This window comes from Pongo abelii, chromosome 3 (genome assembly GCF_028885655.2).
Source record: "Pongo abelii isolate AG06213 chromosome 3, NHGRI_mPonAbe1-v2.0_pri, whole genome shotgun sequence".
NCBI classification, from domain to species: Eukaryota; Metazoa; Chordata; class Mammalia; order Primates; family Hominidae; genus Pongo; species Pongo abelii.
This window is the reverse complement of record NC_071988.2, coordinates 88,757,782-88,901,960: the sequence shown is the minus strand read 5'-3', so window position 1 is coordinate 88,901,960 and position 144,179 is coordinate 88,757,782. Positions and strand designations below refer to the sequence as shown.

The following is a 144,179-nucleotide window of genomic DNA, read 5'->3' as shown; positions in this document are numbered from 1 at the left end:
GGTGGTCTTGATCCTGGTGATCATCCTTGATCATCCTTGATCACCAGCATGGTCTTGATCTCTTGGCCTCATGATCCCCTCAACTCGGCCTTCCAAAGTGCTGGGATTACAGGCAAGAGCCACCACTCCCAGCAGATCAGGTCTTTTAGTGTTATTCTCAAAGAAATGTAGGCATTTTAGTATGGCTAGAGAATGGAGTGCAATATGGGCACTATGGAGATTTACTTGGAGTTCATATAGTTTACAGCCTTGTAAGCCGTGTTAAAGAGTGTGATTGTCAACTACAGTATCAATGCAGAGCCACTGAACAAGAAAGACTTTAGCAGGTGAGTAGCGGCTGACTGAATATGGGTTTTTATTAGCTGTTTTTTCCAAAAAATAGGCTCTGAGATGGAGAGATGTCTTAGAAAGTTGTGGATTATGTGAAGTCGTGAGGGAAGCAAATCAAGGAGAATAAAATTTTAGAGCCTATTAAAGCTTAGAGATAAGATGACCTTTCAGCATTTTCTGAATGGGAGGATTTGGCCTTTGTACCTATCCAGTTGGAGGTGGACTGATGATGCCAGAGAGAAGGCATAATGTTGAGCTGGAGGCCATTCCTGGAGAGGGACTCAGTTTCCTGACATCAGCAAGCAACACTTCTAGAAGCTGCAAAATGATCGCCTCTTTCATTGTCAGTGGAGTGTGGAGAGAGGAGATCTGGGTGGCAATTTGTGAAATAGTTTACACAACAACCTCATATTCACTCCCAGTACATGCTCAGAGTCACTTAACGTAACAACAAAGGTCTCGGTTAAAACCATCAGGAGTGCTAGAGCTGGCATGGATCTTCACTCTTGTCTCAAAATGAGGTGAGGAGGTCAGAAGGACAAAGAGATGCATCAACTAGTCAAGTAGACATAGGCTGCTTCCAGCAAAGGGGCTTAATATTGGGAGAGGCAGTTCCTTTGAATAGTCAGAAAGCTATTTCCCAAAAAGGTGGTTAGCTGCGAGGAGGCAGCAGGCAATAATCCTGGAAGCAGGAATAATGGGCTCTTTGGTTCAGAAGGGAAATGGGGGCAGCACACTAAAGCACCCACTGTGGATTGAATGGGTCATCTATGGGGCAGGTCCATTCCAAAATGAGAAAACAAAAACTGCAGAGTGGATAGATCAAATATAGACACTTCTTTAATGAATTGTTAATATAAAATAGGATAAATACATATTTTTCAAAAATAGTAAAAGAAAACGTGGATAGAATTAATGAATTTCTAAATCTATTTTTAATTGTAAGAATGGATGAGATAAGATGTGGAGGGACTGGCTGTGAATAGCTCAGAAAAGCTGAAACTATCAATATCTTTTGAGAGAAGCATGGTAGTGATGATGAGTGGAACCCTATAAGTCACTCTTGGAAAAAGGAGGTGATGCAAAGAATTGGTTTGCAATTTGCTTTTAGAGTACAGTTGATTTTGAAGAACAGTGTGTGCCATGGCATAAAACGTGTGCTGCTGCTGTGATTTTTTTTTTTTTTTTTTTTGAAATGGAGTCTCACTTTGTCGCCCAGGCTAGAGTGCAATGGCACAATCTTGGCTCACCGTGACCTCCGCCTCCTGGGTTCAAGCGATTCTCCTGCCTCAGACTCCTGAGTAGCTGGAATTATAGGCATCTGCCACCACGCCTGGCTAATTTTGTATTTTTAGTAGAGTCAGGGCTTCTCCACGTTGGTCAGGCTGGTCTCGAATTCCCGACCTCAGGTGATGTGCCCTCCTTGGCCTCCCAAAGTGCTGGGATTACAGGCATAAGCCACCACACTAGGCCCTGTGATTTTTTTTGTATCCTAAATAACTTTGGTTAATGTTGTTAAACAAGCATAGAATCAAATGATTGGATTGATTCAGGATGAGATTTGACAAAACACATGAGAAGGTCCAATAATGAGCTACAGTAGTTGACTTACTGACAGAAATAGAGCTGGATGAAGCTTGAGTAGGGAAGGAAAGAAAAGCCAGAAGAACACTGAGAAATTCTGAGGATATATACAGGTTAAGAGACTGAGAATTCAATGACATTTTTAAAATGTAGTAGGAGCAATAGTTCATAAAATCACAGATTGAACACCTTTGTTTTCTTCTTATTGATGGTGATAATGATAACAGGATGACCTACGTAAAAACGCTTAACCAGGCTGGGTGCAGTGGCTGACTCCTGTAATCCCAGCACTTTGGGAGGCCAAGGTGGGCAAATCATGGGGTCAGGAGTTTGAGACCAGCCTGACCAACATGGTGAAACCTCATTTCTACTAAAAATACAAAAATTAGCCAGGCGTGGTGGCGGATGCCTGTAATCTCAGCTACTTGGGAGGCTGAGTCAGGAGAATCACTTGAACCCAGGAGGCAGAGGTTGCAGTGAGCTGAGATCATGCCATTGCACTCCAGCCTGGGCAACAGAGCAAGACTGTTTCAAAAAAATAAATAAATAAAAAAGAATACTTAACCAAAACTATATGTAAATAAAATCTCCTCTTTACATATATGGGAGAAATTAGTCAGTTATACAAAATGTTGACTGAAAGAGAGACAAAAGTAGAACAAGAATTTTGTATGGACATTTATTGGAAATATGCTAGAATATGCTCAAGTGAGCTGAAAGATAAACAGGACTTGGATATTATAAAGTGTTCAACACGGATTATCACTTTTATCACTACATATTCTTCATTTTTATAGTTCAAGGTACAATTACTTGTCTCATAAAAGAGTATAATTTAGGATAATATTAACCTGAATTACATAAGAAACTGCAAATATAATTGCATTTTATTCTTCAACATCTACTTGATTTCTGCTCTGAAAAGATGTTAAGGATAGAAATTTTAGGTTTATAAACTCTGAAGAAGTTATTATGAATATGAATAAGTCATTACTAGCTAAATTTAAAGAAAAAATAAATTGAATTAATTTTGTTATCAGTTCCTTTATGGTAAAAATATTGATTAATGTATTGGATACTAGTGTTGACTATGTCAAAATCCTGTTGTATAAATGAGTTTCTATGACATTAATGGGATATAATAGAATTTGATAAATGATAAATAGTAAAAATGAACAAAAATGGGGAATTTATGGTCATGTAGATCCCTAGCCAATGAGTTATAGCCATTACATATATATGGTTTGCTCCACAGTCAATCAGTTCTGTGTTGTATGGTGATAGGAAATAATGGCTGCTTTTGGAAAGGTAACACATACATGGCGTATATGTATATTGTATTTGTAACATCGCTTTGAATCTATTTATAGCTTTTCCAGAGTTTCATTAAGCATCTCTTCACAAAATAAAATAAATAATAACTGTCTTCGTTTCTTACAAATGCCTTTTGGTAATTGTTTCTCTCTAGGAACCTAACAGGATCTTCTCATAGGTTTTATGAACAATGCCTTCCTTCTTTCACTGGGCTAGTTCTGTGTCATCTTTGCTCCAGCATAGGAAGCTCATATTTTTTACAAATTGCCTAGACTCTGTTAAGGTCTACAGATGTATGACATGTGTAACAAGCCCACGTATGCTCTTTGTGGTTGTGCTGGGTGGGTTTGCAGAATTTCCTGGACTGATGTAAATAAATTGTAAAGTAGAATTCTACTGTTGGTTATACACCATTATTCTATATCAAATTTCCCATCATAGCATCCAGGATTTTGCACCTTCTTTCATGTCATAATATTTCATTGATTAATTTATTCACTTATTTGTTACAAATTAATTGAATATCTAAATGTCTCAGGCATGTTCTTAGGCACTTTTAAAAAACTGACAAGTGAAGACAGATATACCAGCCTTTGGGAAACTTACAAAATAATAAATATTCTAGATAAATTCTAGATATAAGTAAATAAAAGTGGAAATTTCAACTGCAATAAATTCCACAAAAGATAAGTATATGGTGCTATCAGATAATGCAATAAGCAAATTTCGCCAAATCATGGAGATTCAGGGAAGGATAGAAGGAGAAGAAGGACAAAAGAAATGAGAAGGAGAAAGGATTAACCTCTAGTAGAACTCTATAATGGTAGAAACATGACTTGTACAGAAGTGAGACGGTGAGTGTGAAATGAACTTACAAAGTGCAGGTAGCATAATGTGATATAAGAACAAAACCCAAAATAGTGGAGTGAAGGGTGCATATTGCCTTATAGGCCTTGATAAAAAATTGTATGACTATGTTAAGAAAAATAGGAAGCTATTAAGTGTTTTTCAAAAAAGGCAGGAAGAATCTTTATGATTTTTAATGAATAGATTATTCTGGCTGTGTGTAAAGGGTAGAAGAAAATCAGAGAGAATGGAGGCAATTCAGCTAAAGTATTACTGCACCAGTTAACAACAGAAAAAAAAGAACTTGGACTAAGTGGAAGTGATAGAAATGAAGTGGAAGATTTTAATAAATATTCAGGAGATACGAAAGACAAAATTGGTGATCGAGTAGAAAAATAGAGTGACGAGAATGGAGGATTTAAGAATCAGGCCTAGGGATAGTTGTGAATTCACAAAAAGTAGAGTAATCTGCAAGAGAATCACATTTGATTAAAAAGCTAATGAGTTTGATTTTTTATTTACTCTAAGGCATCTATGGGATATTTAAGAGTGGGTATAAAATGATATAAAAAGAATTTGTAAACAACATAGAAAGTAAAGATATTGTACCATGAAAACCATAGAAACACAGAAATAATATTTTGAAAGAGGCAGGCTGAGCACGGTAGCTCTTGCCTGTAATCCCTGCACTTTGGGAGGCCGAGGCAGATGGATCACTTGAGGTCAGGAGTTTGAGACCAGCCTGGCCAACATGGTGAAACCCTGTCTTTACAAAAAATATAAAATTAGCCAAGTGTGGTGTAGTGTGCCTATAGTCCTACCTACTCGGGAGGCTGAGGCACGAGAATCGTTTGAACCCAGGAGGGTTGCAGTGAGCCGAGATCATACCACTGCATTCCAGCTTGGGCGACAAGAGCAAAACTCCATCTCAAAAAAAAAAAAAAAAGATTTTGAAAGAGGCCACAATATTGGATGCTATGGTAGATCCAACAGCGTGATGACTCATTGCATTAAATGACATGGAGGTCATAGTTCACCTTAGCAGGATTGCATATTGAAATGAAAGCAGTGAAACTCAGACAAAATAGGTCAAAAGTAAATGTTTGAAGATTTCACTCCCATTAACACCAATGTTTTATTACTAATGTGTCTAATGGAATGGAAGAACAAGTAGACATATTGTCACTAATATTATCAGGTTGTGTCATATATCACATTCCAAAATCATAGATATCTGGTAGGAAAGTATACATATTTTGATACTACAGATGAGAAATCTGAAGTTGAGATAAATTAATTAAATTTCCTGATTTTCTTTTTGGTTTTAGCTACTTACAAAGCTAGAATTTAAATACAGATCTATCTGGTTTTAAATAGTCTGCCTTCAATATGCCTTTTGACCTCTCTGTTAATTAAATGAAATTCTGAAACATTGCTGTAGTAGCAGAAGTTGATATTCTTAAGCAGAATAACTCACCCATTTTTGTTATATATTATTATCCTTCCATTTCTTGTGTGTGTGTGTGTGTTTGTGTGTGCATGTTAAATACAGCCCCACTCCTCAATGCCATCTTAAGAATTAAAGAATAACAAAATTCATATCATATACTTAGGAATAGAGTATGCAATAGGCCATACATCACATAGAAAATAACTTAAAGATAAAAATATTTACTAATAAGAAAAATAGCAGAAACCCTCCAAGCAGTTATGAGCAAGGGTGGTAAAATCAAAGTTTTAAAGGATTTAAATTTCACTTAGCCTGAGGTTCCATGGCTTGACTTATTGAGCAGGGATTATGACTTTATCACTGACATTTTTGTGATTATGTATTGAAGGTGGCAGTAGAAGCATGAAATCATTTCTGATGACCAGTCTAGAAATATCTATTTCTTAAATTCTCAATCCTTTATAAAATCCCATTTGACAGATGCTGCTTAAGTTGAGACACTATCTTTTCATAATAACTTTGATTTTTTAAAGGTACATAGATTATACAAATGTAGCAAGCTAAAGCTTTCTCTTTATACTTATAGAAGAGTAGTACTGAAAGAAAGGAAATATGCTTCAGATATAATCTTTAAAATCTTCAAAGGGAAATAATTTTAAATATTATTATAATTTAAATCATGGTTACACTACCATTTTTCGTAACTTGTATTTAAAAAACTATTTCATGGAATGGATTTGTTTTTTCATCTCAATACTGCAAAAACTGCTTAGTTATGTTTTATCTGAGTTGTAGAGTGTGATTTTGGAAGGCATTTTAATGTAATCTTGAGGCTGTTTCTTAAATAGTTACGAAAGTTGGCATCTATCTTTATTGAGTTTATATTTCATGAATCACTGATTTATTATAAAATGGTCCAGTGCAAGCCATCTCACAAATTTCATTGGTGCATTTCTAAATGGCATCATTTTGTGTTGTATTCTATAGCCTCTTCTTACAGAAAACATCATGTACTGTATTTGTGGGTGCCTACCCAATATAAATAAGCAAATTTATTGGTCCAAAAAAGACTCTTGATGACTATTAATTACACCTGAATGTATCAAATATACTTATCACTTAATAGTACTGAAGTTTGTGCTTCTATTTGGAAGACTGTAAGATAGCTATCAACAAAATTATAAAACAATTTAACATATGAAAATTAATAATAAGCCCTCCCACCATTTGAGAGACAATGTCTATACTTCTTTCTAAATGATTATAGTCTATTTTGCATTTGACTTGGGTTTTGTTGATGAAAAGAGCAAAATCTGTAAAATATTTAAAGAGATATATTCTGAGCCAAACATAAGTGACCATGGCATGAGGCAGAGTCTCTGAGAACATGTGCACAAGGTGGTTGGGTTGCAGCTTGGTTGTATATGTTTTAGGGAGACCTAAGACATCAATCAATACATGTGAGGTATACATTGGTTTGGTCTGGGAAGGCGGGACAACTCGAAGTCAGGGTGGGTTGAGGAGGCTTAGAGATCATCAGTGGATTCAAAGATTTTCTTACTGGCAATTGGTTGAACAAGTTATTATTTAAAACTTCAATCAATAGAAAGGAATTTCTGGGTTAAGATAAGGGGTCTTGAAGATCAAAGTTCTTATTATGTAGATGAAGTATCATAGGTGGCCACCCTTAGAGATAATAGATGGCAAATGTTTTCTATTCTCACCTTTTCAGGTGTTAGACTATCAGTCAGTCTCTTCAGGACTGGGAGGATCTGGAAGAGAAAAGATCTAGTTATGTTAAGAGATTCTTTACAAATGCAAATCTTCTCCCAATAAAAATAAAAATGGCTTTTCAGGACCACTTCAAAATATGGCAAAGAAACATATTTTGTGGCTAAATATTTTGATTTCCTTCTTTATCTGTCACGCGATGTGATGCCAGAGTCAGCCTGGAAAGTAAGCCACTTTATATGGGGTTAGATAGAACCATCTGATGAGATTTTCTGACTTTTAGGGCATGACTCCCCAGGCCCCTTAGATGGGAATTTGGGCAAGAGAGATAAAAGGTCAGAATTTAGTACTTGGATTTATAGTTTGCGTATTAGTTATCTCATCTGATTCTCAAACAACTCTGGGACACAGGGAGATAGAAATGAATTCCTTTACAGATGAGGTAAAAGAGGTTTAGAAAGTTCATATTTAAATAAAGTTCATATTTAAATTTGCTTCATGTGTGTGTGTGTGTGTGTGTGTGTATCTGTGTGCGTATGTATGTGGGTGTAATTATGCTTCTTAAAAGTTAGAATTAAGATTTGTAGGGAACAAGAGTGCTCTAGTCAGCATTTTTTAGGAGAAATAAAAACATAAGCAAAAGTTATTAGTAAGTTAGCTTTTGTTTTGTTTTGTTTTAGCATTACTATACAAAATATTTTTTCTTATTATGTTTTATGCAACTTTAGTGACTCTCAAAGTGTTGATGTTTTTCTCTAACCAGGTTTCTGCCACAAAATCAACTTGGGAAACTGAGTTCAGAAATATCTCAGTCCCGTGGAATTCTAAATACTAAGACTGGATGGGGGAAAATGGTGAAATGTTAGTCAAAGATGAACAAGTGAGACAAGCGAGACAAGATGAATAAACTCTGGGTATCTATTGTACAGCATAAAGACAATAGCTAATAATGTATTGTATACATGAAAATTGTTAACAGAGTAGATGTTCAATGTTCTCACCTCCAAAAATTTGTAAATATGTGAGGGGATGTATATGTTAATTATCTTGATTTAATTATTTCACAATGTGTACACATATCCAAACATCACATTTTACATACTAAATAGATATAATTTTTACTTGTCAATTATACCATAATAAAGCTAGGAAGAATAAAAAACAAAAATAAACTAAACCCCACATAAACTAAACTGGAGTAAAAATGAAGACTACAAATGAAAAGCAATATTGACTACTTGAAATTAATCTAATAGCAGAGTCAGTTATTTTCTCAATTGCTGTTTGAACCTCCATAAACAGAAAAAGGCTTTACAGTAAGAAAACAAACTATGTTATGATCTACCAAACACTTTCTTCTTTTCTTATGAATGTCTTAAGTCCAAATATATTTACAGTGTTCTAAAAAAGAATTACTTCCTAAAGGTAAAAATGCTGATTGACAAATGTTATAATGACAGTAGGTTTTAGTTTTGGAATTGCCTTAGAAATACTGCATAACTACAATAATTAATGTTTATATTTAAAAACATTTATTTCATAGACATGCACACTGAAATTTTAACATCCTCTTTAGAAAAAAGCAGTGCAACTATGACAAGTCTCTGGAAAAGTTATTTTAAAAAACAACAGTGTAGCATCATGTTTTATATGCTGCTTTGAAACATATCACTAGGGTCTCAACCTACTGATCAGTTTACATGAAACTTACTTCTGAAAAGCAGTGAAGATGACTAAATGCAACAATGCTATCAATATTTTTAACTAACTATCAATATTTTTAACTGTCAAGATTACATAAGAAACAACAAGGAAGCATTGGATATCTGTCCCTGAGTGTGTGAAGTAAAAATTTTTTAGCAGTGAAAACAAGATAATGTTATAGCTATATCATTAGTCATCATACAACCTTATCTACCACTGGTTATACATTATTTACAAGACACTAAATCAATGTTCACATGTAGCTAGGAAGTAAGTATAGATGTTTTACTTTTAAGAAGAGTGAGAATTAGTACATATATAAAAAGCAAATGTCATGAAATGGAGTAACACTTTATGAAAATGTTGGAAAAAATAGCATTTTTTCTCAAATATCTATTGGATCCAGACTCCATTTCAAGTATTAGTAAATAAAAGTTTAAAATTTCAATAGCAATTCTTAATGGAAACATATTTTTGACCAAAAAAAATGGCTAGAAAAAACAAGAAGAGAGTAAAATATATTATTAATTTTGATATCTTAAAAATAGAGGAAAATTCTGCATAGCATACTCATCTACCCAAACAAAAAAAGGTAAAAGTAAAAATTTTTGAATTTTGATCAGATTGCCTGTCATAACTTTCTGCTGTTTTGATTTATCTCTTTAAAATGTTAAATGGGTAAAGATATGAGTTTTCCTAAGTCTTTAGAGAATTTTCATATTAGCCATAGAAACATTTCTCAAATGTGGAATTTTTCAGGCTATTCTTGATAGTCCCATTTGTGAAAATATGGGAAAACAATCAATCTCTCCTCTCAGTGTATGCATTAAAATAACCAATAGTTTTAGAATAAAGGAAGGACAAAGATTTCAGTACAGGAATAAAACAGGAGGTAAATAAAAGAAAATTGTTTCCTAATTTATAGCAAAAGAAATTATATGTATCTAAAAAGTGAGCTGGTGCTAAATCTTGTCTATATTGTAGGATTGTCACCAAGAAAACTGAGGAAATATTTTCATAATTGATAAATAAACTATATAAATTTATTTGGAGATTTGGATATGTTTTTTAATGTCTCTTTATAGTTTAATTTTAGAAAATTTTCAGATGTCTCAAGACATACTAAATGAGATTATAGGCCAGGTGTGGTGGCTCACACATATAATCTCAGCACTTTGGAACACCAAGGTGGGTGGATCCCTGGAGCCCAAGACTTTGAGACCAGCATGGGAAAAATATTAAGACCCCCATCTCTACAAAATAAAAATTAAAAAATTAGCCTGGCATAGTGCCACACGCTTGTAGTTCCAGCTACCTGGGGGTGCTGAGGATCACTTGAGCCCAGGAGGTTGAGGCTGTAGTGGGCTTCGATTGTGCTACTGCACTCCAGCCTGGGTGACAGAGCAAGACCCTGTCTCTAAAAATAAATAAATAAATAAATAAATAAGATCATCTGAAATCATTTATTCTTGAATTATTACTGTACTTGGAATTATTCTAATGGTTTGTTTTGCCTGTGTGTTGACTGTGTATCTTCCAATCTTGCAAAACTCACTTATTAGTTCTGGAGGTATTCTGTAGATTCTTTTGGGTTTTCTACATATACAACCACGATGTACATAATAGAGTCTGTCTTATTTTTTGTTTTGCAATCTGAATTCTTAATTTATTTATTTTATTTTTTTTGTAGTTAATGCATTTTATATGTCAAAATTCCTTAAATAGTAGATTTTAAATATTCTCACCACAAAAAAATAGATGTGTTGGTGATGGATATCTTAATTAGCTTAAAGTAATTGTTCCACCAATGTGTACATATATCAAAACATCACATTGTATCCCATGAATATATACAATTATGATTTGTCAATTAAAAATAAACTTTAAAAAATCTTTTAAAAATATTTCAGCATTATTTACTATAATAACAAAAAAACTGGGGTGGGGGATAATAGCCATTGATTAAGAGCGGTCGGGTTAAATAAACTCCAGTACATCCACACCGTACACTGTGTGAATTTGTTTTGTTTGTTTTAGATGAGATAAATGTTGATGATGAAATGTTAAATGAAGAATTTAAAACAAGTATTAAGTTACCCCATTTCAACACATTAAATAGCTAGTAAAGACCGTGTGGTATGGACAGAGGGAGATGATCTATAGAACAGAAAAGAGACCAAAACAAATGCACCCAGCTGGTTTTTGACAGGCATGCAAAAGCACCTCGTGGGAGGAAAGGTAGCCTTTCCATCAAATGGGAGTAGGGCAATTGCACATCACAGGCACAGCAAACAAGCAGGCAAACCAAAACCCTTGACCTAAACACTGTCAACTTTAGAATCCTAAGCCCCCACCAAATGAATGGACCCCCTCTTGGCCAAGGGGACCTCAGGAAAATCTTAAAAGTTTAGTTCTAGTCATGACAGGGTGGGAGGTCAAACATGCCTCATTATACCCCCTGCCTTTTGGGGTTTAGACCAGCATTAATGTTAACATAGAGATCAGAAGACTGACAGAACAGACTCTGTGGCAATAAAATACCAAATTATAAACAGGACCTAAGGCCATGCCAGGCAAGGGTTAAGTCACTAACCCTACGCCTAAAGAATAAACTGTGTTCTAAGGACCACAAGGCTTTTCTTTTTCTCTAGCAGCTAAACAACCACTGGCCTCGAGATAGACAAGATTAAAACAATTTCCAGCTCCACCACCCACTGACTTACTGAACCCCTGCTCTACCAGCCATAACTTCCTGAAAAGACCACCAACCGTGGATTGTCTTTGGCTGGTTTACAGAGGCTGCATTCTTGTGTGCCTTCATGCCCTGAAAAGACCTGTTGAAATATAGGACCTAACTGTAATACATTTAAATGTTAAGTCTCCACCCCAAAGTGAACATGGGTCATATGCTACATGCATGTCTGTTCAATATGCATGTGTCAGGACCACCTTCATGAATATTCATAGCTCCTCCTATAACCTGTTGAATATGTATGTTTAGCCAACCTGCCCAGCATAAAGCTCCTACCCTAACCCCTCCTCCTTCAAAGTGCCTGTTTCTGGTCCCTTGGCTGAGCTGGCCACCTTGAAGGCTGTAATCCTTATGAGAAATAAAGTCTCCTCATGTTTCTAAATGGATAAATTGTGGGGGATCTACCCTCACACCTTATGCAAACCTTAACTCCAAATGGATCACATATTTCAATGTAAAATGTAAAACTATAAAATTTTAGGGAAAAAATTCTTAGAGAAAATTGGGATCTAGGCTAAAAAAGGAGATTTTATACTTGACACCAAAAGCATGATTCATAAAGAGAGATGGATAAATTGGAAGTCATCAAAATTAAAACCCTAGGCTCTGTGAAAAGTCCTCTTCCTCCCCCCCACCCCGAGATGGAGTCTGGCTCTGTCACCCAGGCTGGAGTGCAGTGATGCAATCTCAGCTCAGTGCAACCTCCTCCTCCCGGGCTCAAGCGATTCTCCTGCCTCAGCCTCCAAGTAGCTGGGACTACAGGTGTGCACCACCACTCCCAGCTAATTTTTGTATTTTTGGAATGGACGGGGTTTCACCATATTGGTCAGGCTGGTTTTGAACTCCTGACCTCGTGATCTGCCTGCCTCGTCCTCCCAAAGTGCTGGGATTACAGGCATGAGCCACCACACCCAGCTGAAAGGTCCCTTTAAGAGGAGGAAAACAAATTATAGATCAGAAGAATATATTTACAAACCACATATTCTACAGGAATGTGTAAAAAAAAAATCAAAATGCAATGGTATTTTTCTTCAAAATCCAATTACAAAATTGATGAAAGACCTGTTAAAGTAAGCCCCCTGTAGAAAGACAAAATGACTCCCAGGAGACTAACTGAGGTGCTCAAACTTAAAATGGAACCAGGCAGCCGTAGCTGGGTGACAGAGCCTTCATGTACTCTGTGTTCTCAGAAAGATGTTATAAAAGTATCACAAGACCTCCCTTCCACAACCAAACCAAACCAGTTCCTGTTGTCAGTGCCAAAATAACTGTAGCCTGAGCATCGTTTCCCTGGACCCCTGACAGCCATTTATAAGAAATTTCTTTTTTTTTTTTTTTTTAGTATTTATTGATCATTCTTGGGTGTTTCTCGGAGAGGGGGATATGGCAGGGTCATAGGATAATAGTGGAGAGAAGGTCAGGAGATAAACACATGAACAAAGGTCTCTGATTTTCCTAGGCAGAGGACCCTGCGGACTTCTGCAGTGTTTGTGCCCCTGGGTACCTGAGATTAGGGAGTGGTGATGACCCTTAAAGAGCATGCTGCCTTCAAGCATCTGTTTAACAAAGCACATCTTGCACCGCCCTTAATCCATTTAACCCTGAGTTGACACAGCACATGTTTCAGAGAGCACGGAGCTGGAGGAAAGGCCATAGATCAACAGCATCCCAAGGCAGAAGAACTTCTCCTAGTCAGAACAAAATGGAGTCTCCTATGCCCACCTCTTTCTACACAGACACAGCAACAATCTGATCTCTCCTTCCTTTCCCCACACTTCCCCCCCCTTCTTTTCAACAAAACCGTCATCTTCCTCATGGCCCGCTCCGGATGGTTGCTGTCTCTTTGGAGCTGTTGGGTACACCTCCCAGACAGGGTGGCCAGGCAGAGGCGCTCCTCAATTCCCAGACGGGGCCGCCGGGCAGAGGCGCTCCTCACTTCCCAGATGGGGCGGCGGAGCAGAGACGCTCCTCACCTCCCAGACGGGGCGGCCAGGCAGAGGCGCTCCTCACTTCCTCCCAGCCGGGGTGGCAGCCAGGCAGAGGCACTCCTCACCTCCCAGATGGGGCGGCAAGGCAGAGGCGCTCCTCACTTCCCAGAGGGGGCGGCCGGGCAGAGGCGCTCCTCACTTCCCAGACCGGGCGGCCGGACAGAGGCACTCCTCACTTCCCAGACGGGGTGCCCGGGCAGAGACGCTCCTCACTTCCTCCCAGATGGGGTGGTGGCCAGGCAGAGGCGCTCCTCACCTCCCAGACAGGGCGGCTGGGCAGAGGTGCTCCTCACTTCCCACACTGGGCGGCCGGGCAGAGGCGCTCATCACCTCCCAGACAGGGTGGCCAGGCAGAGGCGCTCCTCACTTCCCAGACTGTGTGGCGGCTGGGCAGAGGCGCTCCTCACTTCCCAGATGGGGCAGCCATCTTAATTTATTTTTATTACCTGACTGCACTGGTTAGAATTTTCAGTGACAGATCTGAAGCTGGAGAATTTAATGTCAGTGAAGGATAGTTTGATAATTTTGGAAAGAGGTTTGGCTTAAATTTTTTTTCAAGAAAACTTTTCAAGAAAATTTTCTGCCAACCAAGAGGCAGCAGAATTCTCAGATGCCATTAAGAAAATCCCTGAGAAGAGGGCAATCAGGCAAGAGAAGGAAATCAAGGGTATTCAATTAGGAAAAGAGGAAGTCAAATTGTCCCTGTTTGCAGATGACATGATAATATATCTAGAAAACCCCATTGTCTCAGCCCAAAATCTCCTTAAGCTGATAAGCAGCTTCAGCAAAGTCTCAGGATACAAAATCAATGTACAAAAATCACAAGCATTCTTATACATCTATAACAGACAAACAGAGAGCCAAATCATGAGTGAACTCCCATTCACAATTGCTTCAAAGAGAATAAAATACCTAGGAATCCAACTTACAAGGGATGTGAAGGACCTCTTCAAGGAGAACTACAAACCACTGCTCAAGGAAATAAAAGAGGATACAAACAAATGGAAGAACATTCCATGCTCATGGGTAGGAAGAATCAATATCATGAAAATGGCCATCCTTCCCAAGGTAATTTACAGATTCAATGCCATCCCCATCAAGTTACCAATGACTTTCTTCACAGAATTGGAAAAAACTACTTTAAAGTTCATATGGAACCAAAAAAGAGCCCGCATCGCCAAGTCAATCCTAAGCCAAAAGAACAAAGCTGGAGGCATCATGCTACCTGACTTCAAACTATAGTACAAGGCTACAGTAACCAAAACAGCATGGTACTGGTACCAAAACAGAGATATAGATCAATGGAACAGAACAGAGCCCTCAGAAATAATGCCACATATCTACAACTATCTGATCTTTGACAAACCTGACAAAAACAAGAAATGGGGAAAGGATTCCCTATTTAATAAATGGTGCTGGGAAAACTGGCTAGCTATATGTAGAAAGCTGAAACTGGATCCCTTCCTTACACCTTATACAAAAATCAATTCAAGATGGATGAAAGACTTAAATGTTAGACCTAAAACCATAAAAACCCTAGAAGAAAACCTAGGCAATACCATTCAGGACATAGGCATGGGCAAGGACTTCATGTCTAAAACACCAAAAGCAATGGCAACAAAAGCCAAAATTGACAAATGGGATCTAATTAAACTAAAGAGCTTCTGCACAGCAAAGGAAACTACCATCAGAGTGAACAGGCAACCTACAAAATGGGAGAAAATTTTCACAACCTACTCATCTGACAAAGGGCTAATATCCAGAATCTACAATGAACTCCAACAAATTTACAAGAAAAGACAAACAACCCCATCAAAAAGTGGGCAAAGGACATGAACAGACACTTCTCAAAAGAAGACATTTATGCAGCCAAAAAACACATGAAAAAATGCTCACCATCACTGGCCATCAGAGAAATGCAAATCAAAACCACAATGAGATACCATCTCACACCAGTTAGAATGGCAATCATTCAAAAGTCAGGAAACAACAGGTGCTGGAGAGGATGTGGAGAAATAGGAACACTTTACACTGTTGATGGGACTGTAAACTAGTTCAACCCTTGTGGAAGTCAGTGTGGCGATTCCTCAGGGATCTAGAACTAGAAATTCCATTAGACCCAGCCATCCCATTACTGGGTATATACCCAAAGGACTATAAATCATGCTGCTATAAAGACACATGCATACGTATGTTTATTGCGGCATTATTCACAATTGCAAAGACTTGGAAGCAACCCAAATGTCTAACAATGATAGACTGGATTAAGCAAATGTGGCACATATACACCATGGAATACTATGCAGCCATAAAAAATGATGAGTTCACGTCCTTTGTAGGGACATGGATGAAATTGGAAATCATCATTCTCAGTAAACTATCGCAAGAACAAAAAACCAAACACCGCATATTCTCACTCATAGGTGGGAATTGAACAATGAGAACACATGGACACAGGAAGGGGAACATCACACTTCGGGGACTATTGTGGGGTGGGGGGAGGGGGGAGGGATAGCATTGGGAGATATACCTAATGCTAGATGACGAGTTGGTGGGTGCAGCGCACCAGCATGGCACATGTATACATATGTAACTTACCTGCACATTGCGCACATGTACCATAGAGTCTAAAGTATAATAATCATAATAATAATAAAAAAAAGAACATGATTTCAACACTGATATTGTAGTTCCAATTGATAACTCTTTTCTAAATAACAGAGGTGATTATATCAGGTTTGCAATTATGTACAAACATTTTATATGGAGAAACTTTGTCAAAGACTTATTTTATACCCTAGATATTTTCTTAAAATTATTTAAACTCAGATTTTTATAAATCAAATACTTCAAATATAAAAATAAAAAAAAGTAGAAAGGAAAACAAATAGGCAAATAAATAAATAGCAGGAAAAAAAAAAAGAAAATCCTTGAGAAGAATGAATATCTGCCTGCATAGGTTATTAATGCAGACGTAAGTGACCTATTCCGGGGGAAAAAGAATTCTACAAAGGGTATGTATTAGTTAGGAAGAGAAGTGAGGAACAGGATTTAAGGCAGAAAGGGATAGGCTAACTCTACGGCTTTGTTCAAATGCAATGAGGATTATGACTAGGACTACCCTTATCTATAAAGCTGCAAATTTCTGAGCCCTGAAAGAAAAAGTTAAATGCCAGCTGCCAGTCTTTTGATTGTACAACAAGAAGGCCTCAACAACCAGAACACGTTTTCTGCATTGATTCCACCGATGCTTTGTTCCTGAAGTCAGGATGTACCCTGCCAGTAAAGGACTGCCTTCTAAAGTTCTTTTCATACTGAACAATGCCCCTGGCCACCCAGAACCCCATGAGTTCAACACCAAAGTCAACAAAGTGGTCTACTTGCCCTCAAACACAATGTTTCTAATTCAGCCTCTAGATCAGAAGGTAATATAGAACTTTAAGACTCATTACACATGATACTTTACAGTAAAGCCTTGTCAATCATATGGAAGAGAATCCTAATAGAGAGAATATGATGAAAATCTGGAAGGATTGCAACACTGAAGATATCATCATTGTTATAGAAAGTCTACGAAAGACATGAAGCCCCAAACAATAAATTCCTGCTGGAGAAAGCTGTGTCCACATATTGTGCGTGAATTCACAGGATTTATGACAGAGTCAATCGAGGAAATAATGAAAGAGATTGTAAATGTGGCAAAAAACGACTGGGTTATAAGTTTCAATATATGAATCATGGAGAAATTTGAAAGCTATTAGACACCACAGCAGAGGAATTAACAAAAGATGACTTGATGGAGACAAGTACTTCCAAAACAGTGCCAGAAGTTGAAGAAGACATAGAGGAACCAGGGCCAGAAAACAAGTTGACATTAGACAATCTGGCAGAAGGCTTTTGATATTCTAGACTGCTTTTGATTTATTTTACAATATGGATTCTTCTATGATATGGGCACCAAAATTAAAGCAAATAGTAAAAAGATTGGTACTCTATAGAAACATATTTAGAGAAATGAAAAGGCAAAAAAATCAGACAGAATTTGCAATGTATTTTTGTAAAGTTATACCAAGTGCGCCTGCCTCTCCTGCCTCCCCTTCCACCTCCTCCACCTATTCCACTTCTGCCACCCCTGAGGCAATGAGACCAACCCCTCCTCTTCCTCCTCCTCTGCCTAGTCAATGTGAAGACTGTGAGGATGAAGACCTTTTGATGATCCACTTCCACTTAATGAATAGTAAATGTTTCATCTTCCCTGTGATTTTCTTAATAACATTTTCTTTCTTCTAGCTTACTTTATTGTAAGAATACAGTATACGATACATTTAACACACAAAAAAAGTTAATCAAGCGTTTATGTTATTGGTAAAACTTCCAGTCAATAGTAGGCTACTCAGTAGTTACGTTTTGATATAGTCAAAAATCATAAGCAGATTTTTAACTTTGTGCGGGGTCAGTTTCTTTAGCCTCTGTCTTATTCAAAAGTCCACTGTATGCATATTTTTTTCTCTTCCTTTATTCTTAATGTTCAAGTTTCCTGCTGGTATCATGTCTATTCTGTATGAAGAACTTCTGTTAATTTTAAAAAATTTTTAATTTTTTAAAATTTTACTTTAAGTTCTGGGATACATGTGCTGAATGTGGTGGTTTGTTATATAGGTATACATGTGCCATGGTGGTTTGCTGCACCTATCAACCCATCGTCTAGGCTTTAAGCCCCACATGCATTAGGCATTTGTCCTAATGCTTTCCCTCCCCTTGACCTCACCCGTGACAGGCCCAGTGTGTGATGTTCCCCTCCCTGTGTCCATGTGTTCTCATTTTTCAGCTCCCACTTATGAGTGAGAACATGCGGTGTTTGGTTTTCTGTTCCTGTGTTAGTTTGCTGAGAGTGACGGCTTCCAGCTTCATCCATGTCCCTGCAAAGGACATGAACTCATTCTTTTTTAAGGCTGTATAGTATTCCTTGGTGTATATGTGCCATATTTTCTTTATCCAGTCTATCAGTGATGGGCATTTGGGTTGATTCCAAGTCTTTGCTATAGTGCTGGAATAAACATACATGTACGTGTGTCTTTATAGCAGAATGATTTATAATCCTTTGTGTATATACCCAGTAATGGGATTGCTGAGTAATAATTCTTTAAAACAAGTCTGCTCACTAAAGATTCTCTGAGTTTTCTTCCAGCAGAGAATGTTTTAATTACCCTTTACTCCTGAAAAATATTTTGTGCTGGATATAGAGTTATGGGTTGAGAGTTCTATTTTGTTTTTCTTTGAGTACTTTGAAATACTATGCTAATTCCTTCTGGCCTACATACTTTTAAATGATGAGTCCACAGAAATTCAAATAATTGGACCCCTACAGCAAATATGTCATTTTCCTTTGGCTGTCTTTAAAACTGTCTTATTGTTAAATTTTCGCCAGTTTGATTGTGATGTGTCTGCATGTACAGTTTTGGGCCCCTTCAGCTTCTGGAGTATGTGAGATTATGCCTTGCCCAAACTTAGAAATATTTCCTCATACTTAACTTTTTTTCAGCCCTACATTGTTTTCCTCTCCTTCTGGGACTGAGACACAAATTTCACAGCATTTGCTATGGTTCCGTAGCTCATTTTTATTCAATATGTTTTGTCTGTGTTGTTAAATTGAATACTTTCTGTTGACTTCTCTTCAATCTGACTGACTCATTCCTCCTAATTTCTGTTACTGAGTTTATTTGATGAGTTATTTTTTATTTTAGTTGTATTTTTTCAGTTCTAAATTTTTTTCTCTTTATACCTATTTTAATTACTTTTTCTATTTTGACATTTGTTTTCAGGACTGCTTGGGCAAACATTTTTGTAAAAAATTAAAGTCTGTGTAAGGTATTGCCAACATCTCTGTCTATTTGGGGTATCCATTATCTTTTCCCATGCAAGTGGAGATTGTCATGGTTCTATTCTGTGGCTGTGATTCCAACGGCAATTGAGTTTTTAGGCTGTGCTGTTATCTCTCTTCCACCACGCGTGCTACCCAGTGGTCAGCCTTACCTCTGTGTGGAGGTCTATCTGCTACCACAGTTTTCAGTGTCTATTGTATTCTAATTAGGGACATAGTCACACATGGGCAGCTTGTGTTGAGCCTAAGAATTCATAAACAGCCTCGCTTTCCCAAGATCTTCTCTCTGCTGTCTCCTAGCACTGTCTAGTTGGCTGGAGGCTAATGAAAAACTTAAATATTCTAAAACCATCACTGCTTTTTTTTTTTTTTTTTTTTTTGAGACAGAGTCTTGCTCTGTTGCCCAGGCTGGAGTGCAATGGCACGATGTCAGCTCACTGCAACCTTCACCTCCCAGGTTCAAGCAATTCTCCTGCCTCAGCCTCCCAAGTAGCTGGGATTACAGGCGTCCACCACCATCCCCAGCTAATTTTTGTATTCTTAGTAGAGACGGGGTTTCACCATGTTGGCCAGGCTGGCTAAAACCATCACTTCTGTGATTGTCCTGTAATTTTTGAACAAAAAACAAAGGAAGAAAAAGAATCAATGGGGTTGACCCCACTCTGAGAGCCATGGCTCCATCTCACAGAGGAAATTTCAACTCCTATGGCATTGCTGCCTCTACAGTTGGCTACTTTTGTTGCCATCTCGCTCCCAGCTTAAGGCGGCCTGGGGCATGGAATATAAGTAAGTGAAAACGTGAAAAATTTTCCCAAATCTTTCTGAGCCTAGAAGTCTCCATTTTTAACTCCTCAAGCCAGAACTAGAGAGTTTCTCTCTCTGTGTGTATCACAGTGCTCACTTCTCAGTTCCAGGGTAGTGAATACCCAAGGAACAACAACAAAAAAAAGTCAAATTAGCTGCCATTTCTTTAGTATTTTGAATTTTGGTGCTTCTCCTGACTCTACCTACTTATATTTATGTTAGCAAGACCTCAAATAGATATTCCACATATTTTAACTAGGTTTTCTAGATGTAGTGTTTTCTGAATGTAGTGGGAGAGAAATGTCGATGCATGTTTGCTTTATTTTACCCAGAATGGGTACTTCTGGTTCAATCATTTCTTTAAGAAAAAACTTTTTTAAAAGTTTTATGAAATCCAATCTGTATGTTTAAAATTGATATCATTCTTCTAAGTCACAATATAAATAAGTTCTTTATCCTATATAATAGTTCTTGGCATTCCCATGTTCTTATGGGAGAAGATATTTCAAATCACAACTACGAAAGACACAAGAGGCTTGTTTTAGTCACCAAATTGTAAATTTCTCTCAGATACTTTACAACTCTTCTCAACTTTAGTTTCTCTTTGCAACAGTTCTCATTTGCAATAGATGACCTAGCTTAATGAGAGGGACAGTTTCACCAACTGTGAGTTTATGTTTTGTTTTGTTTTTTAATCATTCTCTTGAGGTAACTTTATTTTTCTCTACATTTCCACCTCTTGCAGAGAAAGTTTCTTAAACTTAATCTGCCTAAGATTTTGATTCCTTCCCTAATGCCTACCTTGGCCCCCCAATATGTGATTATTACCGTTTCACCATATCTTCCTTGTTACCCCTGTCACAGAATCCTTGGACTGTCACTTCACGAGCTAGAAACCTCTGTGGCCAGCAGCATGTCTGCCTGAGTAATTGATTGTGCCCCTGGGCTTGTTATGTCCACTCATCCCAGCAGGCTGTGCTCGGCTTGTGCTACCAGCCAGAATCACACACCTGTCAAGGGTGTGCCAGGCACGTAGTGGAGAGGAGTGTGTGGGCAAGCAAGCGCATGGTCTGGCTACTGTGCACAGCGGGGTGGGCAGCTACAGGTGCTGGCAGAGGTACCAGTTCTGTGCCAAGCTGTGTGCCTGGACCAGATGTATTGCACGTGGTTTCCACTGTGGGCACCCATGTCTGGATGAGGAGAATGCGGTGGCACCTGGAAGTTTGGAGATGCCAGGAGCTGCAGAGCCCAAAGAGAGTGTCACAGGCCTAGCTTGGGGGGCTCCTAGGTCTAGGCAACCTGAAGGGCTAAAGCTCTTCTCTCCTTCTCGTCATCTACAATGTGGCAAGCAGGGGGCATGTTTCAGGCCTGTTTGTGTTACAGCTCTTTTAGTCCTGCCATTTAGGAGTTCCCGAGTTCTTGTTCCACATCTAGGAAGAATGAGGTACACAGACAACTGGAGTGAAGGGTAAGCAAGGTGTAGAGGAGCTTCATTGAGTGACAGAACTGTTCTCAGGAGACCCAAAGTGGGTAGCTCCTTTCCACAGGCAGGTCATCCTGATGAGCGTCCAGCTCTCAGCAAACAGAAGACCCACAGTGGGTAGCTCTTTTCTGCAGGCAGGTCCTTCTGACTGGCTGAGGAGGTGCCAAATGGGTAGCTCCTTCTCGCAGCTGGTAGTCCCCTCTGTGTGAGTCTGGCTGGGTCTGGGGGTTTTTATGGGCTCAGAAGGTAGGAAGTGCCTGCTGATTGGTCCATGGGCAGCCATGGCTGGGCACAAAAAAAGCACCATAAGTGGCTGACTTACCCGGAACTGACAGCTTGGCTCTGGGCTTCAGGCCATCCCTGGCTTGAAGGTGGGGCTTCACCAAGGATCCATGCCTTTCCATCCAGGAACGTTTCTGCCTCCTGCTGCCATTAATCATGTCATTCATGGGGCCCAGGCTGTTTGTGCCAAGGGAGTCCAGAAGGCCTGTGCAGAGCCATCCTCAGCGCCCCCTTGACTGCCCTCTTGTGCTCGTCGGTGCCAAATTCCAGAGAAAGCCAAGGCTGCAGGGGGCTGGCATGTCAGTGCCTCCTCAAGCACACACCTGGCCAGGTTGGGACAGCACCCATGCTTGGCTTTAACTTTGCTCCGAAATCACAGTGGGTGCTGGGAGTTGGGGAGAGACAAGGCAGTGGCAGCAGACACTTCTGAGCCTGTGAGGGAAGCGGGGCTTCCCAGGCCCTTGAGAGCACAGGAATGCTCGGGTCCTTAAGTTGGCAGCCATAGCTAGGGGGCTGCAGCTGTACCCAGGCGTGCAGGGCTCCACCTGCCAACTTGGAAAGGGTCAGGGCTCCCACCTGCTCCGGGCTCGCTCCAACTCCACGGGGCATGCAGCGCCGGCCACACCTCCCCAGCTGCAGCAGGAATCCCCACAGAGGCTGCTCCAGATGGGCCACCACTGCCGTCAATCATATATGTTTAAGTATCTATCTATCTATCTATCTATCTATCTATCTATCTATCTATCTATCCATCTATCTGACTGTCTGTTTCTCTATCTGATGTATCTTGAGGTAGACATAGAGAGATCTTAACCTCTACATCTCTACTGTCATTTAGCTAATTTTCTATGCAGAAAATTCTAACAAAACCTTTATTTATTCAATGATCTCAGCTGTTATCTACCAGCTAAGAACTTTTCTAATCTTGATCCTCCAAATTCCATGATATTAAAACCAAATATAAATTACTTAGCTCCCAAATTTCATTTTCAGAGAAAAAGAAACTGTTACTTTTTTTTTTTTTTTTTTGTGAGACGAAGTCTGGCTGTGTTGCCCAGGCTGGAGTGCAGTGGCGCAATCTCGGCTGACTGCAAGCTCCACCTCCTGGGTTCACACCATTCTCCTGCCTCAGCCTCCCGAGTAGCTGGGACTACAGGCGCCCAACACCACGCCCGGCTAATTTTTTTTTGTATTTTTAGTAGAGATGGAGTTTCACTGTGATAGCCAGGATAGTCTCGATCTCCTGACGTCGTGATCTGCCTGCCTCGGCCTCCCAAAGTGCTGGGATTACAGGCTTGAGCCACTGCACCTGGCCAACTCTTACCTCTTGGTGTTTAATTTTATGTCATATATGTTCCATGTTACTGCTCTTACACCTCTTCTGGGTAAAATTTTCTTAGAATATTTATCTTTTCTTGGCTTCTACCAGTTTATTATTCATATTTGAGAAGTGTTTTTGTGTATAAAGTTATATAGAAATCTGTGAAACTATGAAAATAACTATGAAAATAAAAGCAGACAGGTGCGGTGGCTCAGGCGTGGAGGCTGGCGCCTGTAATTCAGCTACGTGAGAGACTGAGGCAGGAGAATTACTTGAAGCCGGGAGGTGGAGGTTGCAGTGAGCCGAGATCGCACCACTGCACTCCAGCCTGGGCTAGAGAGTGGGACTCTGTCTTAAAAAGAAAAAGAGAGGAGAGGAGAGGAGGGGAGGGGAGGGGAGGGGAGGGAAGAGGGGAGACGGGAGGGGAGAGGGGAGACGGGAGGGGAGAGGGGAGACGGAAGGGGAGGGGTAGAGAGGAGGGGAGGGGGGAGAGGGGAGGGGAGGGGGGGAGGGGAGGGGAGCATACAAGGAGAGGAGAGGAGGGGAGGCAAGGGGAGGGGAGGGGAGGGGAGTATACAAGCATCCAGTTCTTTCTTATGCCCCTTCCCCCACAGTTTCAGAAGTGCCTTCTGTATGACCATAAATTTTAAAGGAGATTACTTCTTTCCTTTTTTCTTAGTTGAAGCCAAATCTTTATTTTTTAGTACCCCATTCCTTCTTATTCTACTAATCATGAAGTCTAGTCTAGCTATTTGATTTATTTCTTTATTATAGATAAGAAGCTTTCTAAAAAATATTCTTACTGCATGTTTAGGACATCATATTTTAAGTTCTAATTTGTAATTAGCTTTCACATTAGATCCCCTGTTACATACACAAACATATAGTAATTAGAGATAAGTAGTTAAACTGTTAAATGAATTGTTGAAAACTACATGCTCCTACTTATAAGTTCAGTAGTATTCGTAAATAAATAATGTGGACAATAAAGTCCTATAAACAAATAAATAAATGTATACATATATATTTTTTCCTATTCAAACAGATTTGGGACAGTATCTGTTCCTGAGGGAGACACTAAGGCTCAGACAAATAGTGTCTTCATATTTTGCCATTATAAATATTTTGGTATCAAAAATTATTTAAACTTATTATTACTTTATAAAGAAAAAAAGTTGCTCCTAAAGTTTCTCTCTTTAAACTATGTGAGATGAAAACTGCAGTATTTGCATTTCTGCAAATCTGGTCAGAATCAGCACATTAATTTTGCTAGTTTTGCTGGCTGTGCATAATTTTTGTGCCACTATTAATTTTGTAGGTATATGCAATGAGGTTGTTCTTTGCTTGGCTTTGAAAACTACATTCATTTGGTATACATTTTTAAAAGATGTGTTGTGAAAGAGAATACATTTAAAGGAAACAGAAATATAAGTTAAAAAAAAATTTATGTACAATTACCCTAAGTTAACCTTGACTGTAATAAGAGTAATATAATACAAAAAAAGTACTAATCATTAAATATTTAAAACTTCATAGGAAAAATATGAAAGTAGCAAGGCTTATCTTGTTTACTGCTATTACCTCTATACAGAGAAGAAATAACTGGTACATTATAAGTGGTCAATAAATATTTGGTAAATGAAAGAAAAAATGAGTTAGCAATATTTATAAAAATAATGTATTTCTTAAATATAAAAATAGGTATTAAGATATTCATACATACATTAAAAACTAACTCAGTGACTATTATTTAATCACAATATCAAATAAAGCAAAATATTTGAGGTTCAGAACATAAAGCTATTTTATTTTACAATTTAAGAACTAATTCAATTTTAATTTTTGGAACTTAGGAATTGAATATAGTAAAATAAATAATTCTAGATCTGAGCCTTGTTTAGAGATGAGTGCCCATAATAATCAGACTTTTGATGTTTTTGAAGATATACTTTGTGTAAATACAAGAGTAGAAAGTATTGAATTCTTAAATAATATACTTGGCTGGCAAGTGAAATGAGTTCTCTGGACTACATTGAAATCAATATTTTCAGAAATGTGTTCAGGAGAAAGTGTCAAATATTTTTAAAACTGTATGCAGTATAAACTATTTCTATACAATCTGTGGACCTAATTAGTGTTAAAAAAAAAAAGGTCAACGATGAAGACTGAGGAGAATTGACAGAAATGAAATAAGACAAATAATTAAAATCCCAGAAGGGCACATGTTTCAGGGAACACATCTATTTCTTAATAAAGTTGAACTTATTGATAGAGAAAGATGAGAAATTGATTGACAAGAAGGGAACCAAAGCCCTATATTAATCCCTAGAATTCATAGAGGGATGGAGAGACATCCACGTTGACTTGTCAAAACCAGCACTGACAATAGTAGTCATATTTTTAAGCTTTTTCTACTACAAGTCCCTACAGAAATCACCTAAATACTGCAAATTAACAACACAATGATAATTTCTCATACTTAGCACAATTATAATATAAATACAAAGTCAAGCTTTTTAATTTTTGAATATGTGGTTAAATCATTTAGTTGAAAATTACTTTTTTAATTCTTAATGTACAAATGCTTTTTGTAAAAGTCTTATACAAACAAATTTTCTGATTTTCTTAGTAATTACTTATTGTTTGACGAATTTTTGTAAATAAATTTGCATTGTAAGGTTTAGGTGACTTCTAGCCATATACATTATAAAGTGTGTGTGTGTGGGTGGGTGTGTGAATGGTTCAGCCTCAGTAAATGGGAAACAAACCAAATAGAATTTTAAGTTGTGGCAATATTTGAAGGAATACCTGAGTTAATAGAATATCTTAATTCTTAGATTCTATGTTTATAATTTTATAAACATCTGGTAACAAATTTTAAAACTAATCAGTCTTTCCATTGCTTTCTGTCTTAGTATGTTTAGTGCTGCTATTAAAAAAAATACCTGAGGCTAGTTAATTTATAAAGAAAAGTTTATTTGGCTTTTATGTATTCTGTAGGCTAGAAGATTGGACATCAGGTGAAAGCCTCAGGTTGCTCTCACTCATGCAGGATGTTTAAGCCAGCATGTGCAGAGATCATATGGTGAGAGAGAAAGCAAGAGAGAGAGAGAGCAGGGAAGTGCCAGGCTCTCTTTAACAACCTGTTCTCAAGGGAAGTAATAGAATGAGAACACACCTCTTACTGTGAGAAAGGCATCAAGACATTCATGGGAGATCTGTCACAAACCTCCCACAAGGTTCCACCTCCAACACTGGGGATCAAATTTCAACATGAGGTTTTGGAAACAAATACCCAAACTGTAGAATTTTCAATTGGTAAAGCATTCTCTTCCGAAACCTAAAAAACTCCTCATCAACATTTTCACCAGTCATGTTTTTAGTAGCCACACAATTTTAGGGATCTCACACTAAATTAAAAAGTATTGTTATAAATTCATTTTCATTAATGGTAATCCTCTTTTCATTATCCTTGCATGTTATTCTGATTTTTCTCTCACTAAGAAATGTGCTAAAACTGTATTTTCATAACTGTAATTTCCATTGCTTCAAATAATAATTTGGTGACTACTACATGAAATCACTAATCTTTATTTTATTATGAAATTAGGAAAGAAATCCAATTATAACTAAGTGGGCTTGATCTTTTCTTCAATGTTTAGAAATGTGTGTATATGTATATTATTATGTGTGTTTATGTATGTTATTAAGAAAATCACAAAAAAGAGAAAATACATTGACTGTTCATTGGATGGAAGTGGATTATCATAAAGATGTTCACCCTCATCATCTTCATGCTGAGTAGGCTGAGGGAAAAGAGGAAGTGGGGTTGGTCTTGCTGTCTCAGGGGTGGCAGAGGCAGAAGAAAATGCATGTATAAGTGAATGTGCACAGTTCAAATTCATGTTGTTCAAGGGGCGACTGTATACTCTCTATATACATATTTCTACATAGATAACATTCTATATATTTCTAGACATTATATTTATTTCTAGCATATGTTTTCTGACATAAAATCTTTCTAATTGGAATTTTACAATGGTGAATAAGTATAGTTTTATCAGCAGAAATTATATTTTACTAGAAATACCAAAATATTATGGCCAATTCTATCAGCTCTCTATAAATAGAATGATAGCAGATTAATGCTCCAATGTTATTACTTATAGTTTTGTCCCTGAAACTCATGCTTAGTGATAAGCTTTTGCACAAAATGGAAAAATCAATTTTATGGCCACATACACTACAGTGTAGGCCACTTTTTCTCACTCAGCCGATGTTTAGGGTCATTGTCCAAGGCATTCCATTATCTTAGTTTAAAAGTTATGTACTTCAGCTCACTATATAATATAATGCATAGAATCCATCCCCTTCAAAATTACATGACATGTTTTTGTATCATATCACTTCGCTTAGATTTTCTTTGTTCTAATATCACTATTACTCTCCAATGATCATCATGGTGCAAAGGAAGACATGGTAAACCCATGTGAATCTCAACTCTCAATTACAGTCAAAACTTCCCAGATTTAAAAAAAATAGTAATTAATTTAATGGGAGAATAAGTAATCTAATACAGTCCCCAGTATATAGCAGTATTTAACAAATATCTGTTTTATTATTTAACTATTTAATGTAATTAATGAGGATTGCTACCCCTTACAAATTAAGATGTGTGAAATATATTCAAAAGATAGTAGCTACCAGTGTAATAAAAAAGTTGACAAAATAAAGAATGACAGTATGAGGAAAAGGATTTAAACAAAACAAAAATAGACTATGTGTGTTCATTTCTTATACACAAACCGTGGTCTCTGTTAATGTCAAAAGACATTTACTTGCAATGAGTTATAAGCAAAAGAGTTAAACTATTGAGCTCTGTGATAAATCAAATATGAGAGTTAATTGGAAGGTTCAGTGTACATAATGCATAGATTACTTGTGTTAAAGGATAAGAATGTAATAACATATTAAACTTTACTGATTTATATTATATTTTCTGTGATGAGTATAAACAAATGTTAGGTTTTTACAGCATCTCCTTTGATTGACAGAACATTAGCTTTACTTTGAATTGAAACTGCTATAATACTGTTATACTGCAGAAGCACTGGTTGATGGTAATAGTTGATAACATCTAAGGTAATGGATGTTATTATTCAAGGAAAATAACAGGGAAAATTAAAATATTAATTTATCTTAAACTTTAAAATACTAATGTTTAACTATAAAAACTAAACATTATGTGTCAAATCCAAATATATTATTGTTAAAGACAATTATAAGCTGACTTCATCAGATATAATTATTATACAGAATATTTTGTTTTGGTTATGCATTTTTTTAAAAAAATTATATAATGGAAAATATCTAATTGCAAACATGAGAAAATGAATTATGTGCCAGTATACTCTACATGAAGAGTTAGTACTTAGTGGATACGTAATATTTTAATTAAGATGTTGTAATTTCTTATAATTAATATACAAATGAGGAAGAAATAAATAATGGCAAAATAAACTTTCAATGTTTTCTTAATTATTTTAAAATGACAAGCTTAGGGTGTTTAAAAGAAATTTAAGCAGTATAATTTTGGCAAATATCAAAGTGTCCTTTATATTGTTTCTTATAGGTAGCTTTATATTACAACATTAATCAAACATGGATTATTCCTCCTTATTTTATAGGAATTACAAACACTTGTGAATATGAAGTTGTCACTTCAACTGCTGTATTGTACAAAAGATTTTCCAGCATGATGGTAAGAATTTCAAATAATAATTTTCTCAGTAAAACAAAAACTGAAGTTTAACAAAGTAAGTTGTTTATGAAAATATGTATGAGAACATATGTTCTTTTGAAAAACAACAAGTAGAATATTTCCTTACAGGAGTATTAATGATCATAATGCCTTTAAAATAAAAAAGAAATTCTGTAACTACAGAACTATAAATTCAGAATATCACCTGGAGGATACAGATGTCTTGACAGATGTGATACGCAATACAACAAACTTCAAAAAGACAATAAACTGAAAAGAATCTTGCTAATCACACATACACATATCATGGTCCCTCATATGGGTCCACACTACACAATGAGGTCCACTTGAAGGCTATGTGGAAGAGAACTGAAATCTATGTGTATATAGTTTACTTATAAAAGTAATTATTATCAAGACATTTAAAAATTACTATTTTTTAAGTTTAACACATTATTAACTATAATGTTTTTACTTTATATTTTTATTTACATAAATTTTTCATGAACAAAACAATGTATATCTTCTACGTTAATAGAGAATGAATATATACATAGATTATATCATAATATTTTAAATAAGCTTTTATCATTAGCCATGGAAATTTTGTAATTTTGAAGGACTACATATTTATTTATTACATGTACATGTGCACTTTCCTACATGTGTATTATACTTTAATAATAAGTCTAAAATATATAAATTTGAAAATCTGTAATTACTTAGGATTATAGTATTTATTAATCTCTCATTACTTAGGATTATAGTATTTATAACAGTACATTTATTTAATATATCTGTGCATATTTTGATGATTTTTTATAGGGTTATGTATAACTAGTAAGAAGGCCAATATCTCATTTTTCTAATTTACACTAGTGGTTAATACCATGTAACCCTGAAAATATCCTACATACTTTTTAAAATACATTTTTAGATTTAATTTTTCAAGCATAACTCATAAGTCTTAGAATAGCTAAAATTAATCCATATACAACCCGGCACTTTGCAAAATTTTAATAACTTGATGTAGTGATCCCTTAATGCTAATCAAATCTATTTCTTTATTTTGGGTTAGTCCTGTGATTTATGATTCAGACAGTGGAAAATGGCTTTACATAGCATCTTATGTAAAAATGTTTTCTTCTCCCTTCCTATAGGCTGTTAAGCTGGTAGTGAACACATTTTCTTTTTGACACAATGTACTAATTTTGATATTGGCATATCACACTTACTGCAAAATACAAATTATTAACATGATTGTATTTTTATACTTAAATTTAAGGTAAATGGTAATTTCACACAGTGCTTCACTTCCCAAGTGCTGTAAATTTTATTAAAGTAATTTCAATAAGTAAACATGTTAAGCTAAGACCAGTTGTTATAAATTCAACAATAAAACAAAGGCTCTAATTCAAAAAATAAAACAGAGACTCAAATTCCTAGGATTTGGATGTATGGTAATTCTAACATGAAAGTCACAATATGGGATAATAATAATGTTTGCTGCTTATGTTAAACCATCTTCCATAATGTTGTAATGTGTCTTGGGGTCACACCCTGTTTCTAATATGTTCCAATGAGAAGTGACCTTGAGCAAATTGTTTAATCTCTGTGTTTCAGTTATTAGTTCACTTACCTGTTAAATATTATAATAATATGTTCAGGTAGGTTTTTGAAATTTAAATCAGAGGTTGAACTAAAACCTTTACAATAAAGCCCAAAAATGTAAATATCAATTAAAATATTATTTTTTATTATCATTGTTATTCTTGGTTATTATTTTTATATTGTGCTATGGCAGAAGTTCTGGAAAGCATCCACAAATTACAATATGGGTGAATATGAAATAAAATATTTTAAATGTCACATTTGAATGTAAACAGCATTCACACCCCTTCAAAATTAAAAATTTCCAAGTCAAATATTCCTATATTCATTAAAATATCAACAAAATTCTTGTCCTTGAGATGAATTTACTGATTTTGGTGTTAACAAACAGCACTAAGTGATAACATCAGATAAATCCAGTCCAAAATGTAAAGATATATTTAAGCAATTCTAGATTAAATTGAGCTTCACCGAGGTTAGGATCTGAAAAGAATGAGGTCTTCTAGTAATCAGAAAAGCTCTATGTACAGAAAAGATTAATATGTCATCCATACTATTTGATTAAAAGTCCATGACATTGCCTTTAAAGTTCTTGGAGAAATTGATGGGGCCAAATGTGTAGCAACTTCACTGACAGCTGCTATATTTTAATTATTTTGAATAACTTGATAATCAGCAGAGACATATGAAAATATTTTTTCAGATAGGGATTGAGGTAACCCAGCACCAATTTTACCATAGTTCTTCAAATTTTTCATTATTATTTTAAAATAAGAGTAATAATGACTTCTCTTCTCTTTCTAAAAAAAAGCTATTTGAAGAGAATTAAGTCAGCTTTACTTACATGGAGAGTAAATAAAAAAAATTATATAAATAAATGTATTTGGTCTAGTTAATTAAGGTTTGGGGATTTTAGTTGCAATCCTCAAATGATAGAGGTTTGCATACTGCACACATTTTTAAAAAATTAAACTTGGTAGCTTATAAAACTTAATATTTACAAGATGAAAAGATTTATGGAGAAGGATGGTGGTGATGATTGTGCAACACTGTGAATGCATTTAATGCCACTAAACTGAACACTTGAAATGGTTAAAATGGTAAATTTTATGTTATGTACATTTCTCATAATTAAAAAATTAAGCTTACTGTTTGAAAATTAAGCTCTTATTGAATCATGCCATTCACATATCCTATTGAAGTTGCCTATCTATAATTTACCTTTGTTTATTACCTAGCATGTGTTTTATCACCTTATATAGGTCAGTCTATAGTTAAATTTGCTGGTAAAATTATTTCAAATTTACTGTGCAAATTACTTATGAATTCATTTACTATACCTAATTATGCTTTCATTTGGATTTTTGAATATATTCCCTTCACTTTTGCATCTTTTAGAATTCCAGTTACATCACTTTTCCCTTAGCTTTCCTTTCCTTTTTTTTTCTCTCTCTCTTTTTTGTTTTGTTTTTTTCTTTTTTTGAGATGGAGTCTCATTTTGTTGCCAGGCTGGAGTACAGTGGTGCGATCTTGGCTCACTGCAACCTCCGCCTCCCGAGTTCAAGCGATTCTCCTGCCTCAGCCTCCTGAATAGCTGGGACTACAGGCACCCGCCACCACACCCAGCTAATTTTTGTATGTTTAATAGAGACAGGGTTTCACCATTTTAGACAGGATGGTCTTGATCCCTTGACCTCGTGATCAACCAGCCTCGACCTCCCAAAGTGCTAGGATTACAGGCATGAGCCACCGCGCCTAACGTACCGTTCCTTGCTTTTTTAATTCACATCAGGTAATGTCTAATTTTTCTGTCTTCTTATTCTCTCTCTTCTACAAAGGAACACAGGCTCTCTTCTCTGCCCACAGGCTTCTTTCCACTTCCCCATGTCTGATGTTCTGCCTGTTTGTCTCCTAGGATGTTATTTCCCTTCTGGCAGTCAAGCATCTCAATTCTCAGTTTGTGTGTGTGTGTGTGTCTCTGTGTGTGTGTGTTCATGTTTGTTTTTTTTTAACTCTATTTACCCCATTTCTGCCAACATATAATGTTCCATTTGGTTATTGTTTTCATTTTTAGAAAAAAAGTGTTTTCTGCTTATCCTTTCTTTTTTCAGTTGACATGAAAATTGGACCAGATTAAAGAACATTTTTGAAAGAGAGAAAGATGACAGTCAGTAGACGTCTTCTTGGACTCATCCCCCAACTAAGCTTTGATTTGATTGGATCTACTGATTTGATATGATGTTCCTTCTTGACACTACTATGGTGACTACCCTGGGAACTACACATTCCCTTCTCCTCATTCCTCTTCTTTTCCTACTTCAACAAGTCTTGTCTATTCCTCTTTAGCAGAAACATCATGGTAGCTAAGATATTTATGAAGGTAGGTTGCATATTAGTGTGATCTGAAAGACAAAAACAGATGCCCTTTTATCAACCAAGGTGGACTCTGAAGTTAAAGAAACAAAAGTTCTCTACAATTTGAGGGCTCAGGTGTTTGCTGGCATGGCAACTCTCCAAGTTCCTACAGCTACAAGACAAAAACACTCTCTTGCTAAACACCCTAATAATACGAGCTGTCATGCAATTTATTAGACCCCTCCCAATTCTGACTTACAACCTGGACCACTACAACTCTGACTGGAGAGATGACCAGCCTTACAGACATTCTTTCCTGATAAGCAATTGCAGGTCTTAAGCCCATTCCAGCAGCTTACAGAGGCTGTGCACAAACTGTCTTTGTGTGCTCCAGTTCACCTTTTGGTTTAAATAGCCAAAGTCCACCATATTTTAATACTAAAACCTGCCCCAAAGTGAACATGGGATATATGTTACATATATGTTCATCCATTCCATGTGTGCTTGGCTCACCTCATAAATATCTATAGCTTTTACCTTCAAACCTGCTGAATATGTATGACTCTACTGTGTGATACAGGTTCTGTGAGGCATGAAACCAACCTGTTTTGAAGAGAGACCACCCAGAAAACTCACATAGGAACAGAAAACTAAACACCACATGTTCTCATTTGTAAACGGGAACTGAATTATGAGAACATACGGACACATTCGGGGGAATAACACATACTGGGACCTGTTGGAGTGTTGAGGGTGGAAGGAGGGAGGGTATTAGGAAGAATAGCTAGTGGATGCTGGGCTTAATACCTAGGTGATGGGATGATCTACTCAGTAAACCACAATGGCACACATTTACCTATGTAACAAACCTCCACATCCTGCACATGTACCCCTGAACTTAAAATAAAAGTTGGAAATAAAAAAAAAATAGAGAGCACCTTTAACCCATGATGGAGGCTTTCACTTCCCAGTGTGCAAACTGATGTCACCAATAAAGCTCTCTTTTCTACTATTCAGAGAACATGGTTGTCTTTTGGGCAATGTTAGTTAAGAGAAGAGGTGTTGGAGAAAGGCTAGTTGGGGTAACACCCTCTTTCTAATATGTTCCAATTAAGTGAACTTGGGCAAATTGTTTAATCTCTGTGTTTCAGTTATTGGTTCACCTACCTGTTAAATGATTATAATAATATGTTCAGGTAGGTCTTTTGAAGTTTAAATGATAGGTTGAACTAAAACCCTTACAATAATGCCCAAAAGAGTAAATATCAATAAAAATATTATATATTATTATTGTTGTTATTTTGGTTATTATTGTTATATTGTGCTATGGTAAACATGAAATAAAATATTTTAAATGTCACATTTGTTCATTGTTTCTATGACCCCATGATGTTTTACACCATACAACATTTTGAAAAATAAAGGATTTATATTTCAATTCCATCAATATTTCAATTAAAAGCTATGTAATTGATCATAAAAATATTTTTAAACTACCAAAAAACTAGAAAACAGTTTAAAAATAATGACAATATTTTTGAGCCAAAGCTCAAACTATTTGAGAAAAGGCAAAAACGTTTCACGTTTTAGGATAGCATGAGATCGTGATATTATACAACATATAAAACATTCATAAATATAGCATTACTTCAATATTAAAATGAAGTTAAATATGGGAAAGATAAAGGAGAATTTATGATTACATAAAGATGTATAAAATATATATCCATGGGTGAGGAAAAAAGTTGAAAAAGAGAGATTACAGGTAGTTGAGTGCCATTAGACTGTTGCACATAAAGGGAACTTGTAGCAATGTTGGTACGAAAGTTTCTTAGTGTACTGGACCCAGCTGCAAGAAAACATATTGATTTATCCACTTACAGACCGTGTTGTAGAAATTGTTACAACCTGACATTTACTGGAATGTAGGATCTTGTATCCAATAAGTCCTCAAGGGACAGAGGACAGTCAGAGGAGAGACAAACCTGGATGTCCCCAGAGGCTAATTTTTTCTCCTTTTGTCTAATTTGATAGATCTGCAGAATTATCAGAGCAGAAGAACCGGAGACCTCTAGCTGGTACCTGAACTCTAGATTAACAAGCCCATATCTCTGTCGAGAGATGTTCCTTTGTTATACAATGAACTACTCAAGGGATGTGCCATGGGCTCTTCTCAGCTTGCCTATAGATTTACATAGCGGTAGGAAGGTTGGATCCTTCCCTTGGAGCAATTTCCACAGTGGTATCTGGTATGTCACTTTCAAGGAAACTGAGACATCAGAGAGCTGTGGACTACACTGATGTTTCTGCCTATGAATACTTCCATAAAATTTACATTTCATCTTCCCCTGAATCTGGTGTGATTCTTTGTCACTATTTGCCATATATATCTTTTTTTAATACAACATAGAGTAGACATAAAATAATTAATTTAAACACTGCCTGTTGATGAACATTTAGGGTTGGAGACACCTCTTGATTTTCATTCATTTTCCATGCCTAGTATTGATTCTTGGCAACATTATTACCATCACAGATAACTTAGGGGGCTGATCTACCATGCACCCGTTAGAAGATTCTGTTAGTACCGCCAATTATATTAGCCCTCCCCCACCCAGTGGGAAATTGGAACTGCAAATGTAATTGCCCCAAATTCTGAGCAACCAATCAGGTCAGGTTCTCCTTCCTAGATTTTCACACCTGAACTGAAGCACTGAGCGATGCTCAGCACTGGAGTTTAGTGCAGTAAACTTTATGAAAATCCATGAAATCCTTAAGTTGAAAACATAATTTTTAATATTAAAATAAACCTTTATTTCAGAAAAATACAGAAATTATAAAAATGCAGCTCTATGTATTCCACAATATGAACACACCTATGTGTTCATGCCACAGGATCACACACAGTTCTCAGTTTGCTGCAGGCTGTGTAGAATGTAGCCATGAGTTCCCACCGATAGATTAAATAATTTGCCCAGGTTCACTGGCTCAGAACATAGTAGAATGAGGATTTGGTCTCCAAGGAACTTCACTATGATGCTTCTTCTCTTAAGTAATAGGCATGCTGCCTCACTATCTTAGCTAGAACAGTTTTTCTGATAAATCTCCAACATGAAAATAAGGTCTGTTTTCTGATTTATTGTATTTAACATAAGACGTTGATTGTGTATTTGTTTGTTTATTTTTGTGGAGACAGGGTCTGGCTATGTTGCACAGGCTGGTCTCAAATGATCCTTTTGGTTGAGCCTCCCAAAGTGTTTGAATTATAAGCTTGAGCCACCACCCCCTGCCAGTATTGAGAATTTATGACAAATGTTTCCAACCTGTCTTAAAACATTTTATGTAAGAATATTAGAAGAGTATTTGAAAGCAAGCAAGAGTTACTTATTAAGAGTAGAGAAACAAGAGGAAGGACCATGTGTGGTTCCTGGGGCACAGCCACTGTGTGCAAGCACAGGTGAGTCATCCCAGGGAAATCAATGGGTCCAATAAAGCTGGTAAGGGATGGCTGGGGATATGCATGTTCAATTCACTCAATAACATCAAAAATCCTCCAAATGGATACTCCCCTCAGCAGTGTATAAGAACTCTGCTTACTTCAGGTCCTCACTTAAAATTGGTGTTTTTGGTCTTTGAAAAAAGAATGTATTACCTGCACTGATGTATGTGTTCGTACTTCACTGTTGTTTTATTTTGCATTTTCCTGATGACCAGGTGGTGCAGCTTTTCATATGTCTTTGTTAGTCTACAAAGCGTTTTAGCTGAAGTCCTTTTTCCAATGTCTCTCCATTTGCTCTACCACATTTCTATTTCTTGATTATTTAAAGGGTTTTTTATATTCTAGAAACAAGTCCTTTGCTAGGTATGGTACTATAAATATATTCTGTTCTTTTTGTAGATAGTTTTTTTATGAAAAGTTGTTTTAAATTTTAAAGGCTAAATTTACCAATCTTTTTCTTTATTTTTATTGCTCTCTTTATTTTTTTTAATTTTTATTTATTTTTATTGCTCTTTGTGTTTTATTCTTCTTTATTTTTATTGCTCCTGGTGTTTAGTCTTGGCAAAGGCATAAACATATTTTTCTATATTATATTCCAAAATATTTATAAATTTTTATCTTCTACAATGATATCTGTAATTAAAGTGTTTGGGGGTGTACAGTTAGGCAAACTTTATGTCTTGTTCTCTTTTGCTTTGTTTTCCTGATATGGCTAACTAGTTTACTCAGCAAGGTTTATTGGAAAGTCTAATCTTTCCTAAGTGTCTTGTTGTGCTACCTTAATTACAAATCAAGACTCTGTCCATGTGTGGTTCTGTTTGGGGGCTTGTCATTCAATTTTGGTGGCTTAAATGTTTATGCTTACACTAGTATCACACAGTCACTTTACTGATCTTTCTAATAAGTATTAAGGTCTGGAAGTGAAAGTTCTTTATTCTATTCTTTCTTTTAGATTTTCTTAGCTATTCTGAGCACTGTATTTCCATACAAATCATCTTCTTAATTTACACACACACGCACACACACACACACACACAACGTGTTGAAATGTTGATTGGGATTTCATGGAATCTGAAGAACAACGTGGGTAAAATTCTGTCCTTTGGAATACGGAGTCTTTCAATAATGAACATAGTCTTTACATTGATTTGGTTCTTTAATTTTACTCCCTTATTTTTGTTATTTTTGGCATAGAGATTTTGTAGCTCTTTCATTCAACTTATTCCTAGGAATGGGATGTTTTTGATGTTACTGGAAGTAATAGCCATATTTTTTTCTTAAACTGTTGTTGGTACGGTGTTTAGAAACAGTTTTTAAAAATATTTACTTGCATCCAGTAAGTTTGCTAAATTTCTTTAGAAATTCTAATAGCCTATTTGTAGATTTTTAATACCCTATTTTATATTTATGTAACTATCAAGTAATACTATTTATATATTTCTATTTGATATTTATTTATCATTTATTTATTTGCTTGATTAAACTAGCTGAGGCTTCACTACAATATTACATAGGAGAATAAAAGTAGTAACAGTGGACAGCAATGTGTTATTTCTGATCTTGCAAGGAAAGTTTTTAATTTGTTTTAATTTAATCTGATATTTACCGTAGGATTTTTTTTTTTTTTTTTGCCTCTTCCCCCCACCCCACCTTGGCTCTAACAAAAACTGAAGCTCTGGCAGGGTGCGGTGGCTCACGCCTGTAATCCCAGCACTTTGGGAGGCCGAGGTGGGCGGATCACGATGTCAGGAGATCCAGACCATCCTGGCTAACAGGGTGAAACCCCGTCTCTACTAAAAAATACAAAAAATTAGCCGGGTGTGGTGGCGGGTGCCTATAGTCCCAGCTACACAGGAGGCCGAGGCAGGAGAATGACGTGAACCCGGGAAGCAGAGGTTGAAGTGAGCCGAGATCATGCCACTGCACTCCAGCCTGGGCGACAAAGCGAGACTCCGTCAAAAAAACAAAAAAACAAAACTGAAGCTCTTAAATAGGAAGTTTCTTCAATCTTTAGGTGGATAAGAAATGTTATGATAATATTATGAATTTTATGAAATGGATTGTTTCTGCCTTTATTGAAAATACGACAGAAGTTTTCTATTTGTCTTAGCTTCTATTCTATTGTTTACTTATCTTTTGTGAATATGGCATATTATATTGGTTGATATATGAATGCTAAATCCTTCTTGCATTTCGAGAATAATCCCAGCTTGATCAAGATGCAGCATTTTGTCATTTCTGTCACTGCGTTCATTTTTATATGAGGATTAATTTCATTTTATTATTACTATTATTATTATTATTATTATTTGTGATAGAGTCTCACTCTGTCACCCAGGCTGGAATGCAGTGGGGCAATCTTGGCTCACTGCAACCTCTGCCTCCCGGGTTCAAGCGATTCTCCTGCCTCAGCCTCCCTAGTAGCTGAGACTACAGTTGTGCACCACCGTGCATTGCTAATTTTTGTATTTTTAGTAGAGTCAGGGTTTCACCATGTTGGCCAGACTGGTCTCGAACTCCTGGCCTCAAGTGCTCCACCCACCTGGGCCTCCCAAAATGTTGAGATTATAGGTGTGAACCATGTACCTGGCCTCATTTCACTTATTTTTAGCATACATGTGTTTATCCCATTCTCTTATTGTTCTTTTGATGACCATAAATTTTAAAGGATATCTCTGTTTCTATTATTGGTACTGACAAATTATGCCTCTAGACTACTTTAGGGGAGGGAGTGTTGTGCATTTGTTTTTCATTTTATTAGCCCACACTGTCAGCATTTTGAAGAGTATGTATTAGTCTTTTCAAAAGACCCACCTTTGATTTAATTATCCATATTATATTTTATATTTCATTATCTATCTGCTATTCTCTTTAAGATTACATCTCTCTTCTTTGAACAAAATGCTTGAATCACTGATTTTCAGCTTTTCTTTGATCATAGATGCATGAATGTCTATAAATATTTCTCTTTTGGATGTGTTTGGTGACTTTCACATCCTTAAGTATCTATATTTTGTGTGCGTGTACTCAGTGGAATATATGTCCTAACTTAATCACTCCTTTATGATACATGTTTTATGTTTAAATGCATTGCTAATTACTAAACATTTTCGAATTTTAAAAGTTATTGTTTTGTACTTAATTTCTGGATTAATTCTACAATGGTAAGAAAACCTACCCATTATGATTTCAGTTCCTCAACATTACTGAAGTTTTTGCTTTATAGCCTGCTGTTCAGCATAAAAGTTTGCTAAGTGCTCCTTGTGCAGTTGACAAGCGTGAGTGCTGGAGTCATATGTTCACTTTTGACATTATTGTCTTACATTTCTTAATGACATTCCAATTTTCTATTTCCTTACTGACTTCTTTAGTCTGCTTTTCTTACTATTTTGTGTTAGCTACTTTGAATTTCTTTAAGATTTTAAGGCTACGAAGCTATGTTATGTACATAGCAGTATAAAATTGTAATATTTCCACAATGAATTGATTCATTATTGTGAAATGTCCTACCTTAACTCTAGCTGTGCTTCTTGGTTTCAAGAAGACATTAGTTTGCTTTAGTATAAAGGCACCCATTTCCTTAGGTTACTAATCATAAATACCTTTTTATATACTTTTTACTTACAACATCCTTATTTTGAAAGTCGAACAGAAATGATTTATGTATATGTGTATATATGTAAATCTTTGCCTTTTAATTTCAGCATGTGATACATTTGTTTTTAATATCATGATTAATACCAACTTACTATTCTTTTTCTACTGAGGCCACTTTTCTATGTTACTTTTTTTCTACTTTCTTGTCTCTTTTTGATTAATCTATTACTTTCATTTTTATATTGTTATTAACTATAGTCCCCATGTTGAATAATATATCTCTTGAATTTATTCCTCCTTATCAGCTATTTATCATTTCTTTTGCAATTTTATTAATGTGATAATTAGACTATTGCTATTTCTTTATTATTTTAGTAGACATCATAAAGTTTATCCTAACTTACCTTAGTCTAAAACAAATTAGGACTTTTTCTTCCTTCCAAAAAATAAAAGACTCTTGGAATATTTTAATTGTGTTACTTTCACTTTTGCCACACTAGATATTATGTTAAGTATATGTATATATACACATATATAGATGTATATATAAACACATGAATATACACATGTATACATATATACATAAGTATATATATACACACACATATACATAAGTATATATGTACACACACAAACACTCCACCAGACATTAGTATTCTTATTTTAATATAGTCAGTATTTATTTAGATGTATCTGTAGCTTTATCTTTTATATTACATTTAATTCTTTCTTTATCCTTGATTCATAATTTTGAATCATTTTTCTTCTGCCTGACAGATGTTCTTTTTAGTAATTTCAGGGCAGACCCAATGAAGACAGTGCTCCCAAAGTTTTTTGTCTGTCTGAGAATGTCTTCAGCCTTCTTTAATTTTGAAAGATACTTTCATTAGTTTGGAATACTGGATTTCCAGTTTTTGTTTCTTCACACTTTGAAGGTGACACTCAATTATTTTATAATTTTCAAAAGCAGTGGTGGCATCTGGAACTGGTCTGCACTTACTGTTAGACTCAGTGTCATTTAAGGCTGGCCTGACAAGGAAACAACTAGGATATGCTGTCTGCCTGTTAGATGCACACACTCTCACCCCACACCACCACCAGCAAAGCCCACTCTGCAGCCATGGGAAGGTGAGACACAAGAGCTCACTTTATAATTTTGTGTCTGAGAGTGGGCAAAACCAAAGTCACTGTGCAACCCACAAAATACCAAACACAATCCTCTCCTGGCTAATATGACTGCTCTTCTTTGCAAATTGAAGCTCTATTTTCATTCTAGGGGCTCCTCTTCCTAGGTAAGATTTACTGAAATAACCAGTCATAGAATGGTCCTTACTTCCTAAGAGCACCCAATGCATAGTGAGTGCCTGCTTCCTTGGATGGTCTCCAAAATCATCCCATCAAAGTCCTCCCTAATACTCACTACTGAAAAGCCAGCTGACTTCCCATGATGTGTGTCCTTGCTCACTGAAAAGAATAAACCCAATTTGTTCAACTACAGGTGTGTTCCTGGTGATATATGACTGAGTGGCATTGAAATCATAATTTCTTGTAATAAAGTCATGGTTCATTTGATTGTTTATCTTTTCATTGTAATCTGCCTTTTATCTCAGGCTTTTAGATGTTTTTCTTTGTACTTATTTTACGCATTCTTACCACATTGGGCCTAAATGTGTTTTTCTGTTTATTTACCCTGCTTGAAGTTTGCAGAATTCTTCAGTATGTGAGTTGCTGACTTTAATAGAGTTTTAGAACATTTTTATTCATTATCTTTTCAAACATTGCTTCTGCTCCGTAGTCCCTGTGCTCTCCTCTTAAATTGCAAATACACATGAATCAGATTTATTCAGCATGCTCCTCATGCCTCTTGCAATGTTTCTGAATTGTTCTCATATTTTTTTCTTGGTGATTTAGTTTGTATGTGCACTACTGACCTGTGTTCCAGTAAACTGGTTCTATTTCCTTCTGTGAGTTGGGGGGTGTCCAGTGTCACTGGACTCAGACAAGTTGGTAATTGATGCACGGTGAACATGTTTCATGAGCCTCTTCAGCAATTTGTTTTTCATTTTTTTTTTTTAATTTCACTCAGTCCTTTTTAGGTGATCTTTCTCTTCTGGAGCAAGTTATACCTTCTTAATTTTTCCCCTCCAATGCATATTAATTGTCAGTTTACACATGTTAATCATTTCCTCTAAAAATAAAACTTTTTATAGTTTTGCTATTTTACTATAATCTTATTCATCCGTATATTCTACTACCTCTTTCATTTTCTTTCCTATAGTTTATGTCACTGTTTCTTTTTTGAGTGTTTACTGGAATCAGACATTCCATTAATCTATTTTTCTTATACAAGGCTTATATTCTTGTAGAACATGTATTTTATGCTCTGTTTTCATTTGTATACTACTTTAGCTCTGTTCTAAGATTCTAAAATATGATGATTTCTTTATTGTTATTTTTCACATGGTCTAGTCACATTCCTATTTGGCCCACAGTTATGAAATGTTCCAAAGTGCCCCAAATCTCTCTTTCTTTAGGAACCAAATACACTGGGGCTTCCACTGTCATATTGAAATTTACAATAGATTCTTGGATCTTTGGAGTAAGAGAGTACCTTATTTTACTTTTGTTCTTTATATTTGTATATGTCTTATTTTTTTACATTAAATATAACACTCTTTGATAGAGTATTCTTTAATCATCATAATAGAACATTGAGCATAATTTTTATAGAAAGTTTAATTGTTTAATAATTGTATTAGTTAGCCAGGATGGTCATAAGAAAATGCCACAGATTGCTTGGCTAAAACAACAAAAAACACTAGAAATTTATTTCTCAAAGTTCTGGAGACTGAAAGTCCAAGACCAAAGGATTGATTTGTCTGGTTTCTCCTGAGGCCACTGTCTTTGGTTAGCAGATGGCTACCTTCTTGCTATATATTCACATGGTATTCAGTGTGTGCACATTTCTGGTGTCTCTTTGTGTGTCCAAGTTTCCTTTTCTTATAAGGACACCAGTTATATTGGATTAGGTCCCACCCTAAGGGCCTTATTTTAACTTAACCACTTCTGCAACTACCCTATTGTCATGGGTGCAATGGCCACGGCCAGCATTGCTGTTGGTAAAGGAACCTAGCAACACAGTTGTTGGGGAAGAAAGGCAGATTTATTAGAGGAAAAGTACATTGCAAAAAAGCAATGGGCAGTATGGCAGAGAAGGGGCTGCCTGGAAAGTGGCAGGGGCTGGAGGGAAGTTTTATAAGGTGGTGCTGAAGAGACTATGTGGGGAACCAGGTATTTGGGAACAGAATGTTGTGCCAATGGATTGTGATTAGCTGTCTCTCAGAACAATTGTTTGTCCCAACCTGGGGCCCCTTCCTCCTTCCTGCTTACTTACCTATCTCAACCCCACACCTGTCTCCACATACAGTCACATTCTGAGATACCGGGAGGTTCAACATAGAAATGTTTTTGAGGAGGGGGACAAGACAGGAACAATTCAGCCGGTAGCAATGATATTTTACATAAATTTTTGCTTAAACATGTTTATATGCATGTGAGTAATAACATAAAATATACAAAGAAATAAATGAATATAGTTAATTTAGAAAATTAAAGATTATAAATTATTTTGTGTACCTGTTTTTAGTTTTCATACTTAAAATAGGAACAGTGAACTCACCAGTTTGTGATTTCTAATAAAATATTTTGATATCTTCTTTTAGTGGAAGAGAAGTTCAATCTTCACTGACTATTTTCCATTCTCATTTTATTTAGTTATAGGAAATAAGAAGACCTGGGAATATGTACCATAGAAAAATATTTCTCTTTATTGAATACATTCTAATAAAATATATGGATTAAAATGTTTTTGAAAGTAAAATTAAGAGGTAAATAGAAATTTGTAGGTGTTAAGAATGTTTTTGTTAATTTTGATTTTTTCCAAAGTGTTGAACTTTAAATAAATTTCAATAAGTATGAACAGATTTGAGGCTGAGAAATCCCACTCTACTACAAACTTATAATTCTCCACACCTACTCCTTTATTTTCATTTACATTTTTACAGTTTGTTCAAATGAATGGAATTCACAGATGTAAATAGCAAAGAAAAGCCCTCACAACTTTGAACAAAAGGAAGAAAAAATCATGATTTGTTGAGAAGAAAACCATTTAGTTGCAGTAATTTAGAGGACAAAATCAATGGGTCTATAAAAGAAATAAAATAGTTCTTTCACCAAAATGACAAATTGTTAAATAATATTTAAGTTTTCTAAATGAAGCACAATGGAACCTTTAAAAAATTATACCTATGAAAAATTTGTAAACTTTTTTCTTTAGGTGATTAATTTTTAGTTTCTTTTCTAACTACAAATTGAATTTCTTTTCCATTTCTTATCAGATCATAAAAGACTTAAGAAATTACCCTGAGTGGGTGGGAAGAAAAGGCCATTTTTTTCCCCTTTTTGTGTTTTGTTTCTGCATAGAGAATCCTGTGGAAATTACATTTTTTATTCTTTTTTACTAGGCACATTCCACTAATAGATAGTTTGTGATATGTAAAGCTTATTTCCAAAGCTCTCCAACATCCTTGTTTATTGAATCTTCTTCCCTTCAGAGGTAATTACTGCTACCTTTTCTCCTGAGGCAGCCACTTACCACTGTTCAATTTCTATACTTAACCCCTTCCAGAATTGACCATGAAATATTCATCCCCAAGTATAATAGAGTAGCACTTGAGTGTAAGTCTTTATCACTTGCTATTGCCCTTCTTTACATCTGATACTTGCATTAATTGAAATCAAACTCCTAGCAGGGAAGAAAGCCCTGATATTACACCTTCAGATAATCTGCTATACAAAAAAGAAATTCCTTAAGGGGGATCAGTTCTCTCCAATAGCTTTAATATAAATTCTTCACACAAAGTCTATTTATTTGGTAAAATGCAAATTATATTAGAATATTATTTTAATTTGTTTCCTTTTTTATTCTGTGTTTTAAATGGATATTAAAGATAGAAATTTTATTTCATACTTTGTGGTATTTCTACAACCTAAAATAAGACTGATACATAGAAGGCACTCAATAATAATTTATTAATGAATGAATAAATGTAAAACCCCATTCCTTTAAAAGTAATTAAAATTTTCAATTGTGTAGAAGAAAACAATTAAAATTGCATAGGGTGTCAGGGATTCTCAATACAACATGAAGGCTCACTGACTCACTAGAAGGACTCACAGGCTTCAGAAAAGCTATTAAATTCAAATTAATTCTCCCAGCAATTGATATGGACAGGAGACAGGGAAATATTGGGTTGAAGAGGGTAGTTCCCTGGCAAAGGCCCCGCCTTCAATCCTGGAAACCTGTGGCCCTAAATGAGAACAGACATTCCTGTTTTTGTTCCCAAAAGTTACCTTTTGGCCTGTCATGACCCCCATCCTATACTCATATAAACCCCAGACCCCAGGCTCTAGAAGCAGATGAGAAGGAGACAAACAGAAGAGCCGGAGAACAGCAGAGCGGCGCAGCAGAAAGAAGAGAAAGAGCGTCTGAATGCTGAGAGGAGTTTGGCTGTCGGTGGTCAGAGAGGAGATTGGCCACCAGACAGCCAAATTCCTAGGGAAGATCATCTTCCCTACTCCACCCCCTTCCAGCTCCCCATCCATCCTGCTGAGCACCACCTCCACCACTCAGTAAAACCCCTGCATTCACAATCTTCATGTTCATGTGTGACATGATTCTTCCTGGATATTGGACAAAGACCTGGGTGCCAAGAGGGCACTGAGCTGGTGAACACTTAAGCCGTATGTGGATGTCAAAGCTAAAAGAGCACACGGTAAGACAGGCCACACCCATGTGGGCTTTGGGAGTCACAGGCACTCACCTCTAAATGCTACCATGGGGCTGGAGCCCCAAAGCACTCGTCTAAGCTCATGTACCTGCCAGTCTGCACGCTCCCCGTCCTGTAAGGGGTTTGAGTGTGCAAAGGGGTCATTAGGTTACGGTATTTAAACATATGGCTCGTTGCCTATTGTATTCAGAAAACACAACTGCTAAAATGAAGAATCCTAGTGTATCTGTAATCGTTTTCCTCTCTTTATCTCTGTAATTAATGCCAAACCTGAAAACAAAACAAAACAAAACTAAAACGCTGGGCTACCACCCCTATTAAGCAGTCTGGAGAACACAGGTTTACTTTGCTCCAGTGTCCTTGATTTTTCTGTCTCTGTCCACAGCTTCTCATGAATGAGGAGGTAACATGCCATCAAGTGATGGTTGCTATGAAAGTTGCAAGCCCCTTGGACATACTCCACTGAGTTGCCTTGACCATATCACTTAAAAGAGTTACTAGAGTTAAACATTTCATTGCCTGCACTGCAGCAACAGTTTTTGAAATATGGCTAGGTTGTCACTAACAGACATTACCTTGCTTGACATAAAATTTATGCTTCATAGCTGAAGATAGTTACGTATCTATCAAAACAGCTGTAATAATGGAAAGTTAGCAGAGTGATAGCAGTCATCAGTTTTGTATTTTTAAAGCTACTGTCAGGACCTTTTATCAGGGAAAATTTCTTCCTAGTTATAGATTTGTTCCCTTAATGGCCACTCCCTTCTTTGCTAAATCATTGTGTATATATAACCTAAGATAACTATATTGCGGTAGAAAACTAACTCATTTGGTGACAGAGACAGAATATGTGGTCTATGTCCATGGCCCGTCTTTCACCTGAATTGTTATGTTTTATAGAGTTATTTAAAAGATTACTATTACCATTGGCCCCTTTTAAGCTGTGAATTTTGTATAAATCTTTCTTCAGAGTTTCTCTTTCATTGGCTCACATAGTTGAAGAAAATATTGATGTTCAGGACTGCAAATGTTTTCTTCTTTTTGGCTTATGTCATAAATGTCATAGTGTACATTTGGCTTTTCACTTAGTGACACAAAACAATATTCATTCTGTGTCTTATAACTTGCACTTGTCCCCTCACTACTTTAGATTCCCTTCCATATCTGAAACATATTAAACTTTGCCCACTATGCGTCAAGTTTCTTAATAGATGGGTGATATTTCAGTGAAGTTGAGCACTGAAGGTGCCTAGCTATACTCTGGTTAAGTCAAGAACTGTATTACTTTCTTCAAAATGTCTAGCACATTATGTGTCAAATACATCTTGGCCTAGCTCTTTAGAGAATATTAGTTGCTGAATTACTTTCATCTCATGATACAATATTTTTATTATGCTGATGATTTTGAGGGGAAGCTAATTTCTCACTTTAAGGAAGAACTTAAACATTTTCAGTTCAATTTATGTGAGTGCAGCATTTCTCATGTCAGAGAACAACAGGTGCATTAACAGAAAAGTTAGCAGGTTGTTTTAGAAACTGTATTGTTAAAATACTTTCAGAATGGAAACTTTGGGGATCTTGGATGCTGTCATCTTTATTGAAACAAATAGCTTTAAAGACCACAAATATATACTACATGCACACTCACACAGTCACCCACCCAATACTGTTGCTATTAATTACCACATTTAGTCACTAGGGACAGACTAATGAAACTTTTTATTAACATGATAGAAGCACAACATACAAAACAATCTGTTTAATTCCAAGTAAAAAGCTCATTTGCCTGATGTGTCTCAGAAGGGAAACAAGAAACTCGGAAATTGTAACTTGCCAAATACTAAATGGATGGACACCTTCTGTCATGAGATTTCTGAAGCTCTCAAGATTGGAAATGTTTAAACAAAGTCAAATTTATTTCATTGGTAAAGTTACTTTGAAAAGATCAGGTAGGATAATTCTTATTTGCAGGCACATAAAAAAGTATCTTGGGAATTCGACTGATATCTAGTATTAATACAAGATTTGTGGAATAAAAGAAAAGATGTAGTGTAAAATAAAAATATGTGTTGCATTCAGAGTGTCTATACATAAAAACACACATATATCATGTATATATTTGATATAGGTTTATATTTTTAAAGAAAATAAGCAAAAAGTATTATTTATAATATTTCAACCCACAGTTTATAATTTTCAAAGTTGAGCTTAAAATTTTAAATGAAATGAATTCTGTGAAAAAAACTATAGGTGAAGCATTTAATTAATATACAAATGTGCAAGAGATTAGTACACATTAATTTTAACATATTTGCAAGTTTTCCAAAATCCTTACATTATTATAAACTGCAGACTTCCTCAGTTATGATGGTACAATTTACTTTTTTTTGACTTTACAATAGTATGAATGTCATCTGCATGCAGTGATCCACATTTAAAAACATACTTAAGAGTACCCATACAATCATTCTGTTGTTTACTTTCAGTTCACTATTTAATAAATTGCATGAGATATTCAGCACTTTATTATAAAATAGGCTTTGTGATAGATAATTTTGCCCAAATATTAATGTAAGTGTTCTGAGGATGTTTACGATAGGCTATGCAAAGGTGTGATGTTTGTAAGGTAGGTGTATTAAGTGCATTTTTGACTTACAGTATTTTCAACTTACGATGGGTTTATTGCGATGTAACTCCATCGTAAGTCAAGGAGTATCTGTATTCATGTAACAGAAATAACAGATTCATTTTAAAAACAACCACCATTATAAAAGGAAAGACTATACCTCTTAAAATTCTTAAGCACTAATATATATTTTATGAGAAAAGAAATAATCATGCCAAACAAATTAAATGTCTCAAACAAATTAAACTGTTTTTTATTTTAACAAATAAGCATATATTTCAAGTTTTAAGATATTGTTTATTTTATTACTTAGGTTATTGTTTAACCTAAGGTTAAAACAAATTATAAATCAGATTATGATAATTAACATGGCACAAAGTTAAAAGTATTTATTGTTAATAACTCACTTAGCATAATAGGCATGTTTAGCCTAAGTAACTGATGTCACAATATTTTTACGCCTAGGAGGAATTCTTTTTATATTAGCTCTCAAAAGAGATAAGATTCTCTCCACGTGGTTTGGGCTTACCCCTTTGACTGAGAGCATGCCACTTTTTACTAGAGGTTGATGTATGACTCAACTTAGAGTTGAGGATGAAAAGTGGAGATCATAGCACCTGCCTATACCCTGGTACAGATCATATGATGTTGATTTATTTATTTGTGGAGTCAGGGTCTCGCTGTGTTGCCCAGGCTGGAGTGCAGTGGCACGATCATGGCTCACTGCAGCCTTGAACTCCTGGGTGTGGTGGTGCGCACCTGTAGTCCCAGCAACTCTGGCAGGCTGAGGCAGGAGAATCGCTTGAACTCAGGAGGCGGAGGTTGCAGTGAGCCGAGATTACACCACTGCACTCCAGCCTGGAGACAAAGTAAGACTCCATCTCAGAAAAAAAAAAAAAAATAAATTAAAAAGTTCTAGTATCTAAAATGAGCAATATCGCCAGGCGCAGTGGGTCACACTTGTAATCCCAGCACTTTGGGATGCAGAAGTGGGTGGACCATCCGAGTCAGAGGTTGAGACCAGCCTGCAGTGAGCCGAGATTGCACCACTGCACTCCAGCCTGGGAGACAGAGTGAGACTCCATTTCAAAAAAAGAATTAGCCAAGCGTGGTAGCATGCACCTGTAGTCCTAGCTACCGGGGAGGCTGACGGGGAAGGATTCCTTGAGCACGAAGGTCAAGGCTGCAGTGAGCCTTGTTTGCACCACCTCACTCCAACTTGGGCAAGACCCCATCTCAAAAAAGAAAAAAAAAAAAAAACCCACAAAAACAAAAAACAAAACAGAACAGAACAGCATCACTTCCTTATCATTAGTTTGAAGGAAGTGAATTGCCTGTAAAAGTTTCCATTTTCAAAAAAAGTATTAAAATATAGTGTAAAGCCAGGCACGATGGCTCATTCCTGTAATCTCAGCACTTTGGAAGGCTGAAATGGATTGCCCCAGGAGGTCGAGGCTGCAGCTGAGCGATCCTCCCGCCTCAGCCCGGCAAGTAGCAGAGACTACAAGTGCGTGCCACCATGCCCAGCTAATTTTTTGTATTTTTGTAGAGACAGGGTTTCACCATGTTGCCCAAACTAGTCCGGAACTCCTGATCTCAAGAGATCCACTCGCTTCCACTTCCGCCTCCGCCTCCCAAAATGCTGGGATTACAGGCGTGAGCCACAGGGCCTGGCCTAATTACTTTCTTCAGTCTGAGCATGAAGGCTGGAAGAAAAGCTCTCACTTGCATATAATTTTTTAGAGACAGAGTCTCCCTCTGTTACACGGGCTGGAGTGCAACGGTGCAATCTCAGCTCACTGTAACCTCAACCTCCCGTGCTTGATCGCTTATATAATCTCAGGTCACTGTAATCTCAACCTCCCGGGCTCGATCGCATATATACACACATATATTTGTTTAGACAGAGTCTTGGTCTGTTGCCCAGGCTGGAGTGCAGTGGCGCGATCTCTGCTCACTGCAACCTCCACATCCCAGGTTCAAACAATTCTCTGCCTCAGCCTCCCGAGTAGCTGGGATTACAGGCACCTGCCACCACGCCCGACTAATTTTTGTGTTTTTAGTACAGGTGGGGTTTCAGTGAAACCATGCTGGCCAGGCTGGTCTTGAACTCCTGACCTCGTGATCCACCCGCCTCGACCTCCCAAAGTGCTGGGATTACAGGCGTGGGCTACCTCGCCCAGCCGATCGCTTATATTTTTAAAAAGATGTTTTCTTCGTTTCCTAGCCCCTTCTACCTCGCCACAAAGTTTCAAAGACTTAATGCTATTACAAAAGGCCGTCAGAGGTCAAGCTCAGCGGTGCAGCTCCCTCATGCCCGGCAGCCTCAGAGGGGGCCGACCCTGCCCAGGATGAGCGGCGCCAGGTAGCCGGGGACGCTCCCGGGGGTCTCCGGGCCCTGGCTGGGGGAGGTGTTGTGGGACGCACGTACCCAGGCTCAGGAGAGGCGAGTGGGCGGCTGGGGCTGCAGCTGGAGCTGGCCATTGAGGAGCTTCTGCGCGACAGTGCGATCGGTTGCACCTTCTGCGACAAGTGCCGGCCGGTTGGCGCGCAGCGCCTGCTAGGGCAGAGTCTGGCCCTTGCTGCGCCCGGCCCCGAAGACCGGGAAGTCGTAAAGCTCCTCCTCGCAGCGTATGTGCGGCTGCGGCCGGCCAAAGCCTCGGGACACAGAACTGCCGGCTCAGCAGCCGGTTACATCCCGACCGGCCACCCGTAGCCAGCGTCCGCTCATGCGCGCTCCTGGAAGACCCAGCAGCTCCGCCGCGAGTTCCGATTGGCTCCGCGTGAGTGGCGGTCCCCTGAGACGTCACAAGGGCGCGCCTTCTGTGACGTCACAAGGACGCGCCTTCCGTGACGTCACAAGGGCGCGTCTTCGCCAACACCGTAGAGGTGGGCCTTCGGCGACGTCACAGGCGCCGGGTGTTCGGCTACCTCACTGGGGCGCTACAGTGCCTGGGGCTGGGCAGTCTTCTCGTCAGAATGGGGGCTGGTAACAGCGACCTCCCCGCCAGGTCTGTGTGTTGCCGGCTGAAGAAGGGTAGCTGAAAAATTCAGACCCAGCACAGTGTTTATGTTAGTCAAAAATAGAAAACTATGTCTGGCGCCGCCGAGGCGGGAGGACCCTTCAGGCGAAGAGCAGCCTAGCAACATGGTGCAACCCCATCTCTGTAGTCCTACCTCAGCCCCCCAGCTACTTGAGCCCAAAGGTTCAAGGCTCCAGTGAGCTATGATCCAACCATAGCATTCCAGCCTGCGAGATTGAGGTAAACCCTGTCTAAAAAAATTAAGAAACTATCCAAGTGTGCAACAGGGAGGGACTGCTAAGTAAAACATGAGGCTGGCTGGGCCCTGCTGTAATCCCAGCACTTTGGGAGGCCGAGGCGGGAGGATGGATGGCTTGGGCTCAGGAGTTCGAGACCAGCCTGGGCAACATGACGAAACCCTGTCTCTACAAAAGATACAAAAATTAGCCGGGCGTGGTGCGCACCTGGCCTAATTTTTGTATTTTTCTAGAGATGGGGGGGGGGGGCTCGCTATGTTGCCCGGGCCAGTTTCAAACTCCTGAGTTGAAGCGATCTTCTCACCTTGGCCATCAGAGTTGTCGGGATTACAGGCGTGAGGGACCACGCCCCACCTGGGTTAGGGTACTTAATAACAGAAGAAAGTGCTCCGCCAGGCTCAGTGGCTGACGCTTGTAATCCCAACACTTTGGGAGGCCGAGGCGGGTGGATCACCTGAGGTCAGGAGTTGGAGACCAGCCTGGCCATGGTGAAACCCAGTCTCTACAAAAAATACAAAAATTAGCCAGGCGTGGTGGCGCATGCCTGTAGTCCCAGCTACTTGGGAGGCTGATAAAGGAGAATTACTTGAACCCGGGAGGCGGAGGTTGCATTGGGCTGAGATCGCACCACTGCACCCCAGCCTGGGCGACACAGTGAGACTCCAGTTTGACACCAGCCTGGGCAATATAGTGAAACCCTGTCTCTACAAAACAAACAAAAACCCAGGCGTAACTGTGTCCACCTGTGGCCCTAGCTAGTTAGGAGGCTGAGGCAGGAGGATCACTTGAGGCCAGGAGCTCAAGGCTGCAGTGAGCTATGGTAATCCCACTGCTTCCCATCCTGAGCAATAGAATGAAAGCATGTCTCTAGATAGCTAGCTAGCTAGCTAGATAATTGATATGTAGTTTTGAATCAAATTTTTTCCCTAGATTTGAACATGTTTTTCTAAAGTAGCATTCAACACATCAGCATTTTACAGTGTTATTAGTTGTTAATATGATTTTTTTCTGAAATACAGTATTCTTTACAAAAGCAGTTTTGTCTTTCAAAGTACATAGATAAGGCCCTCAAGTGAATTTGTCTGATGTTGGCAACCTTGGTACCATTTTGTCCACTTGACTGGAAAAGTTAGTCAATAATTTCAGGTCACTGTTGGCCTTAGAAGAAGAGCCCAAAGGCAACAAGCAAAGGCGCTGGTGTCCAGTCGCCTTCTAGAAGCATTTTCACTTCCCTTTAAGGTTTCCCTTGATGAACATAGAAGTACTGTATGTAGAATTGACCCAGTGCTGCCCTGGCAACTTTGTATATTAGGCCAAATTTACATTTCTTACCTTTATGAGAGGCACCCTGATAGGCTAGTGGAGTTACACACAAAGTCTGATCTCAGCTGCACTGTCCAGAGATGCAACACAGTCCAATCAAAGAACATTCTCTGAGCCCGTTTCTTTAGCTGTAAAAGAATAACATACCCATCTAAGAAGGCAGCTTATTGTATTTGATTGGTCTTTTATTTTCTATGAAACTGTGTTTAACACAGTAATTATTTTCATTTGTATACTTCATTTGTGTTGTGTTTTTGGTTTTAGTTTTGTTTTTGAAATGGAGTCTTTTTTTTAGTGGTTTTTTGTTTTGTTTTGTTTTGTTTTGTTTTTGAGATGGAGTCTTTCTATTGTCACCCAGGCTGGAGTGCAGTGGCATGATCTCTGCTCACTGCAACCTCCACCTCCCGGGTTCAAGTAATTCTCCTGCCTCAGCCTCCTGAGAAGCTGGGATTACAGGTGCCTGCCACCACACCCAGCTAATTTTTTTAATATATTTTTAGTAGAGATGGGGTTATAACACGTTGCCCAGGCTGGTCTCAAACTACAGACGTCAAGTGATCCACCCGCCTTGGCTCCCCAAGTGCTGGGATTATAGGCATGAGCCACCGCACCTGGCTTGTTTTCAAATAAGGGTTTCTTGGCTAGGCATGGTGGCTCACATCTGTAATCCCAGCACTTTGGGAGGCCAAGGTCAGTGGATCACCTGAGGTCAGGAGTTCGAGACCAGCCTGACCAATATGGAGAAACCCTGTCTCTACTGAAAATACAAAATTAGCCAGGCGTGGTGGTGCATGCCTGTAATCCCAGCTACTCAGGAGGCTGAGGAAAGAATTGCTTGAACCCAGGGGGCAGAGGTTGCAGTGAGCTGAGATCGCACCATTGCACTCCAGCCTGGGCAACAAGAACAAAACTCTGTCTCAAAATAAAAAAAAGATTTCTTAAAATGATATTTTCAGTACTTTATAGATGATCTGTAAGCAGCAATCTTAATAGGATGTTACCCAACACTTTGCGAGACTGGCAGCTGATTTGATCCAGATGTCTCTAATTCTTTTTTCTTTTTCTTTTTCTGTTTTTTTTTTTTTTTTTTGACAGCCTTGCTCTGTTACCCATGCCGCAGTGCAGTGGCACGATCTTGGCTCACTGCAACCTCCACCTCCCGGGTTCAAGAGATTCTCCTGCCTCAGGCTCCTGAGTAGCTGGGATTACAGGCATCCGCCACCATGCCCAGCTAATTTTTTGTATTTTTGGTAGAGACAGCGTTTCACCATGTTGGCCAGGCTGGTCTCGAACTCCTGACCTTAGGTGATCTGCCTGCCTCGGCTTCCCAAAGTGTTAGGATTACAGGCGTCAGCCACTGTGCCTGGCCCAGATGTCTCTAATTCTAACATGAGATGTATTGCAGGATCATAGCAGAGTGAGTTGCTGATGTATCCAGAAGGAAACAAGCATGGAACTCTCACGACAGCTGTCCTGAGAAGTGTGTGTGTGCTGTGCTTGAATATCTCACTGCTCATTTATACACAGGCTTTCTGGTGACTGAGTTAACAGTATCTGTTTCATAAATAATGTAGCCCTCTTTCTTTCTTTCTCTCTCTTTCTTTTTTTTTTTTTTTTTTTGAGACAGGGTCTTGCTGTGTTACCCAGGCTGGAGTGCAATGGTGCAGTCTTGGCTCACCGCAACTTCAGCCTCCTGGGTTCAAGCGATTCTCCTGCCTCAGCCTCCCAAGTAGCTGGGATTACAGGCATGCGCCACCATGCCTGGCTAATATTTTCTTTTTTTTTTTTTTGAGATGGAGTTTCGCTGTTGTTGCCCAGGCTGGAGTGCAATGGCACAATCTCAGCTCACCACAATCTTTGCCTTTCGGGTTCAAGGGATTCTCCTGCCTCAGCCTCCCGAGTAGCTGGGATTACAGGCATGTGCCACCACACCCAGCTAATGTTGTATTTTTAGTAGAGACGGGGTTTCTCTATGTTGGTTAGGCTGGTCTCAAACTCCTGACCTCAGGTGATCTACACGCCTCAGCCTCTCAAAGTGCTGGGATCACAGGCATGAGCCATCGCTCCTGGCCTAATTTTTGTATTTTTAGTAGAGAGGGGGTTTCACTATGTTGGCCAGGCTGGTCTCGAATTCCTGACCTCAAGTTATCTGCCTGCCTCGGCCTCCCAAAGTGTTGGAATTACAGGCGTGAACCACCGTGCCTGGCCAGCTCTATGTCTTTAAGCCTACATGTTTTGCACTTGTTAAAAGTATTTGAACATACAATTACTCAGCTTCCCTTGTTTAGCTTGAATTTTGTATAATCTTAAATATTTTTTCCAATCTAAGCTTTATTTTATCCTGTTTCTTCTATATTTGTATAACTTCAGGTGGCTATCTTCATTGAAAGTTTTTTCTCAAAAGCCTTAAAATAGAACATAGTTCTTGGCAGCAATTTGAAAGTTATTTGAGGAGAAGGGGAGACTTACAGTGATGATTCAAATGAAGCAAACTAAAAAGTAATGAAGCAAGACAGAGGAAAAAGCAGTATTCACTTGAGCACATCCCAAAAGAATAACATTTCAAATGTAACTAGAAAAAAGTATGCTGAAGTTCGCAATACAGAAATAATTATTAATAAGATAGCTTTAAAGCCCTGCTCAGCTTTTGAATGTTGGGAATTGACCCAGAGGTGGCTGTAACCAAAGATGATTCCTTCAGTAATGACCATTTTTTCTTTTTCAAGATGATGATTATTCCCCACCTTCTAAGAGACAGAGATCAACGAGCCGCCGCAGCCACCAGTCCCAGAACCCGCCAATGCTGGGGAATGGAAAATGAGGGAGTTCAACTCTGGTAAGTTCTCAGCGAAATCCACGACCTTTTCCTTTATCTTCTGGACTCTCAATGTGACTGATGAAAGTTACCACATGCTCTGCAGGGGGAAATGGTTTAGCATGTATTACTACATCTTAATCACATCTTTGTAAAGCCAGGAGCATTTTGAAAGTCACCTTACAGACATTGTTTAAACATAGTCCGTATTTACCAAAGTATAGGACATTGTATCATCTCATATTAATTAGTTAGTTGACTCAAAATTAGTGCTAATGACTTAATAATTCAGTGATTTCTGTTAGCGTTAAAACCTTTATTTCAGAACTATTTCACCTCTTGGTTTTCATTTTTGCTGTGTGTCACTGCCTGCCGGCTGCTAATTTATTAACTCCCAGTGAATCATGTGTCCTGTGAAGGGACTGAATATTAGTGGCAAATTATGTTGATGATTTGTATTTTGAATAAATCGTTTGAATACACAGAACATTAAGCTTGTATACATTTTGAAAATAGTATTTTAATATTCTACTGTGTCATAGTCACAATGATTGGATATATATTGAATTTATATGTACTGTTATATGTTTATGGTCTTTAGCATTCTAATGTGCAATTGTATATCTGTTAAGTCTTTTTTTTTTTTTTTTTCAAGATTAGACTCTGATTTATTGAGGCATTTGTTTGATGCCACATTAAGTGGCCCAGGCTTTGTGTAGGGGTTGAGGTTAAAGCAGGAAGAAGGGTGGTGAGAGGCAGGGGTACCAGGATTAGGTTGGAATACCTGGGGGTGCTCTGAGGCTCCCCAAGTTTCCCTGGTCTTGGCCGGCTGTGCTGCTGGCCTGAGCATCTGATGGGCCTGCAAGGGTGGTCCAGGGGCTAGGGCAGGGACTTTGGAGTCACGCTGTTGGCTTTGAATCCAGACTCCTACACTTGGTAGCTGTGAACTCTCCATGCCTCAGGGACCTGCAGAACTGAGCTCTGTCTGAGCCAGGTTCCATCCAGGCACTGTGGATCCATCCAGAGGGGCACTGCCTCAGGTTGCTCACTATTCACTGCCTTCTCAAGCAGACCCTTGTCTCCTTCTAGGCCCTCACAATCCAGTGGAGGAGATGAAAATCATCTGCCTCTGTCCCTCTGGGCACGCCTCATGCCAGGTTGCATCTGTGGACAGGGGCCATGCTCCTGGGCTTCCAAAGTTGGAGAAAGCTGCCAGGCTCAGGTGGGTACATCACAGCAGCTGCTGCCCTCTGGACATAGTGACAAAAGAACACTCTGGGCCTGGAGCCCTGGTCTGGGGCATTGGGCAAGGCTGTTGCACTTCTCTGAGCCCATTTCCCCATCTGGAAAGTGTGCTGATTGTATCTCCCTGTGGGCACTGAGGGCTCAGTGTTAGTTTGAGAGCCAGCATCTGGGGTTTGGGCTGTAATTCCCCGTCAGCCCCATAGCTGCAGGGAACCAGGGACTTTGTTGGGATTACCCTAGGCATCAGTCTAGCTTCCTGCCCCTGGCTTGGGCTCAGCACCTGAAGTAGTCTAGGGGGTAGGTGGTCCTGGTGGGGGCTGGGGCTTTTCACCAGACTGAGGTCACACCCAGAGCCAGAAATCTTGGTGCCTGCTCTGGGCAAAGGTGCCAGCCTGTGCGACAAGAGTGAAACTCCGTCTCCAAAACAAAAACAAAAACCCTTGCATCATTTCAAGGGGCTCACACCTCCCTAAGGGCCTGGTAATTGGCTGGCTCTGGCCTGCATCTGGCCCCGAGGGTGTAGGTAACTCCCCACCTTACCTGGTTTCTTCCTGCCAGGGCCAATCTTCAGACCTCAGGACTTTGCAGCCTATCCCACCTCCCCTCTGTCCAGCCTTGAGCCCTTGTGGGCCCAGCACATTTTCCAGGCTGTCTCCTGGTTGTCCTTCTGCCTCGAGGCCTGGCTCATGCTGCACCCCCTCCCTCTCACCAAGACCCACAAGGACCACTCCACACCCAGCTCAGCCCCATCCCCTCAGATAGTCCTTTCTCTTTCCTCAGGTGGCCAGGTGCATATCTTGGTGTGAGGACCTTCACTGTATCTGGGAATGCCTACTGGTGACCTCGGTGACAGAGACCAAGGCATTTACCTGATATGAGTGTCTTGGTTCACTGTCTACATGCCTAGGGAGGGAGTCAATAATAGGCTTTTCACTTGCTGCAAGGGCCAGTTCTCCTGGCCCCATGGCTCTAGGGATGGAAGATGCTGCAGGAGATGCACCGCTCACTTCCCAGCTGAGGACTGTGGGTCATCTCAGGGTGATTTCACAGTCCCCACATGCCCCACCCCCTCAGCTCTGCAAATACCAAGTAGTGCAGCCTGCCTAGGGAATGATGGGCTCGAGAGTGCCCAGGTAGTGCCCAGAGTGCCCTTGGCAGGCCTCTTACCTAGCTGCTTCCACAGCTGTGTAGCAAGAGTTCTAACCTTTTTTGACCCTGAAGCCTGCTGAGAATAAGAGCTGTGGACTGTTTTCCCAGAAAGGCATGTACATGCTCTCCACACAAAACCTTTCATCGTGGCCAAGCACAGTGGCTCATGTAATCCCAGAACTTTGGGAGGTGGAGCCAGTCAGATCACCTGAAGTCAGGAGTTCAAGACCAGCCTGCCCAACATGGCAAAACCCTGTCTCTACTAAAAATACAAAAAATTAGCCAGGTGTGGTGGCAGCCACCTGTAATCCCAGCTACTCCGGCAGCTGAGGCAGGAGAATCACTTGAACCCGGGAGGCACAGGTTATAGTGTGGTGAGATCACGCCACTGCACTCCAGCCTGGGCAACAGGAGCGAAACTCTGTCTGTCTCAAAAAAACAAAACGAAACAAAACCTTGCATCCTTTCAGGGGGCTCACACCTCCCTAAGGGCCCAGTACCCTGGGCCTGAGGGTGAGAAACTTTGTCTCAGTTTTTCCCTGAGTGATCAGCCCAGGGGTAAGGAAGGAGAAGCCAGAAAGCAGGACCCATGAGAAGGGCCCCCTCCTAGAGTTTGAGGCCCACTCCCTCCTGCCCCTGCCTCTCCTCTGTCCAGGACTCCTGCCTGCTGTGCCCCACTCCTGGTGCCATAACCATGGGGAGCTGTGGTTTTCTACAGGCCCCTGGGCACAAAGTAGGCAGGCTCACCTGGAGGTGATCAGAGTAACATGGCAGGAAGTGAGGGGGAAAGCTGCCCTGGAACTGCGCCTCTCTGCCCCCGATGTCACTGGCGTGCACTCCTCCCTCCCCTCACTCAGGCAGTGGCATGAGTTCCATGTGAGCGCTGTCCTGCTCCCTCTGCTGCCTCTTTTTTTCCTTGGGGCTACCATAACACTTTCCCTTCCCCAGCCCTGCCATCCTGGTGGGACATTGGGCTTCCCTCTTACAGGGTCCTGGGGACAGGCCCATCCTTTATCATACCCACAGAGAGACCCTTTTTTTCTTCAGGACCTGGGGAGCAGCCAGGTTCCATGAGTTAATTGCAGATCTGAACCAAGCTGGGATTGAGGTACACACTCTCCTCTACTGAAAAGTAGCTAGGGATTCCAACTAGGTAAGTAGGAGAACGGGGCAGAGCCAGACCAGACAAGGACTGATCACCTGGAAAAAGCCTGCCATCAAAGGTCTTCGCAAATGCTGGGTGCGGTGGCTCACTCCTGTAATCCCAGCACTTTGCGGGGCTGAGACAGGTGGACTACTTGAGGCAAGGAGTTCGAGTCAAGCCTAGGCAACATGGCAAAACCCCATCTCTACTAGAAATACAAAAATTAGCTAGGCATGCTACACTCCTGTAATCCCAGCTACTCAGGAGGCTGAGGCAGGAGAATCACTTGAACTGAGGAGGCAGAGGTCGAAGTGAGCCAAGATTGTGCCCGTGCACTCCAGTCTGGGAGACAGAGTGAAACTGGGCCTCAAAAAAAGAAAAGAATATGGCCTTGGCAGAGAGGGGCCAGCCCGGCAGTGCCTTCCCTTGGGTTTCTCCTGGGTAGGCCTCTGCCATGAGGAGGCGCTTCCTTCTGCCTGTCCGTGGCCCACAGCAATGGAATGTCTGCTTCTGGGGGTTGGGTGGGAGACTGCTGGCAGAACTGGAAACCTTCAGGTGGGGTTTTTTTGTTTTGTTTTGTTTTCGAGATGGAGTGTTGCTTTGTCACCCAGGCTGGAGTGCAGTGGTGGAATCTCAGTTCACTGCAACCTCCGCCCCTCTGGGTTCAAACAGTTCTCCTGTCTCAGCCTCCTGAGTAGCTGAGATTACAGGCATGTGCCACCATGCCTGGCTAATTTTTGTATTTTTTGTATAGATGGCATTTCGCCATGTTGGCCAGGCTGGTCTCGAACTCCTGACCTCAAGTGATCCACCCACCTCAGCCTCCCAAAGTGCTGGGATGACAGGCATGAGCCACTGAGCCCAGCCCCTTCAGGGGGTTTTGAGGCTTCACTACAATACCAGTTTCCTGTGGCTGCTGCAACAAATTACCACAAACTTAGTGACTTAAAACAACCAAAATGTATTCCCTTACAGGTCTGAAGGCCACAATTCTACAGTAAGTCCTGCTGAGTCAAGGTGGGAGCAGGCTCGGTGGCTTCCGAGGCTCTGCGGGAGAATCTGTTTCCTGGCCGTGGAGGTGGCCTGCTCTCCTCAGCTTGTGCTGCCCGTCTCAAAGGACTGGAGATTCCTGCTCTGTCACTACACCTCCCACCCTCTCCATCACCTGCTCTGCTCTTATAAGGATCCGGGTGAGTACATCAACCCCAAAAGCCAAAGACCCTTAACTTCATTATATCTGCAAAGCCCATTTTGCCATATAAGGTCATGTTCACCAGTTCCCGGGATTAGGATATGGGCATCTTGGGGGCATCAGCCTGCTACAGCTAGGCTGCAAAACTATTACACCCTCCTGGTGTTTCAGTGATTGGGAGAAAAAGGGTTGGCATTTTTTGCTTAGGGGTCCCTCTTAAACTTGTATCTGTAAGGTCTGGTGTCCCACTTAACCTTGTGTTTTTGTTTTTGTTTTTTTGAGGTGGAGTCTTGCTCTGTCATCCAGGCTGGCAGTGGCGTGGTCTTGGCTCACTGCAATGTCTGCCTCCTGGGTTCAAGTGATTCTCCTGCCTCAGCCTCCTGAGTAGCTGGGACTACAGGTGCCCGCCACCATGCCCTGCTGTTTTGTATTTTTGGTAGGGACGGGGTGGGGTTCGGGCTAGGGAGGGGGTGTTTTGGCTGTGTTGCCCTGAGCTCAAAGCGATCCGCCTGCCTCTGCTGCCAAAGTGTTGGTATTCCAGGCCTGCACCACTGCACCTGGCTGCTGTAAAGTCTTATTTCACACAGCTGACACATGTTTTAGGAAGTTTGCTAAAAGACCGCTGGAGACCTCCTCATTGTGACCTCCCTGTTGTTGTGTTTAATTTGATTGAACTTTTCTGCCCTCCTGCTTTTCAGCTTCTCTAATAGTCTCCCATTAAATCAATTCTAAGAACCACCACAAAAGAGAAAATTTTTTTTTGAAAGCAGTAAAATGACATGGACTGTTAGAATGTAAAATATATGAAATAAGTCATTATATGTTAGTGCTGCTCTGACATAGGGACGCATTATTGAGAATCAACTTTTGCTTGATTTTCAGAGAAATGGAATAATCGTATTGCTGATCTACGTAAACAAATTCAAGAATTGTCTGAAAGAAAATATGGTATGTCTAAACTGGAAAAGTCCTGTAATCTTATGTTCATGGGCATTTGCACAATGGAGTTACTGTTCATCATGGGGGTACCGTGGACAAGCCGAGGGCTGCCGGCGAGTCATGCCATCCTTACACGTTTCTCCTTGTAAGGTGGTTTGTAGTGTCTACACACTTTGTTTCTAGATTGCTGCAAAGCTGAGGAAAAGTTGTATTTCTTTAATTATTAGTTAGCATTTCTTTTAAACTTTCAGTATGGAGATTGGAAATTTATTTACATATTTATTGCAAAGCCCTGGATCTTAGGGATTTCATTGATTGATTTATTTATTTATTTTGAGACGGAGCCTCACTCTGTTGCCCAGGCTGGAGTGCAGTGGCACGATCTCGGCTCACTGCAAGCTCCACCTCCCGGGTTCAAGCAGTTCTCTGCCTCAGCCTCCCGAGCAGCTGGGATTACAGGCGCCACCACCGTGCCTGGCTGATTTTTGTATTTTTAGTAGAGACAGGGTTTCATGATCTTGGCTAGGCTGGTCTTGAACTGCTGACCTCCTGATCCACTCACCTCAGCCTCCCAAAGTGCTGGGATTACAGGTGTGAGCCGCCATGCCTGGCCAAATGTTTTTTTTTTTTTTTAAATGAATTGTTTCTCTTAGTCTGCTTTGTTAAATTTGGAATTCATCTGGGTGCAGTGGCTCACACCTGTAATCCCAGCACTTTGGGAGGCCAAGGCAGGCAGATATCTAGGTCTGGAGTTCGAGGCTAGCCTGACCAACATGGAGAAACCCCGTCTCTACTGAAAATACAAAATTAGACGAGCGTGGTGGTACATGTCTGTAATCCCAGCTATTCGGAAGGCCAAGGCAGGAGAATCACTTGAACCCAGGAGGCAGAGGTTGTGATGAGCCGAGGTTGCACCATTGCACTCTAGCCTGGGCAAAAAGAGCAAAACTCCATCTCAAAATAAATAAATAAATAAAATGTTCAGTACTCACCAAGATGCCCCTGTTGTCTCTACTTTTATCTTGATGCATCACTGAATTGATGTTAGATTTCAAATTCATCATTGCCCTTATACTATTCTATGCTGAAGCCACCTTTATATAATGATGAAAGAAATTAGCGATTTGTTATTATCCTCTCTGTTGGTATACATCAAATGCTCACCTAAAAAGAGCAACAACCAGTGGAAAACACATGATGTTTTTATTTGGATGACTACTTGTAACCTACTAGCAAACTATAAAATTGTATGATATGCAGAATTTTAACTGAATTGCTTTAAGTGGACATTTAAACATGATAAACCATATTGATGGTATTTACGTTAATATACTTAAAATGAACATTTTTCTTCATCATGAGTAATATAACCTACTCCTCAATGAAAACCTAGCATTAAATTTGCTAATGAATTCAATAACATTTCCCTAATATTTTTAGTTACATGCTTAAGGTTCTGTTAGTGTTTCTCCCACTTTTTAATAGCTTATGCCTTTTTCGCCTTTGGTTTTTTTTTGGTTCATTTTAAAACAAAAATCTCACAACATGTGACACCTGGAAACACTGTAACCTAGTGGTAAGACAATAGGCCCTGGGGACACAGGCTGGCCATGTCTCCTCTCCTGTCTGAGCTTTAGTATCCTCTTTTGTGGTCATGAGAACTGAAGATCTGTCCCGAAGATTTCATAAGATAGTAAAGTGCTTCACATAATACCAGACACATAAATACACAGTAAATATTTCCTCCTTATATTTTTATTGATTAATTGATTGAGACAGAATCTTGCTCTTTTGCCCAGGCTGGAATGCAGTGGCGTGATCGTGGTTGCTGCAACCTCCACCTCCTGGGTTCAGGCAGTTCTCCTGCCTCAGCCTCGCGTGTAGCTGGGATTACAGGTGCCTGTCACCATGCCCAGCTAATTATTGTATTTTTAGTACAGATGGGGTTTTACCATGTTGGCCAGGCTCGTCTCGAACTCCCGACCTCATGATCTGCCTGCCTCGGCCTCCCAAACTGCTGGGATTACAGGTGTGAGCCACTGTGCCCAGCCTGTCTTTTCTCTTCACACCCACAGTTCATGATGAAATATTAAATATGTACTAGTGGATATTACTTTGATGAATATTGCCTAGTGAATATTAAGTATTCTCACCTTTCAGACATGAACTTATGAATTCAACAGGTGAAGATTTACAACTTGATAAATCAGCTTTGTGAGGTACATCTTCAGTCTTAAGTCAGATTAGAAGATTATGTGAAGTAATTAACACTTAACATTGATTTAATGGTAGCTTCCACATGAAATAGTATGCCTCTAAGTATTAATTATGTCCTAGGACAGGAGAATTCATGTTGTCAAAATTCTCATACTCTCTAGAACAATGAATTCATTTTCTTTTTATTAGTAGATATTGCATTTATGGGTAGACCAAACTGAAAGAACAATATTTGTTCTACTTTTGAGATGCAAGATTCATCTGGCATAATGCATTGAACAGGTTATTATTGAAGTCTACACCAGTCAACTGAATAAGCATTCATCAAATGTCCATGATATGCAGGACATAAGTTTTCTTTTAGAGTATGGAACCATGCATATTATCTTTTAATTAGATGATTTAGTTAGATATGTTTTTAAAGAAATAGAAATATAATTGATTCTCTTGTTTTGGCTCTGGAGTGGAGTGGGGATGAAACAGAATGGATTCACACTGTTTAGATTTACTAAAATGGAAGGATTGCAGCAAGATTATATCTGTAGTCTCCCCATAGCAAATGTCACCTGCTAGCTGTTTTTTTTTTTGTTGGTTTTTTTTTTTTTTTTTGGTAAGTTGAAGTTTTGTTCTGTCGCCCACGCTGGAGTGCAGTGGTATGATCTCAGCTCATGGCAAGCTTACCTCCTGGGTTCAAGCAATTCTCCCTGCCTCAGCCTCCTAAGTAGCTGTGATTACAGGCCTCTGCCACCACGCCTGCCTAATTTTTGTATTTGTAGTAGAGTTGGGGTTTCACCATGTTGGCCAGGCTGGCCTTGAACTCCTGACTTCAGGAGATTGACCAGCCTCAGCCTCCCAAAGTGCTGGGATTATGGGTGTGAGTCACTGCACTTGGATTTAATGGGATATTTCACTACAGACTTTGGTAAACAGAATATTAGCATTTTTGGTGTTCTTTTTATTTTACTCATACTATTTTTCTTTGGACTCAATCACAATAACAGAATTAAAGATCAAAGTGTAAAAGTTAAAGACCAGTACAGATTCAATAATTATTCTTTTCTACATACTGTGTTTAAATGATGTCCCTTTTTCTTTTTGTTCTTATAGCTCGAGCTGTAAAAGCCAAAGATCCGGTGATGATCCCATACCCTTTTTTCCAGTCTCACGTTGAAGATTTTTATGTAGAAGGCCTTCCCAAAGGAATTTTTTTTTTTTTTTTTTTTTTTTTTGAGATGGAGTTTTCACTCTTAATGCCCAGGCTGGGGTGCAATGGCGCAACCTTGCTGGTCACTGCAACCTCTGCCTCCTGGGTTCAAGAAATTCTCCTGCCTTAGCCTCCCATGTCGCTGGGATTACAGGTGCCCACCACCACACCAGGCTAATTTTTGTATTTTTAGTGGAGATGGGGTTTCACCATGTTGGCCAGGCCAGTCTCAAACTCCTGACATCAAGTGATCTTCTCGCCTCGGCCTCCCAGAGTGCTGAGATGACAGATGTGAACCCATGCCTGGCCAGGAATTTTGTTTTTTAGAAAGGCTTTCTACTAATGGAATTCCTGGCCTTGAGAGGATATTACTTTCGAAGGAAAGGATTTTTTTGTTATTAAAAGGTCAGATTCTTAGATTCTTATTGGACTATTATCTCTGTTATGAGTAATCCATCTTTAGTCATTCACCACTAGGGTTGTATTTAATTAAGTCTGAGTTATTTTATGGTGGTTTTGTTTTGTTTGTTTTGTTTTTACCGAATTTTGTTCTCATTGCCCTGGCTTGAGGGCAATGGCGTGATCTCAGGTCACCACATTCTCTGCCTTCCCGGTTCGAGCAATTCTCCTGCCTCAGCCTCCTGAGAAGCTGGATTTACAGGCATGCGCCACCATGCCTGGCTAATTTTTTGTATTTTTAGTAGAGATGGTGTTTCACCATGTTGACCAGGCTGGTCTAGAACTCCTGACCTTGGGTGATCCACCCGCCTCGGCCTCCCAAAGTGCTGGGATTACAGGCATGAGCCACCACGCCTGGCCTGGGCCTGCTTCTTTCTCTTTTTCTTTTTTTTTCATTAGCAGCTTAAAATTGGTGCCTTATTCAGACACAAGCAAAAGGACATTAGCCCAGCTTTGGAAATAGATGTGAGCCCATATATGATTTTCCTAGTTTCTCCTCCCCCTTTGCTTTTTGCTCTCTTGTTAGTATGTTAATTGTTTTCACTCTCTGAATCTTTTTTCCCCATTTCTTTGGCAGACATTTTTACTTGTCTTGGAAGAGTAGGTGAAGAGCTGTTTTTAGGACTCTTTGGAAGGGTACAGTATGGGTGACAGTCTTGGCTAATGGTAACATCCAGGGAGCTGGGGTCAGCGTGAGCTGGCATCAGTTCAAATTAGCAAAGCACTGGCACTCGGTGGCAGGAATACAAGTGACTGCAAAGTGTTAAACACATCTGGAAAGGGATACTGACATCATCCTCAGAATCTGTGGGGAGTTCACATAGCCAGTTAAGACCCATTCCTCTTTGACCCTATAAAGATTCTTTAAAGAATAATACCCTTAGTGGTTTTCTAGCCAGCTTGCCTGCTCATTTATCTTTGAGGACGACATGCCTTGTGGAGCTCCACAGGCCCCAGAGGGGTATGGATTCTGCATTTGAAAGTGCTGAAGCTGAGAGACTGGGTCTTGGTGGACCACAAGAGGTCTGTTTCTCCTCTACTTATTGTTCCTTTTTTTCCCAGCAGCTGGCATTGCTGTTTAAATGGGTTGTTCTTTGCTGTTTTAAGTTGTTTCATAGTGGTGTGTCAGGATTTGGGTTTTCTGAATACTTTCCAAGCTGGTGACTTGAGTGGTGGTTAGGGAGGAGCTGTTTTAGGGCTGTTCTGGAGCTATAGAGGTCAGGTGTCTAGATACTCCCAGCTTGTCTGTTGAGGAAAATGCTGTTCTCATTGTGCTGTCTTTGGTGGTGCTGTGTGTGGCTCTTTAGATGTGGTTGGAGGTGATCTGGGGGAGTTAATGAGATCTTTTTTAGGTGCTTTTGATAAAGTAGCCTGCACTACAGGATTCATTGTGACTTTTTCCCTTAACCTGTGCATTTCTGTCTGCTAGCTTTTGCTGTCTTTCTCATGCCTTTGATTTTCCCAGCTCCTCTTGGTTGAATTAAGTGCTCTGCTATGGTTTAAATGTGTCCCCCAAAGTTTATGTGCTGGAAACTCAATCCTCAATGCAACAGTTGGGGTGTGGGGCCTAATAAAATAGCCTTTATGAATGAGTTAATGTTGTTATTGTGGTAATAGATTAGTAATCACAGAGTGGGTGCATTATAAAACAGAATTCAGCCCCTTTTACCCTCTTGCTTTCTTGCACTCTCTTTTCCTTCTGCCTTCTGTAGTGGGATGATGCAGCAAGAAGACCCTTACCAGATGCAGGCCCCTCAACCTTGGACTTCCTAACATCCAGAACTGTTAAGAAATAAAATTTATTCCTTTCCTTTCCTTTCCTTTTCTTCCTCCTTTCCCTTCTCCTCCCTTTTCTTCCCTTCCCCTCCCTCCCTCTCTCTCTCCCTCCCTCCTTCCCTCCCTTCCTCCTTCCCTCTTTCCCTCTTTCCCTTCCTTCCTTTCCTTCCTTCTCTTCCTTCCTTTCCTTCCCTCCTTCCCTCCTTCCTTCCTTTTTTCCTTTTTATAAATTATGCAGTCTGTGGTATTCTTTTATAGAAGCATGAAATGGACAAAGACAGACTCCATTTTCAAGAGCAAGCACTTTTGTAGTTTCTGAGCGAATTATGACTGCAAAGGAAGTTCTATAGATAGCCTCAGATCCACTACCTAGGAAGCATGCTACCAAGTAGACCTAGGATCTAGGATTTGATCAAGTGCTGGGCAACATGATACCGCTGCAATTTAGCACCTCCGTATATACCTCCAGTTGGCTCAGCCCATCAGGGCTAAAACTACCCCTCATATCCTAGTGTCTCTTGTAGGCAGAAGCCTTGCCTAAACCCTAAGCTGCTTGGCTCACATTCTATCATGTGCTTTTTTTGTAGGGGGTTCAAATACACACAAAAGAAATATGTTGAACCTCCATGCACCCAACCCACAGATTAAGCAGTTACCTCCATTTTTCCAGATTTGTTTCATCTGCTTCAATCTCCCTAAAAATTTATGTTTGTACAGGAAAAACTGAATAAATGGCTAATTCTCCACCCTACCTCTCATCTTAAGTCACTTTTCAGAGTAGTGAGTTAGTGACGTAGTAACCTTCCCTCTAATGACCAGTAGTTTTTTTTCTGAATACCATTATGAACTCATAGATTATTGTTTGCATTTGATGTATTTCAGGCCATTGCAGTCTTTATTGTTTTGGATGCTTACATTGTCTCATCTAGGTTAATAATTATCTCTTCAAGTTGACTTTCATGTCTTTTTGATGTGATCCTGTTGGACTTTGATGGCTTCCTTGCTTTCTGGCAAAAAAGATGTTCCAGGATCAATATACTGCACCCTACATGGAGTCAGCCATTTCTCTAGGGAACCTTGATTCCTTTTAGTAGAGAACACAGTTTGAGGTCTTGGACTGAATGACTTTTGTGAACCTCCTCTCCTGAGACTACAGCCTGCATCCCTGCATATAGCCCGTTTGGAGCTCTTGCTGGGCACCAACAGGTCTCCTAAAACTGCTATATAGTTCTGCCTCACTCTTACAAAGATTCATCTCTTGAGAGTTTTGTGCTCTACCCCCAGATGTGGTCTTTCTGGTTCTGAAGCTTTTGCTTCAGTCACCCTGAATTTTGCCAGCCCTATGCATGCTATACCTTGGATTGCCAAATTGCCCTCACTGAAGCCAGTTTCTCTGGTTAGAATAGTTGCCCCAACCCATGCCTAATACTCTAGTAAACAAGGTTCTACCTGGGCTTAGGTTAACTTTTGCTCCTTTGGGCCCTGTGTTCTACCAGCATTCCATTTATCTGAAACTCTCCCTCACCTTAAGAACTTATCTGTTCTTTAATGATTTACTGCTGCTTCCTGGGTTCGAAAGAACCCAGTTCAGGAGTTTCTGTTTTAGTTTGAGATCTTATAGGCCTGTCTCATCAGGTTGGTGTCAGCCCAGCTAGGATTAGGCAGAATTGGGTGGGGGCTGCAGTGCATTTTTGGCACAGCATGTACCTATCTGACTAATTCTCCGTCTTTTCTTTCTTGTTGCAATTCATGGGTCTTAGCATCTTCTGAATGGTATTTAGTAGGTCATCCTGTTGATTTCCTGCTAGGGAGTAGCATACTCTGGCTCTGTACCATTGGCCGAGGGACTTAAGGATAGATGAAAGGCTGCAGTTTTGTTAAATGGAACAACATGAAGAGATGGCATTGTAAAAAAAAAAAAAAAAGGCTTGGCAGCAGGGCCCATTTGAATGGTTGGTCCTTGGCTCCTGTGTTGATATAGGCAGATCCTTGATGGGAATTTGGAATGATCCCAAATATGGTATTGATACATCAAGTCATCCTCAAGGTTGTCTGTGTAACAGTCTTGAATGATGTTTTGTCAGTCTTTGGAGATTCTCTGTATAGGGTTTAATCATTTAGTTATTTCAGTTGAGCCTGTTTAGTTTCTTTGCAAGGAGATAAGAAATGTGAAAGAGATGCAGACATTAGGGAAAAAAGTTAGAAGCCTTGTTTCCCCACCCTCTACTTGGGTTCTGGAACTGGACTCATAGGTGAGTAGTGAAGAGCTGGGCCCAAGCACATTAATCCTAGATCTAGCTCTGCTTTGCGCTCGCTCCAGTTCTTGTATCAAATTCACTTCAAGCCACCCAGAGCAGTATGTAGAGGAGTCATTCAGGACCGTGCTTATACTTCATTATATCAAATGGGAGATCCAGTAATTTATAGCCTATTATTTCTGGAGTCTGGAGATGGCTCTGCATAAGATTTGCTGAAGCAAATTTTATTACATTAGAAGAGAACCTAGCTGGCTGCATCCTACACTGGAAGCTTTTAGATGCTAATAAGGAGGTCATGTAAAGGTCACAGAATGACTCTGGAATCCATTCCCCACCAAGAAAGAATAATGACAATTCTATGTTGGCCTCTTTTCATTTCCCTTTGATTTTGAGTAATAAATTCTATCTTCACTTCCCAGCTGAACGGTTTGGGAGTCTGTATTCCCTAGAAAGACTTTGGTCACATACCCATCAGATTAAATTAGGTGAAAACTCTTTGGCCTTCATGAATGTTGAGGATTTCAAAGGGCTAATGGAAATTCTTCTAGAAGTAACTGCAACCTCCACCTTCCAGGTTCAAGCGATTTTCCTGCCTCAGCCTCCCGAGTAGCTGGGATTACAGGCGTCCACCACCATGCTCAACTAATTTTTGTATTTTTAGTAGAGATGGGGTTTCACCATGTCGGCCAGGCTGGTCTAGAACTTTTGACCTCAGGTGATCCACCTGCCTCAGCCTCCCAAAGTGTTGGGATTACAGATGTGATCCACCGTGCCCAGTTAAACTTCAGTTTTTCATGTTCCATGCATAGGTCAGGGTCTTAGGGAGTGATTCATTCTAGCAGAACTCCCTGGATTTTAAGGCAGGTGTTCCATTTATTAATTGACAAAGGAGGCATATTTCTCCCCTGGTAACCCAAAGATTTAGGTCGTTTTCCCAGAGACTCCATTTCCACTGTGAGGGTTCTTGGAAAACTAAGCAGAGGATGAGGAAAAGTCTGTGAACAAGCTTGCTGGTTTCTCCCTATCCTACAAAAGAGCATACGTCTTCTGTAACCCAGAAGGCCCTTTTGATTAGTCAAGGCTGGACAGACTGAGATTAGGGGTGTGTGTGTGTGTGTGTGTGTGTGTGTGTGTTTGTGTGTCTGTCTTGAGACAGGGTCTCACTGTGTCACCCAGGCTGGAGTGCAGTGGTGAGATCAGATCTCACTGCAGCTTCCACTTCCTGGGCTCAAGCGATCCTCCTATTTCAGCCTCCAGAGTAGCTGGGACTATACAAATGTTTTACCGCACCCAGTTCATTTTCTAATTTTTTGTAGAGATGAGGTTTCACTGTGTTGCTCAGGCTGGTCTTGAACTCCTGGCCTCACGGGATCCTCCTGCCTTAGTCTCCCAGTGGGCTGGGATTATAGGTATGAGCCACCTCACCTGACCTGCAACGATTTTTCAACAATGTAATTTCTCTTTTACAGAGCCACCTAAGCTGAAGATTCCCTTGAGAACAAGTACTGTCCTGTGGTTTCATGACCTTTCTTCCATTTGTGGTTCTTGTGAAGTGGAATTTAAATGACATCTTATCAAGATGGATAAACCCTAGTTTCCCAGTGCTGGAATATAGAAAATGATGGACAAGTAAATCCCACTCAGCACCCATAGTCCAGGCATGGGGACCTCAACACACCTGAGCCCCAGACATCACCTTTCATTGTGAGTAGCTCTGAGATGACACTTCTGCTGTTCCCAATTCCAGCATTAATTGAATTAGATAGTTATTTTATGAAGAATTTTCATATGCCACAATCCTGACCATATCTTCAAGTGAACAGAAAAATTCTATTAAAAAGTCAACCTTCTGTCTCACTCTGTTGCCCAGACTGGAGTGCGGTGGTGCAATTATGGCTCACTGCAGCCTCAACCTCCTGGGATCAAGCAATCCTCCTGCCTCAGCCTCACAAGTAGCTGAGACTGCAGGTGCTTGTCACCACACCTCACTAATTTTCCCATTTGTGTTATATGTGGATTCCACAGGACTGACTTTGAAAACTTGAGTATGCGTGGATTTTGGTATACACAGAAATGGGAGAGCTGGAACTAATCCCCCCATATACCAAGGGACTAATTGTATCTGTTTTTACAATTATACTGTAGGAGACATTATGTTCCATGACAATGGTAATTTTTAATGACAATTTTTAATTTAGTGAAATTACCATAAAAATAATAATAGCAGCTAATATTTACTGAGCTGTTACTAGGTGCCTATAAATAGCATAGATTTTTAAATTCTCCATAATTCTTCCTTATTTCACTTAACCACTCTATCTTAAATTACTCATGCTTGCCTCAGTAGCACACATACTTAAGTTGGAACAATAGAGAGATTGGCATGGCCTCTGTGAAAGAATGACATGCAAATTTGTGAAGCATTCCATATTTTTTAAAAAAAGAAAAAAATTACTCCCAGATTTTCACTGTGTTTGTGCATATGACCTTTTGTTTAGGTTGAATTATATCCAAAGATGAAATTTCCAGAAGTGAGATTACTGCGAGTCACAGGGCATGAGCTTCTTATTACCCTTGATGTAAATTGCAAAGCTTTCAGGCATGGTGGCTGTCAGCCTGTAATTCCAGCACTTTGGAAGGCTGAGATGGGAGGATTGCTTGAGGCCAGGAGTTGGAGGAGGCAGTATAATGAGTCACTGTCTGTATGATTTAAAAAAAATTTCCAAGCTTTATCCTGGAAGGCTTATATACATTTTAAACACCACTAATACTACAAGAAAATGGCCATTTCACTGCACCTTCGCCCACACAGGTATTATAATTTAACAAGTTATTTTCTGTGTGATAAATGAAAGACCTCATATTATTACTTTTACTTTGTCACCCTTTTTTTTTTTTTTTTTTTATTGAGACACAGTCTCGCTCTGTCGACCAGGCTGGAGTGCAGTGGTGTGATCTCGGCTCACTGCAACCTCTGCCTCCCAGGTTCAAGTGATTCTCCTGCCTCAGCCTCCTGAGTAGCTGGGATTACAGGCACATGCCACCATGCCCAGCTAATTTTTGTATTTTTAGTAGAAACGGGGTTTCACCATGTTGATCAGGCTGGTCTCGAACTCCTGACCTCGTGATCTACCTGCCTCAGCCTCCCAAAGTGCTTGATTACAGCTGTGAGCCATGCGCCCAGCCTATTTGTCACATATTTTATCTTTTCTTATGTTAGCTTATTAGCTTTATTTCTTTATTGTCCTTTTTTTTTGAGATGAAGTCTCACTCTGTCTCCTAGGCCTGAGTGTAGTGGCACAGTCTCAACTCACTGCAGCCTTGACCTCCTAGGCTCAGGTGATCCTTCCACCTCAGTAGTTGGGACTATAGGTACATGCCACTATGCCTGGCCAATTATTTTTATTTTTTTATTTTTACTAGAGACGAGGTCTTGCTTTGTTTCTTAGGCTGGTCTGGAACTCCTGGCCTCAAGCAATCCCCCCACCACCCCCTCCCAAAGTACTGCTATTATAAGCATGAGCCACCATGCCTGGGGTATCTGTGTCTTTTCCATTTATTTATAGAGTTACTTTGTCTTTTACTAATTCAATGATCTGTTTAATCTTTTATTAAATTATAAAAATAGTAAATACTTTTAAATAAGTGAAAAATTTCCTTCACTCTTTAGACCCATAATCTTATCTCAGGAAATAATTGCTATTGAGAAAATGGGCCATATCCTTCAAGATACGTACATGGTGATTGAACATCACTTCACATTTTCATATTTTGTGGACATTTGTGCCAATACCTATTGATCTATCTTAATCCTTTCCATGGTTGCATAATATTTTATTATATGGATGTATCACAATTTACCAGTACCAGTCAACTGCTGGAGGCATTTAGGCTCCTTCTGATATTTGCTTTGAGCTCTTTATATAATTAAAAACCCCCTCAGCCGGGTGTGGCAGCTCATACCTGTAATCCAAGCACTTTGGAAGGCTGAGGTGAGAGAACTGCCTGAGTGTGGGAGATCACCACCAACCTGGTCAACATAGCGACACTTTGTCTCTACTAAAAATTAAAAAAAAAAAAAAAATGAGCTACACGTTACAGTGCACACCTGTAGTCCCAGCTACTGGGGAGGCTAAGACTGGAGGATCACTTGAGTCTAGAAGGTTGAGGCTGCAGTAAGCTATGATCACACCATTGCACTTTAGCTTTGCTAAGAGCAAGACTGCATTTCTTAAACAAAATAAAAATTAGATGGGAATATTGCTCAAGCCCTGGAGGTTGAGGCTGCAGTTAACTGTGATTGCACCACTGCAGTCCAGCCTAGGTGATAGAGCAAGACCCTTTCTCTAAAAATAAAATAAAATAAAAATTAATCTTCTATCATATTTCCCAGTAACACCTTCCCTCCTACGTTTCTCCTAGAAGCCCTTAAATTTTGTTTTCCACATACCATTTAAAACTTTTAAGTGCTGATGTCTGTGTCATCCCTCTTTTTTTTTTTTTTTTTTTTAGAATGTCTTTTTGTCACTTCTAGCTGGACCTACCATGAAAGACTTCTGAATCCAGGAAGAGAGACTGACTGGGCAACATGTTATTCAGGTACAAAAAGACTTGGACTGTAACTCAAAAATCATCAAATAATAGTGCATACATCAAGTGCAATGGGAAGCTCTTCTGGAGAGGGAGAGAAGCTTCCAGTTAAGGTGACATTGAAGCCAAGTCCTGTAAGATGAGGAAGAGTTGTATGAGAGTGGGGAGGGAAAGGGGAGTTGGAGGGATGGGGATTGTGCTGGGATGGGATGGAGTGAGCTGCCCAGGCAGGGAAACCAGCACTATACAGACCTGAACAATGAAGATGGCACATTTTGTTCAGGGAATGGTGAATTAAGTGTGGCAGGAATGCTTTGGAGAGACGGTCATTTGCTTGTATGGAATTTTGCCCAAGAGACCTCATTACAGTTTCTAATTTTTTGATGTTATCATGCATCACTGCCCTTGTCAGATAGTATCATGATCACAATAACATCAAGCATAATATTTCATTGATTCTCACAAAAACAGGTGGGTGCCACAGTTATCCCCATTATATGCACAAAATGATGAAGACTTGGGGTTAATGAGCGATTTGCCCAAGCTCACCTGAATATTAAGACTGAGTCAAATGTTAGTCTGGTCTGACTTTAATGCTTGCCTTGTTCATGAGCACCATCCATTGCCTCTCCTATGCAGTTAAGCAGGTAGACAGGTGAGAGAAGAGCCCGTGTGATATCGGGGGAAATTCACCCCTGATATTTCATGTAGGTTCTTTTCTATTTTCCCTGAGTGTCAGCCGGTCTGAGAAATAAAGGGAAAGAGTACAAAAGAGAGAAATTTTAAAGCTGGGTGTCCAGGGGAGACATCACATGTCGGCAGGTTCCGTCATGCCCCCCAAGCTGCAAAACCAACAAGTTTTTATTAGTGATTTTCAAAAGGGGAGGGAGTGTACGAATAGGGTGTGGGTCACAGAGATCACATGCTTCACAAGGTAATAAAATATCACAAGGCAAATGGAGGCAGGGCAAGATCACAGGACCACAGGACGGGGCAAAATTAAAATTGCTAATCAAGTTTCGGGCACGCATTGTCATTGATAACATCTTATCAGGAGAAAGGGTTTGAGAGCAGACAACCCATCTGACCAAAATTTATTAGGCGGGAATTTCCTCATCTTGATAAGTCTGGGAGTGCCACAGGAGCCCGGGGCTTATTTCATCCCTTATCTATGACTGTAAAAGACAGCCGTCCCCAAAGCGGCCATTTCAGAGGCCTCCCCTTAGGGATGCATTCTCTTTCTCAGGGATGTTCTTTCCTGAGAAAAAGAATTCAGCAATATTTCTCCTATTTGCTTTTGAAAGAAGAGAAATATGGCTCTGTTCCACCGGGCCCACAGGCAGCCAGAGTTTAAGGTTATCTCCCTTGTTCCCTGAAATTGCTGTTATCCTGTTCTTTTTTCAAGGTGCCCAGGTTTCATATTGTTTAAACAACTTGTGCAGTTAATGCAATTATCACAGGGTCCTGCAGGGACATTCATCCTCAGCTTACGAAGATGACCAGATTAAGAGATTAAAGTAAAGACAGGCATAGGAAATCACAAGGTTATTGATTGGGGAAGTGATAAGTGTCCATGAAATCTTCACAATTTATCTTCAGAGATTGCAGTAAAGACAGGCGTAAGAAATTATAGAATTATTAATTTGGGGAACTAATAAATGTCCATGAAATCTTCACAATTTATGTTCCTCATCCGTGGCTTCAGCAGGTCCCTCCATTCGGGGTCCCTGACTTCCCGCAACATGTTTCTCTCTACTCACAGACTTCTGACCAAATGTATGTGCGGAGTTTCTACACCAATTCTCCAACTCTCTGGATACCAACCGCGTATCCCGCAATTGCATTCTGACACTACCTAGAGTTAGCGCAGAACCCACAGGTTAGGGGCTCAGTCCCACAAGACCACCCTCACTTCAGATGCCAGTTGCAAGTCCTAGGTTGTCACCTGTATTTTGACCAACCAGTTAGAAATCAGGGTTTCCCATGACCTTCTTCTTGAGTTTAATTATTTACTAGAACAACTCACAGAACTTAGATAAACAGGTTTTTTTCTTTTCTTTTTAAGAGACAAGGCCTCGCTCTGTTGTCCAGGCTGGTGTGCAGTGGTGCAATCATAGCCCACTGAAGCCTCAACCTCCAGGGCTCAAGTGATTCTCCTGCTTCAGCCTCTCACATAGCTGGAATTATAGGGTTCCCACCACCACATCTGGCTAATTTCTTTTATTTTTTGTATAGATGGGGTCTTCTTATGTTGCCCAGGCTGGTCTCAAATTCCTAGGCTCAAGTGATTCCACCCACCTCTGCTTCCCAAAGTGCTGGGATTACAGGCATGAGCCAGCGCATCTGGCCACCTTATTTTCTATTACTGGCCCAATGTAATGGCTCCATCTCAGGAACAGCCAATGAAAGAGATGCACAGGACAAGGTAAGTGGAGAGGGGCACAGAGCTTCCATGCTCTCTGTTGGGCACACTACCCTCCCAGGACCTCCTTGTGTTTAGCAACACAGAAGCTCTCCAAACCCTGCTGTTTGGGTTTTTATGGAGGCATGATTGATAAAATCATTGGCCATTGGTAGTTAAGTCAATTTCCAGTTCCTTTTGCCTCCTGGAGTTCAGCAGGTGAGGCTGAAAGTTCCAAGCCTCAAAAAATGTGGTTGGGGCCAGGTGCGGTGGCTCACTCCTGTAATCCTAGCAGTTTGGAAGGCTGAAGCACATGGACCACTTGAGGTCAGGAGTCTGAGACCATCCTGACCAACATGGTGAAACCCCATTTCTACTAAAAATAACAACAATTAGCTAGAAGTTGTGGCACATCCCTATAATTCCAGCTACTCGGGAGGCCGAGGCAGGAGAATTGCTATAACCCGGGAGGTGGAGGTTGCAGTGAGCTGAGATTGTGCCATTGCACTCCAGCTTGGGCTACAAGAGCCAAACTCCATTTAAAAAAAAATGCGGTTGCTTTCTCTGGCAGCTAGCCCTCCTCCTGAAGCAGTCTAGGAGCTTGCAGCCACCCTGTTAGCTCAACAGCATCCCACATGCATTCTTACCATGCTGCAGATCTGAAAGACCTTAGAGGCCCTTGTGTCAGGAACCTGGGACTAAGACTAAATATCAAAACAGAAAATGCTCCTATTACCTCTGTCACAAAGGGCTTTTTAAGAGCTTTGGAAGCTCTGTGCCAGGAACCAGGGGCAGAGACCAAATGTATATTTCTTTTCTTATATTTGAGACAGAGTCTCACTCTGCTACTGAGGCTGGAGTGCAGTGATGTGATCATAGCTCACTGCAGCCTTGACCTCCTAGGCTAAAGCAATCCTCCCACCTTAGCCTCTCCAGTAGCTGGAACTACAGGCGTGCATCACCATGTCCAGCTGATTTTAATTTTAATTTTGTAAAGACAGGGTCTTCCTATTTTCCCCAGGCTGATCTCTAACTCTTGGCCTCAAGCAATCCTTCCTCTTTGGCCTCCCAAAATGTTGGGATTACAGATGGGAGCCCCCATACCTACCAATCACAAGGATCTTTATAAGAGAAGGAGGTAGGAGAGTCAGAATTAGAGAAAGTGATGTGATAATGGAAGAATAGGTCAGAGAGGGAGATTTGAAGATGCTGTACTTCTGGCCTTGAATATGGAGTCACGAGGTAAGTCAAGGAATGGGGGTGGCTTCTAGAAGCTGGAAAAGGCAAAGGAGCACATTCTGTCTAGAGCCTCCCCCAGAAGGAATGCAGCCCCTCTGACACCTTGACTTTAGCCTTAATAGACCTAGTTGGGCTTCTGGCCCCCAGAACTGTAAGATGGTAGATTTGTGGTGTTTGAAGCCACTAAATGTAGGGTACTTTGTTGTAGCAACAACCAAAAATGAACGTGAAGCTGGGACCTCATGTTACAGTTGCTGATGCCTGTAATCCCAGAATTTTAGGAGGCTGAGGTAGGAGGATCGCTTAAGCCCAGGAGCTTAAGACCAGCCTGGGCAACATAATGAGACCTCATGTCTAAAAAAATTTTTTTTAAAAGGCCAGGCTCAGTGGCTCACATTTGTAATCCCAGCACTTTGGGAGGCTGAGGAGGGTGGATCACAAGGTCAGAAGTTCAAGACCAGCCTAGCCAAGATGGTGAAACCCCATCTCTACTAAAAATACAAACATTAGCCAGGTGTGGTGGTGGGTGCCTGTAATCCCAGCTACTCAGGAGGCTGAGGCAGAGAATCACTTGAACCCAAAAGGCAGACATTGCAGTGAGCCGACATCGCACCCTTACACTTCAGCCTGGGCGACCGAAACTCCATCTCAGAAAAAAAAAAAAAAAAAAGCCAGGTGTTGTGGCATGCAGCTGTAGTCTCAGTTCCTAGGGAGGCTGAGGCGGGAGGATTGTTTAAGCCTGGGAGTTTGAAGTTGCTGTGAGCTGTGATTGCACCAGTGTACTCCAGCCTGGGCAATAAAGCAAGACCTTGTTTCAAAAAGAAAGAAAGAAATGAGCATGGTGGGAATGGGGACAGATGACAATGTTAAGTAGAGTGGTCAGGGTTGGCCTCATAAGTGAATATTGAGCAAAAGTTTGAAGCAGGTGATGGAGCTGGCCAAGGTGCTGAGGGAAGAGCATTGTAGGCTGAGTCAACAGGATCTTTATCCTGTTGGATAAAGTAGGAAACTCTCTGGTGTGTCTGCGGCTCTGGAAGGAGGCCAGTGGAGCAAAGAGATAGAGGGAGCAAAGTCAGCAAGGAGGCCAGGGAGTTACTGGGCTGGGATTGGTACAGATCGTGTAAGCCCTGGGATGCTATTGCTGGGGCTTTGGCTTTTACTATGACTAAAATGGGAACCACCGAGGGCTTCTGAGCAGAGAGGCGACATGGTCTGTCTCCTGATTTAAAAGCACGACCTGGCTGCCAAGTTGAGAAAGACTATGGGAAGATTTGGGTAGAAGCGTGGGGGCCAAGCTGTGGCAACATCCCGGTGGGAGATGATAGTGATCCTGACCGGGTTCATGGTGGTGGTGAGAGATGGTCAGAGCATGGATACATGTTGAAGTCAGTCAGTAGGATTTCCTGACAGACTGGATGTGAGCTGTGAGAGAAGGCAGTGGTCAAGGTTGAGTTTGATTCTAATTGAATTATTAAGTAATTTTAAAAAACACTACTGCCTTTCCCAATCCTACCAAGTAAAGGATGCTAGATAAAAGAAATCTCAAGTCAGGCCAGGTGCAGTGGCTCACACCTATAGTTCCAACAGTTTGAGAGGCAGAGATGGGAGTATGTTTTAAGGCCATGAGTTTGAGAGCAGCCTGGGCAACATAGCAAGACCTCCTCTCTAAAAAAACAAAAAAAAAATTAAAAAAAAAAATATAGCCAGACATGATGGTATGTACCTATGGCCCCAGTTACTCATGTGGCTGAGATGGGCAGATCTCTTGATTCTAGGAGTTTGAGGCCAGCTTGGGCAACATAGCAAGACTTCTCTCTCTACAAAAATGAAAAAAAAGCCTGACATGGTGGTACTTGCCTGTATTCCCAGGTATGGGGGCAGCTGAGGCAGGAGCATCTCTTGAGCCCAGTTGGTCAAGGTTGCAGTGAGCTATGATTATACAACTGCACTCCATCCTGGGTGACAGAGTGGGACCCTGTCTCAAAATACAAATACACATGAAATCTCAAGTCAGACCAGTCCCTTCTAGGCTATGTAGGCCTTGTAACCACATAGCTGCATGATCGGGTTTGTGTGGCTGTGGATGAGGAGACCCCTGTCCAATTGTCGGCTTTGTAATCAGTTTATTTTTCAATATAGTAATCAAATATATTTCATCATACTTGATGGTCTCAGATATGTGTGGATTTTGGAATTCCCCTTGGAACAGCTTGTAACATCTTATTGGCTCCATAATTCTGTAATTTTTAAAATCTGATCAGTTTTTAATAAGATCAGAGTTGATATTAGACTACCTAATCAGTTTTGTTAATGAGAAAATGAAATTGTGTTGTTTGCATTTTATCCAAGTTGGGTGTCATATTGGCTAAATCTCATCAATACTTGAACAAATGCAAAATTAGAGCTTATCATGAAACACAATGTAATTCTTGAAGAAGATGCCGTTTCTTTTTTTTCTTTTTTTTTTTTTTTAAGATAGAGTCTTTCTCTTGTCACCCAGGCTGGAGTGCAATGGTACGATTTTGGCTCACTGCAACCTTCACCTTCTGGGTTCAAGCAATTCTCCTGCCTCAGCCTCCCGAGTAGCTGGGATTACAGGTGCCCGCCACCACACCCAGCTAATTTTTGTATTTTTAGTAGTGATGGGGTTTCACCATATTGGCCAGGCTCCTCTGGAGCTCCTGACCTCAGGCAATCTGCCTGCCTCAGCCTCCCAAAATGCAAGGAGTACAGATGTGAGCAATCACACCTGGCCTCCATTTCTTTTTTGTAGTCTTTAATAAACAGCTGCTATCATTGGAGACTTGCTATTTAGGCACTTAGGAATTTTTCACTAGAAGGCATGTAAAGAAGGACCATGGGCATTTGTAATGAATTTAGCATTTATTCTTTGACTACATGACTGTCCCCAGAGCTGTAACTTTATTAATGAATTTTTTAGTAGCCATTTAGCTAGCAACTGAGCCTAACCAGCCACTCACCCTCGTTATTCAGTGCTCTTTTACTATTGTCTATTTCTCCTCCAACTTGGCTACACTCACAAAGTGATAAAAACTTGCATTTGTTTTCTTTCCTTTTCAGAGACAGGGTCTTGCTCTGTTGCTCAGGCTACAGTACAGTGACATGATCATGGTTCACTGTGGCCTCAAACTCCTGGGCTCAAGCAGTTTTCTCACTTCAGTCTCCCAAGTAGCTGGGACTACAGACATGTGCCACCATGTCCAGCTAATGTTTTCATTTTTTATCATAGAGACGGGATCTTGCCAGGTTGCTCAGACTGGGCTCAAAACTCCTGACCTCAAGTGATCCTCCTGCCTCAGCCTCCCAAAGTGCTGGGATTACAGGCAGGCATGACCACCTGTGCCCAGCCCCCTATTATCATTATTTTAAATAATAGCTTTATTAAAATATGATTCACATACCATTCACTTTATTTATTGAAATCTGCAATTCAGTAGGTTTTAGAATATTCACAGAGCTGTGCATCAATCACCACAGTCACTTTTAGAACGTTTCATTACCCTATAGAGAAATCCATACCCCTTAGCCACTACCTCCTACTCTCCCCACCTACCTTCGCCCCCAGCCTTAGGCAACCATTGATTAATTTTTTTGTCACTATAGATTTGCCTAATCTGGACAAATAGAATTGTACAATATGTGATCTTTTGTGGCTTTTTTTCCCTCTTAGCACAGTGTTTTCAAAGTTCCTTTATGTCATAGTGTGTATCGATATTGCATTCCTTCTATGGCAGCATTCCATGGTAGAGACACACTGCATTTTGTTTATCTGTTCATCAGTTGGTGGATATTTGGGTTGTTTCCATGTATTCCATGTATTGGTCATTATGAATAATGCTGCTATGAAGATTGTTGTACAAGTTTTTGTGTGGACATATATTTTTATTTTTCTGGGATATATGCCTAGGAGTGAAATTGTTGCATTATAGGATGACTGTACATTTAGTCTTTTGAGAAACTGCCAGACTGTTTTCTAAAGTGGCTACACCAGTTGGGTGCAATGGCTCACACCTGTAATCCCAGCTACTCAGGAGGCTCAGCTAGGAGGATGGCTTGAGCCCATGAATTCAAGACCAGCCTGGGCAAGATAGTGAAACCCTGTCTTGATTTTTAAAAAATCCAATTAAAATGACAAGAAAAGAAATACCCAAACAAAATGGTTACACGATTTTATGTTCCCACCAGTAATATATGTGGGTTCCAATTCCTCCACATCTTCACTGACATTTTTTTTTTTTTTTCTAGATAGGGGCTTGCTCTGTCTCTCAGGCTGCAGTGCAATGATGCCATCACAGTTCACTGCAGCCTTGACCTCCCAGGCACAAGTGATTCTCTCATCTCAGCCTCCTGAGTAGCTGAAAATTGCAGGTGTATGCCACCATGCCTGGCTAATTTTTATATTTTATTCTGTAGTGATGGGATTTTACCATGTTGCCCAGGCTGATCTCATACTCCTGGTCTCAAGTGATCTGCCCACCTCAGCCTCCCTAAGTTCTGGAATTACAGGCTGCCACCATGCCCGGCCTTCACCAACATTTGCCATTATCTGTGGTTTTTTTTTCCTTTATACCTTAAAGCAGTATGAGAACAAGTGTCTTCAATTATAGGAAACAGTATAATCCCAGGGCATTGGGAGGCTGACAGGAAGATGTCTTGATGCCAGGAGTTTTTGTTGTTGTTGTTGTTGTTGTTGTTTTTGACAGAGTCTCACTCTGTCACCCAGGGTAGAGTGCAGTGATGGGGTCCACTGCAACCTCCGCCTCCCAGGTTCAAGTGATTCTCCTGCCTCAGCCTCCCGAGTAGCTGAGACTACAGGTACACGCCACTACTGCCCAGCTAATTTCTGTATTTTTGATAGAGTCAGAGTTTCACCATGTTGGCCAGGATGGTCTTGAACTCCAGACTTCAGGTGATTTGCCTGCCTCAGCCTCCCAAAGTGCTGGGATTACAAGCATGAGCCACCATGCCCAACCTGACGCCAGGAGTTTTAGACTAGCCTGGGCAACCTAGCAAGACCTTGTCTCTACAGAATATTTAAAAATTAGCCAAATGTGGTGGTGCCTGTGTATAGTCTCTCTCCCTCTCTCTTTTTTTTTCTTTCTAACTTTTTGTGACATGGTCTGGCTCTGTCACCCAGGCTGAAGGGCAGTAGTGTGATCATGGCTCACTGCAGCCTGAAACTCCTGGGATCAAGTGATTGATCCTCCCTCCTCATCCTACCAAGTAGTAGGGACCACAGGTGTATGCCACCCAGGTCTTGCTATGTTGCCCAGGCTGGTCTTGAGCTCCTGGCCTCAAGCAATCCTCTCACCTTGGCCTCCCACAGTGCAAAGATTACAGGTATGAGCCACCATGCCTGGCCCCTACCCTGCCTATTGAGAACCAAAAGAAGGATCCAAATTCCCCTTAGCTCAACTCGAGCCATTTCCTGATTGCTTCATCAGCAAGGAGCTTGTTATTGGGCTGTCCAGGCCTCCCAAGCAGCACAGAAATGAGGTGAAGGAGTTTTCCTGCTGCTCCACTCTGTAAGGAGTTGGAGGGTGATGTTTACTCATTTGCAGAGAGAGATGCCTTGTAGGCACCTCAGGATGGAGAGGACCCTGATTCCAATGTCCTTTTTTTCTTTCAAAACAGGACCTTGCCCTGTCACTCAGGATGGAGTTCAGTGGTCCAATCGTGGCTCATTGTAGCCTCAAACTCCCAGGCTCAAGCAGTCCTACCATGTCAGCCCCCCCAGTAACTGGGACTACATGCAAGCATCGTGACACTCAGTGAATTTCGTTTTTATTTTTTTGTAGAGATGGGGCCTCAGTATGTTGCCACGGCTGACCTTGAACTCCTACACTCAAGGGATTTTCCTGACCTGGCCTCCCAAAGTATTGGTATTACAGGCATGAGCCATTGTGCCCACCGTCTCTGGTTCTTAACCTTCTGCCTCCCTTTTCCAGTTTTAAAGAATGCGTGTAATTACATGGGTTCTCCTAGATACTCCAGGATAATCTTGTTTTAAGGTCAGCTGATGAGCAACATTAATTTTATCTGCACTCTTAATTCCACCTTTCTATGTAATTGTGCTGTGTAACATAGGACATGAGCAATTGGTGGGGGTGGGGGTTATTACTTTGGCCACCACAGTAACTATTTTATGCCAGGTACTCAGCTAAGCACTGGTGAATTAAGCATGAATAACACACACTCCCTAATCTCCATCCATTCTTGGGAGGAGCACCTCACCTGCCATGCTCCTGAGAATCTGGGGAGTCAAAGAAGTCTTCCATGAGGAGGTGATGCCAAAGCGGACAAGTGACAGAGGAGTCAAAGCTAGCTAGGAAGAGAGTAGAGGTTTAAGGGGAAACATATTATAAGCAGAGGATATCACCCACTTCAGAGACTCCCAGAGGAGAAAGAGTTTGCATTGAAGGGGCAGATGAGGCTCAGTTGGACTCCATAGCAGATGAAATGGAGAGGGGCAAGCAGTGAGGCTGCCTTGCAAGGCAGGGCAGAGCAGGGGCTGTTAAGGAGTTTGGACTTAATCCCTGAGGCAAGGAGAAGTGATGTAAATGGGGGAGTAACATGATGAGATTCATGGATTAGAGACATGGCTCAGGCTGCTGTAGAGAAGGCACCAGGGAGAGCAGATGGCTCAATGGGTGTGCAGGAGACCTCTCACTGAGTTTAGGGAGAGGTTTTTTAAACAGAAGAAGTTTGAGTAATTTAAATGATGATGGGAAGGAGCTAAAAGTGGGGGATAGGTTAAAGATACAGGAAAGTGGGAGGAAGAACTGACAAGTGAGGTTCCAGAGAGGGCAGGAGAAGAGGAGATTCTCACAGGGGGATTAACACTTTCTTTTCTTTTTTCTTTCTGAGACAGAGTCTCACTCTGTCACCCAGGCTGGAGTGCAGTGGCACAATCTTGGCTCATTGTAGTGCAGACTTCCCAGGCTTAAGGGGTTCTCCCACCCCAGACTCCCAAGTAGCCGGAACTACGGGTGTGCACCACCACCACACCTGGCTAATGTTTCTTTTTTTGGTAGACACAGAGTCTCACTATTTTGTGCTGATTGGTCTCCAACTCCTGGCCTCAAGTGATCCTCCTGCCTAGGCTTCCCAAATTGCTGGGATTACAGGCATGAGCCACAATGCCTGGCCTCTGATAGTTCTGTATTCTCTAGAGTTGTCTTTACTTTGTGCTAGTGTGTCCCTCATTGTGCTGATCCTCTGTAAAAATTAATACCTTTTCTTTTTTTCAAGATGGAGTTTCACTCTTGTTGCCCAGGCTGGAGTGCAATGGCGCTATCTTGGCTCAGCGCAACCTCCACCTGCCTGGTTCAAGCGATTCTCCTGCCTCGGCCTCCCGAGTAGTTGGGATTACAGGCATGTGCCACCATGCCCAGCTAATTTTGTATTTTTAGTAGAGATGGGGTTGCTCCATGCTGGTCAGGCTGGTCTCGAACTCCTGACCTCAGGTGATCTGTCTGCCTTGGTCTCCCAAAGTGCTGGGATTACAGGCATGAGCCATTGTGCCTGGCCAAAATTAATACTTTTTATATTAAATTTACATATATATACATTTTTTCTTTTTGATACCGGGTCTCGCACTGTCACCCAGGCTGGAGTACAGTGGCACAACCTCTGCTCACTGCAGCCTCCACCTGGCAGGCTCAAGCAATTCTCCTGCCTCAGCCTCCCGAGTAGCTGGGATTACAGGTAAGTGCCACCACACCCAGCTGATTTTTGTGTTTTTCGTAGAGACGAGGTTTCGCCATGTTTCCCAGACTGTTCTCAAACTCCTGAGCTCAAAGCAGTCCACCCACCTTGGCCTCCTAAAGTGCTGGGATTACAGGTGTGAGCCACCTTGCTCATTCTAGTTTAAACTTTTGAATGGTTTGTGTCTCCTGATTGGACTCCTACAAATACAGAGTCGATGCTAGGAAGGGTACCAGGAGATAGACTCACACAGATGGGATTTGGGAGTAGGTTTGGTTATCCAAGGAGCAGTGCTGAGCTCCTTGCTAATGGGATATGGGATGCTGGTGATTTCCAGGAAGTGACTTCACAATGACTCAAGCTACCATATACTGTTGATTGTGAAATGCCAGTTGAAGCATATGTCCTGTGAGCTTAGGGGTGCTACAGGTTGACCACTGCAGCAGTAAAGATGACTCTGAAGAATGGCATGGGATGGATCCTTTCGAATGCACTTGAGCAGCGGTCTCCAACCACAGGGCCACAGAGCTGGAGGTGAGCGGCAGGCGAGTGAAGGGAAACTTCATCTGTATTTCTAGCCCCTCCCATCGCTTGCATGACCACCTGAGCTCCATGTCCTGTCAGATCAGCAGCAGCATTAGATTCTCATAGGAGCACAAACTCTGTTGTGAAGTGTGCATGCGAGGGATCTAGGTTGTGTACGCCTTATGAGAATCTAATGCCTGATATTCTGTTACTGTCTCCCATCACCCCAGATGGACAGTCTAGTTGCAGGAAAACAAGCTCGGAGATCCCACTGAGTCTACGTTATAATGAGTTGTAGAATCATTTCATTATATATTACTATGTAGTAATAATAGAAATAAAGTGCAGAATGTATGTAATGCACTTGAATCATCCTGAAATTATTCCCTCACTCCCAGTCTGTGGAAAAATTGTCTTCCACACATTCACTCTGTTTTTTGGTAGAGGCAGGGTCTTAATATATTGCCCAGGCTGATCTCAAACTCCTGGCCTCAAGTAATAGACCTCTCTCAGCCTCCCAAAGTGCTGAGATTACAGGCATAAGCCACCACCCTCAACCAAGGCTTTCTTAAACCAAATAAAAATTAAGTGAGATTACTTGAGCCCAGGTGGTCAAGGCTGCAGTGAGCCTGATTGCACCACTGCACTCCAGCCTAGGTGACGGAATGAGACTGTCTCAAAAAATAAAATAAAATACAAATTAACCCTTTATGATGTTCCCAGTAACTTTCCCTCCTAAGTGTTCCCCACAAATCTTTGAATTCTGTTTAATTTTCACATAACATTTAAGACGTTTAAGAACTTATGTCTGTCTGTGTCATCCCTTTATGTCAAAAGATGTCTTTTTGTCACTTCCAGCTGGATCTACCATGAACGACTTCTGAATCCAGGAAGAGAGACTGACTGGGCAACATGTTATTCAGGTACAAAAAGATTTGGACTGTAACTCAAAAATGATCAAATGATAGTGCATGCATCAAGTGCAACGGGAAGCTCTTCTGGAGAGTGAGAGAAGCTTCCAGTTAAGGTGACCTTGAAGCCAAGTCCTGAAAGATGAGGAAGAGTTGTATGAGAGTGGGGAGGGAAGGGGGAGGTGGCGGGATGGGGAATGGGCTGGGATGGGATGGAGCAAACTGCCCAGGAAGGGAAACCAGCACTGTACAGACCTGAACAACAAAGATGGCATATTTTGTTCAGGGAATGGTGAATTAAGTGTGGCAGGAATGCTTTGTAGAGACAGTAATTTGCTTGTATGGAATTTTGCCTGAGAGACCTCATTGCAGTTTCTGATTTTTTGATGTCATCATCCATCACTGTCCTTGTCAAATAGTTTGGAATGGGTATAATGATCACAATAACCCCAAGCATAATATTTCATTAATTCTCACAGAATCACAGGTAGGTGCCACAGTTATCCCTATTTGATGAATGGAGTGATGAAGCCTTGGGAATAATGAATGATTTGCCCAAGCTCACCTGGATATTAAGACTGAGTCAAATGTTGGGTCTGGTCTGACTTTAATGTTTGCTTTGTTCATGAGCACCACGTATTGCCTCTCCTATGCCGTTAAGCGGTAGACAGGTGACAGAAAAGCCCATGTTTGTCTCTACTCACACACTTCCGACTGAATGTATGTATGGAGTTTCTACACCAAACTCTTCAGTGCTCTGGATATTAACTGGGTGTCCCATGACTTTATTCTGACACTACCTGGAGTTAGCACAGACCCTACAAGTTAGGGCCTCAGCCCCACGAGACCATCCTGACTTCAGATGCCAATGGCAAGTCCTAAGTTGTCACCTGTACTTTTGACCAACCGGTTACAAATCGGGGGTTCCCATAACTGTTTTCTTGGGTTTAATAATTTGCTAGAACAGTTTATGGAACTCAGAAAAACAGTTTATTTTCTTTTTTTCTGAGAGAGAGGGTCTTATTTTGTTGCCCAGGCTGGTGTGCAATGGTGCAGTCATAGCTCATTGCAGCCTTGATTGTCTGGGCTCCAGTGGTTTCCCATCTCAGCCTCCCTAGTAGCTGAGACTACATGCCTGCAACACCACATCTGGCTAGTTTCTTTTATTTTTTGTATAGATGGGGTCTTGTTGTGTTGGCCAGGCTGGCCACAAATTCCTGGTCTCAAGTGATCCTCCCACCTCAGCCTCTGAAAGTGCTGGGATTACAGATGTGAGCCACCACATCTGGCCAGTTCATTTCCTATTACTGGTTCATTGTGAAGGATACATCTCAGAAACAGTCAATGAAAGAGACGTGCATGCTGGATGCAGTGGTTCATGCCTGTAATCTCAGCACTTTGGGAAGACAAGGTGGGAGGATTGTTTAAACTCAGGAGTTTGAGACCAGCCTGGGCAACATGGTGAAAACCTGTCTCTATAAAAAATTAAAAAATAATAATAATAACCGGTGTGGTGTTGTGCACCTAGAGTTCCAACTTCTAGGGAAGCTGAGATGAGAGGATGCCTTGAGCTGGGGACTGGGGAGGCTTAGGTTACAGTAAGCTGAGATTGTGCCACTGCACTCTAGCTTGGACAAAAGAGGCTGATCCTGTCTCAAAAAAAAGAAAGATACCCAGGGCAAGTTAAGTTCGGAGGAGCACAGAGCTCCCATGCCCTCTGTTGAACATGCGACCCTCCCAGCATCTCCTGTGTCCAGCAACCCTGAAAGCTCTGCAAACCCCATTCAGGGTGTTTATGGAGGCTTTATTATGCAAGCATGATTGATAAAATCTTTGGCTGTTGGTGATTAAGTCAGTCTCCAGCCCCTCTTCCTCCTGGAGTTCAGTGCATGAGGCTGAAAGTTCCAAGCCTCTTACCATGTGGTTGCATGGTAATCAGCCCTCCTCTTGAAGAAATGTAGGAGCTTGCAGTCACCCAGTCATCTCAACAACATCCCCAAATGCATTCTTACCATGCTGGAGATCCCAAAGTTCTTAGAGGCTCTTGTGTTAGAAACCTGGGACCAAGACCAAATATTAAAACAAAAGATGTTCCTGTCACATCTATCACTGAGGTCTTTCTAAGAGCTTTAGAAGCTCTGTGCCAGGAACCAGGGACAGAGATGAAATATATATTTCTTTTCTTTTCTTTTTTTGAGACAGAATCTCCCTGTGTCATCCAGGCTGGAGTGCAGTGATGTGATCATAGCTCACTATAGCGTTGGCCTTCTGAGATCAAGCGATCCTCCCATCTCAACCTCCCAAGTAGGTAGGACTACACATGCATGTCACCCATGCCCAGCTCATTTTTGTAGAGTTGGAGTTTCACCATGGTGGCCAGGTTGGCCGTGTTGGCCAGATGGGGTCTTCTTTTGTTGCCCAGGCTGGCCACAAATTCCTGGGCTCAAGTGATCCTCCCACCTCTTCCTTGTAGAGATGCGATTTAGTTATGTCATTCAGGCTGATCTCAAACTCCTGAGCTAAATCGATTGTCTCACTTCAGCCTCTCAAGTAGCTGGGACTACAGGCGCATACCACCATGTCGGGCTAATATTTATTTTTATTTTTTTTCTAGAGGTGGGGGTCTCACTATGTTGTTCATGCTAGTTTCAAACTTCGGGCCTCAAGTGTTCCTCCTGCCTTGACCTCCCAAAGTTTTGGGATTCTGGGTGGGAGCCATCATGCCCAGCAATCACAAGGGTCTTTATAAAAGAAAGAGAGTAGGAGATTCAGAATTGGAGCAGGAGATGTGGTGATGAAAGCAGAGGTAAGAGAGGGAGATTTGAAGATGCTTCACTTCTGGCTTTGAAGATGGAGCCAGGGGCCATGATCCAAGGAATGGGGGTGGCTTGTAGAAGCTGGAAAAGCCAAGGGAACACTTTAGAGTCTCCAGAAGGAATGCAGCCCTGCTGACACCTTGACTTTAGCCTTAATAGACCTAGTTTGGGTTTCTGGCCCCTAGAACCGTAAGATGGTAGTTTTGTGGTGTTTTAAGCCACTAAATGTAGGAAACTGCAAACTATGTTGCAACGGCAAGAAGAAATGAACATGAAGCCAGGCATGATGGCTCATGCCGGTAATCCCAGCACTTTAGGAATTTAGGCAGGAGGATCACTTGATGCCAGGAGTTCAAGACCAGTCTGGGCAACATAGTAAGACCTTGTCTCTACAAAAAATGAAAAAATTGGCCAGGCATGGTGGCTCACGCCTGTAATTCCAGCACTTTGGGAGGCCGAAGCGGGCAGATTACCTGAGGTCAGGAGTTCGCGACCTGCCTGGCCAACATTGCGAAATCCCGGCTCTACTAAAAATACAAAAATTAGCTGGGTGTGGTGGCACGCACCTGTAATCCCAGCTACTTGGAAGGCTGAGGCTGGAGAATCACTTGAATCTGGGAGGTGGAGGTTGTAGTTAGCCGGGATCACACCATTACACTACAGCCTGGGCAAGAAGAGTGAAACTCTGTCTCAAAATAAAATAAAATAAAATACTAAAAAATTTAGCCGGGCATGATGGCATGAACCTGGAGTCCCAGCTACTGGGGAGGCTGAGGTGGGAGGATCGCTTGAGCTTGGAAATTTGAGGTTGCAGTGAGCTGTGATTGTGCCACTGCACTCCAGGCTTGGTGACAGTGAGATCTTGAAAAAAAGAAGAAAGTAAAGAAGAAATGAGCATGGTGGGCATGGGGACAGATGGCAATGTTAAATAGAATGGTCAGGGGTGGCCTCCTAAGTGAAAATTGAGTAAAGACTTGAAGGAGGGGAAGGAGCTGGTCAAGGTGCTGAGGGAAGAGGACTGTAGGCAGAAACAATAGAATAAAGTGTCTGAGGTGTGTCTGAGGCTCGGGAAGGAGGCCCATGGAGCAGACGGAGAGAGGGAGAGAATTAGGGGAGGGGGCCAGGGAGTTGCTGGGTGGGGATCAGTACAAATCACATAAGCCCCGGGAGGTTATTGCTGGGGCTTTGGCTTTTACTCTGACTCAGATGGGAACTGCGGGAGGATTCTGAGCAGAGTGACGACGTGCTCTGTCTCCTGATTTAAAAGCATTCTCTGGCTGCTGAGTTGAGAAAGACTATGGGAAGATGTGGGTAGAATCATGGGGGCCAAGCTTTGGCAACATCCAGGCGGGAGATGATGGTGGTCCTGACCAGGGTCATGGTGGTGTTGAGAGATGGTCAGAGGGGAGAAATAGGGGAGGAGGCCAGGGAGTTGCTGGGTGGGGACCTTTAGTACATGTTGAAGACAGTCAACGGGATTTCCTGACAGACTGGATATGGGGTGTGAGAGAAGGCAGGGGTCAAGGTTGAGTTTGATTGTTACTGAAATTATTAAGTAATTTTAAAAAACACTACTGCCTTTCCCAATCCTACCAAGTATGGGATGCTAGATTAAAGAAATCTCTTCAGGCTCATTGCGGTGGCTCATGCCTGTAGTCCCAGCTGTTTGGTAAGCAGAGGTGGGAGTATCTTTTAAGGGCAGGTGTTCAAGACCAGCCTGGACAACACAGCAAGATCTGCTCTTTACAAAAATATTTTTCAAAATTAAATAAATGTAGCTAGGCGTGGTGATGTGTACTTGTAGTTTCAGCTACTCAGGAGGCTGAAGTGGGCAGATCTCTTGAGGTCAGGAGTTTGAGGCCAGCTTGGGCAACATAGCAAGACCCCTCACTCTACAAAAAAATTAAAAAAGGAACCAGGCATGGTGGCACTCAACTGTACTACCAGCTACTGGGGAGCTGAGGCAGGAAGATGGCTTGAGCCCAGGAGGTCGAGGCTGCAGTGAGCTATAAGGGCACAGCTGCACTCCAGTCTGGGTGACAGAGCAGGACCTGTCTCACAATACAAATAAAAATACAAGTAAAATAATGAAATCTCAAGTCAGAGCCTTTTGGCTCTGCAGCACTTGCAACCCCTCAGCCGTGCAGTGGGGTTTGTGTCACTGAGAATGAGGAGACCCCTGCCCGGTGTTGTTGCCTGACTAATCAGTGTTTTAAAACATATATTAATCGGGGTGGGCGCGGTGGCTCACACCTGTAATCCCAGCACTTAGGGAGACCCAGGCGGGTGGATCACCTGAGGTCAAGAGTTCAAGACCAGCCTTGCCAACATGGCGAAACTCCTTCTCTACTAAGAAAATACAATAATTAGCTGGACTTGGTAGTGGGCCCCTGTAATCCCAGCTACTTGGGAGGCTGAGGTAGGAGAATCGCTTGAACCTGCGGGGCGGAGGTTGCAATGAGCTGAGATTGCACCACTTCACTCCAGCCTGGGCAAAAGAACAAGACTTTGTCTCAAAGAAAAAAAAAAGTATTATATCAACATGTAATGGTTTTATTATTAATATGTAATGAATATTAAATATTTTTAAAATCTTGTATTATATCAACATGTAATGGCTTTAATATGTGATGAATAATATTTAAGAACTTGTGTCTTATTTTCTAGTTTTAATATAATTATCTACAGAAAGAAATAGTCTTAGAGATCTTCAATAAAGTTAAAAAATGTAAAGGGATGTTAGATCCCAAAAGATTGAGAATTTCTAGTTTAGAAATATTCAGAGTAAGCCACATACTACTTGCTACTTGAACTATTTTTTTCTTTGATTTTTATTTTAGGAGATGGGGTCTCACCCTGTCACCCAGGCTTGAGTACAGTAGTGCTATCACAGCTCGCTTCAGCCTTGAACTCCTGGGCTAAGGATCCTCCTACCTGAGCCTCCTGAGTAGCTGAGACTGTAGGTATGCATGACGATACTTGGCTAATTTTTAAATTCTTTTGTAGATGTGGGGTCTCACTTTGTTGGCCAGGCTGGTGTTAAACTCATGGCCTCAAGTGACCCTTCCACCCCTGCCTCCCATCCTAGAGGTGTGTGCCACTACAAGGAGCGCTTGTTCAATGTTCTAAAAAACAAATTTCTAAAGTAAGGCTGTGGGATGATGGCAGGAAGATAAAAGAAAAACAGAAGAATAAGTTAAAATGATTTATTCACACATATTCTTTTGACAGCAAGAAGAACTTTTAGTATATACATTCCTTACAAACAAACAAAAGGCAGATAAACAATGTTGTATACGAACTTCAACACACACCGTACAATATTCCCATTTTGCTGACATAAGTTATGGAAATTTCGTTGTTTACTTGAGTGTCGCTACCAGTATTTTGCTTCTCTGATGATTTTTATCAACTTCCTCATCTGTTAACTTCTCTCCAAGGTATGTCATATCATGACATACTGCTGCTGCATGAACATGGCCAGTGTCTTCCTGTTAAACATGTAGAATGCTTTCCTAATTTCTCTTTTTACTCTCTGTCTTTGTGTTTTGCATTTTTCTTACTTTTATTGTCAGAAACTCCAGAAAGTCAATCGTACTAATTTATCACCATTTGCTTTATTAATTTATACTTTGCTTACATGGAATTTTGCCCAACAGACCTCATTACAATTTCTAACCTGTTTTATTTTGTTTTTTTTCTGAGACAGAGTCTCCCTCTGTTGTCCAAGGCTGGAGTGTAGTAGTGCTATCACAGCTGACTGCAGCCTCAACCTTCCAGGCTGAAGCGATCCTCCCATCTCAACCTCCCACGTGGCTGAGACTATAGGTGCTTGCCACTATGCCCAGCTAATATTCGGAATTTTCCTATACGTGGATTCCAGAGGGGTGACAGTGAAACGTGAGTAAGCATGGATTTTGGTATATGCAGAGATGGGGGGCTGGAACTAATTCTGTATACTGAGTGACGACTGTATATGTTTTTACAATTATGCTGTAGGATACATACTGTTGCATAGCCTTGAAAATAATAATTTTTAATTGAGTGGAATAATAATAATATTGATAAAAGTAGCAGCTGGCCAGGTGTGGTGGCTCACACTGGTAATCGCAACACTTTGGGAGGCTGAGGCAGGAGGATGGCTTGAGGCCAAGTGTTTGCGATAGGCCTTGGAAACAAAGGGAGTCGCCATCCCTACAGAAAAATACATGAATTAGCCTAGTGTGGTGGCATGTTCCTGTAGTCCCAGCTCCTTGGTAGGCTGAGGTGGGAGGATCACTTGAGCCCAGGGAGGCTGAGACTGCAGTGAGTCATGATCAGGCCTCTGCACTCCAGCCTGGGTGACAGAGTGAGACCCTGTCTCAAAACGACAAAAAAGTAGCAGCTAACATCAACTGACCTTTTACCAGGTACCTATTAATACCATAGTTTAATTTCTTATAACTGTTTCTTATTTCACTTACCAACTCTGTCTTCAGTTACTCCCAGATTTTTACTGTGTTTGTACAGATGACCTTTTGTTTAGATTGAATTGTCTCCCCAGAAGTAAGATTACTGTGAGTCACGGTGAATGGACATTCTCATTACCCTTGATGTAAATTGACAAGGTTTTGGGTGCCTCCCAGCTATAATCTTAGCACTTTGGGAGGCTAAGACAGGAGGATTGCTTGAGGCCAAGAGTTGGAGGAGGCAGTATGGCAGTATGGTGAGACCCTGTCTCTATTATTTTAAAAAATTGACAAGCTTTACCCTGGAAGGCTTATACACAATTTAAACACCCCTTATAGTATAAGAAAGTGCCCATTTCACTGCACCTTTGCCAGCACAGGGTATTATAATTTAGTAAGTCATTTTTTGTTTGATTATCTTAAATAGATAAAAGACCTCATATTACTTTACTTGTCACATTTCAACATCTTTCCTTAGCTTATTAGCTCTATTTCTTTTTTGTCTGTAAATGGTTGTTGTTGTTTTGTTCTTTGAGACAGGGTCTTGCTCTGTCACCAGGCTGGACTGTAGTGGCATAATCATGCCTCACTGCAGCCTTGACCTGCCAGGCTCAAACTTCAGCATTCTGAGTAGCTGGGACTACAGGTGTGCACCACCACTCCCAGCTAATTTTTTTTCTTTTTTTGGATAGAGACAGGGTCTCACTGTGTTGTCCAGAGCAGTCTCTAGCTCCTGGCCTTAAGCAATCCTCCTGCATTAGCTTCTGAAATTGCTGGAATTTCAGGCATGAGCCACCATGCCTGGCCTGGGCTAGTCCTATATTCTCTAGAGTTCTCTTTACTTTGTGCTAGCCAATCTCTCATTATGCTGTTCACCTGTTATAATGAATAATTCTCTGTATTAAATTTTACCACTTTAAACTTTTGAGTGGTTTATGCTTCCTGATTGGACTCTGACTAATATGCTAGGAAGGGTCCCAGGAGATAAACCCACACAGATGGGATTTGGACATAGGTTTGGTTTCCCAGGGGGCAGTGCTGAGCTCTTTGCCAGTGGGAAATGGGATGCTGGTGATTTCCAGGAAGTGACCTCACAATGACTCAAGCTACCACTTACTGTTGATTGTGACAAAATGCCAGCTGAGGCTCATGCCTTGGGAGCTAAGTGGTTGCTGCACTTGACCACTATGAAGACTGGTGTGGGAAGGGTCGTTTTGGATGCACTTGAGCAGGGGTCCCCAACCCCTGAGCCATGGAGCCGTAAGGAGCCACACAGCAGGAGGTGAGTGGTGTCAAGTGAGGGAGTGAGGGAAGCTTGGTCTGTATTTACAGCCACTCCCCTTTGCTCACATTCCCGCCTGAGCTCCACCTTCTCAGATCAGCAGCAGCATTAGATTCTCATAGGAGAACGCACCCTGTTGTGAGCCGTGCATGTGAGGGATCTAGGTTGCGCTGTCCTTATGAGAATCTAATACCTATTGATCTGTCACTTTCTCCCATCACGCTCAGGTGGGACCATCTAGTTGCAGGAAAGCAAGCTTAACACGCCCACTGATTCTACATTATGGTGAGTTCTATAATTATTTTATTATATATTACAGTGTAATAATGGAAATAAAGTGCCTAATAAATGTAATGTGCTTAAATCTTTTGGCCCAGCTCCTACCTCCCGGCAGCCTCTCCAGGCCCAGAACTTTCTCCAGTCAGCCTCTACAGACCAAGCTCATGACTCACAATGGCCTATTTAGGCCCATACCCTACCTCATGGCAGTCTCCGCAGATGAGGCTACTGCCTCACAACAGCCTCCACAGGCACAGCTCCATCGTTACAATGGCCTCTTTAGACCCAGTTCCTGCCTCCCAGGCTTCTCTCCAGGCCCTGAACTTTCTCAAGTTGACCTCACCAGACCCAGCTCCTGCCACTCATTGGCCTCCCAAGGGCCAGCTTTTGCCTCACGGCCACCTTCCAAGACCCAGCTCCTGTTGTACAGTGGCCTCTTGAGGCCCATCTTCTGACTCTGGGCAGCCTGTACAGGCCCAGCTCCTGCCTTACAACAGCCTCTTTAGTCCCAGCTCCTGCCTCTTTGCAGGAGGCCCAAATGTCCTCAAGTCCAGGCCACAAAATCCAGGGCCAAAATGTCCACAAGTCGGCCTCTCAAGGCCCAGCTCCTGCCTTTCGTTGGCATCTCCAGGCCCAGCTGCTGCCCCCAGGTGGCCTCTACAGGCCGTGCTCTTTCTTCTGACTGTGTCTGGAGGTCCAACTCCTGCCTCAGAACAACCTCTTTTGGCTCAGCTCCTGCCCAGCTCCTAGTGGCCTTTGTAGGCCCAAAACTGCCTCAAGTCAAGCTTTCCAGGCCCACCTTCTGCCTCCCAATGGCCTGGACAGGCCAGCTCCTGCGTGACAATGGCCTCTCCAGGCCCAGCTTTTGCCTCACAGAAGCCTTCCCCAAACAAGGTCCTACCTGCCTCCCAGCAGCCTCAACAGGCCCAGATCCTGCTTCACACTAATCTCATTAGGCCCAGCTCATACCTCACCATGGCCTCTCCAGGCCCAGCTCCTGCCCCTCGACAGGCTGTCCGTGCCCGAAACTTCCTCAAGTCGACCTCTCCAGGCACAGCTCCTGCCTAACATTGGCCTCTTTAGGCACAGCTCATGCCTTGGTGGCCTCTCCAGGCCCAGCTCCTGCATCCCAGCACCTTCTCTAGACCGAGAACTTTCTCAAGTCTGCCATTCCAGGCCCAACTCGTGCCTTCCGTCAGCATCTACAGGCTCAACCTCTGCCTCACAGCACATTTTCCCAGCCCAGCATGTGCCTCACTGCAACCCCCTAGGCCAAGCTCCTGCCTTTCAGCAGCCTCTACAGGCCCCACTCCTACCTCAATGGCCTCTCTAGGGCAAACTTATGCCTCACAGTGGCCATTCTGGCCCAGCTTTTGCCTTTTGGCAGCATCTCCAGACCCAGAACTTCCTCAAGTGGGCCTCTCCAGGCCCAGCTCTTCCTCCCGGTGGCCGCTGCAGGCCCAGACTGTTGTCAAGTCGGCCTGTCCAGGGTCAGCTCCTGCCTCCCGGCGGCCTCTGCAGGCCCAGGTCGTCCTCAAGTCGGCCTCCACAGGCCCAGCTCCAGCCTCTCGGCGGCCTCTCCGGGTGCAAAAGTTCCTCGAGTCAGCCTCTCCAGACCCAGCTCCTCCTGCCCCCCAGTGGCCTTTTTCAGCCCAGCCCAGCTCATGCCTCCTGGCGGCCTTCGCAGGCCCCACTTTTGACTTTTGGCGGCCTCTGCAGGCCCGAATTTGACCTCCAGTCAGCCTCTCCAGGCCCGGCCTCCTGCCTCCCGAAGGCCTGCACAGGCCCAGCCTCTGCCTCACAGCAGACTATCCACTCCCAGCTAGCCCTCGCCTCACTGCGGCCTCCCCAGTCCAAAGCTCCTGCCTCTCAGCCGCTTCAGCAGGCCCAGCTCTCTCCTGCCAGTGGCATCTTCAGGCCCATGGGGTTCATTCCTCACAATGGCCTTTCCAGGCCCAGTTTTTCCCTTCCGGCGGCCTCTTCGGGCCCAGAACCTCCTCAAGTTGGCCTCTCCAGACCCACGTGCAGCCTCCCGGCGTCCTCTCTGTGCCCAGGTCTTCCTCCCGGCTGCGTCTCCAGGCCCGACTCCGGCCTCCCAACAACTCTTTGGACTCAGCTCCCGCCCAGCTCCCGGTGGCCCTGGTAGGCCCACAACTTCCTGAAGCCAAGCTCCCCAGGCCCAGCTCAGGCCTCATGGTGGCCTCTCCAGGCTCAGCTCCTGCCCTCCGACGGCGTCTCCAGGCTCCAAACGGCGTCCGGTCGGTGGGCTCCTCCTGGCCCAGCTTGGGCCTCCCGGCAACCTCTGCAGGCCCAGGTCGTCCTGAAGTCGGCCTCTCCAGGCCCAGCTCCGGCCTCCCAGCAAGCAAGCTCTTTTGGCTCAGCTCCTGCCCAGCTCCCACTGGCCTTTGTAGGCCCCGAACTTTCTCCAGCCAAGCTCTTCAGGCCCACCTCCTGCCTCCCGGTGCCTGAACTGGCCCAGTTCTGGCTGAAGAACAGCCTCTGCAGGCCCCGCTCTTGCCTCCCAGGGGCCTCTCCAGGCCCGGCTCTCAACCCACGGCGTCCTCCCGGGGCCAACTCCCTGCCTGCCTCCCGGCAGCCTGCGAGCAGCCCAGCTCCTCCCTCATGGTGGCCTGTTGAGGCCCAACTCATGCCTTTGGCACCCTGCCCAGAGGCGTGAGCCCCTGCCTCACACTGGCCTCTCTCACGCTAGGACTTCTCTCAGCGTGAGAGAGGACCTCAGTGTGAGACAGGACCTGTGAGAGGACCTCTCTCAGCATGAGAGAGGACCTGTGAGAGGATCTCTCTCAGCGTGAGAGAGGACTCCTCTCAGCGTGAGAGAGGACCCTCTCAGAGGACCTCTCTCACACGGAGAGAGGACCCGTCTCAGAGGACCTCTCTCACACGGAGAGAGGTCCTCCCTCACACTGGCCTGTTGAGGCCCAATTCATGCCTCTGGCACCCTGCCCAGAGGCGTGAGCTCGTGCCTCACACTGGCCTCTCTCAGCATGAGAGAGGACATGTTAGAGGACCTCTCAGCGTGAGAGAGGACCTCTTTCAGCGTGAGAAGGGACCTCTCTCAGCGTGAGAGAGGACCCCTCTCAGAGGAACTCTCTCAGCGTGAGAGGACCCCTCTAAGAGGACCTCTCAGCGTGAGAGAGAACCCCTCTCAGAGGGCCTCTCTCACGCTGAGAGAGGTCCTCCCTCACACTGGCCTGTTGAGGCCCAACCCATGTCTCTGGCACCCTGACCAGAGGCGTGAGCCCCTGCCTCACACTGGCCTCTCTCACGCTGAGAGAGGTCCTCTCTCACGCTGAGAGAGGTCCTCTCTCACGCTAGGACTTCTCAGTGTGAGAGAGGACCTCAGCGTGAGAGAGGACCTCTTTCAGTGTGAGAAAGGACCTCTCTCACGCTGAGAGAGGTCCTCCCTCACGGTAGCTTGTTGAGGCCCAGCTCATGACTCTGGTGGCCTCTCCAGGCCCAGTCCCTGCCTGTTGGCTGGTGGCTTCTAGAGGCCCAGCCTCTACCTCAACAGTGGGCCCTCCAGGCCCACCTCTTGCCTCACCGTGGCCTCCTCGGGCCAGGCTCCCGCCTCGGGACGACCTCCGCAGGCCCAGCTCCTGCCTCGTGGAAGCCCTCCGGAGGCCAAGCTCATACGTCACGCGGCCTCTCCCGGCCTGGCGTTTGCTCCTTTGCATGCGCTCCAGGCCCTGCACTTCCTCCAGTCGGCCTCTCCAGGCCCAGCTCTTCCTCCCGGCGGCCTCTGCAGGCCCAGACTGTCGTCAAGTCGGCCTGTCCTGCTTCCCGGCGGCCTCTGCAGGCCTGGGGTGGCCAACTTGAGGACGACTTGGGCCTGTAGAGGCCGCTGGGAGGAAGAGCTGGGCCTGGAGAGGCCGACTGGAGGAACTGCAGGGTCTGGAGGGCATGCAAGGGAGGAAACGCCAGGCCGGGAGAGGCCGCCGTGATGCATGAGCTTGGCCTCTGGAGGGCCTCCGCGAGGCAGGGGCTGGGCCTGGAGAGGCCACCGGAGTCATGACCTGGGCCTCAACAGGCCAGCGTGATGGAGGACCTCTCTCAGCGTGAGAGAGGCCAGTGTGAGGCAGGGGCTCATGCCTCTGGGCAGGGTGCCAGAGGCATAAGTTGGGCCTGAACAGGCCACCGTGAGGGAGGAGCTGGGCTGCACGTGGGCTGCCGGGAGGCAGGCAGGGACTTGGTCCCGGGAGGCTGCCGTGGGGTGACAGCTGGGTCTGGAGAGGCCCCTGGGAGGCAACAGCGGGGCCTGCAGAGGCTCTTCTCCAGCCAGAGCTGGGCCTGTACAGGCCACCGGGAGGCAGGACGTGGGCATGAACAGCTTGGCTGCAGAAACTTCGGGGCCTACAAACGCCAGCAGGAGCTGAGCCAAAAGAGCTTGCTTGCTGGGAGTCAGGAGCTGGGCTGGGAGACGCAGCCTGGAGGAACAGCTGGGCCTGCAGAGGCCGCCATGAGGGAGGCAGAGGCTGGGCCTCCTCAAGTCGGCCTCTCCAGACCCACTTGCAGCCTCCCGGCATCCTCTCTGGGCCCAGTTCTTCCTCCCGGCTGCGTCTCCAGGCCCGACTCCGGCCTCCCAACAACCTCTTTGGACTCAGCTCCCGCCCAGCTCCTGGCGGCCCTGGTAGGCCCACAACTTCCTGAAGCCAAGCTCCCCAGGCCCAGCTCAGGCCTCACAGTGGCCTCTCCAGGCTCACCTCCTGCCCTCCGATGGCGTCTCCAGGCTCCAAACGGCGTCCGGTCGGTGGACTCCTCCTGGCCCAGCTTGGGCCTCCTGGCAACCTCTGCAGGCCCAAGTCATCCTGAAGTCGGCCTCTCCAGGCCCAGCTCCGGCCTCCCAGCAAGCAAGCTCTTTTGGCTCAGCTCCTGCCCAGCTCCCACTGGCCTTTGTAGGCCCCGAACTTTCTCCAGCCAAGCTCTTCAGGCCCACCTCCTGCCTCCCGGTGCCTGAACTGGCCCAGCTCTGGCTGGAGAACAGCCTCTGCAGGCCCCGCTCTTGCCTCCCAGGGGCCTCTCCAGGCCCGGCTCTTGACCCACGGCAGCCTCCCGGGGCCAACTCCCTGCCTGCCTCCCGGCAGCCTGCGAGCGGCCCAGCTCCTCCCTCATGGTGGCCTGTTGAGGCCCAACTCATGCCTTTGGCACCCTGCCCAGAGGCGTGAGCCCCTGCCTCACACTGGCCTCTCTCACGCTGAGGTCCTCTCTCACGCTAGGACTTCTCTCAGCGTGACAGAGGACCTCAGCGTGAGAGAGGACCTCTCTCAGTGTGAGAGAGGACATGTTAGAGGACCTCTCAGCATGAGAGAGGACCTCTTTCAGCATGAGAAGGGACCTCTCTCAGCGTGAGAGAGGACCCCTCTCAGAGGACCTCTCTCAGCGGAGAGAGGACCCCTCTCAGAGGACCTCTCTCAGCGTGAGAGAGGACCCCTCTCAGAGGACCTCTCTCAGCGTGAGAGAGGACCCCTCTAAGAGAACCTCTCTGCGTGAGAGAGGACCCCTCTCAGAGGGCCTCTCTCACGCTGGCCTGTTGAGGCCCAACTCATGCCTCTGGCACCCTGCCCAGAGGCGTGAGCCCCTGCCTCACACTGGCCTCTCTCACGCTAGGAGTTCTCAGTGTGAGAGAGGACCTCAGCGTGAGAGAGGACCTGTCAGAGGACCTCTCTCAGCGTGAGAGAGGACCCCTCTCAGAGGAACTCTCTCAGCGTGAGAGAGGACCCCTCTCAGAGGAACTCTCTCAGCGTGAGAGAGGACCCCTCTCTGAGGACCTCTCTCACGCTGAGAGGTCCTCCCTGACGGTAGCTTGTTGAGGCCCAGCTCATGACTCTGGTGGCCTCTCCAGGCCCAGTCTCTGCCTGTTGGCTGGCGGCTTCTAGAGGCCCAGCCTCTACCTCAACAGTGGGCCCTCCAGGCCCACCTCTTGCCTCGCCGTGGCCTCCTCGGGCCAGGCTCCCGCCTCGGGACGGCCTCCGCAGGCCCAGCTCCTGCCTCGTGGAGGCCCTCCGGAGGCCAAGCTCATGCATCACGGCGGCCTCTCCCGGCCTGGCGTTTGCTCCATTGCATGCGCTCCAGGCCCTGCACTTCCTCCAGTCGGCCTCTCCAGGCCCAGCTGTTCCTCCCGGCGGCCTCTGCAGGCCGGAACTGTCATCAAATCGGCCTGTCCTGCCTCCCGGCGGCCTCTGCAGGCCCAGACTGTCGTCAAGTCGGCCTGTCCTGCCTCCCGGTGGCCTCTGCAGGCCCGGGGTGGCCAACTTGAGGACGACTTGGGCCTGTAGAGGTGGCTGGGAGGAAGAGCTGGGCCTGGAGAGGCCGACTGGAGGAAGTGCAGGGTCTGGAGGGCATGCAAGGGAGCAAACGCCAGGCCGGGAGAGGCCGCCGTGACGCATGAGCTTGGCCTCCGCGAGGCAGGGGCTGGGCCTGGAGAGGCCACCAGAGTCATGAGCTGGGCCTCAACAGGCCAGCGTGATGGAGGACCTCTCTCAGCGTGAGAGAGGCCAGTGTGAGGCAGGGGCTCACGCCTCTGGGCAGGGTGCCAGAGGCATGAGTTGGGCCTGAACAGGCCACCGTGAGGGAGGAGCTGGGCTGCACACGGGCTGCCGGGAGGCAGGCAGGGACTTGGTCCTGGGAGGCCGCCGTGGGGTGACAGCTGGGTCTGGAGAGGCCCCTGGGAGGCAACAGTGGGGCCTGCAGAGGCTCTTCTCCAGCCAGAGCTGGGCCTGTACAGGCCACCGGGAGGCAGGATGTGGGCATGAACAGCTTGGCTGCAGAAGCTTCGGGGCCTATAAATGCCAGCAGGAGCTGAGCCAAAAGAGCTTGCTTGCTGGGAGTCAGGGGCTGGGCTGGGAGATGCAGCCAGGAGGAAGAGCTGGGCCTGCAGAGGCCGCCATGAGGGAGGCAGAGGCTGGGCCTCCTCAAGTCGGCCTCTCCAGACCCACTTGCAGCCTCCCGGCATCCTCTCTGGGCCCAGTTCTTCCTCCTGGCTGCGTCTCCAGGCCCGACTCCGGCCTCCCAACAACCTCTTTGGACTCAGCTCCCGCTCAGCTCCTGGCGGCCCTGGTAGGCCCACAACTTCCTGAAGCCAAGCTCCCCAGGCCCAGCTCAGGCCTCACGGTGGCCTCTCCAGGCTCAGCTCCTGCCCTCCGACGGCGTCTCCAGGCTCCAAATGGCGTCCGGTCGGTGGACTCCTCCTGGCCCAGCTTGGGCCTCCCGGCAACCTCTGCAGGCCTAAGTCATCCTGAAGTCGGCCTCTCCAGGCCCAGTTCCGGCCTCCCAGCAAGCAAGCTCTTTTGGCTCAGCTCCTGCCCAGCTTCCACTGGCCTTTGTAGGCCCCGAACTTTCTCCAGCCAAGCTCTTCAGGCCCACCTCCTGCCTCCCGGTGCCTGAACTGGCCCAGCTCTGGCTGGAGAACAGCCTCTGCAGGCCCTGCTCTTGCCTCCCAGGGGCCTCTCCAGGCCCGGCTCTCGACCCACGGCGGCCTCCCGGGGCCAACTCCCTGCCTGCCTCCTGGCAGCCTGTGAGCGGCCCAGCTCCTCCCTCATGGTGGCCTGTTGAGGCCCAACTCATGCCTTTGGCACCCTGTCCAGAGGCGTGAGCCCCTGCCTCACACCGGCCTCTCTCAGCGTGAGAGAGGACCTGTTAGAGGACCTCTCTCAGCGTGAGAGAGGACCCCTCTCTGTGTGAGGGAGGACCCTCTCAGAGGACCTCTCTCATGCTGAGAGAGGACCCCTCTCAGAGGACCTCACGCTGAGAGAGGTCCTCCCTCACGCTGGCCTGTTGAGGCCCAATTCATTCCTTTGGCACCCTGCCCAGAGGCGTGAGCCCCTGCCTCACACTGGCCTCTCTCAGTTTGAGAGAGGACATGTTAGAGGACCTCTCAGCGTGAGAGACGACCTCTTTCAGCGTGAGAAGGGACCTCTCTCAGCGTGAGAGAGGACCCCTCTCAGAGGACCACTCTCAGCATGAGAGAGGACCCCTCTAAGAGGACCTCTCAGCGTGAGAGAGGACCCCTCTCAGAGCGCCTCTCTCACGCTGGCCTGTTGAGGCCCAACTCGTGCCTCTGGCACCCTGCTCAGAGGCGTGAGCCCCTGCCTCGCACTGGCCTCTCTCCCGCTGAGAGAGGTCCTCTCTCACGCTAGGAGTTCTCAGTGTGAGAGAGGACCTCAGCGTGAGAGAGGACCTGTCAGAGGACCTCTCTCAGCGGGAGAGAGGACCACTTTCAGCCTGAGAGAGGACCCCTCTCAGCGTGAGAGAGGACCCCTCTCAGAGGACCTCTCTCACGCTGAGAGAGGTCCTCCCTCACGGTAGCTTGTTGAGGCCCAGCTCATGACTCTGGTGGCCTCTCCAGGCCCAGCCCCTGCCTGTTGGCTGGCGGCTTCTAGAGGCCTAGCCTGTACGTCAACAGTGGGCCCTCCAGGCCCACCTCTTGCCTCGCCGTGGCCTTGGGCCAGGCTCCTGCCTCGGGGCGGCCTCCACAGGCCCAGCTCCTGCCTCGCGGAGGCCCTCCGGAGGCCAAGCTCATGCATCACGGCGGCCTCTCCCGGCCTGGCGTTTGCTCCTTTGCATGTGCTCCAGGCCCTGCACTTCCTCCAGTTGGCCTATCCAGGCCCAGCTCTTCCTCCCCGCGGCCTCTGCAGGCCCAGACTGTCTTCAAGTCGGCCTGTCCTGCCTCCCGGCGGCCTCTGCAGGCCTGGGGTGGCCAACTTGAGGACGACTTGGGCCTGTAGAGGCCGCTGGGAGGAAGAGCTGGGCCTGGAGAGGCCGACTGGAGGAAATGCAGGGTCTGGAGCGCATGCAAGGGAGCAAACGCCAGGCCGGGAGAGGCCGCCGTGATGCATGAACTTGGCCTCTGGAGGGCCTCCGCGAGGCAGGGGCTGGGCCTGGAGAGGCCACCGGAGTCATGAGCTGGGCCTCAACAGGCCAGTGTGATGGAGGACCTCAGTGTGAGAGAGGCCAGTGTGAGGCAGGGGCTCACGCCTCTGGGCAGGGTGCCAGAGGCATGAGTTGGGCCTGAACAGGCCACTGTGAGGGAGGAGCTGGGCTGCACGCGGGATGCCGGGAGGCAGGTAGGGACTTGGTCCTGGGAGGCCGCCGTGGGATGACAGCTGGGTCTGGAGAGGCCCCTGGGAGGCAACAGCGGGGCCTGCAGGGGCTCCTCTCCAGCCAGAGCTGGGCCTGTACAGGCCACCGGGAGGCAGGACGTGGGCATGAACAGCTTGGCTGCAGAAACTTCGGGGCGTACAAACGCCAGCAGGAGCTGAGCCAAAAGAGCTTGCTTGCTGGGAGTCAGGAGCTGGGCTGGGAGACGCAGCCAGGAGGAACAGCTGGGCCTGCAGAGACCGCCATGAGGGAGGCAGAGGCTGGGTCTCCTCAAGTCGGCCTCTCCAGACCCACTTGCAGCCTCCCGGCATCCTCTCTGGGCCCAGTTCTTTCTCCCGGCTGCATCTCCAGGCCCGACTCCAGCCTCCCAACAACCTCTTTGGACTCAGCTCCCGCCCAGCTCCCGGCGGCCCTGGTAGGCCCACAACTTCCTGAAGCCAAGCTCCCCAGGCCCAGCTCAGGCCTCACGGTGGCCTCGCCAGGCTCAGCTCCTGCCCTCCGAAAGCGTCTCCAGGCCCCAAATGGCGTCTGGTCGGTGGGCTCCTCTAGGCCCAGCTTGGGCCTCCCAGCGGCCTCTGTAGGCCCAAATCGTCCTGAAGTCGGCCTCTCCAGGCCCAGCTCCGGCCTCCTGGTGGCCTCTCTAGGGGCAACGTGTCCTCAATGAGGGCCCCTCCGGTGCCAGCTCCTGCCTCCCGTTGGCCTCTAGAGGCCCGGCCTCTACCTCACAGTGCGCCCTCCAGGCCCACCTGTTGCCTGGCGCCATGGCCTCCTCGGGCCAGGCTCCCACCTCGGGGCGGCCTCCGCAGGCCCAGCTCCTGCTTCCCGGAGGCCAAGCTGGGACGTCACGGCAGCATTTTGCGGCCTAGCATTTGCTCCTTTGCATCCGCTCCAGGCGCTGGACTTCCTCCAGTCAGCCTTTCCAGGCCCAGCTCTTCCTCCTAGCGGCCTCTGCAGGCCCAGACTGCCCTTGAGTCGGTCTCTCCAGGGCCAGCTCTGGCCTCCCAGCAGCCTCTGCAAGCCCAAGTCATCCTCAAGTTGGCCTGGAAGTGGGCCTGGAAGAGCTGCAGGTCAGCCTCCCAGAGCCCAGCTCCATCCTCTCGGCAGCCTCTCCAGGTGCAAAACTTCCTCAACTCAAGGCTGGGTGTGGTGGCTCACGCCTGTAATCCCAGCACTTTGGGAGGTCGAGGCGGGCGGATCATGAGGTCAGGAGATCGAGACCATCCTGGCTAAAATGGTGAAACCGCGTTTCTACTAGAAATACAAAAAATTAGCCATGCGTGGTAGCGGGTGCCTGTAGTCCCAGCTACTAGGGAGGCTGAGGCAGGAGAATGGCGTGAACCCGGGAGGCGGAGCTTGCAGTGAGGAGATAGCGCCACTGCACTCCGGCCTGGGCGAAAGAGCGAGACTCTTCCCCTAACTCATTTTATGAGGCCAGCATCATCCTGATACCAAAGCCTGGCAGAGGCACAACAAAAAAAGAGAATTTTAGACCAATATCCTGGATGAACATTGATGCAAAAATCCTCAATAAAATACTGGCAAACAGAATCCAGCAGCAAATCAAAAAGCTTATCCACCATGATCAAGTGGGCTCCATCCCTGCGATGCAAGGCTGGTTCGATATTCGCAAATCAATAAATGTAATCCAGCATATAAACAGAACCAAAGTCAAAAACCACATGATTATCTCAATAGATGCAGAAAAGGCCTTTGACAAAATTCAACAACCCTTCATGCTAAAAACTCTCAATAAATTAGGTATTGATGGGTCGTATCTCAAAATAATAAGAGCCATTTATGACAAACCCACAGCCAATATCATACTGAATGGGCAAAAACTGGAAGCATTCCCTTTGAAAACTGGCACAAGACAGGGATGCCCTCTCTCACCACTTCTATTCAACATAGTGTTGGAAGTGCTGGCCAGGGCAATTAGGCAAGAGAAGGAAATCAAGGGTATTCAATTAGGAAAAGAGGAAGTCAAATTGTCCCTGTTTGCAGATGACATGATAATATATCTAGAAAACCCCATTGTCTCAGCCCAAAATCTCCTTAAGCTGATAAGCAACTTCAGCAAAGTCTCAGGGTACAAAATCAATGTACAAAAATCACAAGCATTCTTATACATCAATAACAGACAAACAGAGAGCCAAATCATGAGTGAACTCCCATTCACAATTGCTTCAAAGAGAATAAAATACCTAAGAATCCAACTTACAAGGGACGTGAAGGACCTCTTCAAGGAGAACTACAAACCACTGCTCAAGGAAATAAAAGAGGATACAAAGAAATGGAAGAACATTCCATGCTCATGGGTAGGAAGAATCAATATCATGAAAATGGCCATCCTTCCCAAGGTAATTTACAGATTCAATGCCATCCCCATCAAGCTACCAATGGCTTTCTTCACAGAATTGGAAAAAACTACTTTAAAGTTCATATGGCACCAAAAAAGAGCCCGCATCGCCAAGTCAATCCTAAGCCAAAGAACAAAGCTGGAGGCATCACGCTACCTGACTTCAAACTATAGTACAAGGCTACAGTAACCAAAACAGCATGGTACTGGTACCAAAACAGAGATATAGATCAATGGAACAGAACAGAGCCATCAGAAATAATGCCACATATCTACAACTATCTGATCTTTGACAAACCTGACAAAAACAAGAAATGGGGAAAGGATTCCCTATTTAATAAATGATGCTGGGAAAACTGGCTAGCCATATGTAGAAAGCTGAAACTGGATCCCTTCCTTACACCTTATACAAAAATCAATTCAAGATGGATTAAAGACTTAAATGTTAGACGTAAAACCATAAAAACCCTAGAAGAAAACCTAGGCAATACCATTCAGGACATAGGCATGGGCAAGGACTTCATGTCTAAAACACCAAAAGCAATGGCAACAAAAGCCAAAATTGACAAATGGGATCTAATTAAACTAAAGAGCTTCTGCACAGCAATGGAAACTACCATCAGAGTGAACAGGTAACCTACAAAATGGGAGAAAATTTTCGCAACCTACTCATCTGACAAAGGGCTAATATCCAGAATCTACAATGAACTCCAACAAATTTACAAGAAAAAAACAAACAACCCCATCAAAAAGTGGGCGAAGGACATGAACAGCCACTTCTCAAAAGAAGACATTTATGCAGCCAAAAAACACATGAAAAAATGCTCACCATCACTGGCCATCAGAGAAATGCAAATCAAAACCACAATGAGATACCATCTCACACCAGTTAGAATGGCAATCATTAAAAAGTCAGGAAACAACAGGTGCTGGAGAGGATGTGGAGAAATAGGAACACTTTTACACTGTTGGTGGGACTGTAAACTAGTTCAACCCTTGTGGAAGTCAGTGTGGCGATTCCTCAGGGATCTAGAACTAGAAATTCCATTTGACCCAGCTATCCCATTACTGGGTATATACCCAAAGGACTATAAATCATGCTGCTATAAAGACACATGCACACGTATGTTTATTGCGGCATTATTCACAATAGCAAAGACTTGGAAGCAACCCAAATGTCCAACAATGATAGACTGGATTAAGAAAATGTGGCACATATACACCATGGAATACTATGCAGCCATAAAAAATGATGAGTTCACGTCCTTTGTAGGGACATGGATGAAATTGGAAATCATCATTCTCAGTAAACTATCACAAGAACAAAAAACCAAACACCGCATATTCTCACTCATAGGTGGGAATTGAACAATGAGAACACATGGACCCAGGAAGGGGAACATCACACTTTGGGGACTGTTGTGGGGTGGGGAGAGGGGGGAGGGATAGCATTGGGAGATATACCTAATGCTAGATGACGAGTTGGTGGGTGCAGCGCACCAGCATGGCACATGTATACATATGTAACTTACTTGCACGTTGTGCACATGTACCATAGAGCCTAAAGTATAATAATAATAATAAGAAGAAGAAGAAGAAGAAGAAGAAAAAAAAAGAATGTATATTCTGCAGTTGTATGAAGCATGCTATAAATGTCCATTAGGTCAAAAAAAAAAAGAATAAATGGTGGTTTTCAAGGGCCAGGGTAAAGGGGAAATGGAAAGTTGCTGATCAATGGTTATAAAATCTCAGTTATGCAAATTGAAAAATTTCTATGCATCTGCTACCCAACATTGTTCGTATAGTGAACAATACTGTATTTTACATTTAAACTTTTGTTGAGGGTAGGCCTCATGCTAATTTTCTTGCCACTATAAAATAAAAATTTAAAAAAAAAAAAAAAAAACTTCCTCAAGTCAGTCTCTCCAGGCCCAGCTCCTCCTGCCTCCCAGTGGCCTCTTTCGGCCCAGCCCAGCTCATGGCTCTCAGCGGACTTCCCAGGCCCTGGTTTTGACTTTCGGCGGCCTCTTCAGGCCCAGAACTTGACCTCCAGTCAGCCTTTGCAGGCCCAGCCTCCTGCCTCCCAAAGGCCTGCACGGGTCCGGTCTTGGCCTCACGGCAGACCCTCCATGCCCAGCTAGCTCTCGCCTCACTGCGGCCTCCCCATTCCCAAGCTCCTGCTTTTTGGCCGCTTCGGCAGGCCCAGCTCCCGCCTGCCAGTGGCCTCTTTAGGCCCAGCTCATTCCTCACAACGGCCTTTCCAGGTCCCGTTTTTCCTTTCCGGCAGCCTCTTGGCCTCTAATTTTTTTATCTTTTGTGTATAAATCCCAAAATATGGAATTTTGGAATATTTCCACCATTATATAAATATTTTGGTAGGTAATTTATTTGGAGTGAGTTTCTGCACCAAGCCCGAATTTTTTGTTTTATTTTCCTTATTATTTGGTGTTAAACAGGTTTAATGACGGTCATGGCAACTTTTTGGCACAATAAGAAACATCGCCCATGATCAACGTGTTCTGTTCTGGGGAAGGGGGCAAAGGCAGGGTGAATCACTTTCTTAAAAAGTACAACTCAAGTTGAGAGTGCAGAGGGAATGGGGAGAAAACCCTCCCGCTGCCTGTGTCGAAGTGCAGGAGCCCCCACTCCCATACTCACCTGAGTCCAGCCCCTCTGGGGAAAGAAGGGATGCATGAACTCCCCCTGTTCCATAGGCGCCTCCCTGTGGCCCAAGGCCCTCTTCACACTCCATCTTGTAGCCCCAGCAGGAGCTATTTTCCGAAAAGTGAAAAGCTCTGAAGGTCCCACACTTCATGGTATATACGTACAGGGGCTCAGAGGACGGAAACTGCCCAGCTTTCCCCTGGCACAGCTGCAGGAGTAGGGGGGTATATATAAGAGGAGCAGGCCTTGGCCAGGCTCACGCCTGTAATCCCAGCACTTTGGGAGGTGGAGGCAGGTGGATCACGGTGTCAGGAGATCAAAATCAGCCTGGCCAAGATGGTGAAGCCCTGTCTGTACTAAAAATACAAAAATTAGCCGGATGTGGTAGCGTGCACCTGTAATCCCAGCTACCCGGAAGGCTGAGGCAGGAGAGTGGCATGAACCTGGCAGGAAGAGGTTGCCGTGAGCCAAGATTGCACCACTGCACTCCCGCCTGGGCGACAGAGCAAGACTGTGTCTCCAAAAAAAAAAAAAAAAAGAAGAAGCAGGCCTTATTCCGTCCCACCCAAACTGAAAGGATTAAATGGCTTTACCCGGCAGAAGATAACCATCCTGCCCTCCATTGCTACCCCCACATACTGTCCATGTTCTCAGGGGGTACTGTGAGTCCTGGGATCTTCTTTGGGGTCACCCACCTGCCTGTGGTAGTTATGGAGGGACCCAGGTGTTGAGGCAGGGCTGGGGTGTCCCCTTCCAGCCAGGCTGTTGAGGCCCCAACTCTGGGGCAGAGGCAGTGGCAGGGCAGCCAGGGTTGCACCAGAGCCTGAGCAGGGTGAGATGGGGTCAGGCAGGGCTGGGAGTCAGGGCAGGGGCAGCAGCAGTGGACCCGCTATGCACACATCTTCTTCTCCAAGGTTTGTGTGCAGAACATCCTGCCCATGCTGCCCCAGCAGCTTCAGTTGGCACCTGCCCCAGTCCAGCCTCTGGGACCCATGCAGCGGCTCCCAGCGGCCCTGCACCCACCACCAGCATCCATTTCATCTGCAGTTGAAGATCCGTGAGGTGCCCAGAAGATCATGCAGTCATCAATCCCACAGAGCAGCCCGCGAGGCTGAGGCTCCTCCCACTGGACCGCCCCCCAACTGGCACCACTGCTGCCCCTGCCCCTACTGCCAGCCTCACGTGACTCTCGGGCAGAGGCAGTGGTGGGGCAGCCAGGGCAGCGTCAGAGTCTGAGCCAGGTGAGGTGGGGTCAGGACCCCCGCAGGGCTGGGAGTCAGGGCAGGGGCAGAACAAGCCTTGGAGGGGAAGATGTGTGCATAGTGGGCCTGGAGGGCGGCTGTGGCCTAGTGGACAGGAAGAAGCAGTGGGCCTGGAAGAGCTGCATGATCAGGGCCGGCACTGGTCCAGGGCGTGTGCAGTGAAGAGGACAGTGCTTTCTCGGTCTCCGGTTCCTTGAGCCCGTCCTCAGCTTCTTCACCTGTACAGACAAAGGGGAAGCTGTCCCCATCACACATGGCACACTTGGGGGTGTTGGGCTTTGGGCTGCAGCTGGAGCATCTTCTCATTTTGCATTTGGGCATGGTAGGGTCCTCCAGTGTGGGATCCATGTCCGTGGTGTTCCCTCTGCCCTGACCCCAAAAGCCCAGTCAGTTTCTCCTCTTCAGGCTCTGCCCCCTGGGTGGCTCAGCCCAGCTCCTGCCTAGGAAAGCCTTAGTGTTGGGAGGGACCGCAATGACTGAGGGGCCTGGTAGCTCCAGGTTGCCCACACTTTCAGGTCTCTTGCACCAGAAGGTGGCAGGATCCATTGGGAGGAAACAGGTCACCTTGGAAGGCGTACCTGGGCCCCCATCCCCAGGGGTAGGGGCCATAGGGGGCCCGCACTGCTGCCCTGACCAGACTCCTGGGCTTGAAGGCTCCTGGGCCCAGTAAGAAGGAGACGGGTGCCAAGGTTGAGGAGGAAGCATCCGAGTATGTGTAGGAGGAGGACGGAGTGGGACCATAGACTTTGCCAAAAACTGCAGGTGGATCGGGGGACCCTGGGGGCTCAGGATCCAGCAAGGGGTGGCAGGAGTAAAGGAGGAAAAAATGACAGGTGCAAATACCTTCCCACCAAAGCCCTTGTTGCCCTCTGGCTCCTCCCCAGAGCTGTCCCCACTCTCAGCCAGTCACCCACTCCTTGAACTTGAGATCAGTGTCAGTGGTGCTAAAGCCATCATCAGCAATGACATCATCACCCCCTCCTCATGGATGACCATGTGTTCCTTGTCACTCGCTATGTCCTCACTGGCCATGTGCTGGGAATGAGCAGCTCAGGTGGGCAGCTGAGTTTCATGTCCTTACATTTTAGTTATACTCCTTATAAAAAGCAACTATATAGTTGAACTTTTTAAAAAATTGAATTCCACAAATCTCTGTCTTTATGAAGACATTTAGTCAATTTCCAATTATTAGGTTTATCATTTTTTTTCTCTGCTGAATTGGAAATTATAAACTCAATAGTTGTTGTATGGTTGGTTATCCCTGAATTAATTTTAAAAGTCTAGAATTAGTTAACATCTTTCTATCTATACTGAGAACCAGTGAGATGTCAGAACACTTTAAATATAAATATCCTTCATCTGACCTACATGACATTATATCTAGTACTTAAACACAGAAAAGAATATAAATTGGCATTGTTATTGTTTCATAAATATAACATTTGCTAAAATATATAACAGCCTCTTGGCTCATCATTTTTAGAAACTGCCTTAGCAAAATTTGATTTCGATAGATAAAACACTCTTATTTTTTACTCTAAACAAGCCTTGTAACTTACACATTTAAAAAAAACTGCTCAGCACATAATTTAAGTATATTGTTTGAGGCTTTAAATATAATTAATACTTTAGTATGTTCTCTTTCTTTAATGAAGTACTTAATTAGCCTTAACTCATTCATCTCTCAGATAAAGTTATGATTTTTAACACTTAATCTTTCTTGAAACAAGCGTTTATACTAAATGAGTAGATAGTAAACATCAATAGCAGTGAAAATTTATGTGCATATGTGTTTGTGCGTATATCGAAGATGATGTTCCCATGTGAATGCATTTTATTTAATTTTGTAACCAAGTATTTTAACTGTGAAATTCATTTTAAACCTTTTTTTTTCCTTTTTTTCCTCTCAAGTCTTAAGATGTAACCTTGAAACAGATTGTAGAAACATTTTTTCTTAGCCTTGAGATAAAGCCTTGAAATGTACTTCGAAACTCTGCTTCCCTGTTTCCCAGCAGACAGTCCCTTGCACCATACACACTTATCTAACTGCATGCTTGTTAAGAAATTCCAGGGTCTAATTTTATAACAAGCCAGGCAAGGAGGCCCAGCTGCGGAATTCTCCCCAACAAGGAGATTGCCTCAGGACAGATAATCTACAACCCAGCCACAACCGAGATGGTCCAGCCAGCACTCCAGGTGGACAGTGACTCAAGATAGCCTTTGGAACAAGATATTCAGACCTGCACCCTGTGTTTCTCCTGCTGGTTTCCATACCAAGTCTCTCCCTTTTAAACCCCTTCTCCCAAGACTAACATTTGAAATGGTCTTTTGGAGGCAAGAACCTGACCATTTCCCAACTGCTAGCATTTGAATGAAGTTGCTTTCCTTTCACTACACTTTGCTTCTTGTATTCTGGCCCTTGAGCAGTGAGCAGCTGGACTTGCATTCAGTTACAATTCTAAAAGGTTAATTTTGACAGCTTCTTTAATAAACACGTATATACCCAGTCCCTGGGATTTTAAAATAACTGTTATATTTGCCTTTTTTAACCTTTCTAATTGGATATAATTATTTATATAATTATATATACAAATCTTAGATTCAGTGTGAAAGAATACATTACTTCATTTGCAAATCCTTCTTGTATTACTTTTGTAATCTATATGTTATGTGATGGTATATAATTCCTAATTCTGAAGGGCATGGCTTTTTCACTCTGGAATACTCCATCTTTCTTACAGGTATACAGCTCATTATTATTATTATTATTATTATTATTATTATTATTATTATTAGAGATGGAGTCTCACTCTGTTTCCCAGGCTGGAGTGCAGTGGCACGATCTCGGCTCACTGCCAGCTCTCCCTCTCAGGTTCACGCCATTCTCCTGCCTCAGCCTCCCGAGTAGCTGGGACTACAGGCGCCCACCACCACGCCTGGGTAATTGTTTATATTTTTCGTAGAGATGGGGTTTCACCATGTTAGCCAGGATGGTCTCGATCTCCTGACCTCGTGATTCGCCTGCCTCGGCCTCCCAAAGTGCTGGGATTACAGGTGAGAGCCAGCTCATTATTTATTTCCAAACATACTGGCTTCTGAACGGTACTTTATAATAAATGTTTGTGAAGTGAAGGATAAATAAATACATAAATTAATATTTCAAAGTCATTAAGGTCTCCAAAATTAAGAATACAGTAACTACATGTGGTTTCTATTTGAGTGCTTATTTCTGTGGTTAATAACAATTACTTTTTTATGAAAAATTGACCATATATGGATTCATTGATTATATATATATAAATTGATATAATGCCCTAAGATCCAAGGATCAGTGATTCAGTATATTGCAAACTGCACTACATAAACATTTAAAGAATTTAAGATTATTCTATTTAACTTGATTTAATAACTGAGTTTTTAGTATTAAATGCCTTACCTGATTCTTAGCATTTGCATGCCATTCTTTCTAAAAGTTAAATTTGCTTGCCTCCCATATGCAAGTGTAGGATAGTTCTAGCCTCCAGAAAAAAAAATCTAACATTTTAGCAGAAGAAATTTAAGGAGCACCTCACCAATATTAGGCAATACCCTGACTACTAATGACTCCAACTTGTGCTCATCCTGGTTACCCATTTTGCTGCTGACATTTTGTTCCTACCTTGTATTCTCTTTTAATAACTATAACCTTATCTAAGATTTGGGTTTTGAATTATTCATTGCTTTTGATAAACTCAACTCCTCTACTAAGTCTGTAGAAGACTGTCCCTGTCCCTGAATTAGGCCTATGACTGTGACACTCTCCTTAAGATGTTTAACAGAATCCATTCCTCCTGAAACTCAGTGGGGTTTGGAGTCAGACACACCTGAGACAGAATTCTAATTTAGTTTCTTTCAAAGTAATTTCTAATTTACTTTCTTTCATTAATGCAGATCCATTTATTAAATTACTTGAACTCCAGTTTTCTATAAAAGAAAGCAGTGTAAAATATTGTTTCTACAATTGCTATTAATTATAACTATAGTAGTACTGCTTATAACATGCTAGGACCTATTTTAAGCATTTTACATATTGATAATTGCATTCTCATGACAACATTTTGAAGCAGATATTCTTAGGAATTTTTCAATCACCAAATGAGATAACCTGTGTAACTTTGCTGGAATATAGTGAACATTCAACAGTTTAATAAATGTTATTCCCTCTTACTTAAACAAATGAACTATATTTGGCAAGCATGTAAGTCTGTACATTATCAGACTTTGAACAATCATAAATAAATAAAACATGCACTTAAAAAGCCAAGTATTTTCCCTCCTATTTTTTTCCATTTTAATCTCTAAATTTCCACCAGCATTTTTCTGACACACATGCTAATATTTCCTCATTAACAACAAAACACAAAAACTACATAAAATAACTTTTCTTATGTTTGTTATCTTCTGTAACTCCCATCCTCACTGAATTCCCTTCTCTTTGACAGTAAAACTTCTAAAATAATTTGTATTTTATTCCAGCTGCTATCCTCTTCCATCAATTAGCTCAAGCCTTGAGTCATGACATTTCCCAGAGAGTCTACAAGAATTTCTCTCTGAAGTCATGGAAGAAACTTTAAAAGCAGTGGGTTTTTCGTTTCATTTTTCTTAATGCAAGTGTAGGATAGTTGAAGTCTCCAAATAGCGACCCTGCTTTCCTTCACTGCATGGGCTTCTATGACGCTACTCACTTTCCACCTTGTCTTGCTTCTCTGGCAGCACCTTTCCTTGGTCTTATTACGGCTTTCTCAGTGAAGCTATTCTCAAGGATTATCTTCACATTTTCTCTCTTTTCCTCCTACACTCTATCTTTCTCAGAGTTGTAACCATAATCTCTGTAATTTCTAAAACACTGTCTTCATTTGCATCTCTCATGAGACTTTTTTCTGTTTTTAAATAAATGTTTCCCCACTCCTTTGGTTGACTGTATTTATTTATTTACCTATTTATTTATTTTGAGATAGATTCTTGTTCTGTCACCAGGCTAGAGTGCAGTGGCATGATCTCGGTTCACTGCAGCCTCTGCCTCCTGGGTTCAAGCAATCCTCCTGCCTCAGCCTCCTGAGTAGCTGGGATTACAGGCACCTGACACCACACCCTGCAAATTTTTGTAGTTTTAGTAGAGACGGAGTTTCACCATGTTGGCCAGGATGGACTTGATCTCCTGACCTCGTGATCTGGCCACCTCGGTCTCCCAGCATGCTGGGATTACAGGCATGAGCCACCTCGCCCGGCCTGGTTGACCCCTAAGAACCACTGCTTTCTGATTCTGACTAGATTATTCATCAGTCTCCAAAATCTCTGAACCTTTGGTTGCTTGTAATTTCTTTCTCCCATCTCTGGCCATGCAAGTAAGCCCACCTTTGGGGCACATAATTTGTGGTTCACTCGGTATACATTCCCATCATCTTACCAGTCTCATCAGATTCACTGTCATGAACCTTAAAAGGTAAAACTTCTTTCCAGAGTCTCTTATAGGAAGGGATGATCATATGACACATTTCTGAAAAATGACAGAAAACTGGAAATGTGCCAGGCATAGGAGGGCAAATTTGCTCTACTAATACAGGTGTCAAACTTCCCATTTCCTTTTTCTCCCCTGCTGTCTAAATAATGTTTTAATGGCTGAAGCTTCAACATCCATCTGACAGTATGAAGAATAGAGAAAGGAAATTTAGCCCCAGCATCCTCAAGCTGGTGAACCAAAGCCAGGCACTATCTGGCTGTGAGCACTTTTTATAAGAGGAAAAATTTCAGCGAATCCGCTTATGTTTAGCTGAAATGTGTCACATGCAGATCAATGCGATCTCTAACGAGCATAGTACCCTTTAGTATCCAGCTTAAATTCTGATCATTTCCCTCCAGCCCAAAGTCATTGCTCCCTCTTAAGTTTCCTTCTTTTCGTGTAGGAAAAGATACACTGGCTTTGTCAACAGGGACCAGAATTAGGATTCTGCCACTTAGGTGCTAACCAGATTATGCAATTTATTCTCTGTTCTTCTGTACATGCTTTTAGAATGGAAAAGAAACATCTGGAAGGTTTAATGTTAAGGGATGAAGGAGAAAATGGAAAACTGCATGACATTTAAAGGAATCTTCCTAAGAAAGCCATGGAGTGAGCCATATAGACATGCTTTTCTTAGGTAACTCTGCCAGATACAAGCTGCTTAAGGGTAGGCAGCATTTCACATGTAAAGTGGGAGTAACAGTAAAATTTTCTAATAATTTATATTAAGTTACTATTATTAATTGACAGTTGATTTTATGTCTAGCACTGTCCAAGTTAAAGATATAGGGCCGGGCGTAGTGGTTCACGCCTGTAATCGGCACTTTGAGAGGCTGAGGCGGGCGGATCTCTTGAGGTCTGGAGTTCGAGACCAGACTGGCCAACAAGGTGAAATCCCATCTCTGCTAAAAATACAAAATTAGCCAGGCATGGTGGTGGGCACCTGTAATCCCAGCTACTCAGAAGGCTGAGGAAGGAGAATCACTTGAACCTGGGAGGTGAAGGTTACAGTGACCCATGATCATGCCGATGCACTCCAGCCTGGGTAACAAGAGTGAAAATCCATCTAAAAAATTAATTTAAAAAATTTTAAAAAAAGATATAGCTTAATTCTGACAGCAATTTCATGCATTAGGAACTACTATCTTATTGTGAAGAAAAAATAAATGAGGACTCAAGATATATAATTTGTCCAAGGGCACAAAGTCAGAGAGCACAGTCATAAAATTATGATCCCCGCCACTCATTTCATATGATAAAACTTATTAGGTAAATGCAAAGTATTGGGAAAGCATCATGTTTCTTGTGGCATTTTCTGCCTCCTAACTCTGAATCGCCATCCTTGTCAATCAGGCACCATGTACCTTATCTTCTTTGTTTAACAATTTATCTCTTTGAAGGCCAATGACTTCAAATTACCCTATTTTTGCATCCCCCAGGGCCTTGCACGAAAACATTCAGTAAATTTTCCTGACTAAATAAAATGCTACATTAAAAATCCAGAAAATTGTGGTATGCTAAAAATTACAAATTTTGAAATGTTGACCATGATTTATTTCTCATATTTTTTCATTAGCATATATATGTGTGTGTATATATATATATATATATATATATAATTCATTAATAGATTTAAAATTTTCTTAGAAATTTAAAATTTCTTAAAAATTTCTTAGAAATTTAAAATTTTCTTAGAGACTCTGGTCACCAGTATATCCGTATTTAAAAGATATTTGTTCATGTCAAATCAATTGAACTATTTTCTATATTTTCTCAATGTTTCCTCTTGCTATAAAATATTTTTCTGGTGGTGCTATACTATATAACTGTATCATTTGACCCTTCAGAGTACAATAGCAACATTCTAATAAAAAATAAATGTAATAGAATTAAATGAATTTATTATACAGATAAGTCACAGTGATGTGGGGATGACATAAATTGATTTTTTAAGAATATTTTTGGTTAATATTTAAAATTCTTATGTGTTTTGTTAAAGCTACTAAGTTTAATATATGCAACACAATATGGAGTAAAATGATTTTAGCCTTAAAGAGTGTATTTTTGGCTGGGTGCGATGGCTCATGCCTGTAATCCCAGCACTTTGGGAGGCCAAGTTGGGTGAATCACCTGAGATCGGGAGTTCAAGACCAGCCTGACCAACATGGAGAAACCCCATCTCTACTAAAAATACAAAATAAGCCAGGTGTGGTGGTGCATGCCTGTAATCCCAGCTACTTGGGAGGCTGAGGCAGGAGAATCACTTGAACCCGGGAGGTGGAGGTTGTGGTGAGCTGAGATTGCACCATTGAACTCCAGCCTGGGTAACAAGAGCGAAACTCAACCTTAAAAAAAAAAAAAAAAGAAAGAAAGCTTTTTTATGTATGACTATATGCTTTTGTTTAAAGATTATGTAAAATCTTTTGTATGATGGCAACATCTTCAAATTTGAAGAGTGGCTTTCTTGGAATTTAGCCTCAATCTATAAATATTTGGTATATATAAAATAATTTAAGTAAACATGTGTTTACTCAAACAGACCTAACCTTATTTCTGCACTTAGAATTTGATAATCTGCTTAATTTTAATGTACCTGTAATATTTCTTAATTTTGGTCACACTTTTGAACTTTGAATTCTGGTCCCTTGGCTCTCCAGTTTCTCTCTGTTTAGAGTCCTACAGAAATTCAGAATTTAAAAACATCCTTCGTAATTGAGAACTAGTTGAAACCTATCAGCTTACACTGTGGACATTTTTCAAATCTCAATTATATAAACAAAAAAGAGGGAGTTCTTCTACTACATCTTAGAGAAGCCTTATATAAAATCTCTTTTTTCCTCTTTATAATATATTCTGCTACAGTACATTTTGTTTTTAAATTTCTTATCAACCAAGATAAATATTTTTGTATCTGAATGGTTCAGTAAGTACTTCACCTGATTATCGTTCTGCTCAAAAAGGACTCAGAGATTTATAGTATAAGATAATTCAGCTCCAATAGGTGCCTAAATTTTTTCCTGAGGCACAGGAAGGGAATTCAGTTCAATGCTTAAATGCCTTCATAAAGGATTAGATGATATTAAACAAACAAACAAAAAACAAGAAAGCAAACAGAAGATACATTTGCCATGTAGACAGCGTATACATGAAATATATGTGATAGGATATTAAAAGATATGTCCCCTGTCATTTCAATTTGAACTGAGGCACAGAAATGGGAACAATTGGTGATAAATATCTTGATAATTTATTCGGGACTTGCTGAGGGATTGACCCAAAGTTGGTTCTTCAGATTTTATCCCATCATCTACCTAAAGCTTATCTACAAATACAGAAACATGTATAGAGAGTATTTATTGGAAATAATTGTCAGAATGTTAAATACTTCTCCCTTACACCTCAAACTTCTTCAAATCAATTCGATCAACCACCTAGAGATCTGTATGTAGCGAATTTGGTATGTGACTCTGACATCGACACTTTTAAAAGTAAAGCTGAGGAGAAAGATGAAAATGGCAGAGAATTAGAGACAGGAAGCAAGAAGCACTAATAAGAAGGGTAAGGAACAAGTGTGTTAGCTCTTTTCAGGGTCCAGGAGGACCCTGGTAAACAAAGAGACATGAATTATCTTGAAGGTTACACTGATGAGATGAGTGTATAGACTCCATCAGGAGTCTTTTTGTGGTGTAACACCAGAAGCAGGAAGTGAGAAGAGAATACAGAAGGTACATTGACCTTTTCACAAAATATTGCAGTGAGAGCTTCCCACGTGGGGGAGTTTCAGAACAACCCACAGAATAGTCCATTGGGAGACAGACATATTTGGTCATCTATCCCAGCTAAGACACCAATGCCAGATGTCAGATACACTAGTCACTTTTGACTTGGCTTTTATTTTTAGGGAAACTCCTCTCTGAATTTGAGTACAGGAGAAATATTAAAGGACAATTATTATTAAAGAGTTGGAAAGAAAAGACAAAAGAAAGTGACCATGTGCCCCTTCTTTATGTAGTTTTCTGAAACTGAATCATGATAAAGTTAGGGTAGGGAGAGAAGCATTGAACTGAATGAAAAACTCACATTTTCCTTTAAATAACAATGAATATTTTAATGCCCCCAAATTAGACCTCAATATCTAAAATAAGCACACTTGCCACAAGGTCTGCCACAAATATTGTCCAAGCAGAAAAGGGAGATCTACTATTTTATGTTTCAAAGACAGTGGCATGAGGAAAAACTAAGTTTCATGATTTTACTTGTAGCAACTCCACTCATTCAATAAACACATATATGAAAACATGGCACAAAATAAAATTAAAATACCCTAAATAATAGTTGTTTCTTTGTCTTATCAATTAAATGTCTGCTGGAGCCATCTGGATGGTCCAGATTTGCTAGTAATCTTGAGTTAGTTTATTTACACTCTGAGGGATAAGGCTATGTTCAGTCAGATGGCGTGAAATTTCTACAGCTGGTGCAATTTTCTATGCACAGTCATGCCTGTAAAGATGTTTCATCTGAGAACATCTCAGGCAATGGCTGTCAGCCACTGTGTAGATTCCCTACCCAAAAAACCCTGTGACTAGTACACAAGGAGATCCCTTACACTTCACTTTCAGCTGTGCCCAACAGATTCCATTCCTATTTTCTTCTGTTTTCTCTCATGAGTAATCTCTATTAAATATTCTCCAAGGAAACTATTCTAAGCCAATTAAAGATGGTCAAAGAATTAAATTGCATATTCCTGGATAGCATGAATAGTCTTCTAATATTTTTGATGCAACATTGTTATGGTCTCATGTGAAATTTATCAATAACTTAATCACAACAGTTGTCTGTAATAGCCCTAAGAATATTTGTGTCCAGTAATCACAGTGCATAACAACCACTTGGCATAGTATTACATTCATGAAGTTGAATAAATGTCCTAAGAAAAATACAAATTGGGTTGAGGAAGCACTTATAAATAATATCCAGTTCATTTTTGTTTTGACCCATGATATAGTTTGGCTGTGCTCCCACCCAAATATCATCTTGAATTGTAGTTCCCATAATCCCCATGTATGGTGGGAGGGACAAAATAGGAGGTAATTCAGTCATGGGGGTGGTTTCTCCCATGCTATTCTTGTGATAGTAAGTACTCAGGAGATCTGATGGTTTTATAAGGGGCGTCCCCCTTCACTTGGCTCTCAATTTTCACCTTCCTGGCACAATGTGAAGAAGAACATGTTCATCCCCAGGTCTGCCATGATTTTAAGTTTCCTAAGGCTTTCCCAGACATGCAGAACTGTAAGTCAATTAAACCTCTTTCCTTTATAAATTACCCAGTCTTGGGGATGTCTTTATTAGTAGTGTGAGAACAGACTAATACAATGCACATAAATCAATTGTTTTTTACTTCAGTGAGATTCATATTCAACATTTTCCAAAGAAAACAAAAAGGAATTTTCTCAAGGGCTTAGAAAATTTACTATTTTTAAATCACTGAAATATATCACACCTATCATCTACTTCTATGTTTTCAACTATTTGACATATTTCAGAAAAAGAAAATGGTGGTAATAAAATTCTGGTGCTATAAGCAAAATTCAACAGTGGCAAGGAAATTAGTCTCTAAGAATAAATTCAGGACACCCTTTTTCATGGTGTCCTTTGACTCAAAGTCTGTACCCTTGTGGAAACCTGTTGTTTCATCTATTTCTAGGCTACATATCCCTCTTATAGATTATGTGCAGGAATATGTAAGAAGTGTGGCACTGTTTTAAGGACCACCTGGAAACAGGGGTCAAGTCTTTACCAAAAACGTGGGATGTCAACATCTTGGTTAAAAAAAATTTCTTCTATCCACAAACTGGGGAAAAAACTTGAAAAATGAAAACTATGAGACCTTGTCATTTGAGCATTTTTACTTCTATGCTAGACAATGATTTAGCTAAAGCAAAAGTGCATAAACATCTGAAATGTATTGTTTCATCTTACAGACAGAGCTTTGAATGTACTTAAAAGGAAACAGAATCACAGGGCTGTTTGTTTCTGAAGATGTGTCTAAATTGGTTTTAATTACAATATAAGAAAATAGCTAAAATTTATCAAATGCTCACTGTGGTGGTTAATACTGAGTGTCAACATGATTAGATTGAAGGATACAAAGTATTAATCCTGGGTGTGGCTGTGTGGGTGTTGACCAAAAGAGATTAACATTTGAGTCAGTGGCCTGGGGAAGGCAGGTCCACCCTTAATCTGATGGGCACAATCTAATCAGCTTCCAGTGAATATAAAGCAATCAGAAAGACATGAAAAGATGAGATGGGTCTAGCCTCCCAGCCTACATCATCCTCCTGTGCTGGATGCTTCCTAATACTATGTGCCACGGATACTTCTCAACATTTATAAAGCAGGTTTAAGTGGTCATGTAATTGCCTGACTTTAGGTTTTCCTCTGCCTTCCTTTCTGAAATATTTACTTGATATATGGTATAATTTCCAAGACAATACTGCCACAGTTCTTAATTATATTAGGAGAAAGATATCCATAAAAATACCTAGATCTTAAGGCATATTCTAGTAAACATCTATTAAGCTATAGTAAATGTAAAGCAGAGAAGAAAAAGTCCTGTGTAAATGCAATAAGGGAGCTACATACAGACACTTGTATCTGGGTCTGAAAAGCTGAATAAGATGTGGATTGAGACCCATGTGTACAAAATGTTTTTAGACAGAAAGATCTGATGTAAAACTGACAAGAGACAAGAAAATGCCATGCAAATATAAGCAAAGATGAATTTCCATGTGAGATATAATTGTACACAAGGAAATCACTGTGTGTTTCTGAGAAATATTGAGAGTTAAGGTGAGAAAAGTACTCTAGAGTCAGGGCTTGGTGGGCCTTAATGTCACAGTGTGCAAGTAGGACTTTAGGTTGCTTTATTTAGGGCTACTGGAGGTAACTGAGATGTTCTTAGGAAAGGTGAGTATAGTAGTGACATACCGAATACATTGTGCTAAAGATTGTCTCATAATGGATTTTATTATACCACACATGGGACAAAAGCTACCTGGCTCTGGAAATGTTAAGAAAGGATCAAATGCTCTGTTAATTAGTGCTTACACATTTGTTAATTTTTTTAATATGCCTTGCATGATTAGGAATAAAATTATTACTTCTGTTCTAAAATCTAGATTCTCTTCACCATTTTTAAATAAATAAAACCAATAGTATAAAATCCCATATATACTTGGAAAATATATCATCTTAAATTCATTCTTCTCTTCCATCTCTATGCCATATACAGTTAGTATTTTCATCAAGCATGTATTTATATTCTCATAAACCAGAAAAGCTGTGTAGTACACTTGAATGTATTAAAATATTTTCAAGGTGACATATTTTAAGACATGTGAATAACTTTCTTGAACAATTTTAGTAACAATCTGTGTAGTTGTAGTATCCTATTAAATGACCAGTCTGTTAAAGTCTTTCTTTAAATGACACCTTGTATATGACATTTTTGTCCTATGATTTCTTAAAGATTATAGAATCTGAATGAATAATGAAAGACTATTTTTATAGATCTTTAAGACTGAAAAACTATTTTTAAGTCTACTGACTTGCACATGTATAGGAGGCAAGAAAATGTAGACAGGATTTCCCATTACCAAAGCATATAATGTGGGAAGATTTCCTATTTGTCAGATGTAAGATTCCTGTTGCTTCACTTATATCTAGAGTCCATCCAATAGCATTTACAAATGTTTAATAGCAGGAAGTACATAATTAAGGAGAATTGGCACAATGGAAATATAATTTTTTCTGGGAAGACAATATATCATGCTGAGTAAAAGTGAACGTTAATTTATCAATTAGATTGCAATCTGACAAACCAGTTGAGAGATGATTATTTGCTCTTAGGAGAAAGCCCAGAAGGTATTTGAACTTATCAGAAGGACCCAGAAGTAGGATGGATTCTTTGTGTAGGAAAACTGAAGATTGGAAAAAAAAAAAAATCAGCTATCTCAACTTTTGACTGAAGACATCTCTTAAAAAAAAAAAAAATGAACAAAAAAACAAAACAGTCTACAGCCTTGCCAAAGTAGCGAAACCCCATCTCTACTAAAAATACAAAAATTAGCCAGGCATGGTGGTGGGCACCTGTCATACCAGCTACTTGGGAGGCTGAGGAAGGAGAATTGCTTGAACCCGGGGAGTGGAGGTTGCAGTAAGCCAAGACCACACTACTGCACTGTAGCCTGGGTGAGAAAAGTGAAACTCCATCTCAAAAACAAAACAAAACAAGTCTAAAATATCTAAAACCTTAAACCTTAAACAAAGATAAACTTTACAATGAACAATATGTTCCTTTTGAAAAAAAAAATGCTGCTATGGGAGATATAATGTCACAAACACTATTATTTTTTCTATAAAATTGGATAGTTTTATAAATTATTAAAAATTCTTAATTTTATAAAAATATATCTACAAAAAATTAAAATTACAAGTATAAGGTTATTATACATTACCAAAGTGTAACTGAAGCTTCTCAATGTTCCTGAAAGTAAGCTTGAACTTACCTTTTTTTCACTTTAAGTCTATTCTATACAAGTGTTAAGTATAATCATCTATTACATAATCATCTCTTACAATAGTTAAATTAAATGTCAAATGCACTGATAACCAAACAGCTGAAAACTTTTCTTATGTTTTGAACGTCTATTGGCCTTGTACACAACTGCCTTTTGACAATTTTGGAGTTATCCACAGTGAAGGTTTAATAAAGAGTGTTGTGTACTATGAAAAAGATGATTTTGTGTAGAAGAAGAAATATTCCCACATTATAGAATGCATTAGGTAGCCATGTAACCAAAAACCAACTATACCCCCCAAAATGATTGAAATTTTACAAAAAAGAATGCATCAGGGACAGAAGCATTTTGGTCTTGTCTAGTCATTTTTTATAGTTATTTCTCTTAATACTGTATCACGTTCAAACATTATTTCTTCAGAAGTTATAATCATTGTAAGTTTTTACTATGGCTCTATCATGTATATATCCCCATCACACATATGTTTTCTGCTCCTCTAGGTAACTTTAATCCTTGTATAAACTTTGGGCATATAGAACATGTCTAATTGGGATTTTGGCTCCACAATTTCCTAGAATGGTTCCTCTATGGTTACTAAAATAAAGCTCCAGTGCTGACTTCTGTGAAGTCTTTCATATTAAAGTTGAAGCGATAATACAAAGTGGGGAGTAATACTGAATCTCTCATCTTCCTAGTAGATTAGATTGAAATTAGAATAGAAATCCAAAAACATTGGATTTTTAGCTCTATAGATTTTGTTTTAACATAGTTTGCTCTGCGTAACATAAACCTTTTCTTGAATGCACGCTCACTTCTCTTGGACGGCTTTATTATGTTTTATCTTTCTTCCAGACTTTGTCAATATATTTAGTTTTTGACAAAGCAAAACATCTCAAAGGGTCCTTTGCTAGAATCTGGAAAGCTGCCAGAATATGTAAGGGATGAAGTAACAAAAAAGTATATTATCATTCTCACAAAGTGGCTTTAAAAACACTAGTGTCATATATAAACTGACCTGGAATCCTAGTGTTCAAATAGAATATATGTTTTCAGCTTTTCATATTAGGGTTGTGAACTTCATATTTGTTTTTCTCATAATGGTACTTATAAATTATGTTCATATGATATTGAAATGCCTATATTAAAAATAAATTATGCTATATGGATTATTTTATTTTTAGGTTTCTTACCTCTTGAATAAAGTAATGTATGTTGAACTAGCAATCTTATAATTTAACTGCACTGTAACTCAGTTAACTGCATTACCCCACCACCACAACCAAATTAAGATAAACTAAATTATACTGCTTTAGGCTTACATGATTTAGAAATCTGGGGCAACAGATGCTCTCAGGGTGTCTTTGCAAATGTCCATCCCTTTACTCTTCACTTGACTGCATATTATTAGGCCTCCACTAATACCAATACATTTTTAGAAGTTCTATTTATCCCCTTTATTTTATTTGGAGGCCAATGAAGATAGATTAGCTTAAAAATCACAAATTGAGCCATCTCTGAGACTTTCAGAACTAACATAGGCATGTGGCTTTCTCCATTCATCTAATTATGTGAGAGTGAACTCAAATAATCATTATATGCACTTATATGTGTTATATTTGAACCAGAATGAAATAACTTGAATAGATCCTTAACTTTTTACAATATATGTATTTAGCATGTACAAATGATTTTTTTAAATTAGAAGACTGTTTAAGTTCTTACTGTTAGAATCACCTGTGTTCTAATATATGAAAATTCATAATTTTAAGTTACTAAAAATGTTCATGATTAGTAGTAATCCTATGCTGGAGCACAACTAGAGCATTTTACTGTTGTTGTTGGTGGTGTTGATACTGTTTATAGCCCCAGATGTAATTTGCCTAGTTTAAACTTGTATATTTAACTGCCTTTCAAATGTGTGCTATAATTAGTCTACTTCTATGCAAATAGGGTTTCCTCCTCTGTGGATCCCAAACAAGTTACAGAAAGGAGTGTAGAGGAAATCTGGAGTTATACTCACCTATAAAAATGAACCCGTAAAATTACATGTCAGGGGCTAGGGTGTGGCACTTCATCAATGCCTTCAGCGCTTCCCAGGAGTTCTGAGTAATGACAAACGTGCTGCTTCGAGCGTCTGGGAGTGTGTGATCTGACTTCTTCAGTCATTGCTTGCAGACAAATCAATCTGCTAGTCAGATTCTTAATAGTTGAGTTTAACTGATTATATTTATTGTGAATTGCAAATACTTTTATAAACTGATTTTAGGTTTTCTTTTTACACTTTTCCTCCCCCTCTTTGTTTATTCTCTCCTCCTGTTTGTTGGTTCCTACATCACTATGCAGTGTTTAGGCTCACCTCTTGACAAAGACTTAGCAAAGTTTACCCTGCTACTAAATTGAAGACCCAGATTACAATTTTATCTTGAGTTTTAGTTTCATCTTTTTATCACAAAAATTAGTTAATACTTTGTCAAAGCGTAATTATATTTACCAATACCTTTTTATTAATTATTATTATTATTTTTTTTTTTTTGAGATGGAGTCTCACTCTGTCACCCAGGCTGGAGTGCAGTGGTGAGATCTCGGCTCACCGCAGCCTCCGCCTCCTAGGTTCCAGCGATTCTCCTGCCTCTTCCTCCCGAGTAGCTGGGACTACAGGCGCCCGCCACCACACCCGGCTAATTTTTGTATTTTTAGTAGAGACGGGATTTCACTGTGTTGGCCAGGTTGGTCTCGATTTCCTGACCTCGTGATCCGCCCGCCTCGGCCTCCCAAAGTGCTGGGATGACAGGTGTGAGCCGCCACCGTGCCCGACCTTTTTTCATCAATTTTTATAGATACCTCTGTTTCTTGGTTACCATGCCATTCATGGCTTCAATATCCTCTTCGTTAAGTCAAAATATTGAACAGGTCTTTCAGAAAAGGTCTTTATTGGTTTAGTCCCCTAAAGCTACTCTGAAAATATCTTTATTTTTGGTATAATTCTGAAATATGTTAGTAGAGAAGACATTTTATGTGAGTATTTTCCTTCAGTTCTATGTATATACTATATACTCTGAGATCATTTTACTGCTGAGAAATCCATTGCAATCTATTTTCATCTGTTTATGGGTAATCTTTCTTTCCTCAGAGCCTTGAAAAGCTCTTAATTTTTGATTATCTGCATTTCACACCACTGTGCCCAAGTGGACACTAAATTTCATTTAACATTCAATGTGAGGACTTAGTTATTTCCTCAAATGTTAGAAAACAAAACCAAACAAAACTCTCAGCTACTATTCCTTCAAATATTCTTTCTCTACTATTGGTTTTATTTTTGTATTCAGATAATTTTATTATTTTACTTACTATGGAATATTTCAATATATACTTTTTCTAATTGAATTTCTTCTATCTACCTATTCTTGTTTTCTGTCATTTGCTTATATTCTATAAATTCCTTTCATAAAAGATGTTTATTCTTCATTTATCACTTTGGGACTATAAACATTTTTAAATACTTTTCAGGTTGTTAAGATATTTTATTTAATTTTCTGATTATGGATGCATTTGGCTTTCATCATATTAGCTGTCTTCTTGTTATGAAATGATACTTTATAGAAACATTTTAAATAATCCCCTCCTTTGTCACTCTTTTTCTAATTTATGACAACTTGTCTCCATGGTCCCTTAGTGTAGTAGTTACACAATGAATTCTACCTAGCTACCCAAGTTCAGAATGCAAAACCAGGTCTCATATTAGCAGTTTGGTGTCCCTGCATTAGCTAACACTGGGAAATATTGGGTAATATTAGGGAAATATTGAAAAATCCAAATACCCATCCATTTACCATAGCACTTAACTACAAGCTTGGGCCAGTATTTTCCCATCTTCTATTAGCTGCATCCCCAATTAATAGCTTTCTTATTTATGTCTCCAGTCACATGTGAAAGATCGCTATACCAATCCCTCGGTTCAAATCATAAACCTTACTTCATTCCTCCAACTAACAAAGAACAATTTAGAACTTTATGTGAGCCAAATTCCCAGTCACATAATGTTGACTGCTTCAAAACCCCAGGACCCAGTAGGCCGAGGGCTTTGGCAAGGCTCATCTTACTTTTTCTGTTTGTCTTCTGTGACATATCTTGCTTATCACTTTTTATAACTTATCTATCAATGCCATAGTTTTGGAATTTGGATAGGGGAAGTTGCTCAAGGTATGACCAAAAGTAGTATGATCTTTAAAAACAGACCCAGAATTAACTCTTTTTCATATTTAAGAAATGTTGATTCATAAGGTATTCATATTTTTCCAATTTATATAACATTGTAAGCATCTAATAGCATATTTTAGTTTCTTATATGCTTCATTATGTTGCAATAGAACATAATCCTTGATTATGTTGTATGGAAATTTCAACTGATTACACTTCTTTGCAACCTTTTCAGTATAGGTCACACACATTTATTTTTGCAATTGCTAATTGCAAGATCACTATCTGTGGTTCCCCAAAATCCCAGGAAATAACTTAGATTCTTTATTTACATATACAAACATACACATACATATGCAAACACCCTTTAGTGTTGACATCTTTTAAAATACATAATTTTCTCATCTGAAATGTTGTCATGCTTTTAACTTATTCAGATTATCTTATATTTATTTATTTTTTACATGGAGAACATCAAAATCACATAGATGGATGAATGGATGTATAGAGAAATTTGTTTCTTGAGTTACTTCAAAGTGATTAGTGTAAATTATTTAGCTTTAAGCTTTTTAAATATTATGTCATTTAAGAAAAGAATATACACAAAATATGTAATTTTATATATATTTTGTATCAGCACTAATAATATGTATTATTAACTTCCTTAATTTTTTGATTTTGAGTTTCTAAGTCACTAATGATATTAGCTGCCAAAATGATGATTTAATCTCCTTTCTAATTGCTTCAAATTTTAGTGCAGTTTTCTTGCTCTATTTTATTTGCTCCTTTCAGAAAGAAATACAATAAAAGTTGTGAGAGCAAAGGTTGTTTCTGTCAGGCCTCTGAGCCCAAGCGAAGCCATCGCATCCCCTGTGACATGCACATATACGCCCAGATGGCCTGAGGTAACTGAAGAATCACAAAAGAAGTGAATATGCCCTGCCCCACTTTAACTGATGACATTCCACCACAAAAGAAGTGTAAATGGCCGGTCCTTGCCTTAAGTGATGACATTACCTTGTGAAAGTCCGTTTCCTGGCTCATCCTGGCTCAAAAAGCACCCCCACTGAGCACCTTGCGGCCCCCACTCCTGCCCGCCAGAGAACAAACCCCCTTTGACTGTAATTTTCCTTTACCTACCCAAATCTTATAAAACAGCCCCACCTTTATCTCCCTTCACTGACTCTCTTTCCGGACTCAGCCCGCCTGCACCCAGGTGGAATAAACAGCCATGTTGCTCACACAAAGCCTGTTTGGTGGTCTCTTCACATGGATGCGCATGAAAGTTTCCCTTTATCTTACTTGAAGAGAATGTCTGTACTGTCAATTTACCGTGAAATATGACAGAGTATTTTTTGTTAGTTGATTTTTTCCTCCTGGTTAATTATTTCTGTTCAATATTTGCAGCTTTAAATTAAAAATGAATCATAAAAGATTTTAAATGATAAAAGCTCTAATACATGACTGTTATCAAAATCACAAATTTATGCTTATGATGAGATATAACTCCTGTGTCTTTATGTGCCAGATAGTATTCTAAAGTCTTGAAATATTTTGACATATTAAATCTCATAAAACTTCCTTGAAGTGAGTACAGGTATTACCCATGCATAAGGAAAGACAACTGAGGCACAGGCAAGTAAATTCTCCAAGGTGATACAGTCTCCAAGTAATCAGCTGGGACATGTCCTCGTGATTAATTAGGGGTCATGCTTTCTAAAAATTTATATATATAAATGAAATTTTGTGAAGTATGAGTTAAATTTATTATAAATGTCTTAATTTAGAATGATTATTTTAATTTGAGTTGCTTTAATTTTTTCATAAAGGTACAATTAGGAAACTGGTGACTTATTCATTTGATTATAGAAGTATTATATCCAAGTTCAAATATAGAAAATGTTCAAATTCATTAAGTTACATTTTTTTCAGAAAGAAGACATTTTCAAGACATGAAATAATGCTGATTTCCTCTCTCTTTAAAGTACAATCATTGTTTAAATTGCCCAAGGGCTCACTAGCCAGATTTACCTTTGGAATTTCAGATATTTAAGTTTCTGTACAATTTCACCATGATCTGGTCCACTGTCAATTCATAATAAGTGCTTTTTGGCACTGGACAAGTAAATCCCTTTAGGGAAATAAAGAGAAAGCAAAAGTTAGAAATTAAGAGAAACAGTCTGATTATTCTTGAAATATTTCCAAGTAATTCATGCCAGAACTGCCTTACCAGCATACTTGTCTCTCAAACCATATGAAGCCATCCCCTTCAGCTTGCTGACATTTCCAATACTTTAATTGGGACATCAACTCCTTATTATATTTTGCTTCAGGGATCCAATAGTACCTATGGAACGTTTTAAATTGAATAGCCCTCAGGTCAGTTCCTCCACTGTGCCCAAGTGATAATTGATGAATATGCTTGTCTTAATTCTTTACTTTAAATTGCTCCTTTTCTTTTTTGCTCCTCATGTTTAATTTTAAATTATTTCCTGCCTCATTCCATTAGATAGTTGATATCAGATTGCTAGTTCTTAGGCATTATACTACTTAACTTTAGTTAAGTGCTATGTTAAAAAAAAAAAAGAAAGAAAGACAATAAGGTTCTTAATTCTACAAAGATGTAAAGAGGAATACCTCCTACATATAAATGTCTTAACAATCATCAATTGACCTTGCTAACTTAGATGATTGTCAAATAAGCCATGAAAAATGCAATGATATCTTGTTAATGATTCTGAAAATATCTAAAAAGTGACTAAACGCTAATGAACTTAGTAAGATTTCCTAATACAAAACCAAAACCAAAAAAAAGACTCGTTTGAAACATTAATAAAGCAAGGGAATAAAACAGATGATAACAAAAACTCAACGGAAATATCTTCATATACAAAAAAAAATTCTAATTTAGAAAAAATATCAGCATATTTTTGAATGTTTTCTTAATAACTGTAACTATTTTTTCTAAGAAATTCATTCTGAGCAAAGCCAAAATGAAGTTGATGTATGAGAAAAATGACCAGTTTAAAACATTTTATTATTTTCCAGGATTATATAGTTGATTACATACACACTAGAAGACACAAAAATATTCAAACCAGCACTGATCATAATATCAAGAAGGAACCATAAGCCATGGACAGGAGAATAGACTGTTTCATTTTCCCACAGCAAAGTGTTAAACAATAACAATTACAGCTATCTGTAATAATATGATTAAATATGAGGAACAAAATATTGGGCAAAAAAATGACTCTAAAGTTTACATGCAGAATAATATTTTCTAATAAATTTCAAAATAAGCAAATGTAAACGTTATATTTTTTAGATAAATGTGTATATCCAGGAAAATTATAAAAAAGCAATGGATTGATAAACACAAAATCAAGATGATGGCTATGGGGGATGGAGCACGCATGGAACGGTAAAACAGAAAGAGCACGCCAGCGGGCCGAAGTCATCTGTCAGGTTCCAACTAAATTAAATTTAAGAAAGCATGCATTGTCCAATGGTGAATACATGTTAAAAACAAGATTTGAATTAAATCAATTGTATGCATCTGAAATAAAAAAAGAAAAATAATTATTGCCAAATGTGAAGAGAAAAATTGCAAACTGTGCTCTGAAATTGAAGTCACTGAGTTTCTATAGATAATAATGTTAACGCCAATGCAGTTACTTAAAAACAAAATTAGACTTGTAGAATTTCAGAGATGAAAGATGCCTAGGAAATCACCTACCCAATCTCTTCATTTTCATGGTAAGAAAATAAGGATGGATGTCAGAGGGGGGATAAATTATGTTATCCCATGTTTCCCAAGTTCACACAAGATAATGATTAATGAAAGAAAAGAACATGTGGGATCTGTGTTGAGATATTAGAACTTCATGCATCATTAGCTGTAGTTTTTCTAAGAAATTCCAGCTTTCATGGAGTTGGGGTTTGCGTTGCTACAAACCTCAAAGTTCATGCCACATACGTAGAAGGTAGGTCCACTTTTTCTACTTAAAAAAGAAACAGGATACGAGATTCAGAAACCATAACTGCATTCAAGGAATTCAGGTAATATGCGATTAATGACAATATTTACTGAAGAATCACTAAAATTGATAACAAAATTTGTCCTAGAATATACTATGTAATCTATACATTATTACTGTCCTCAGTTTGAAATTTCACATGGAGGAAACAGATTGAGAGCATAGAACTCTATCCCTTTTCCTTACTCTTCCCAGCAAAGATAACCAGCATACAGTTTAAATTGAGGGATTCTTAATTAGGGAAAAATACTTTGATAAGTACACAGTAAGGTACAATTATGTGTGCAACTCTCTCTTTTAGGTGATGTGTAAAACAGAATAACTGAAATGAGAATTCTACCCTCAGTAAGGAGAATATACACTCTATTCCAATGAGGAAAATATATATGTGTATATTTTTATGTGTGTGGATGAAGATAAACAGCAAAGATTCATAGGAGAAATGGAAAAAGAACCATTTGTATTAGAACAGGAGGAGATTCTGGTGAGTTGAAACAGGCAAAATTTTAGAGAAAGCACATTCATGCTCACCTTTGAAAGAAACAGCAGTTGAGGCCGGGCGCTGTGGGTCACGCCTGTAATCCCAGCACTTTGGGAGGCCGAGGCGGGTGGATCACGAGGTCAGGAGATCGAGACCTTCCTGGCACACGGTGAAACCCTGTCTCTACTGAAAATACAAAAAATTAGCTGAGCGTGGTGGCGGGCGCCTGTAGTCCCACTTATTCGGGAGGCTGAGGCAGGAGAACGGCATGAATCAGGGAGGCGGAGCATGCAGTGAGCCGAGATCGTGCCACCGCACTCCAGCCTGGGCGGCAGAGCAAGACTCCGTCTCAAAAAAAAGAAAAAGAAAAAGTAAAAGAAAAAAAAGAAACAGCAGCTGAATACCTATCAATGATAGAGCACTATAAAATGGGAAAAGTACAGCAGAAAGAGGCACAAATATGGGGAGCTGGATCATGCGTACGAGCAAGAACAGTGTAGTTTATTACAAGACCAACGACTGAAAGCATTCCGTATGTGCTATTGTGGCTTGAATCTCTGGGCATCAGATACTATTTCAGGTTTTTGAGGAAGCAATTGATACAGAAAGGACTTACTCCTTGAGATTAATGCAGTATGAACTGAAGAATGAATAGACATTTCATAATAGAACAAAAACACAACAAATATAAACCACCTAGTATATCTGAGACAAAATTTCAGAATAAGATATATTCTCATCCGCTCCCCCCCAAAAAAATGAACTAATGACCCATTTCCAGCTCCATGATTCTATTTGAGTAGTTTAATATCCAGTGATATTAGCACAATTATTTCTTTCATATCAACAAGCACTAAGTTTAAAAATAAGCACTGAAGAGGACAATTATCAAACTTACAGAAAGTGCTACAAATTTCTATGAATGAAGTCAAAGATACTATAATCTTTTTAAAATTCATGCTGTTAACTCAAATTCATGTTATTACCATTGACTGTCTGGAAAATGGCTTTAAAAATATTTCCATAATTTTGAAAGTAAAATATCCCAAATAATGGGAATTATCTTAGGAATACAATGTAGTTTTTTTTAAATTAGGTAACAAAATATTTAACAGTAAATTAAATTCCATTTGCACACGGCCAGCTCTTTGTTGCTTTTTTAAAATTTTATTTATTTTTAATTTTTTAATTTTAATTTTATTGTTTTAGGGACAGAATCTCGCTCTGTCACTCAGGTTGATGTGCAGTGGCACACCCCACTCCCAGCTAATTTTTATGTTTTTGAAGATTATGAGATTTCACTCTGTTGCTCAGGCTGGCCTGGAATGCCTGGCTTCAAATGATCCTCCCACCTCAGCTCCCAAAGCCTTCTTTCTTTTTTATACATGGATATCCTTTATGACAAGGACAAATCCATCTTCAGCATTCCACAGTTGTTGAATGAAGGAAAAAATGAATGGGAAATAAGTTGATTAATAAGCTAATCAGAGATAATCATAAGTAATAAGTTGATAAATTTTCATTTCTACAAATGACGTTCATTACATATGTTTGCTGAATAAAGCACTAATATTTTCTTCCTGTGACTTGGCACATTCTGCTCCCTCAATATTTTTTGTTTCCTGTCTCATCTTTTCCAGATTCAAATGCCTTTTCCTTCTTGAAAGATAACATCAGATAAATATAATCCTTTCTATATTAGTGGGAATTAATATTTTTTTCTTTTGCACTACAACAGCACTTTATCTGTAGTATTGCCTTGAACTGTGATTAGGGTTGTAAATGTTTTTCAGACTGCAAATTATTTAAGCACAATAAATCTCACATTCACATTTGTTCCCTCTCTGTCACCTACCATAGTGAAGGTTTCCAGTGAAGGAGTAGTGTGTCTGTGTGCCTGTGTATGTGAGAGCACAAATACATACACAGGAATAGATACCTATGTAAAAGTTAGCTCTTATTCATATAAATACATATGTATTGATTTTATTATATACACTAATCAAAACCACAGCAAAATGTATCCGATTTAGATCCTGATGTGCAGATTGGACTAGATGAATCTTAGATCCCTATCAGCTCCAAATATCTATGATTATTAAGAAAAACTGCATATATCCGTGGTTTCTCAATACTGACCAAACATGACAATCAATAATAAAATACTTTCAAAATAAAGACTTCCAGGTCACTTTCCTGGAGATGACAAGGTAGTAAGTCTGGAATAGTTCCTGATTTTTTTAAACTAGAGCTTGAAATGTACCCAGCACTTAGACAGGATAATACCGGGGTAAAGGATACCCTAACTACACTGACTTGATCATCACACATTCTATGCATGTAATAACATTTCACATATACCCCACAAATATGGACAAATATAATGTAGCAAAAAATAAAATAAAAAAATTAAAACCTTGCAGAATCTATTGTACCTTGCAGCCAGGATTCATAACCACTGCCATATATGCACTGTAGACATATTACATGTCTGTGATACTTTGTGAGCTTCTCATTAATTTTACATTGAGTAACCCATAGTTCTTGCATATTCTAAGGGGAAATATAAATTTTCCCTCTGAATAATTTCTTATTTATAAGATCCTTAAGGCTAGATAGGAGTAGTTTAAGTGCTATAAATATGCTTTCTGCTGAAAGAAAAAAGAAAGTGTACTCAATTACATTTTATACTTCTTCAGTATAAAATCTATCAAACTTTCATAGCTGGATTGCCCTTGTGTGCTCTGATTCTGACTTGGATAATTTATGGGAATAATTTTATTTCATTTTTTTAAATCCAGATATATCTTCAAAACAGATTGAGGAAGTTCAAGAATATAAATATGTAGACACATTTCAAAAATGATGTATCTGTATCTGCTTATATAGCTTTGACCAATATTTAATTTATGTTATGAATGTGTATTATGAGTTGTATAATAACATTACAGCCTTTAGGATTTTCTCTTCAAATTATTAAAATGTTTTATAATGAATGTTCTTGCATATTATCACAAAATATCACATATATTTGAAATATTAGCTGGGTCCTCTTAAAGCAAGACCATTGTCTTTTTGACTAGAAAATGATTATATAATGCATAGATTATATAATCTATGTATACATAGATCTCTATAAAATATGAATGCTCTTTTCTAAAGTTCACACATTGTTCTTAATCAATAGGAATATTTTTCATCACTGTGGTCACCAGATGGTGGTTCACTGTCAGATTTACTAAACTAGAGGTTAAATACATGCATTCCGAGACAATATTCCCAAGGCAGACTCTTCTTCATCTCTTCACTTTCTAATTTCCATCCCTTTCAGGTAGAAATTGCTTTCAAAAAATGATAATTGGTTGTGCTTTTCAGCACTGAAGTGTTTCCTTCAGGTTAAGACTGTCTTTTACATTAAGACATACAAAAACAATACCCTAACTTTTCCTCTCCTTCTATCTCATCATTTGTAAATGTTATTTCATGAATTTCTTTATATTATTTTCCAAGAATCCCAAAGCTTCTCTGCCTCTGCATATTACTTTTATTTAATGTTTTTATTTTACTTCTTTCCTCCTCTCACTCTAATTCTAATTCTTGCTAAAGAAATGCTCTGCAGCATAGTGTATAAAACTCAGCATTATAGCTAAAAGTCTCCTCATAAATGACAGGAAAACAAAACACTTTGGACAATAATTCCTTCATCTGCAATGAGATCTGCAAAAAGGATAGAATAGCAACATTCTACAAGTATTCTTCCCGCATGATTGTTGTATGGATGTGTTTGATTTTTACTATATTTGGAATTTAAAAGTTATTCTTCATAAATGTATATGTATCACCATGCCCTTCAATTAGAACTTTCTTTCTCCTCCTGTCTACCCTTTTTTCTTCTGTTTTTCTACTTAGGATTTTGTGACCTTTACAATATTATATTATGGTGTCTGTATCTTAGGAACTTCATCTTGTTCTGACACCATTCTCCATCTGCAGAACAGGATGTCTCTATTTTCATTGTACTTTTGCCCACCAATGCAAGGAACGGTGCTATTAATCAATACAATGAGGAAAGAAGGAAGAAAAATAATTGGAGAAGAGGTCTTTGATTTTGGACATCTTGACTTTGAGATCTCTAATCTATGTAGACATTGTTAGTAACCCAACAGAAGTAAAATTAAGGAACATTACCACTACCACTAATAACAGATGTACTCTTCAAGAAGGAGAGTCATCTTTCTTTATTCCTTAGAATGCCAATGCCTGTTAATTATCAGATTTCTAATAGAAATTCTGGCCAAGTAGAAAGATCCCACAGCATGAACATGGGGTAAAGGTAGATTATAAGAAATCATTGATGACGCCCAAGAGATAGTTTCTGTAATAAAACAGGGGTCAGGTTTTAAGCATAAGAACAAATAAAAGATGAGAAATTATGAATTCCAGAAATAAAAATGTGCAATAATTGTTGTTTAGCTCACAAGCAGACACAAAAGTTAAAGTTAATTCTTGTTCAGCAATTTTTTTTAAATGCATGTGAGAAATCTGTTAGTTTCCAGATCCTTTGGAGAAAGTGAGCAAGCCACAGATTTCTAGTAATAATCAATATTTACTGCAGTCTATCCATATATTAAAACTAATAAAAATGAATGCAGTATGTGCTTCTGAGTGCAGATAAAAACATATTATCCTAGAGCTATCAAAAAGATAATAAATACCAGTGAGTTTAATGAATTTTACATCTTGATCATAGCTCTATCTGCTTAATTCATATTTTTAACTTTTAAAATTTCTTAGTCTCCTTTAAGCCTGGCTGTTTGGTTAAAAAAATAAAGTAAAACGATCTTAGGTATATTAATAAAGCATATATGATAACTATTCAGGAAAGAAAATGGCCAAGATACATTATATGTAATAGTTTAACATATTACATTTAGATATTGTCCAAATTTATGAGTGTGTTGAGTTCTAAAATTTAGTTTAAGATTTTGGCCGGGCGCTGTGGCTCACGCCTATAATCCCAGCACTTTGGGAGGCCGAAGAGGGCAGATCGCGAGGTCAGGAGAACAAGACCATCCTGACTAACATGGTGAAACCCCATCTCTACTAAAAGCACAAAAAATTAGCCGGGCGTGATGACCCATGTAGTCCCAGCTACTCGAGAGGCCGAGGCAGGAGAATGGCGTGAACCAGGGAGGCAGAGCTTGCAGTGAGCCGAGATCGCGCCATTGCACTCCAGTCCGGGAGACAGAGTGAGACTCGGTCTCAAAAAAAAAAAAAAAAAGAAAGAAAGATTTTATATGGAGTTTTTAATCTATTTTCTGATAAATTTTTATTGTGATCATGCAGCAAATGCCACTTGCTTCATTCATTTATGTAAAAAATTTATATTCACTATATTTTCCAAGTGCTATGTTAGTGCTGAAGATACAACCATGTACAAGATTGGCATGATACCTTGTATGCCATTTGCTAAGGTATTATTGGCATATTAATAAAATAATACATAGCTATTTTTAATATGTGATCATATATAAAATACCGTTATAATAAAATATGCTCAAAGTTACATTTTGAAATGCCATAAGGACATTCATTCAAATGCAAAATCTGACCAAAGATTGCGTGTTTAGGTGATAATTAGAACACTACCGGGTAACGGAAATTGAGACTCCCAGGGTTCTATGGGATTCTAGCTCTTTCAAAGTTAATGACAAGAATGAAAAATAAATTTTAACGTCTTAGTAAAATATGAGAATATAGTATATTCTTTTTGGTCTCCCTACATAACTCAGTGATCCCTATTCTATGAAAAATGGGCTTCCCTCTTCCGTGGATGGATGATGGCCCCATGACTCCACGGTTACCGCCTTTTGCCATCATCAATTTGATTAGGGATGAAGAAGTAAATAAACTGGAAAGCAAATTCTAAGCAACTCTAGATAATCAGGTACTCTGTCAGGAAAACGGAAGTCTTTAAGACTGATAAAAAAACATGTATAATTCTGGGTTCATCTGTCCATCACTTCATCTTTAGCATTTTTCAGCCCTTTGCCACATATCTGTGGCCTGTGTAAATTATAGCTCCAACTTCTGTCTCTGGCAGTATTGTTCAATACTAATATTTAGTCCTAGCAGTTCATCTCTATCAGAAGTTCTTTATTGAGTTTCATCTCTTGTGCCATGATGGGCACCCAGTCCTCAGGGCTTCTGGTATTAGTTGGTTAAGGAAAGTAAATGCCACGAGCAGATCCAATATATTAAAACACTTAGGTGTTTGTCAATGTCAGATGAAAAATAATAATTTATAGCCTGTACCATCATGAGGGAGTTTCTAAGGCTTTTTCAATTTTTTAAGTAATGAAATCCTTCCTATATTTATTCTCCATTTGTAACCCATTTATAAACCATGCATTAGTACAACAATTATGATTTGGTAATTCTTTTAGTTTCTACTATTTCTCTCCTAATGAGAGTAGTGATCCCCAAATTCATCATGATTTCTTCTGAGTAGCTCCCTACTCCCTTTCATGACAATACTCTGATAGAGGACACCATAAAGGTGTTCTCAAGAATCATTTCTAAATAACAATTTAATCTAGATTTCATTTTAAGTCCAAAATCCAAGCAGAAACCCCAATGTGCTACCAAAGTTCAACTGAAACAGGTTTTTCCCTTATTCCGCATGTTTTCCGTTCAATAGGTATTTTCTTGCTCCACACAAATAAAACATCAAAAAGGAGCTACATGATTTTTTGCTGTTTCTGAAAGAGATGTCAGAGGACGACTGCATTTTATGACACACAGTAAAATGTCCTAAAAATCCTTTAAACTAACCTGTCTCACCAGAGTCCTGAAAGCAACTGGTCAGAAATCTTGTTGTTTATCTTGCCCACACTCTTTTCCCACACATGTCAGCCTATACTATGTTCATTTGGTTTGTTAGTTCCTCATTCAACCTCTGCTCCTCAGTCTTATGACCTCATTCCAGTTTCTAGTATTTCATATGCTTATCTGAGCTGCAGATACAGTTCTTTGTTTATTTCAGGATTTTGCCTTCTATTTTATCTAATTTTTGTATTTCATTTATTGGTCTTCTTTTATCTGTCTTCTGTATTGATCATTTTTTCTCTTAATGGATGAACTATTAGATTCCCTTCATTAACCTCTGTAATTAGCTCAAGATTTTCCCTTCTCCTGTTAATTTGGTTTTTGGCTCCGGCCAGTCTTACCAGCTAACTTGGGCATCTTTGCCCACATCTTCTAGTTGCTCTGATAGAGCATATGCTGGTTGCATTGCTCCCTTTTTGTACTGACTTCACCACAGAGTTTCAGTGAGAGAGACATGTGCATTGTACATTTTCTGCAGCCTGAAAACACAGAAGTGAGGGAAAGGGAATGAGGTCTCCTGCTGAAGTAGTCCCAGCTAAGACAGCTGACTTCTGCTCTCTCTCCTACTGTCTGTCTACACTAAGGACCATTTAGCCCATGGTGACTTCCTCTATGGAATTGGCACTTTGACTGAATGGAGTATATTTGCTGGTGCTTCCTGCTTTTACCCTGGGCAACTCTCTGTTGCAGAAATATACAGGGCTAATGTTGCTCAGAGTTTTTCTTCGATGCTACTACAGCCTGCCTACTCAATCTCGTATTCTTTTCTCTTTGAATTATAGTGTCCCACTAATGTTTCTCAAAATGTTGACAATTCACATTCTTTCCTCAGTCCTGCCAAATAAGGTGGTCAGTAACTATTATTTTCTAATGTCCATCGTAAGCTTCTTTAACCTTGTGTCATTCTATCAGCATAATTCATACAAATCACAGATAATGCTTGTAAGCCTTGTTAACTGACAATTATTGCAACCTTTATTGTATGTCCTATTGTATCTTTTTGAGTAACTAAAATCATAACATCCAATTTTATTTCACTTAAATGAAGTTAAGAGTTGGTTATAATGACAGTTATGGCAATAATATGTAACCAACTATACAAAAATAATGCCTAGATGGAAATAAGAGTATGTTGTTCATAAATACCTTGAGATTAAGTCATTAAAAGAGATGATTATACAATATTACATGTCTGAAAGGAGAATGAGAATAATTCTATTCTGCCTGACAACAGACCTTGTATAAGTCAGTTAGCATTGCTGCACCACTCAGTTTTCCTACAGGTAATGCATGTAAATTGACTACAGGACCTGCAATGAGAATTCCAGATTACAGTTCTGTAATATGAATTGTCTACTGCTTTTACTGTTTCATTGATTGTTATTCTAAAACTAGTTAAACATACACATTCTTGACTTCATATGAACTTCACATAGAAGTAGATATATTTCAGGAGAAAAATATACCTATGTTTTTATGCTCTATTTCAATGTAATATAATTAATCATTGTCTAATGCTATTTTTGGCTTTAAAAAGTTTATAAACAAGTAAAAATTTAAATCTCAAACCTCTCTTTACAGATGGTTTTGATTTGACATTAATTTTTACCTTTTTTCACAAATATCTTACAGTATAAAATTTATATTTACTATTACTGCTGCTGCTGCTGTGACTACTACCAGTATTACTGCTATGCACACCTATTTAATGTTTCCTATTTTTCAAAATTATTTTCATTTGGTACATATGCTGTAGAATAGAATATAAGAATGGCTTTTCATTTGGTACCTCATATGCAGGCATTTGCTTTCTTTTTGTCCGACTTTGTGACAAATGCCAGGGGAAAAGACAGGCTCTTTGTTACCTATATAGAATTTGTGTAGGGCAGATAAAAACCAACCACTCTTGCATCAGGGGAGGATGCAGACTTTTTTTTGAGACTCTTATTTATAAAATCTGACAGTGTTGGGGAAAGTAAGAATTGTTATAATGTTAGATTGAGTTTCATTTATTTTCAAAATAGATTTATTGTATTTTCATACTCAGCTTCTGATTTCTGCCTTGATCATTCAGTGAAGATTTTAATCTTCCCACAGGTAATAAGATTCACAGGTCAATTCTGAGTATAATCTCAATATGTTACCAGGTAATATGATGTTATGATAGATGTTTGGTCATTTTATTTTCACACTGAATAAAAATGGTGCTCACACTAGGAATGGGATGGGGAACATTTGCATCAAAATTATTCATATAAGCAAAATTTTTTCCTTCAGATAATTTTCAGAACTGAAAAGACACTGTAGAGCAGAATTTTGAGCTTATGAATGAATATTACCATCTCCTAATATAACTAATAATTTTGTTATAGTTTTTTCTAATAATTAAATGAGACTCCTATAGTAGAGTGAGTTTATGTAACCACATATATGAGTTGAAAATGACACATAAACTACTGAACAATTCTTTAGGCATATATTAAGCATTCAGTGAATGACAGACACTTTTTGTGGTCTGTTTTCTTCCATATGTCTTTCTAAAATTCATAATATTACCCAAGGTGCCACTAGAGCTGCCTCTCAAAGTGAAAAGTCCTGCTACATACGGTGTAATATGCTCATCAACTATTGTCATACATGTTTCTCTTTGAACACTGATCCACTTAGATTGCCTTTTCTAGGCACCCACCTAAATTATAATCATATTTCTACACTTAGCCCATCCATTTTAGTGCATCTTTTCTATGAAGAGATGTCTCATCCTTTCTTTGCAGTTTCTCTCAAACGACAACTTTTATGCCTGTTCAAAATGCTTCTGGAAGTTCATCAGAACACATTTTCCCACTAATTTATTTAATTTGTTTGATGAAGTGGTCTCCTGTACTTTGGACTTTTCAGGATATAACTACTTTTATTCTAATTAGAGGTCTTTCTTCTCATCTCAGTGATAGTCTCAAACCATCATTCCTCAGTTATACATTTTTCTATTTTTGAATGGTGTTTCTAATCTCTACAGGCAACAGCTCTCCTAAATAATAGCAAAGGGTCTGAACCACATACACTCTCCTATA

The 144,179-nt window shown here is 41.2% G+C and overlaps 1 protein-coding gene, 3 long non-coding RNA genes, 1 other non-coding gene and 4 pseudogenes across 9 annotated transcripts; all 9 read left to right on the top strand.

The window, feature by feature from the left end:
* The first annotated feature begins 29,027 nt into the window (after positions 1-29,027).
* LOC129058801 (uncharacterized) lies at positions 29,028-34,125 on the top strand. The gene is made up of 2 exons (XR_008524202.2): positions 29,028-29,231; positions 32,954-34,125. It is a non-coding gene; the product is annotated as an uncharacterized LOC129058801 (long non-coding RNA).
* A 17,535-nt stretch (positions 34,126-51,660) lies between these two features.
* Positions 51,661-58,278, top strand: LOC134761281 (uncharacterized). Its single transcript, XR_010139719.1, has 3 exons — positions 51,661-52,031; positions 56,098-56,207; positions 57,276-58,278. It is a non-coding gene; the product is annotated as an uncharacterized LOC134761281 (long non-coding RNA).
* Positions 58,279-60,715: 2,437 nt separating this feature from the next.
* LOC134761280 (uncharacterized) lies at positions 60,716-95,994 on the top strand. 5 transcript variants are annotated; one of them, XR_010139717.1, is made up of 11 exons: positions 60,716-60,914; positions 61,799-61,864; positions 71,239-71,473; positions 74,282-74,368; positions 76,595-76,784; positions 86,065-86,261; positions 87,111-87,175; positions 92,820-92,942; positions 93,689-93,879; positions 95,510-95,709; positions 95,937-95,994. It is a non-coding gene; the product is annotated as an uncharacterized LOC134761280 (long non-coding RNA). The 5 variants fall into 5 exon arrangements; XR_010139716.1 differs by lacking the exon at positions 95,510-95,709 and having other exon boundaries at positions 60,717-60,914; XR_010139715.1 differs by lacking the exon at positions 95,937-95,994 and having other exon boundaries at positions 60,717-60,914; positions 95,510-95,926.
* LOC134761363 (U6 spliceosomal RNA) lies at positions 72,101-72,204 on the top strand. Its single transcript, XR_010139889.1, has one exon. It is a non-coding gene; the product is annotated as a U6 spliceosomal RNA (small nuclear RNA).
* Positions 95,995-96,449: 455 nt separating the features above from the next.
* LOC129058797 (proline-rich protein 36-like) lies at positions 96,450-98,533 on the top strand (annotated as a pseudogene).
* Positions 98,534-100,469: 1,936 nt separating this feature from the next.
* LOC129058798 (putative uncharacterized protein FLJ46235) lies at positions 100,470-101,171 on the top strand (annotated as a pseudogene).
* A 655-nt stretch (positions 101,172-101,826) lies between these two features.
* Positions 101,827-103,597, top strand: LOC129059172 (uncharacterized; annotated as a pseudogene).
* A 1,459-nt stretch (positions 103,598-105,056) lies between these two features.
* LOC129059171 (putative uncharacterized protein FLJ44672) lies at positions 105,057-105,771 on the top strand. Its single transcript, XM_054554768.2, has one exon. The coding sequence runs from the start codon at positions 105,101-105,103 to the stop codon at positions 105,764-105,766; it is 666 nt and encodes a 221-aa protein (XP_054410743.1). The 5' UTR covers positions 105,057-105,100; the 3' UTR covers positions 105,767-105,771.
* A 270-nt stretch (positions 105,772-106,041) lies between these two features.
* LOC129058799 (putative uncharacterized protein FLJ44672) lies at positions 106,042-109,739 on the top strand (annotated as a pseudogene).
* Positions 109,740-144,179: the final 34,440 nt, after the last annotated feature.

What these genes read in the sequence shown, in the direction of transcription:
- LOC129059171 (XM_054554768.2), top strand. Translation starts at nt 105,101, where the DNA reads ATGACAGCTGGGTCTGGAGAGGCCCCTGGGAGGCAACAGCGGGGCCTG.